The 117,271-nt window shown below is 51.2% G+C and overlaps 1 protein-coding gene across 1 annotated transcript; it reads right to left on the reverse strand.

Annotated features, from left to right (window-relative positions):
- Positions 1-12,373: 12,373 nt before the first annotated feature.
- On the reverse strand, positions 12,374-86,141 carry LOC147111400 (growth arrest-specific protein 6-like). Its single transcript, XM_085998361.1, has 15 exons — positions 85,955-86,141; positions 85,665-85,822; positions 69,845-69,869; positions 60,564-60,626; positions 57,128-57,250; positions 54,683-54,805; positions 53,889-54,014; positions 38,803-38,924; positions 37,765-37,883; positions 28,745-28,940; positions 25,688-25,849; positions 21,061-21,229; positions 19,997-20,145; positions 14,152-14,383; positions 12,374-13,100 (listed from the first exon to the last, which is right to left on the reverse strand). Exons 1-15 carry the CDS (start codon positions 86,004-86,006, stop codon positions 12,949-12,951), a joined length of 1,971 nt encoding a protein of 656 aa, XP_085854487.1. The 5' UTR covers positions 86,007-86,141; the 3' UTR covers positions 12,374-12,948.
- Between the last annotated feature and the right edge of the window lie 31,130 nt (positions 86,142-117,271).

The raw sequence follows: 117,271 nt of genomic DNA on the forward strand, positions 1-117,271 counted from the left end.
ATCAGTGTATCTGTCCCCCTAGATCAGTGTATCTGTCCCTAGATCTGTGTATCTTTCCCCTAGATCAGTGTATCTGTCCCCCTAGATCAGTGTATCTGTCCCCCTAGATAAGTGTATCTGTCCCTAGATCAGTGTGTCCGTCCTCCTAGATCAGTGTATCTGTCCCTAGATCAGTGTATCTGTCCCCTAGATCAGCGTATCTGTCCCCCTAGATCATTGTATCTGTCCCCTAGATCAGTGTATCTGTCCCCCTAGATAAGTGTATCTGTCCCCTAGATCAGTGTATCTGTCCCCCTAGATCAGTGTATCTGTCCCCCTAGATCACTGTTTCTGTCCCCCTAGATCAGTGTATCTGTCCCCTAGATCAGAGTATCTGTCCCCTAGATCAGTGTATCTGTCCCCCAAGATCAGTGTATCTGTCCCCCTAGATCAGTGTATCTGTCCCACTAGGTCAGTGTATCTGTCCCCCTAGATCAGTGTATCTGTCCCCCTAGATCAGTGTATCTGTCCCACTAGATCAGTGTATCTGTCTCCCTAGATCAGTGTATCTGTCCCCGAGATCAGAGTATCTGTCCCCCGAGATCAGTGTATCTGTCACCCAAATCAGAGTATCTGCCCCTAGATCAGAGTATCTGTCCCCCTAGATCAGTGTATCTGTCCCCCTAGATAAGTGTATCTGTCCGTAGATCAGTGTATCTGTCCTCCTAGATCAGTGTATCTGTCCCTAGATCAGTGTATCTTTCCCCTGGATCAGTGTATCTGTCCCCCTAGATCAGTGTATCTGTCCCCCTAGATAAGTGTATCTGTCCCTAGATCAGTGTATCTGTCCTCCTAGATCAGTGTATCTGTCCCTAGATCAGTGTATCTGTCCCCTAGATCAGTGTATCTGTCCCCCTAGATCAGTGTATCTGTCCCCTAGGTCAGTGTAACTGTCCCCCTAGATAAGTGTATCTGTCCCCTAGATCAGTGTATCTCTCCCCCTAGATCAGTGTATCTGCCCCCAAGATTAGTGTATCTGTACCCCTAGACCAGTGTATCTGTCCCCTAGATCAGTGTATCTGACCCTCTAGATCAGTGTATCTGTCCCCTATATCAGTGTCTCTGACCCCCTAGATCAGTGTATCTGTCCACTAGATCAGTGTATCTGTCCCCGAGATCAGTGTATCTGTCTCCCTAGATCAGTGTATCTGTCTCCCTAGATCAGTGGATCTGTCCCCCTAGACCAGTGTATCTGTCCCCTAGATCAGTGTATCTGGCCCCTAGATCAGTGTATCTGTCCCCCTAGATCAGTGTATCTGTCCCCTGGATCAGTGTATCTGTCTCCCTAGATCAGTGTATCTGTCCCCCTAGATCAGTGTTTCTGTCCCCCTAGATCAGTGTATCTGTCCCCTAGATCAGAGTATCTGTCCCCTAGATCAGTGTATCTGTCCACCTAGATCAGTGTATCTGTCCCCCTAGATCAGTGTATCTGTCCCCCTAGATCAGTGTATCTGTCCCACTAGGTCAGTGTATCTGTCCCCTTGGATCAGTGTATCTGTCCACCTAGATCAGTGTATCTGTCCCACTACATCAGTGTATCTGTCTCCCTAGATCAGTGTATCTGTCCCCTATATCAGAGTATCTGTCCTCCGAGATCAGTGTATCAGCCCCCCAAATCAGAGTATCTGCCCCTAGATCAGAGTATCTGTCCCCCTAGATCAGTGTATCTGTCCCCCTAGATCAGTGTATCTGTCCCCCTAGATCAGTATATCTGTCCCCTAGATCAGTGTATCTGTCCCCGAGATCAGTGTATCTGTCCCCTAGATCAGAGTATCTGTCCCCTGGATCAGTGTATCTGTCCCCGAGATCAGTGTATCTGTCCCCCTAGATCAGTGTATCTGTCCCCCTAGATCAGTGTATCTGTCACCCTAGATCAGTGTATCTGTCCCCTTGATCACTGTATCTGTCCCCCTAGATCAGTGTATCTGTCCCCTAGATCAGTGTATCTGTCTCCCTAGATCAGTGGTTCTGTCCCCCTAGATCAGTGTATCTGTCCCACTAGATCAGAGTATCTCTCCCCCTAGATCAGTGCATCTGTCCCCTAGATCAGTGTATCTGTCCCCTAGATCAGTGTATCTGTCCCCTAGATTAGTGTATCTGTCCCCTAGATCAGAGTATCTGTCCCCAGATAAGTGTATCTGTCCCCTAGATCAGTGTATCTGTCCCCCTAGATCAGTGTATCTGTCCCCCTAGATCAGTGCATCTGTCTCCCTAGATCAGTGTATCTGTCCCCTAGATCAGAGTATCTGCCCCCGAGATCAGTGTATCTCTCCCCGAAATCAGACTATCTGCCCCTAGATCAGAGTATCTGTCCCCCTAGATCAGTGTATCTGTCCCCCTAGATCAGTTTATCTGTCCCCCTAGATCAGTGTATCTGTCCCCCTAGATCAGTGTATCTGTCCCCCTAGATCAGTGTATCTGTCCGCTAGATCAGTGTATCTGTCCCCCTAGACCAGTGTATCTGTCCCCTAGATCAGTGTATCTGACCCTCTAGATCAGTGTATCTGTCCCCTATATCAGTGTCTCTGACCCCCTAGATCAGTGTATCTGTCCACTAGATCAGTGTATCTGTCCCCGAGATCAGTGTATCTGTCTCCCTAGATCAGTGTATCTGTCTCCCTAGATCAGTGGATCTGTCCCCCTAGACCAGTGTATCTGTCCCCCTAGACCAGTGTATCTGTCCCCTAGATCAGTGTATCTGTCCCCTAGATCAGTGTATCTGTCCCCCTAGATCAGTGTATCTGTCCCCTGGATCAGTGTATCTGTCTCCCTAGATCAGTGTATCTGTCCCCCTAGATCAGTGTTTCTGTCCCCCTAGATCAGTGTATCTGTCCCCTAGATCAGAGTATCTGTCCCCGAGATCAGTGTATCTGTCCACCTAGATCAGTGTATCTGTCCCCCTAGATCAGTGTATCTGTCCCCCTAGATCAGTGTATCTGTCCCACTAGGTCAGTGTATCTGTCCCCTTGGATCAGTGTATCTGTCCACCAAGATCAGTGTATCTGTCCCACTAGATCAGTGTATCTGTCTCCCTAGATCAGTGTATCTGTCCCCTAGATCAGAGTATCTGTCCCCCGAGACCAGTGTATCAGCCCCCCAAATCAGAGTATCTGCCCCTAGACCAGAGTATCTGTCCGTCTAGATCAGTGTATCTGTCCCCCTAGATCAGTGTATCTGTCCCCCTAGATCAGTGTATCTGTCCCCTAGATCAGAGTATCTGTCCCCTAGATCAGTGTATCTGTCCCCGAGATCAGTGTATCTGTCCCCTAGATCAGAGTATCTGTCCCCTGGATCAGTGTATCTGTCCCCTAGATCAGTGTATCTGTCCCCCTAGATCAGTGTATCTGTCCCCTAGATCAGAGTATCTGTCCCCCGAGATCAGTGTATCTCTCCCCCAAATCAGAATATCTGCCCCTAGATCAGAGTATCTGTCCCCCTAGATCAGTGTATCTGTCCCCCGAGATCAGTGTATCTCTCCCCCAAATCAGACTATCTGCCCCTAGATCAGAGTATCTGTCCCCCTAGATCAGTGCATCTGTCCCCCGAGATCAGTTTATCTGTCCCCCCAGGTCAGTGTATCTGTCCCCCTAGATCAGTGTATCTGTCCCCCTAGATCAGTGTACCTGTCTGCTAGATCAGTGTATCTGTCCCCCTAGATCAGTGTATCTGTCCCCTAGATCAGTGTATCTGTACCCTAGATCAGTGTATCTGTCCCCCTAGATCAGTGTATCTGTCCCCCTAGATCAGTGTATCTGTCCCTAGATCTGTGTATCTTTCCCCTAGATCAGTGTATCTGTCCCCCTAGATCAGTGTATCTGTCCCCCTAGATAAGTGTATCTGTCCCTAGATCAGTGTGTCCGTCCTCCTAGATCAGTGTATCTGTCCCTAGATCAGTGTATCTGTCCCCTAGATCAGTGTATCTGTCCCCCTAGATCATTGTATCTGTCCCCTAGATCAGTGTATCTGTCCCCCTAGATAAGTGTATCTGTCCCCTAGATCAGTGTATCTGTCCCCCGAGATCAGTGTATCTGTCCCCCTAGATCACTGTTTCTGTCCCCCTAGATCAGTGTATCTGTCCCCTAGATCAGAGTATCTGTCCCCTAGATCAGTGTATCTGTCCCCCAAGATCAGTGTATCTGTCCCCCTAGAGCAGTGTATCTGTCCCACTAGGTCAGTGTATCTGTCCCCCTAGATCAGTGTATCTGTCCCCCTAGATCAGTGTATCTGTCCCACTAGATCAGTGTATCTGTCTCCCTAGATCAGTGTACCTGTCCCCGAGATCAGAGTATCTGTCCCCCGAGATCAGTGTATCTGTCACCCAAATCAGAGTATCTGCCCCTAGATCAGAGTATCTGTCCCCCTAGATCAGTGTATCTGTCCCCCTAGATAAGTGTATCTGTCCGTAGATCAGTGTATCTGTCCTCCTAGATCAGTGTATCTGTCCCTAGATCAGTGTATCTTTCCCCTGGATCAGTGTATCTGTCCCCCTAGATCAGTGTATCTGTCCCCCTAGATAAGTGTATCTGTCCCTAGATCAGTGTATCTGTCCTCCTAGATCAGTGTATCTGTCCCTAGATCAGTGTATCTGTCCCCTAGATCAGTGTATCTGTCCCCCTAGATCAGTGTATCTGTCCCCTAGGTCAGTGTAACTGTCCCCCTAGATAAGTGTATCTGTCCCCTAGATCAGTGTATCTCTCCCCCTAGATCAGTGTATCTGTCCCCCTAGATCAGTGTATCTGTCCCACTAGGTCAGTGTATCTGTCCCCTTGGATCAGTGTAACTGTCCCCCTAGATAAGTGTATCTGTCCCCTAGATCAGTGTATCTGTACCCCTAGACCAGTGTATCTGTCCCCTAGATCAGTGTATCTGACCCTCTAGATCAGTGTATCTGTCCCCTATATCAGTGTCTCTGACCCCCTAGATCAGTGTATCTGTCCACTAGATCAGTGTATCTGTCCCCGAGATCAGTGTATCTGTCTCCCTAGATCAGTGTATCTGTCTCCCTAGATCAGTGGATCTGTCCCCCTAGACCAGTGTATCTGTCCCCTAGATCAGTGTATCTGTCCCCTAGATCAGTGTATCTGTCCCCCTAGATCAGTGTATCTGTCCCCTGGATCAGTGTATCTGTCTCCCTAGATCAGTGTATCTGTCCCCCTAGATCAGTGTTTCTGTCCCCCTAGATCAGTGTATCTGTCCCCTAGATCAGAGTATCTGTCCCCTAGATCAGTGTATCTGTCCACCTAGATCAGTGTATCTGTCCCCCTAGATCAGTGTATCTGTCCCCCTAGATCAGTGTATCTGTCCCACTAGGTCAGTGTATCTGTCCCCTTGGATCAGTGTATCTGTCCACCTCGATCAGTGTATCTGTCCCACTAGATCAGTGTATCTGTCTCCCTAGATCAGTGTATCTGTCCCCTAGATCAGAGTATCTGTCCCCCGAGATCAGTGTATCAGCCCCCCAAATCAGAGTATCTGCCCCTAGATCAGAGTATCTGTCCCCCTAGATCAGTGTATCTGTCCCCCTAGATCAGTGTATCTGTCCCCCTAGATCAGTGTATCTGTCCCCTAGATCAGAGTATCTGTCCCCTAGATCAGTGTATCTGTCCCCGAGATCAGTGTATCTGTCCCCTAGATCAGAGTATCTGTCCCCTGGATCAGTGTATCTGTCCCCGAGATCAGTGTATCTGTCCCCCTAGATCAGTGTATCTGTCCCCCTAGATCAGTGTATCTGTCACCCTAGATCCGTGTATCTGTCCCCTTGATCACTGTATCTGTCCCCCTAGATCAGTGTATCTGTCCCCTAGATCAGTGTATCTGTCTCCCTAGATCAGTGGTTCTGTCCCCCTAGATCAGTGTATCTGTCCCACTAGATCAGAGTATCTCTCCCCCTAGATCAGTGCATCTGTCCCCTAGATCAGTGTATCTGTCCCCTAGATCAGTGTATCTGTCCCCTAGATTAGTGTATCTGTCCCCTAGATCAGAGTATCTGTCCCCAGATAAGTGTATCTGTCCCCTAGATCAGTGTATCTGTCCCCCTAGATCAGTGTATCTGTCCCCCTAGATCAGTGCATCTGTCTCCCTAGATCAGTGTATCTGTCCCCTAGATCAGAGTATCTGTCCCCCGAGATCAGTGTATCTCTCCCCGAAATCAGACTATCTGCCCCTAGATCAGAGTATCTGTCCCCCTAGATCAGTGTATCTGTCCCCCTAGATCAGTTTATCTGTCCCCCTAGATCAGTGTATCTGTCCCCCTAGATCAGTGTATCTGTCCCCCTAGATCAGTGTATCTGTCCGCTAGATCAGTGTATCTGTCCCCCTAGATCAGTGTATCTGTCCCCTAGATCAGTGTATCTGTACCCTAGATCAGTGTATCTGTCCCCCTAGATCAGTGTATCTGTCCTCCTAGATCAGTGTATCTGTCCCTAGATCAGTGTATCTTTCCCCTAGTTCAGTGTATCTGTCCCCCTAGATCAGTGTATCTGTCCCCCTAGATAAGTGTATCTGTCCCTAGATCAGTGTATCTGTCCCCTAGATCAGTGTATCTGACCCTCTAGATCTGTGTATCTGTCCCCTATGTCAGTGTATCTGACCCCCTAGATCAGTGTATCTGTCCCCTAGATCAGTGTATCTGTCCCCTAGATCAGTGTATCTGTCCCCCAGATCAGTGTATCTGCCCCCTAGATCAGTGTATCTGTCCCCCAAGATCAGTGTATCTGTCCCCCTAGATCAGTGTATCTGTCCCACTAGGTCAGTGTATCTGTCCCCCTAGATCAGTGTATCTGTCCCCCTAGATCAGTGTATCTGTCCCACTAGATCAGTGTATCTGTCTCCCTAGATCAGTGTATCTGTCCCCGAGATCAGAGTATCTGTCCCCCGAGATCAGTGTATCTGTCACCCAAATCAGAGTATCTGCCCCTAGATCAGAGTATCTGTCCCCCTAGATCAGTGTATCTGTCCCCCTAGATAAGTGTATCTGTCCGTAGATCAGTGTATCTGTCCTCCTAGATCAGTGTATCTGTCCCTAGATCAGTGTATCTTTCCCCTGGATCAGTGTATCTGTCCCCCTAGATCAGTGTATCTGTCCCCCTAGATAAGTGTATCTGTCCCTAGATCAGTGTATCTGTCCTCCTAGATCAGTGTATCTGTCCCTAGATCAGTGTATCTGTCCCCTAGATCAGTGTATCTGTCCCCCTAGATCAGTGTATCTGTCCCCTAGATCAGTGTATCTGTCCCCCTAGATAAGTGTATCTGTCCCCTAGATCAGTGTATCTCTCCCCCTCGATCAGTGTATCTGCCCCCAAGATCAGTGTATCTGTACCCCTAGACCAGTGTATCTGTCCCCTAGATCAGTGTATCTGACCCTCTAGATCAGTGTATCTGTCCCCTATATCAGTGTCTCTGACCCCCTAGATCAGTGTATCTGTCCACTAGATCAGTGTATCTGTCCCCGAGATCAGTGTATCTGTCCCCTAGATCAGTGTATCTGTCCCCCTAGATCAGTGTATCTGTCCCCTGGATCAGTGTATCTGTCTCCCTAGATCAGTGTATCTGTCCCCCTAGATCAGTGTTTCTGTCCCCCTAGATCAGTGTATCTGTCCCCTAGATCAGAGTATCTGTCCCCTAGATCAGTGTATCTGTCCACCTAGATCAGTGTATCTGTCCCCCTAGATCAGTGTATCTGTCCCCCTAGATCAGTGTATCTGTCCCACTAGGTCAGTGTATCTGTCCCCTTGGATCAGTGTATCTGTCCACCTAGATCAGTGTATCTGTCCCACTAGATCAGTGTATCTGTCTCCCTAGATCAGTGTATCTGTCCCCTAGATCAGAGTATCTGTCCCCCGAGATCAGTGTATCAGCCCCCCAAATCAGAGTATCTGCCCCTAGATCAGGGTATCTGTCCCCCTAGATCAGTGTATCTGTCCCCCTAGATCAGTGTATCTGTCCCCCTAGATCAGTGTATCTGTCCCCTAGATCAGAGTATCTGTCCCCTAGATCAGTGCATCTGTCCCCGAGATCAGTGTATCTGTCCCCTAGATCAGAGTATCTGTCCCCTGGATCAGTGTATCTGTCCCCTAGATCAGTGTATCTGTCCCCCTAGATCAGTGTATCTGTCCCCCTAGATCAGTGTATCTGTCACCCTAGATCAGTGTATCTGTCCCCTTGATCACTGTATCTGTCCCCCTAGATCAGTGTATCTGTCCCCTAGATCAGTGTATCTGTCTCCCTAGATCAGTGGTTCTGTCCCCCTAGATCAGTGTATCTGTCCCACTAGATCAGAGTATCTCTCCCCCTAGATCAGTGTATCTGTCCCCTAGATCAGTGTATCTGTCCCCTAGATCAGTGTATCTGTCCCCTAGATTAGTGTATCTGTCCCCTAGATCAGAGTATCTGTCCCCAGATCAGTGTATCTGTCCCCTAGATCAGTGTATCTGTCCCCCTAGATCAGTGTATCTGTCCCCCTAGATCAGTGCATCTGTCTCCCTAGATCAGTGTATCTGTCCCCTAGATCAGAGTATCTGTCCCCCGAGATCAGTGTATCTCTCCCCGAAATCAGACTATCTGCCCCTAGATCAGAGTATCTGTCCCCCTAGATCAGTGTATCTGTCCCCCTAGATCAGTTTATCTGTCCCCCTAGATCAGTGTATCTGTCCCCCTAGATCAGTGTATCTGTCCCCCTAGATCAGTGTATCTGTCCGCTAGATCAGTGTATCTGTCCCCCTAGATCAGTGTATCTGTCCCCTTGATCAGTGTATCTGTACCCTAGATCAGTGTATCTGTCCCTAGATCAGTGTATCTTTCCCCTAGTTCAGTGTATCTGTCCCCCTAGATCAGTGTATCTGTCCCCCTAGATAAGTGTATCTGTCCCTAGATCAGTGTATCTGTCCCCTAGATCAGTGTATCTGACCCTCTAGATCAGTGTATCTGTCCCCTATATCAGTGTATCTGTCCCCTAGATCAGTGTATCTGTCCCCCAGATCAGTGTATCTGCCCCCTAGATCGGTGTATCTGTCCCCTAGATCAGTGTATCTGTCCCCAAGATCAGTGTATCTGTTCCCCTAGATCAGTGTATCTGTCTCCCTAGATCAGTGTATCTGTCCCCCTCGATGAGTGTATCTGTCCCCCTTGATCAGTGTATCTGTCCACCTAGATCAGTGTATCTGTCCCCCTAGATCAGTGTATCTGTCTCCCTAGATCAGTGTATCTGTCCACCTAGATCAGTGTATCTGTCTCCCTAGATCAGTGTATCTGTCCCCCTCGATCAGTATATCTGTCTCCCTAGATCAGTGTATCTGTCCCCTAGATCAGTGTATCTGTCCCCCTAGATCAGTGTATCTGTCCCCCTATTTCAGTGTATCTGTCCCCCTAGATCTGTGTATGTATCCCCCTCGATCAGTGTATCTATCCCCCTAGATCAGTGTATCTATCCCCCTGGATCAGTGTATCTATCCCCCTCGATCAGTGTATCTATCCCCCTAGATCAGTGTATCTGTCCCCCTAGATCAGTGTATCTATCCCCCTCGATCAGTGTATCTATCCCCCTAGATCAGTGTATCTGTCCACCTAGATCAGTGTATCTGTCCCCCTGGATCAGAGTATCTGTCCCCCCAGATCAGTGTATCTGTCCCATAGACCCAACGCAACCCATGGATCTAGAGCGACTGCAGCTCGTGCCGGTATAGATCACAACTAAACAGGATGCCTTACGACCCCGCCAAAGGAAGCCCTGATCTAGAACTGATGCACAGGACTTGGCCGATCAACTTAACACAGGAGGCTGCAGCACCCTGCTTCAGAGACTCTGGCTTGATCACGACTGCGGATACGAACAAAGGGAAGCTCCTGGATCCTGGCTGGATCCTGCAGAACAACCGCAAATTGGCCTGGCAACTGCTCCCATATTGATGCCAGTTGAATGGTTTGGCAGTCATGGGTCAGAAACCCTTCCTCAGTATAATCCAAGGTGTGGAGATGCCGGAGTTGGACTGGGGTGGACAAATGTAAAAAGTCACACAACACCAGGTTATAGTCCAACAGCTTTATTTGAAATCACAAGCTTTCGGAGCGCTGCTCCTTCTTCAGGTGAAGTGGAGAAATGCATAAAGACACAGCTTATATAGTCAGAGAATCATGTCAGATGTTTACAGGTAACCTTTCCAACTGCCATTAATCACACCTCGGCAGAGAGATAATCACAGCAGTCAAAGGTGTGAATGGTGTCCAAACAGGTCAGTCAGGGAAACATTACATCAAAGAACAATGAGGTGGGGTCACAAGGGGTCAAATATTGCAGATGCTGGGGTCTGTATGAAAAACAAAAAAACAGACAAAAAACATTTTTTTTTTGGCTGGAAACCACAGCAGGTCCGGCCGCATCCGTGTAGAGAGAACAAGCCAATGTCGACTCGAGTCTGGATGACCCTGCATCAGGTGGGGTTACATGTAGCGTGACATGAACCCAAGATCTCTGTTGAGGCCGTCCTCATGGGTGCGGAACTTGGCTATCAGTTTCTGCTCGACGATTTTGCGTTGTCGTGTGTCTCGAAGGCCACCTTGGAGAATGCTTACCTGAAGATCGGAGGCTGAATGTCCTTGACTGCTGAAGTGTTCCCCGACTGGGAGGGAACACTCCTGCCTGGTGATTGTTGCGCGGTGTCCGTTCATCCGTTGTCGCAGTGTCTGCATGGTCTCGCCGATGTACCATGCTCCGGGGCATCCTTTCCTGCAACGTATGAGGTAGACAACGTTGGCCGAGTCACATGAGTATGTACCATGTACCTGGTGGGTGGTGTCCTCACGTGTGATGATGGTATCTGTGTTGATGATCTGGCATGTCTTGCAGAGGTTGCTGTGGCAGGGTTGTGTGGTGTCGTGGTCGCTGTTCTCCTGAAAGCTGGGTAATTTGCTGCGAGCGATGGTCTGTTTGAGGTTAGGCGGCTGTTTGAAAGCGAGTAGTGGAGGCATGGGGATGGCCTTAGCGAGGTGTTCGTCGTCATCGATGACATGTTGAAGGCTGCGAAGAACATGGCGTAGTTTCTCTGCTCCGGGGAAGTACTGGACGACGAAGGGTACTCTGTTGGTTGTGTCCCGTGTTTGTCTTCTGAGGAGGTCTATGCGATTTTTCGCTGTGGCCCGTCGGAACAGTCGATCGACGAGTCGAGCGTCATATCCCGTTCTTACAAGGGCGTCTTTCAGTGTCTGTAGGTGTCCATCGCGTTCCTCCTCGTCTGAGCAGATCCTGTGTATTCGCAGGGCTTGTCCACAGGGGATGACTTCTTTAACGTGGTTAGGGTGGAAGCTGGAGAAGTGAAGCATCGTGAGGTTGTCCGTGGGCTTGCGGTAGAGTGAAGTGCTGAGGTGTCCGTCTTTGATGGAGATTCGTGTGTCCAGGAATGAGATTGATTCTGAGGAGTAGTCTGTTTTTTTGTTTTTCATACAGACCCCAGCATCTGCAATATTTGACCCCTTGTGACCCCACCTCATTGTTCTTTGATGTAATGTTTCCCTGACTGACCTGTTTGGACACCATTCACACCTTTGACTGCTGTGATTATCTCTCTGCCGAGGTGTGATTAATGGCAGTTGGAAAGGTTACCTGTAAACATCTGACATGATTCTCTGACTATATAAGCTGTGTCTTTATGCATTTCTCCACTTCACCTGAAGAAGGAGCAGCGCTCCGAAAGCTTGTGATTTCAAATAAAGCTGTTGGACTATAACCTGGTGTGTGACTTTTTACAGTATAATCCAAGACAACGGGCAGTGGAACCACAGGTAATGGATCAGGACTTCCAGCCAATAGTCACTACTGGATGGTGTGCTGTGATCTGTTGCATGGCAATCTACTGGATCGCGATCTACTGCACTGTGATCTACTGGGTAATTATCTACTGTGGTGATCCACTGCATGGTGATCTACGGAGGGGGGGGGGGGGAGTCTGTTGTTTAGCGATCTATTGGATCAGGATCCACTGCGTGATCTACTGGATTATGATCCATTGGATCTTGATCTACGATAGAGTCATACAGTTATACAGCACAGAAAGAGGCCCTTCGGCCCATCGTGTTCGCGCTGGCCATCAAGCCCTGTCTATTCTAATTCCATTTTCCAGCACTTGGTCCGTAGCCTTGTATGCTATGGCGTTTCAAGTGCTCATCTAAATGCTCCTTGAATGTTGTGAGGGTTCCTGCCTCTACCACCCTTTCAGGCAGTGAGTTCCAGATTCCAACCACCCTCTGGGTGAAAAAGTTTTTCCTCATTTTCCTCAATGTGGTGATCAGTAGGTTAATCAACATGACAAACCAACCATATTATGAATAGCACGGTTTAAGCATCTTAGTTTTAGAAACATTGTATTGTGACTTTTTGCTAGATGCTCTCGTTATGTGAAGTACACTTCCATACATTTGGACGTACCATACCGTGTTTACAGATGCACGATGATATAACAAAGTACATGTACCGTATTTTATATAAGCTGCATTTGAAAAGCGTTAAGTACATGATCAGTCACTGTGATTGGTGTACGGATTATAGTAGGTTAAGCATCCTCGCGACCCATAGCGACAAAACTTTGATATTCCCGGCCAGGGTTGATCTGCCCCCCGTTTAATCCCGATTCCCAGTTAATTGAACTTTTTTTTTCTCTGGTTAAAATTGATTGTAATTAAAAAGATCTGTAGCCAGTGTCCCCATTACAAACGCCTTGTCACACATCGTTGTATTTCAATATCTCACAAGCCTTCACTACTGAACCACCTTGCTTTCGTATCAACCTCCCGCCCAAAGCGAGATAAAAGCTCACTGGTTAAAGCTACAGCAAACAGACGCCTCAGTTCTTGGAATAAAGAGAGAGAGAGAATGTCTTTGGTGCAGCAAACACTCAAGAGAGAAGGGTAAGTGTCACTTTGCTAATTTTCCCCATTCTGCACAGGGCAGGAGTGAGATCTTATGTCGTTGTGTTTGTAAAGCGCTTCGTCCAGATCAATGAAGTTGTTGTTGATGCGAACCTCCATACAGCCCTGATAGAACGCAGTGACGGGCGTGGAAATGATTGGAACATCTGTGAATAAAGTAATGCACCCAATCATTAGATATTGCAATGTGACATCATTAGGCTAGACATTCGAGAGACAGTGAGTATTAATTACAGATATTTCAGGATTATTCTAAGAGGTAGAATACACCCAATGAGCAGTGTTGGGTCTGATGGACTTTACTCACCTCTCTCTTCATGTGTTCATCATTAGATGTTTACACAGCAATTTATTTACATCTATCCCTTACCCAATCTGGGTTATTGCTCTTTAGGAAAATGGCCTACTGCCTGCAGCAATGCACCCGTGAGTCTGGGAGGGAGACTATCTCCCCTCGAGTGTGCATCAGGAAATCACAGGCACGTTCCCGACCATTAATCGCAACGAGCTGAGCGTCAGACTGGCTGCGTCACGGACGGACGACCCCTGACCCCATGCCGTGCGACGTCCTGCACTCGTGGCATCTAAACCCCTGAAACAGAAAGACTCGAGTCTCTCCGGACCGAGCGCCCCGCGCAGACTTCGCAACTGTTAATTCCGTTAAATGTTGGAAAGGCAGGAGCGCCGTGACTTGGGTGCCAACTGGCAGAGGGAGAACCCAGCCGCAAAGAGACTGGAGCCATCTGGTGGCACGGGCCCGGTTTAAATAGAACCAGGAAGCAAACAGGCATCACCCTGCAGCTCGCCGGATTCGTGCTGGAGCGGTAACGGGGGGCGTTGGGCGTAGCTGACGTTACCCGGGGGGTATTTGTTTTCTAACAGAGTGTCAAAGGAGGAAAGTGCGATACTTGCAGGAGGCCCGGGCAATGTGCAAGATTTTGAATACATTACTTGCCAATCTCCGGTGGCATTGCTCATGAAGCTGGCCGAGAAACGCAACAGCATCACATAGTGGTGGGAGGTTTCCAATTACAGCGTGACAGGCAAAATGTTGACATAGGATTTTCACCATTGTAAATGTTGACATAAAAGTGTCAGTCACAAGATCATGACACAGGAGTTAAAGGTGATGTGGACAGGCAGCGAGCTCCATGCACAGGGCTCTGAATCTATTACAGGTGTACAAAATCATTTTACCTGGAAGTCCGCCTAAATAGGTCCGTACCGAGCTGCACATATATCGGTCTAGTGTGGTGAGACGCTCAGCTAGTTGTGACCTTCCCAAAGGGCTGCTGCCAATCACTCCAGAGGACGCTAAGACAATGCGACTTTTAGTTGCAATGAGCTGTATGGATAACCTGTCTCCGGCACACAGGGGTAGTCCTTCCAGTCTGTAAACGATCACATTCTCGATAGCTAGGACGATGCCCTAATGAAACACAACAACAACTTGCATTCATACAGCGCCTTTTAACGTAGTAAAACATCCCAAGGTGCTTCACAGGAGCGATTATCAGACATAATTTGACACCGAGCCACATAAGGAGATATTAGGATAGGTAGTCACAGAGTTCGGTTTTAAGGAACCTCTTAGGAGGAGAGAGAGGTGGAGAGGTTTAGGGAGGGAATTCCAGAGCTGGGGGCCCAGGCAGCTGAAGGCACAGCCGCCAATGGTGGAGCGATGAAAATCAGGGATGGTCAAGAGGCCAGAATTGGAGGAGCGCAGAGATCTCGGAGGGTTGTACGGCTGGAGGAGATTACAGAGATAGGGAGGGGCAAGGCCACGGAGGGATTTGAACACAAGGATAAGAATTTCAAAAATCAATGCATTGCCGGACTGGGAGCCAATATAGGTCACCAAGCACAGGGGGTGATGGGTGAACGGGACTTGGTGTGAGTTAGGACAGGGGGTGATGGGTGAACGGGACTTGGTGCGAGTTAGGACAGGGGGTGATGGGTGAACGGGACTTGGTGTGAGTTAGGACAGGGGGTGATGGGTGAACGGGACTCGGTGCGAGTTAGGACAGGGAGTGATGGGTGAACGGGACTTGGTGTGAGTTAGGACAGGGGGGTGATGGGTGAACGGGACTTGGTGTGAGTTAGGACAGGGGGTGATGGGTGAACGGGACTTGGTGTGAGTTAGGACAGGGGGTGATGGGTGAACGGGACTTGGTGCGAGTTAGGACAGGGGGTGATGGGTGAACGGGACTTGGTGTGAGTTAGGACAGGGGGTGATGGGTGAACGGGACTCGGTGCGAGTTAGGACAGGGGGTGATGGGTGAACGGGACTTGGTGTGAGTTAGGACAGGGGGTGATGGGTGAACGGGACTTGGTGCGAGTTAGGACAGGGGGTGATGGGTGAACGGGACTCGGTGCGAGTTAGGACAGGGGGTGATGGGTGAACGGGACTCGGTGTGAGTTAGGACACGGGGGTGATGGGTGAACGGGACTCGGTGCGAGTTAGGACAGGGGCTGATGGGTGAACGGGACTCGGTGTGAGTTAGGACACGGGGTGATGGGTGAATGGGACTCGGTGCGAGTTAGGACAGGGGGTGATGGGTGAACGGGACTCGGTGTGAGTTAGGACAGGGGGTGATGGGTGAACGGGACTCGGTGTGAGTTAGGACAGGGGGTGATGGGTGAACGGGACTCGGTGTGAGTTAGGACGGGGTGATGGGTGAACGGGACTCGGTGTGAGTTAGGACAGGGGGTGATGGGTGAACGGGACTCGGTGTGAGTTAGGACAGGGGGTGATGGGTGAACGGGACTCGGTGTGAGTTAGGACAGGGGGTGATGGGTGAACGGGACTCGGTGCGAGTTAGGACAGGGGGTGATGGGTGAACGGGACTCGGTGTGAGTTAGGACAGGGGGTGATGGGTGAACGGGACTCGGTGTGAGTTAGGACAGGGGGTGATGGGTGAACGGGACTTGGTGCGAGTTAGGATGGGGTGATGGGTGAACGGGACTCGGTGTGAGTTAGGACAGGGGGTGATGGGTGAACGGGACTCGGTGTGAGTTAGGACAGGGGGTGATGGGTGAAGGGGACTCGGTGCGAGTTAGGACAGGGGGTGATGGGTGAACGGGACTTGGTGCGAGTTAGGACAGGGGGTGATGGGTGAACGGGACTCGGTGTGAGTTAGGACAGGGGGTGATGGGTGAACGGGACTCGGTGTGAGTTAGGACAGGGGGTGATGGGTGAACGGGACTCGGTGTGAGTTAGGACAGGGGGTGATGGGTGAACGGGACTCGGTGCGAGTTAGGACAGGGGGTGATGGGTGAACGGGACTCGGTGCGAGTTAGGACAGGGGGTGATGGGTGAACGGGACTCGGTGCGAGTTAGGACAGGGGGTGATGGGTGAACGGGACTCGGTGTGAGTTAGGACAGGGGGTGATGGGTGAACGGGACTCGGTGTGAGTTAGGACAGGGGGTGATGGGTGAACGGGACTCGGTGTGAGTTAGGACGGGGTGATGGGTGAACGGGACTCGGTGTGAGTTAGGACAGGGGGTGATGGGTGAACGGGACTCGGTGTGAGTTAGGACAGGGGGTGATGGGTGAACGGGACTCGGTGCGAGTTAGGACAGGGGGTGATGGGTGAACGGGACTCGGTGTGAGTTAGGACAGGGGGTGATGGGTGAACGGGACTCGGTGCGAGTTAGGACAGGGGGTGATGGGTGAACGGGACTCGGTGCGAGTTAGGACAGGGGGTGATGGGTGAACGGGACTCGGTGTGAGTTAGGACAGGGGGTGATGGGTGAACGGGACTCGGTGTGAGTTAGGACAGGGGGTGATGGGTGAACGGGACCTGGTGTGAGTTAGGACAGGGGGTGATGGGGTGAACGGGACTCGGTGCGAGTTAGGACAGGGGGTGATGGGTGAACGGGACTCGGTGTGAGTTAGGACAGGGGGTGATGGGTGAACGGGACTCGGTGTGAGTTAGGACGGGGTGATGGGTGAACGGGACTCGGTGTGAGTTAGGACAGGGGGTGATGGGTGAACGGGACTCGGTGTGAGTTAGGACAGGTGGTGATGAGTGAACAGGAATGGGTGCGAGTTAGGACAGGGGGCAGCAGAGTTTTGGATGAGCTGGTGTTTACAAACTTCGGGCAATAATTACACAGAAACACCACATTTTTCAGGCTCCTCAAAGATTGCTGGATCCCGTTCAGTGCAACGGCAGTGAGCGGATATATGCTGCACTTGTGTGCGACACTGTCCACGGACTGATGTACGAATGGTGGCCTGACCTCACCAGCAGTCGCCCCCCCAACCTGTGCTGTGTTTGTGAACAGTTCAGTTCAGGGGGCGTTACACTACAGGTACAACTCCGGTAATCCGGCACCCTCGGGACCAGACGGTGCCGGACCACTGAAGGTGTCGAAAGTCACTACAAACACCGCCACCACCTGCTCCTCCTCTTCCTGCTGCTGCCCTCCCTGTGCCGCCGCCGACCCCGCCGCCCATGGGCGGCTCGGGCTCGGGCTCCATCGCTCCGCCGAGCTGTCGGTGATGCTGCGCGGTCCAGGCGCTGATCCTGACCCGGCGGCGGTCTCGGGACCCGAGCCGGACCCATCCCAGGGAGGGAATGTGACAGCAGGACCTTCCTCGTGCCGGACCACTGAAGGTGCCGGACCATCGGGTGCCGGATTACCGGTGCACTACCTGTACTGGCAAAAGCTAACGGGTGAAATTAACCAACCGATAATGAATTAACCTCCATAAGGTGAGGCAAAACAGAATGCAGGAACGGGAGGGAGAGGAGGAAGAGCTTGCATTGATATAGCGCCTTAACATTGCCTCGGGACGCCCTACTTTTGAATATCTGTTCACAGCACAGGAGGAGGCCATTCATCCCATCGTGACTATGCAGGCTCTTTGCTAAAGTAATCCTTTTTTTATTCATTCACGGGGTGTGGGCGTCGCTGGCAAGGCCAGCATTTATTGCCCATCCCTAATTGCCCTCGAGAAGGTGGTGGGGAGCGCCTTCTTGAACTGCTGCAGTCCGTGTGCTTAGGTACAACTAGGCCATTTCAGAGGGCAACCACTTTGCTGTGGGTCTGGAGTCACATGTAGGCCAGACCGGGTAAGGACGGCAGATTTCCTTCCCTAAAGGACATTAGTGAACCAGATGGGTTTTTACGACAATCCGATAGTTTCATGGTCACCATCACTAGCTTTTTATTCCAGATTTATTTAATTAACTGAATTTAAATTCCCAGCTGCCGTGGTGGGATTTGAACTTTTTTGGATCATTGGTCCAGGCCTCGGGATTACTCGTCCAGTAACATAACTACGATGCTACCATTCCTGAGTAAATCTAAAACTAATCCCACTGCCCCGCTCTCAGCCAATAGCAATGAAGTGCAGTCTATTTGTAGGAAAACCCAACAACCAACAATTCGACGAATGATCTGTTTTTAGTGGGGTTGGTTGAGGGAAAACATTGGCCATGAAAACTCCCCTGCTCTTCCACAAATAATGCCATGAGATCGTTTAGATCCACGTGATCAGGCAAACGGGGCCTCAGTTTAACATCCCACCTGAAAGACGGCACTTCCAACAGTGCAGAACTTATAAAATTCTGACAGGACTGGACAGGCTAGATGCAGGAAGGATGTTCCCGATGGTCGGGGAGTCCAGAACCAGGGGTCACAGTCTATGGATAAGGGGTAAGCCATTTAGGACTGAGGTGAGGAGGAATTTCTTCACCCAGAGAGTGGTGAACCTGTGGAATTCTCTACCACAGAAGGCAGTTGAGGCCAATTCATTAAATATATTCAAGAAGGAGTTAGATATATTTCTTGAGGCTAAAGGGATCAAGGGGTATGGGGAGAAGGCAGGGACAGGGTACTGAGTTTGGATGATCAGCCATGATCTCATTGAATGGCGGAGCAGGCTCGAGGGGCCGAATGGCCTACTCCTGCTCCTATCTTCTATGTTTCTATGTTTCAGTACTGCACTGAATTGTCAGCGCGGATTATGTGCTCGGGTCGTGGAGTGGGACTCGAACCCACAACCACCTGAAATTGACACCAACTGAGCCAAGCTGACTCCCAGGCCTATACTGAAGTGATGCTTTGGGCATTTAACAGGTGCATCAGACGGTGGTTTGTGGTGAGGTAGATGATGCCAACATCCAATTTTTGACCGAATTCCTGCTTTTCAGCGCCTATTTATTCCTGTGCTTGTCAAGCTGTGAATCCCATTTTGAAGCACTCGTTCCCACTTTGGATGAGTAATACAGGCATCAGGTATTGTCAGGTCAGGACTAGCATGGGTTAGATACAGAGTAAAGTGTCTTCTACACTGCCCCAGTGATGTCCTTTAACACAAACTCAGTAAAGCCCCTCCACGCACCAGTGTGAACAGCTCCATTTGCAAACCAGCCGTCCTTCTGGTTTCTTGGGACTGAGAACGCCAATTTAGTGCCAAACATCAACAAGGATCGTACACTGCCCACATCCCAAATGCTTTGCACACAGGCCCTTACAGACAGAAGGGAGAGCAGGCATCCGTCCCGTCAGTCTGCACTGGATTAAAACTCAGATCCAAGAGAGAGGCAGCGACAGTGAGCTGACTCGCCGCGCTATCAAGCTGCCTCTCCCAAGTTCTTCTTTTGTGCCAGTTTTCTGGTCCTTCCTCCCCTGAACCCCTTTGGCCCTTCCCAGGGTACAGTTCCACAGGTTCCCCATTGCCTGCGACTATTCATGCGTCAGCCTCACTAGCAAAGGAAACGTTTTATGAATCCGTTCTCCCGACATGGACCCTGGCCCACCAGGAATCTGTCACCGAGTCGGGAATTGCTTTGCCCCCACCGATTTTATAAACAATGACCAGAAGCCCATAAATTAGAAGGGTCACCCATCTGGTGAGCTGACCTCCGCTCTCTGACCTCCGCTCTCTGACCTCCGCTCGCTGACCTCCGCTCGCTGACCTCCGCTCGCTGACCTCCGCTCGCTGACCTCCGCTCGCTGACCTCCGCTCGCTGACCTCCGCTCGCTGACCTCCATTCCCCGATTCTATTAATTCATCCCGTTAGTTACCTGTGCAGCAGCGTTCAAATCCATGACAGCCAGGGACAGCGAGACATTGTTGTCACTTATCAAAGCGAATAACACCCCAGTGTCTTTTGAGGGGCGGATTGAGAAGTCCACATTCACCGCCCAGCTCCCGTCATCCCTCGATCTTGTATCTGTGGTTTTAAAAATAGCAGTAACTTTTATTTTTTGGTAATATGCTTCCAACACATATTTTCCAGCAATACTTTTGCAAAGGCGCATTGGGTACAGCAATAAGTCAATTGTTTTATAAAGTGAATCACACACAACCTCTCCAAAAGCAATTTATGAATTCCACTTCGCCGGGTTCCGCTGTGCCTGCTCGGTAATTGCAGACAGTGGTGATATAACCAGGGTGGGTCTGCGAGTCCAGCGTAATCGTTCACCTGGGTTTCCAAAAAACCTTAGAGAAACGTTGCGCTGAAATGTAGTCCCATGGGTCAAGAGTGATATTGCGCGATGGATTGTAAATATGTCTGAAGGTTTGAATGGGGCTGTTTCCTAATAGGGTCCAGTCACTAGTGGGGAGCCGTGGGAGTCAGTACTGCCCCCCTCCTGTTCATCAACCATCTGGAGCAGGGTACGGGCAGTACGGTTATTAAATTTTGCGGTAATGTCAGGACCTTAGAAGAGGTCGATTACAACTGGAATCGGGTAGACTGGGGAAATGGGCCCAAGACTAGCAGATGTCAAGAAAATGAGTGCGAATAGTGACAGAGATAGAAACATTCCCATTGAGCTCAAATTAAATTACAAATGAATTTGTGAATATTAAGGGTTATGCTCATTATTCTGATACTTTTGCTGGTTAGCTTGCAATTACAATCGAGTCTCACTGGTAACCTTTCTCTAAGGGACTGATATCGAGGTCCCAACATCAACCTTCATGCTCCAAGCCCGTCAGCAGCCCACAGACCTGACCTCAAGACTTAACAGCATTCGGCCAAAGTGAAGCGTTTTCTGATGCAGCTGAAGATATGAGAGCGAGTGCCCGCCCTGCCTGAAGAGCAAAGTCTTCAGTCACGTGTAGAGAGGGTATCTGCACCTACCATAAGTGACAGCAAGTGATGCAAAGCCCTCTCCGGGGTAGTAAGACCCACTCTCCAACTCAGAGAAGCACTGTATTCTTTCGTCGTGTTTGATTGTCTCACTTATTATCGTGTCTTCGCCATTCATCCAGTCCCAGCCACGCATGCACGCATCCAATCGGGGGTTAATCTGAAGGAGGCGAATCAGATCTCGGGAATCACAGGCAGGTTCGTTACATGTACAGTTCTCATTCCTGACACGGAATCTCCCGTCACAAACCAACGGGGAATTACACAGGGAGAGAAATCCTGCCAGAGGAGGCCCGACTAAATGGGAATAAGTAAACAAACCCCCATAGGACATGTGACTCCCCCATAGGACATGTGACACCCCCATAGGGCATGTGACACCCCCATAGGACATGTGACTCCCTCATAGGACATGTGACTCCCCCATAGGACATGTGACTCCCCCATAGGACATGTGACTCCCCCATAGGACATGTGACTCCCCCATAGGACATGTGACACCCCCATAGGACATGTGACTCCCTCATAGGACATGTGACACCCCCATAGGACATGTGACTCCCCCATAGGACATGTGACTCCCCCATAGGACATGTGACACCCCCATAGGGCATGTGACTCCCCCATAGGACATGTGACACCCCCATAGGACATGTGACTCCCCCACAGGACATGTGACTCCCCCATAGGACATGTGACTCCCCCATAGGACATGTGACTCCCCCATAGGACATGTGACACCCCCATAGGACATGTGACTCCCCCATAGGACATGTGACACCCCCATAGGGCATGTGACTCCCCCATAGGACATGTGACACCCCCATAGGACATGTGACTCCCCCATAGGACATGTGACACCCCCATAGGACATGTGACTCCCCCATAGGACATGTGACACCCCCATAGGACATGTGACTCCCCCATAGGACATGTGACACCCCCATAGGGCATGTGACTCCCCCATAGGACATGTGACTCCCCCATAGGACATGTGACTCCCCCATAGGACATGTGACTCCCCCATAGGACATGTGACACCCCCATAGGGCATGTGACTCCCCCATAGGACATGTGACTCCCCCATAGGACATGTGACTCCCCCATAGGACATGTGACTCCCCCATAGGACATGTGACACCCCCATAGGACATGTGACTCCCCCATAGGACATGTGACACCCCCATAGGACATGTGAATCCCCATAGGACATGTGACTCCCCCATAGGACATGTGACTCCCCCATAGGACATGTGACTCCCCCATAGGACATGTGACTCCCCCATAGGACATGTGACTCCCCCATAGGACGTGTGACTCCCCCATAGGACATGTGACACCCCCATAGGACATGTGACACCCCACAGGACATGTGACACCCCCATAGGACATGTGAATCCCCATAGGACATGTGACTCCCCCATAGGACATGTGACTCCCCCATAGGACATGTGACTCCCCATAGGACATGTGACTCCCCCATAGGACATGTGACTCCCCATAGGACATGTGACTCCCCCATAGGACATGTGACTCCCCCATAGGACATGTGACACCCCCACAGGACATGTGACTCCCCCATAGGACATGTGACACCCCCATAGGACATGTGAATCCCCATAGGACATGTGACTCCCCCATAGGACATGTGACACCCCCATAGGGCATGTGACTCCCCCATAGGACATGTGACTCCCCCATAGGACATGTGACTCCCCCATAGGACATGTGACTCCCCCATAGGACATGTGACTCCCCCATAGGACATGTGACTCCCCCATAGGACATGTGACACCCCCATAGGGCATGTGACTCCCCCATAGGACATGTGACTCCCCCATAGGACATGTGACTCCCCCATAGGACATGTGACTCCCCCATAGGACATGTGACACCCCCATAGGACATGTGACTCCCCCATAGGACATGTGACACCCCCATAGGACATGTGAATCCCCATAGGACATGTGACTCCCCCATAGGACATGTGACTCCCCCATAGGACATGTGACTCCCCCATAGGACGTGTGACTCCCCCATAGGACATGTGACACCCCCATAGGACATGTGACTCCCCCACAGGACATGTGACACCCCCATAGGACATGTGAATCCCCATAGGACATGTGACTCCCCCATAGGACATGTGACTCCCCCATAGGACATGTGACTCCCCATAGGACATGTGACTCCCCATAGGACATGTGACTCCCCATAGGACATGTGACTCCCCCATAGGACATGTGACTCCCCCATAGGACATGTGACACCCCCACAGGACATGTGACTCCCCCATAGGACATGTGACTCCCCCATAGGACATGTGACTCCCCATAGGACATGTGACTCCCCCATAGGACATGTGAATCCCCATAGGACATGTGACTCCCCCATAGGACATGTGACACCCCCACAGGACATGTGACTCCCCCATAGGACATGTGACTCCCCCATAGGACATGTGACACCCCCACAGGACATGTGACTCCCCATAGGACATGTGACTCCCCCATAGGACATGTGACACCTCCATAGGACATGTGACTCCCCCATAGGACATGTGACTCCCCCATAGGACATGTGACTCCCCATAGGACATGTGACTCCCCCATAGGACATGTGACTCCCCCATAGGACATGTGACACCCCCATAGGACATGTGACTCCCCCATAGGACATGTGACTCCCCCATAGGACATGTGACTCCCCCATAGGACATGTGACTCCCCCATAGGACATGTGACTCCCCCATAGGACATGTGACACCCCCATAGGACATGTGACTCCCCCATAGGACATGTGACTCCCCCATAGGACATGTGACACCCCCATAGGACATGTGACTCCCCCATAGGACATGTGACACCCCCATAGGACATGTGACTCCCCCATAGGACATGTGACTCCCCCATAGGACATGTGACTCCCCCACAGGACATGTGACTCCCCCATAGGACATGTGACACCCCCATAGGACATGTGACTCCCCCATAGGACATGTGACTCCCCCATAGGACATGTGACACCCCCATAGGACATGTGACACCCCCATAGGACATGTGACTCCCCCATAGGACATGTGACTCCCCATAGGACATGTGACACCCCATAGGACATGTGACTCCCCCATAGGACATGTGACACCCCCATAGGACATGTGACTCCCCCATAGGACATGTGACACCCCCATAGGACATGTGACATCCCCATAGGACATGTGACTCCCCCATAGGACATGTGACACCCCCATAGGACATGTGACACCCCCATAGGACATGTGACTCCCCCACAGGACATGTGACTCCCCCATAGGACATGTGACACCCCCATAGGACATGTGACACCCCATAGGACATGTGACTCCCCCATAGGACATGTGACTCCCCCATAGGACATGTGACTCCCCCATAGGACATGTGACTCCCCCATAGGACATGTGACTCCCCCATAGGACATGTGACACCCCCATAGGACATGTGACTCCCCCATAGGACATGTGACACCCCCATAGGACATGTGACACCCCCATAGGACATGTGACACCCCCATAGGACATGTGACTCCCCCATAGGACATGTGACTCCCCCACAGGACATGTGACTCCCCCATAGGACATGTGACACCCCCATAGGACATGTGACTCCCCCATAGGACATGTGACTCCCCCATAGGACATGTGACACCCCATAGGACATGTGACACCCCATAGGACATGTGACTCCCCCATAGGACATGTGACACCCCCCATAGGACATGTGACACCCCCATAGGACATGTGACATCCCCATAGGACATGTGACTCCCCCATAGGACATGTGACACCCCCATAGGACATGTGACACCCCCATAGGACATGTGACACCCCCATAGGACATGTGACATCCCCATAGGACATGTGACACCCCCATAGGACATGTGACACCCCATAGGACATGTGACTCCCCCATAGGACATGTGACTCCCCCATAGGACATGTGACTCCCCCATAGGACATGTGACTCCCCCATAGGACATGTGACTCCCCCATAGGACATGTGACACCCCCATAGGACATGTGACTCCCCCATAGGACATGTGACACCCCCATAGGACATGTGACACCCCCATAGGACATGTGACTCCCCCATAGGACATGTGACTCCCCCATAGGACATGTGACACCCCCATAGGACATGTGACACCCCCATAGGACATGTGACTCCCCCATAGGACATGTGACTCCCCCATAGGACATGTAACTCCCCCATAGGACATGTGACTCCCCCATAGGACATGTGACTCCCCCATAGGACATGTGACACACTCAAATAGGTCACATGACTCATAACACTCTGCACAACATAGGTCACGTGACTCCCCAAGGGTCATGTGACTCTCCTCACAAAAGTCATGTGACTCCCCCCCCCATAGGTCACATGACTCCCCCATAGGACATGTGACACCCTCAGATAGGTCACATGACTCCCCCAGGTTGCATGAAACTTCCCCATGACATAGGTCACATGACTTCCCAAGGGTAAGGAGATTCCCCTCACAAAGGTCATATGACTCTCCCACTCTAAAATGACCCCGAAACACAGCCTGATGATGGGAAAGTTTAATAAAAAAAGCAAGTTACCAGTTTAACAAGCTGCCTGTCATTAAAGAGGCCTCCAACAGTGATGTCTATCTGAAACAATCCCATGGTCTCCAGGAATAGACCCTTGGGGATGTTAATATTCATCACCGCCTCTCGTGCAACTTTCACGATTAAGCTGTTCTTTGATTCTTCAACAGAAATCTGAAACAGAAAACATTTTGCAACTTCAGAAACAGCAAATTGAAACCTGGTACGCTATTGGACACAGCCCGCTCAACACGGACACAGCCCGCGCAACACGGACACAGCCCGCGCAACACGGGCACAGCCCGCTCAACACGGACACAGCCCGCGCAACACGGACACAGCCCGCGCAACACGGGCACAGCCCGCTCAACACGGACACAGCCCGCTCAACACGGGCACAGCCCGCACAACACGGACACAGCCCGCTCAACACGGACACAGCCCGCGCAACACGGACACAGCCCGCGCAACACGGACACAGCCCGCTCAACACGGACACAGCCCGCTCAACACGGACACAGCCCGCGCAACACGGACACAGCCCGCGCAACACGGACACAGCCCGCTCAACACGGACACAGCCCGCTCAACACGGACACAGCCCGCGCAACACGGACACAGCCCGCGCAACACGGACACAGCCCGCGCAACACGGACACAGCCCGCTCAACACGGACACAGCCCGCGCAACACGGACACAGCCCGCGCAACACGGACACAGCCCGCGCAACACGGACACAGCCCGCTCAACACGGACACAGCCCGCGCAACACGGACACAGCCCGCGCAACACGGACACAGCCCGCTCAACACGGACACAGCCCGCTCAACACGGACACAGCCCGCTCAACACGGACACAGCCCGCTCAACACAGCCTGCGCAACACGCACAGCCCGCGCAACACGGACACAGCCCGCGCAACACGGACACAGCCCGCTCAACACGGACACAGCCCGCGCAACACGGACACAGCCCGCGCAACACGGACACCGCCCACGCAACACGGACACAGCCCGCGCAACACGGACACAGCCCGCTCAACACGGACACAACCCGCGCAACACGGACACAGCCCGCTCAACACGGACACAGCCCGCGCAACACGGACACAGCCCGCGCAACACGGACACAGCCCGCGCAACACGGACACAGCCCGCTCAACACGGACACAGCCCGCGCAACACGGACACAGCCCGCTCAACACGGACACAGCCCGCTCAACACGGACACAGCCCGCTCAACACAGCCTGCGCAACACGCACAGCCCGCGCAACACGGACACAGCCCGCGCAACACGGACACAGCCCGCGCAACACGGACACAGCCCGCACAACACGGACACAGCCCGCTCAACACGGACACAGCCCGCGCAACACGGACACAGCCCGCGCAACACGGACACCGCCCACGCAACACGGACACAGCCCGCGCAACACGGACACAGCCCGCTCAACATGGACACAACCCGCGCAACACGGACACAGCCCGCTCAACACGGACACAGCCCGCGCAACACGGACACAGCCCGCGCAACACGGACACAGCCCGCGCAACACGGACACAGCCCGCGCAACACGGACACAGCCCGCGCAACACGGACACAGCCCGCGCAACACGGACACAGCCCACACAACACAGACACAGCCCACACAACACGGACACAGCCTACACAACATGGACACATCCCGTGCAACACAGCCCACGCAACACGGACACAGCCCGCGCAACACGGACACAGCCCGCGCAACAATTTGCACAAAGCAAGATCCCATGAACAGCAATGTGATAATGACCAGATAATCTGTTTTAGTGATGCTGGTTGAGGGATAAATATTGTCCAGGACACCGGAGAGAACTCCCCTGGTCTTCTTCGAAATAGCGCCATGGGATCTTTTATTTCCACCTGAGAGAGCAGACGTGGCCTCAGTTTAAAATCTCATCCAAAAGACGGCACCTCCGACGGTGCAGCACTCCCTCAGTACTGCCCCTCCGACAGTGCGGCGCTCCCTCAGTACTGCCCCTCCGACAGTGCAGCGCTCCCTCAGTACTGCCCCTCCGAATGTGTGGCGCTCCCTCAGTACTGCCCCTCCGACATTGCGGCGCTCCCTCAGTACTGACCCTCCGACAGTGCGGCGCTCCCTCAGTACTGCCCCTCCGACATTGCGGCGCTCCCTCAGTACTGACCCTCCGACAGTGCGGCGCTCCCTCAGTACTGCCCCTCCGAAAGTGCGGCACTCCCTCAATACTGCCCCTCCGACAGTGCAGCGCTCCCTCAGTACTGCCCCTCCGACAGTGCAGCGCTCCCTCAGTACTGCCCCTCCGACAGTGCAGCGCTCCCTCAGTACTGCCCCTCCGACAGTGCAGCGCTCCCTCAGTACTGCCCCTCCGACAGTGCAGCGCTCCCTCAGTACTGCCCCTCCGACAGTGCAGCGCTCCCTCAGTACTGACCCTCCGACAGTGCGGCGCTCCCTCAGTACTGCCCCTCCGACAGTGCAGCGCTCCCTCAGTACTGCCCCTCCGACAGTGCAGCGCTCCCTCAGTACTGCCCCTCCGACAGTGCAGCGCTCCCTCAGTACTGCCCCTCCGACAGTGCGGCGCTCCCTCAGTACTGCCCCTCCGAAAGTGCGGCACTCCCTCAATACTGCCCCTCCGACAGTGCGGCGCTCCCTCAGTACTGCCCCTCCGACAGTGCAGCGCTCCCTCAGTACTGCCCCTCCGACAGTGCGGCGCTCCCTCAGTACTGCCCCTCCGACAGTGCAGCGCTCCCTCAGTACTGCCCCTCCGACAGTGCAGCGCTCCCTCAGTACTGCCCCTCCGACAGTGCAGCGCTCCCTCAGTACTGCCCCTCCGACAGTGCAGCGCTCCCTCAGTACTGCACTGGAGTGTCAGCCTGGATTCTGTGCTCAAGTCTCTGGAGTGAGACAGTGAACCCTCAACCTTCTGACTCAGAGGCGAGAGTGCTGCCCACTGAGCCACAGCTGACACCCAATAATTGAACACAAAAATATTATTGCGGCCTGGCACTGCTTAAAAGGAGGAAAGCAAATGGTAACGGGTTAGGAACTTACTGTGTGCCACTGGCCGTCGTTTAGGAATGGACCTCCAGTGGTAACTCCTGATGTGACTTCATTGGCATTGCTGTACTGGACCTGAAGCTTCCCATTGTGCAGAGCGAGCATGATCCAGGTGTTGTTTTGCTGGTGTCCGGCTTGGAATATTGTGCCCTCAGTGTCAAACGTTCGAAAGTCAAATTCCACTGAAAACCTGCCCATTAAAAACCCAAGCGATCATTCCACGAGTCTTCTGATTGCACAGACTGCTACGGAACACTGTCCCATTACACTAGAGTCAGCAACGCCAACTCTGGTTGGACGGACTCCTGGCGGTTTCGTCACATGATCTCCCGCCCCCACACTCCCGCCATTGGTCGCCCGACATGTCCGTCCTCACCCTGCCCCACCTTCCCATCGCCCATCAGAAAGTGAACAGCCGCTTCCTTACGCAATCGCATGAGTCGTGACTGTCGGTCACACGGCCTTTTTCCCATCTCCAATATTGTTATAACTAATAAACAGCAATTTGTATTTATGTAGCGCCTTTAACTTAGTAAAATGGCCCAAGATGCTTCACAGGAGCGATTATCAGTCAGAAATTTACCGAGCCATTTGCGGCAATATTAGGGCAGAAAGAAAATACTGCAGATGCTGGAAATCTGAAATAAAAACAGAAAATGCTGGAAATACTCAGCAGGTCAGGCAGCATCTGTGGAGAGAGAAACAGAGTTAACGTTTCAGGTCGATGAGCTTTCGTCAGAACTGGAAAAATCTCTCTTCACAGATGCTGCCTGACCTGCTGAGTATCTCCAGCATTTTCTGTTTTTATTTTCGAAACATTAGGACGGGTGACCAAAAGTATGGCCAAAGAGGGAGGTTTTCAGGATCATCTTAAAGGAGGAGAGAGAGGCGGAGAGGTTTAGGGAGGGAATTCCAGAGCTTAGGGCCCAGCCGGCTGAAGGCACGGCCACCAATGGTGGAGCGATATGCACAAGAGGCCAGAATTGGAGGAGCGCAGAGATCTCGGAGGGTTGTAGGGCTGGAGAAAGTTACAGAGATAGGGAGGGGGCGAGGCCATGGAGGGATTTGAAAACAAGGATGAACATTTTATAAATCGAGGCGTTTTCGGAGCGGGAACCAATGTAGGTCAGCGAGCACGGGGGGTGAGAGGTGAACGGGACTTGGCGTGAGTTAGGACAGGGGGTGATGGGTGAACGGGACTCGGTGTGAGTTAGGACAGGGGGTGATGGGTGAACGGGACTCGGTGCGAGTTAAGACACGGGGTGATGGGTGAACGGGACTCGGTGCGAGTTAGGACAGGGGGTGATGGGTGAATGGGACTGGGTGCGAGTTAGGACAGGGGGTGATGGGTGAACGGGACTTGGCGTGAGTTAGGACAGGGGGTGATGGGTGAACGGGACTCGGGGTGAGTTAGGACAGGGGGTGATGGGTGAAAGGGACTCGGTACGAGTTAGGACAGGGGGTGATGGGTGAACGGGACTCGGTGCGAGTTAGGACAGGGGGTGATGGGTGAACGGGACTCGGTGCGAGTTAGGACAGGGGGAGCTGGGTGAACGGGACTCGGTGTGAGTTAGGACAGGGGGTGATGGGTGAACGGGACTTGGTGTGAGTTAGGACAGGGGGTGATGGGTGAACGGGACTCGGTGTGAGTTAGGACAGGGGGTGATGGGTGAACGGGACTCGGTGCGAGTTAAGACACGGGGTGATGGGTGAACGGGACTCGGTGCGAGTTAGGACAGGGGGTGATGGGTGAACGGGACTTGGTGCGAGTTAGGACAGGGGGTGATGGGTGAACGGGACTTGGCGTGAGTTAGGACAGGGGGTGATGGGTGAACGGGACTCGGTGCGAGTTAGGACAGGGGGTGATGGGTGAAAGGGACTCGGTACGAGTTAGGACAGGGGGTGATGGGTGAACGGACCTCGGTGCGAGTTAGGACAGGGGGTGATGGGTGAACGGGACTCGGTGTGAGTTAGGACAGGGGGTGATGGGTGAACGGGACTCGGTGTGAGTTAGGACAGGGGGTGATGGGTGAACGGGACTCAGTGCGAGTTAGGACAGGGGGAGCTGGGTGAACGGGACTCGGTGCGAGTTAGGACAGGGGGTGATGGGTGAACGGGACTCGGGGTGAGTTAGGACAGGGGGTGATGGGTGAACGGGACTCGGTGCGAGTTAGGACAGGGGGTGATGGGTGAACGGGACTCGGTGTGAGTTAGGACAGGGGGTGATGGGTGAACGGGACTCGGGTGCGAGTTAGGACAGGGGGTGATGGGTGAACGGGACTCGGTGCGAGTTAGGACAGGGGGTGATGGGTGAACGGGACTCGGTGCGAGTTAGGATAGGGGGTGATGGGTGAACGGGACTCGGTGCGAGTTAGGACAGGGGGTGATGGGTGAAGGGGACTCGGTGCGAGTTAGGACAGGGGGTGATGGGTGAACGGGACTCAGTGCGAGTTAGGACAGGGGGTGATGGGTGAACGGGACTCGGTGCGAGTTAGGACAGGGGGTGATGGGTGAACGGGACTCAGTGCGAGTTAGGACAGGGGGTGATGGGTGAACGGGACTCGGTGCGAGTTAGGACAGGGGGTGATGGGTGAACGGGACTCGGTGTGAGTTAGGACAGGGGGTGATGGGTGAACGGGACTCGGTGTGAGTTAGGACAGGGGGTGATGGGTGAACGGGACTCGGTGTGAGTTAGGACACGGGGTGATGGGTGAACGGGACTCGGTGTGAGTTAGGACAGGGGGTGATGGGTGAACGGGACTCGGTGTGAGTTAGGACAGGGGGTGATGGGTGAACGGGACTCAGTGCGAGTTAGGACAGGGGGTGATGGGTGAACGGGACTCGGTGCGAGTTAGGACAGGGGGTGATGGGTGAACGGGACTCGGTGTGAGTTAGGACAGGGGGTGATGGGTGAACGGGACTCGGTGCGAGTTAGGACAGGGGGTGATGGGTGAACGGGACTCGGTGCGAGTTAGGACAGGGGGTGATGGGTGAACGGGACTCGGTGCGAGTTAGGACAGGGGGTGATGGGTGAACGGGACTCGGTGTGAGTTAGGACAGGGGGTGATGGGTGAATGGGACTCGGTGCGAGTTAGGACACGGGGTGATGGGCGATCGGGACTCGGTGCGAGTTAGGACAGGGGGTGATGGGTGAACGGGACTCGGTGTGAGTTAGGACAGGGGGTGATGGGTGAACGGGACTCGGTGCGAGTTAGGACAGGGGGTGATGGGTGAACGGGACTCGGTGCGAGTTAGGACAGGGGGTGATGGGTGAACGGGACTGGGTGCGAGTTAGGACAGGGGGTGATGGGCGATCGGGACTCGGTGTGAGTTAGGACACGGGGTGATGGGTGAATGGGACTCGGTGCGAGTTAGGACAGGGGGTGATGGGTGAACGGGACTCGGTGTGAGTTAGGACAGGGGGTGATGGGTGAACGGGACTTGGTGTGAGTTAGGACAGGGGGTGATGGGTGAACGGGACTCGGTGTGAGTTAGGACAGGGGGTGATGGGTGAACGGGACTGGGTGCGAGTTAGGACAGGGGGTGATGGGTGAACGGGACTCGGTGTGAGTTAGGACACGGGGTGATGGGTGAACGGGACTCGGTGCGAGTTAGGACAGGGGGTGATGGGTGAACGGGACTCGGTGCGAGTTAGGACAGGGGGTGATGGGCGATCGGGACTCGGTGTGAGTTAGGACACGGGGTGATGGGTGAACGGGACTCGGTGCGAGTTAGGACAGGGGGTGATGGGTGAACGGGACTCGGTGTGAGTTAGGACACGGGGTGATGGGTGAACGGGACTTGGTGCGAGTTAGGACACGGGGTGATGGGTGAACGGGACTCGGTGTGAGTTAGGACAGGGGGTGATGGGTGAACGGGACTCGGTGCGAGTTAGGACAGGGGGTGATGGGTGAACGGGACTCGGTGCGAGTTAGGACAGGGGGTGATGGGTGAATGGGACTCGGTGCGAGTTAGGACAGGGGGTGATGGGTGAACGGGACTCGGTGTGAGTTAGGACACAGGGTGATGGGTGAACGGGACTCGGTGCGAGTTAGGACAGGGGGTGATGGGTGAACGGGACTCGGTGCGAGTTAGGACAGGGGGTGATGGGCGATCGGGACTCGGTGTGAGTTAGGACAGGGGGTGATGGGTGAACGGGACTCGGTGCGAGTTAGGACAGGGGGTGATGGGTGAACGGGACTCGGTGTGAGTTAGGACAGGGGGTGATGGGTGAACGGGACTCGGTGCGAGTTAGGACAGGGGGTGATGGGCGATCGGGACTCGGTGTGAGTTAGGACACGGGGTGATGGGTGAACGGGACTCGGTGCGAGTTAGGACAGGGGGTGATGGGTGAACGGGACTCGGTGCGAGTTAGGACAGGGGGTGATGGGTGAACGGGACTCGGTGTGAGTTAGGACAGGGGGAGCTGGGTGAACGGGACTCGGTGTGAGTTAGGACAGGGGGTGATGGGTGAACGGGACTCGGTGCGAGTTAGGACAGGGGGTGATGGGTGAACGGGACTGGGTGCGAGTTAGGACAGGGGGTGATGGGTGAACGGGACTCAGTGCGAGTTAGGACAGGGGGTGATGGGTGAACGGGACTGGGTGCGAGTTAGGACAGGGGGTGATGGGTGAACGGGACTTGGTGTGAGTTAGGACAGGGGGTGATGGGTGAACGGGACTCGGTGTGAGTTAGGACAGGGGGAGCTGGGTGAACGGGACTCGGTGTGAGTTAGGACAGGGGGTGATGGGTGAACGGGACTCGGTGCGAGTTAGGACAGGGGGTGATGGGTGAACGGGACTCGGTGTGAGTTAGGACAGGGGGTGATGGGTGAACGGGACTCGGTGTGAGTTAGGACAGGGGGTGATGGGTGAACGGGACTAGGTGTGAGTTAGGACAGGGGGGTGATGGGTGAACGGGACTCGGTGCGAGTTAGGACAGGGGGTGATGGGTGAACGGGACTCGGTGTGAGTTAGGACAGGGGGTGATGGGTGAACGGGACTCGGTGTGAGTTAGGACAGGGGGTGATGGGTGAAGGGGACTCGGTGCGAGTTAGGACAGGGGGTGATGGGTGAACGGGACTCGGTGCGAGTTAGGACAGGGGGTGATGGGTGAACGGGACTCGGTGTGAGTTAGGACAGGGGGTGATGGGTGAACGGGACTCGGTGTGAGTTAGGACAGGGGGTGATGGGTGAACGGGACTCGGTGCGAGTTAGGACAGGGGGCGATGGGTGAACGGGACTCGGTGCGAGTTAGGACAGGGGGGTGATGGGTGAACGGGACTCGGTGCGAGTTAGGACAGGGGGTGATGGGTGAACGGGACTCGGTGTGAGTTAGGACAGGGGGTGATGGGTGAACGGGACTCGGTGTGAGTTAGGACAGGGGGTGATGGGTGAACGGGACTCGGTGCGAGTTAGGACAGGGGGTGATGGGTGAATGGGACTCGGTGCGAGTTAGGACAGGGGGCGATGGGTGAACGGGACTCGGTGCAAGTTAGGACAGGGGGTGATGGGTGAACGGGACTCGGTGCGAGTTAGGACAGGGGGTGATGGGTGAACGGGACTCGGTGCGAGTTAGGACAGGGGGTGATGGGTGAACGGGACTCGGTGCGAGTTAGGACAGGGGGCGATGGGTGAACGGGACTCGGTGCGAGTTAGGACAGGGGGTGATGGGTGAACGGGACTCGGTGCGAGTTAGGACAGGGGGCGATGGGTGTACGGGACTTGGTGCGAGTTAGGACAGGGGGTGATGGGTGAACGGGACTCGGTGCGAGTTAGGACAGGGGGTGATGGGTGAACGGGACTCAGTGCGAGTTAGGACAGGGGGTGATGGGTGAACGGGACTCGGTGCGAGTTACTGAGATGGATGGATTTAGTTGGGTAAGAGTATCGAGGGGTATGGAGCAAAGGCGGCTGGATGGGATTGAGGTGCAGATCAGCCACGATCTATTTGAATGGCAGAACAGGCTCGAGAGGCTGAATGGCCTCCTCCTGTTCCTCTGTTTAAATCTTGCGTTGAGTTATTCCTCGAGCAGACTAATGAATTGCAAAGAACAAAATAATAAACTGCTGCCAACTCCTCTGGAGTCCTGCCCATTGGGAGCTGGCCCAGAACTGCCAATCGCAGGCAGCTGAGGCTCTGCAAGAACTGTCAGATACTTTGACCGCATCTCATTAGTGAGCCCTGGACTCAGTCCCATCTCCGCCCAGTGAAAGGGCAGCATTCTCACTCCCTGTGAGGTCCCGCATGGGGATTCAAAACAAACTGAGGAAAAACATAGTTTCATAACTATTTCAAAAGACTCAGTCAACGACTTTCCATTTCGAATAAGAAAACAATTTACATACATTTGTGTGTTTTGTAATAAATGTTTAAGTTCTGTTCAAATCTCACACTACCAGGCTTACAAAATTGCAACAAGATTCACTCGACCTTAATGCAGGTAAATTTAGGGGTGATGGGGTGTGCACCCTAATGTAGAGAAAGAAAGAGCCTGGGATTTCACGGCCTCAGGATGTCCCAAAGCGCTTTACAACCGATGTTGTTTTTCCCTGTCACAAACTCTTGGTGCAAAAGAAAGATCGATTGGATCTTTTACGTCCACCTGAGAGAGCAGGCGGGGCCTCGGTTTAACGCCTCATCTGAAAGACGGCACCTCCGACAGTGCAGCGCTCCCTCAGTACTGCCCCTCCGACAGTGCGGCGCTCCCTCAGTACTGCCCCTCCGACAGTGCGGCGCTCCCTCAGTACTGCCCCTCCGACAGTGCGGCGCTCCCTCAGTACTGCCCCTCCGACAGTGCAGCGCTCCCTCAGTACTGCCCCTCCGACAGTGCGGCGCTCCCTCAGTACTGCCCCTCTGACAGTGCGGCGCTCCCTCAGTACTGCCCCTCCGACAGTGCGGCGCTCCCTCAGTACTGCCCCTCCGACAGTGCGGCGCTCCCTCAGTACTGACCCTCCGACAGTGCGGCGCTCCCTCAGTACTGCACCTCCGACAGTGCAGCGCTCCCTCAGTACTGCACTGGGAGTATCAGCCTGGTGCTCGAGTCTCTGGAGTGAGACTTGAACCCACAACCTTCTGACTCAGAGGTGAGTGTCCTGCCCACTGAGCCGGAGCTGACAGCTTCCGGCAACACCGCCTGCAGAGGGCTTTAAAATTCTCCCATCCAAAGAAATGTTAGGAGCAGGAGGAGGCCATTCAGCCCCTCGAGCCTTTCAGCCATTCAGTTAAATCACCTCAACTCCATCTGCCTGCCTTTGCTCCACATCCCTCAATACCTTACATGTCAGCCGTGGTTCAGTGGGTCGCTCTCTCCCCTCTGAGTCAGAAGGTTGTGGGTTCAAATCCCACTCCCGAGACTTGAGCACCAAAATCCATGTTGACACTCCAGTGCAGTGCTGAGGGAGCGCTGCACTGTCGGAGGGGCAGTACTGAGGGAGCGCCGCACTGTCGGAGGGGCAGTACTGAGGGAGCGCCGCACTGTCGGAGGGGCAGTACTGAGGGAGCGCCGCACTGTCGGAGGGGCAGTACTGAGGGAGCGCCGCACTGTCGGAGGGGCAGTACTGAGGGAGCGCCGCACTGTCGGAGGGGCAGTACTGAGGGAGCGCCGCACTGTCGGAGGGGCAGTACTGAGGGAGCGCCGCACTGCCGGAGGGGCAGTACTGAGGGAGCGCCGCACTGTCGGAGGGGCAGTACTGAGGGAGCGCCGCACTGTCGGAGGGGCAGTACTGAGGGAGCGCCGCACTGTCGGAGGGGCAGTACTGAGGGAGCGCCGCACTGTCGGAGGGTCAGTACTGAGGGAGCGCCGCACTGTCGGAGGGGCAGTACTGAGGGAGCGCAGCACTGTCGGAGGGTCAGTACTGAGGGAGCGCCTCACTGTCGGAGGGGCAGTACTGAGGGAGCGCCGCACTGTCGGAGGGGCAGTACTGAGGGAGCGCCGCACTGTCGGAGGGGCAGTACTGAGGGAGCGCCACACTGTCGGAGGGGCAGTACTGAGGGAGCGCCGCACTGTCGGAGGGGCAGTACTGAGGGAGCGCCGCACTGTCGGAGGGGCAGTACTGAGGGAGACAACACTGTCGGAGGGGCAGTACTGAGGGAGCGCCGCACTGTCGGAGGGGCAGTACTGAGGGAGCGCCGCACTGTCGGAGGGGCAGTACTGAGGGAGCGCCGCACTGTCGGAGGGTCAGTACCGAGGGAGCGCCGCACTGTCGGAGAGGCAGTACTGAGGGAGTGCTGCACTGTCGGAGGGGCAGTACTGAGGGAGTGCTGCACTGTCGGAGGAGCAGTACTGAGGGAGAGCTGCACTGTCGGAGGGGCAGTACTGAGGGAGTGCTGCACTGTCGGAGGGGCAGTACTGAGGGAGCGCTGCACTGTCGGAGGGGCAGTACTGAGGGAGCGCCGCACTGTCGGAGGGGCAGTACTGAGGGAGTGCCGCACTGTCGGAGGTGCCGTCTTTTGCATGAGATGTTAAACCGAGGCCCCGTCTGCCCTCTCAGGTGGATGTAAACGATCCCTTGGCACTATTTTGAAGAAGAGCAGGGGAGTTCTCCCTGGTGTCCTGACCAATATTTATCCCTCAACCAACATCACTAAAACAGATTATCTGGCCAATATCACATTGCTGTTTGTGGGAGCTTGCTGTGCGCAAATTGGCTGCCGCGTTTCCCACAGTACAACAGTGTCTACACTTCAAAAAGTACTTCATTGGCTGTAAAGCGCTTTGAGACGTCCGGTGGTCGTGAAAGGTGCTGTAAAAATGCAAGCCTTTCTTTTTTACCCTTACCTAACAAAAATCTATCGATCTCAGTCTTGAAAGCTCCAATTGACTCCCAGCATCAACAGTTTTATTTTGAAGGGGGGGGGCGGGGGCGGGGGGGAGTTCCAGATTTCCACCAGCCTTTGTGTGAAGAAGTGTTTCCTGATTTCTCTCCTGAACAGCCTGACTCTAACTTTAAGACTGTGCCCCCTTGTTCTGGGCTCCCCCCACCAGCAGAATCTCCAGTTTAACAAGGTCTCACCTGGTTTGTTGTTTCCTTTTGAAGTTAAAACGCATCACAGGAATCCCTTTGAAGAATCTTCCCAGATATAGCGAGCCTTGGTTTTTCATCATGTCCAGTGACACGCAAGGCAAAATAGGCTGAAACACGGAGACAGCAGGTTGATGCTTTACATTAAAGAAAAAGTCTCACAGCAACATTTATAAAATAGCAGATATTTTAAATCATCTATATTTTGGCAAAATATCACAGAATCTGCGTGTTCCGATAGACAGTTCCCTGCAGTTGTTCCTGTAACCTCAATCCTATGACACAAACCACCTCCTCTTTGCACCATTACAGGCTGCTTACTGTTGAGTAAATATTAAGAATCTTTCTCCCTCCACAGAGCGTCACCTCTCAAAGGCGCATGGATATCAATGGTCCCACGCTCCCGTGACCCCTGAACTGCGCCCCCGTGACCCCTCCCCCCCAACCCACGCACCCGTCTGGCTGTCCAAACTATGCTGCCGTGCTGTCGAGCTTCTTGAGTGTTGTTGGAGCTGCACTCATCCAGGCAAGTGGAGAGTATTCCATCACACTCCTGACTTGTGCCTTGTAGATGGTGGAAAGGCTTTGGGGAGTCAGGAGGTGAGACACTCGCCGCAGAATACCCAGACTCTGACCTGCTCTTGTAACCACAGTATTTAGGTGGATGATCCAGTTCCGTTTCTGATCAATGGTGACCCCCAGGATGTTGATGGCGGGGGAATCTGTGACGGTAATGCTGTTGAATATCAAGGGGAGGTGGTTTGACTCTCTCTTGTTGGAGATAGTCATTGCCTGGCACTTGTGCGGCGCGAATGTTACCGACCACTTATCAGCCCAAGCCTGAACGCTGTCCATGTCTTGCTGTATGCGGGCGCAACATGATTCATTCTCTGAGGAATCGCAAATGGAGCTGAAGATTGCTAAAATACACTGATTAAATATCGACCACAAATCATGGCATCAGATGGTCCCATTCACCTTTACTGCCCTCAAGGAGACAGAAAGCAAACACAGGTGCAAGGACCTTACCGTACAATTCAGTAAGTCTGCCGCCAGCTTTAACTCTCTCTTTCCATCACAGTAGCAGGTGTAGTGGCCAGGAGTGTTCACACATCCTTCCGCACAGATACTCTCTTCACATTCATCTACATCTGAGCGACAGATTTAATGTTATTTAAGAAAGGTCACAAAATTTAAAAATACCCACAATCAGCCTAGCGTCTTTTAAATTTAAAAGAAAGACTTGCATTTCTATAGCGCCTTTCACGACCACCGGACGTCCCAAAGTGCTTCACAGCCAATGAAGTACTTTTAGAGTGTAGTCACTGTTGTAATGTGGGAAACACGGCCGCCGATTGTAACACAGCAAGATCCCACAATGAGCAATGTGATAATGACCAGATAATCCATTTTAGTGATGTTGATTGAGGGATAAACATTGGCCCCAGGACATCAGGGAGAACTCACCTGCTCTTCTTCAAAATAGTGCCGTTGGATCTTTTACATCCACCTGAGAGCGCAGACGGGGCCTCAGCTTAACGTCTTATCCGAAAGACGGCACCTCCGACAGTGCAGCGCTCCCTCAGTACTGTCCCTCCGACAGTGCAGCGCTCCCTCAGTACTGCCCCTCTGACAGTGTGGCGATCCTTCAGTACTGCTCATCCAACAGTGCAGCGCTCCCTCAGTACTGGTCCTCTGACAGTGCAGCACTCCCTCAGTACTGACCCTCTGACAGTGCAGCACTCCCTCAGTACTGCCCCTCCGACAGTGCAGCGATCCCTCAGCACTGCACCTCCGACAGTGCAGCGCTCCCCTCAGTACTGCCCCTCCGACAGTGCAGCGCTCCCTCAGTACTGCCCCTCTGACAGTGCAGCGCTCCCTCTGTACTGCCCCTCCGACAGTGCAGCGATCCTTCAGTACTGCTCCTCCGACAGTGCAGCGCTCCCTCAGTACTGATCCTCTGACAGTGCAGCACTCCCTCAGTATAGCCCCTCCAACATTGCAGCGCTCCCTCAGTACCGCCCCCTCCGACAGTGCAGCGATCCTTCAGTACTGCTCCTCCGACAGTGCAGCACTCCCTCAGTACTGATCCTCTGACAGTGCAGCACTCCCTCAGTACTGATCCTCTGACAGTGCAGCACTCCCTCAGTACAGCCCCGCCAACATTGCAGCGCTCCCTCAGTACTGCCCCTCCGACAGTGCAGCACTCCCTCAGTACTGCCCCTCCGACAGTGCAGCACTCTCTCAGTACTGCCCCTCCGACAGTGCAGCGCTCCCTCAGTACTGCCCCTCCGACAGTGCAGCACTCCCTCAGTACTGCCCCTCCGACAGTGCAGCACTCTCTCAGTACTGCCCCTCCGACAGTGCAGCGCTCCCTCAGTACTGCCCCTCCGACAGTGCAACACTCCCTCAGTACGGCCCCTCTGACAGTGCAGCACTCCCTCAGTACTGCCCCTCCGACAGTGCAACACTCCCTCAGTACTGCCCCTCCGACAGTGCGGTGCTCCCTCAGTACTGCCCCTCCGACAGTGCGGCACTCCCTCAGTACTGCCCCTCCGACAGTGCAGCGCTCCCTCTGTACTGCCCCTCCGACAGTGCAGCGATCCTTCAGTACTGCTCCTCCGACAGTGCAGCGCTCCCTCAGTACTGATCCTCTGACAGTGCAGCACTCCCTCAGTATAGCCCCTCCAACATTGCAGCGCTCCCTCAGTACTGCCCCTCCGACAGTGCAGCGATCCTTCAGTACTGCTCCTCCGACAGTGCAGCACTCCCTCAGTACTGATCCTCTGACAGTGCAGCACTCCCTCAGTACTGATCCTCTGACAGTGCAGCACTCCCTCAGTACAGCCCCGCCAACATTGCAGCGCTCCCTCAGTACTGCCCCTCCGACAGTGCAGCACTCCCTCAGTACTGCCCCTCCGACAGTGCAGCGCTCCCTCAGTACTGCCCCTCCGACAGTGCAACACTCCCTCAGTACGGCCCCTCTGACAGTGCAGCACTCCCTCAGTACTGCCCCTCCGACAGTGCAACACTCCCTCAGTACTGCCCCTCCGACAGTGCGGTGCTCCCTCAGTACTGCCCCTCCGACAGTGCGGCACTCCCTCAGTACTGCCCCTCCGACAGTGCGGCGCTCCCTCAGTACTGCCCCTCCGACAGTGCGGTACTCCCTCAGTCCTGCCCCTCCGACAGTGCGGCACTCCCTCAGTACTGCCCCTCCGACAGTGCGGCGCTCCGTCAGTACCGCCCCTCCGACAGTGCGGCGCTCCCTCAGTACTGCCCCTCCGACAGTGCAGCGCTCCCTCAGTACTGCCCCTCCGACAGTGCAACACTCCCTCAGTACGGCCCCTCTGACAGTGCGGCACTCCCTCAGTACTGCCCCTCCGACAGTGCAACACTCCCTCAGTACTGCCCCTCCGACAGTGCGGCGCTCCCTCAGTACTGCCCCTCCGACAGTGCGGCACTCCCTCAGTACTGCCCCTCCGACAGTGCGGCGCTCCCTCAGTACTGCCCCTCCGACAGTGTGGTACTCCCTCAGTACTGCCCCTCCGACAGTGCGGCACTCCCTCAGTACTGCCCCTCCGACAGTGCGGCGCTCCCTCAGTACTGCCCCTCCGACAGTGCGGCGCTCCGTCAGTACCGCCCCTCCGACAGTGCGGCGCTCCCTCAGTACTGCCCCTCCGACAGTGCGGCGCTCCCTCAGTACTGCCCCTCCGACAGTGCGGCGCTCCCTCAGTACTGCCCCTCCGACAGTGCGACGCTCCCTCAGTACTGCCCCTCCGACAGTGCAGCACTCCCTCAGTACTGCCCCTCCGACAGTGCGGCGCTCCCTCAGTACTGCCCCGCCGACAGTGCGGCGCTCCCTCAGTACTGCCCCTCCGACAGTGCGGCGCTCCCTCAGTACTGCCTCTCCGACAGTGCGGCGCTCCCTCAGTACTGCCCCTCCGACAGTGCGGCGCTCCCTCAGTACTGCCCCTCCGACAGTGCGGCGCTCCCTCAGTACTGCCCCTCCGACAGTGCGGCGCTCCCTCAGTACTGCCTCTCCGACAGTGCGGCGCTCCCTCAGTACTGCCCCTCCGACAGTGTGGCGCTCCCTCAGTACTGCCCTGGCAGGGTCAGTATTGTTTCTGTGCTCCAGTCTCTGGGGTGGGGCCGGAACTCACAACCCTTTACTCAAAGACAAGAGTGCTTATGATGGAGGGAAGGTCGTTGATGAAGCAGTTGAAGATGGTTGGGCCTAGGACACTGCCCCGAGGAACTCCTGCAGAGATGTCCTGGGTATGAGATGATTGGTCTCCAACAACCACAAAAATCTTCCTTTATGCTAGGTATGACTCCAGCCAGTGGAGCATTTTCCCCCAATCCCTTTGTTGTGCGATCACTTAGCACCGTCTGTAACCCCTCAACCTCTCAACCCCTCTCTCTCACTCCTGTATCTGGGGAGGTCCCGCTAACCCCTCTCTCACACTCCTGTATCTGGGGATCCCTCTAACCCCTCTCTCTCTCTCACTCCTATATCTGGGGAGGTCCCTCTAACCCCTCTCTCTCACTCCTATATCTGAGGATCCCTCTAACCCCTCTCTCTCACTCCTATATCTGAGGATCCCTCTAACCCCTCTCTCTCACTCCTGTATCTGGGGAAGTCCCTCTAACCCCTCTCTCTCTCTCCTGTATCTGGGGAGGTCCCTCTAACCCCTCTCTCTCACTCCTATATCTGAGGATCCCTCTAACCCCTCTCTCTCACTCCTATATCTGGGGATCCCTCTAACCCCTCTCTCTCACTCCTGTATCTGAGGATCCCTCTAACCCCTCTCTCTCTCTCACTCCTGTATCTGGGGGTCCCTCTAACCCCTCTCTCTCACTCCTGTATCTGGGGATCCCTCTAACCCCTCTCTCACACTCCTGTATCTGGGGAGGTCCCTCTAACCCCTCTCTCTCACTCCTGTATCTGGGGATCCCTCTAAACCCTCTCTCACACTCCTATATCTGGGGAGGTCCCTCTAACCCCTCTCTCTCACTCCTGTATCTGGGGATCCCTCTAACCCCTCTCTCTCACTCCTGTATCTGGGGAGGTCCCTCTAACCCCTCTCTCTCACTCCTATATCTGGGGATCCCTCTAACCCCTCTCTCACTCCTATATCTGGGGATCCCTCTAACCCCTCTCTCTCACTCCTGTATCTGGGGATCCCTCTAACCCCTCTCTCACTCCTGTATCTGGGGATCCCTCCAACCCCTCTCTCACTCCTATATCTGGGGATCCTTCTAACCCCTCTCTCTCTCTCCTATATCTGGGGATCCCTCTAACCCCTCTCTCTCACTCCTATATCTGGGGATCCCTCTAACCCCTCTCTCTCACTCCTGTATCTGGGGATCCCTCTAACCCCTCTCTCTCACTCCTGTATCTGGGGAGGTCCCTCTAACCCCTCTCTCTCACTCCTGTATCTGGGGATCCCTCCAACCCCTCTCTCTCACTCCTGTATCTGGGGAGGTCCCTCTAACCCCTCTCTCTCAATACAATACAATACAATACAATACAAATCGCTTTATTGGCATGATAAGGTACATCTTATGTTGCCAAAGCATCAAAATACATTTATGGTTGAACACATAAACGCGGTTCCATTCATACAGTGTATAAATAGGTATATCCCTGAGTTTATAAATATATTTTCGCCTTGTTTATATATACTCTTGTCTTAGTTTACTGGTTGTCCCTCTGTTCATGGCAAGCTGTAACATAGTGTGCCGCCAGTGTTACACAGCTTCTCTCCTCCCCCAGTAGGAATGGGAGTTTTTGGTTGTCAGTCAGATTTCTGAATTCAGGGCATATTTGTGAGAATTTTTGATAGAAATTCTCTCTGATGCCCTGATATTTTCCACAGGCTGTGAGGAAGTGCATCTCTGTCTCAATTACTCCCTGACTGCAGTGAGAGCATATCCTATCTTCTCTTGGCAGCCTGGTCTGCCTGTGTCTGCCTTTTTCGATCGCTAGGCTATGTTCGCTAAGTCTGTACCTTGTCAAGGTTCTTCTCAGTTTGTTATCCTTTACCATGGTCAGGTAATCAGCTATGTTGTATTGTCTGTTTAGGGCCAAGTAGCAATTGAGTTTGCTTTGGGTTTTTGTTGTTTCTGCCCAATATGACAGATATTTTTCCTTTTGCTTAGCGACGATTGTGTTGGGTCGAATTCTTTGTGTTACCCTGTCACTGTCCTGGGGGTGGTTATTGTTAGTATTGTTATTAGTTACTTTATTGAGTCCCAGGACTAGTTGACTGAGGGTATTCTTCTTTATGGTCAGCTCTTGGCATTTCAGGGCGTCGTAGTGATAGCATTGGGGGTTGCTCATTTGTAGGTGATTCCAAAATTTGGTGGCTCTTTTTTGGATAGTGATTATTAATGGGTATTGGCCTAGTTCCGCCCTGCATGCGTTGTTTACTGTTTTCCTTTGAGTCCGGAGGATACTTTTACAGAATTCCGCATGTAGGATCTCAATTGGGTGTTTGTCCCATTTTGCAAAATCTTGTTGTGTTAGTGGTCCCCAGACCTCACTGCCATAGAGTGCAATTGGTTCAATTACTGATTTGAAAATTTTGAGCCAAATGCTAATTGGGATTTCTATTTGGATTGATTTTTTGATGGCATAGAAAGCCCTTCTTGCTTTCTCTTTCAGTTCATTCACAGCCAGTTTGAAGTTTCCCGTAGAACTGATTTTTAAGCCCAAGTATGTGTAGTGAGTGGTTTGTTCAATTTTGGTTGTTCCTACTGTGAAATTTATTGTGGGTCCATGTTGTTTGGATCTTTGCTGGAACACAAGGACTTTGGTTTTTTGGGGATTTATTGTCAGGGCCCAAGTCTGGCAGTACGACTCCAGCAGGTCCAGGTTCTGCTGTAGACCCTCCTTAGTTGGTGACAGCAGAACCAGGTCGTCGGCATAGAGGAGGAATTTAACCTTGGATTCATATAGGGTGAGGCCGGGTGCTGTAGATTGTTCAAGTAGTTTTGCCAATCCATTTATGTAAATATTAAAGAGTGTCGGTGAGATTGGCGAGCCCTGCGTCACCCCCCGCCCCTGTGGGAAGTATTTTGTTTGTTTGTCTCCAATTTTAACTGCACATTTATTGTTTGTATACATTGATTTAATTACATCATATGTTTTACCTCCTACCCCGCTTTCGATAAGTTTCAGGAATAAACCGTCATGCCAGATGGAGTCGAAAGCCTTCTGGAAATCTACAAAGCATGCGTAGATTTTGCTTTTGTTATGGTGAACGTGTTTGTCAATTAGGGTCTGTAGGGTGAAGATATGATCGGATGTTCTATAGTTTGGCAGGAATCCAATTTGGCTTTTACTCAAGACATTGTGCTCTTCAAGGAAGTTTATAAGTCTTTTGTTTATGATGCTACAGAATACCTTCCCCAGGTTACTGTTTACACAGATGCCTCGATAGTTGTTTGGGTCGATTTTGTCCCCACTTTTGTATATGGGTGTTATGAGTCCTTTGTTCCAGATGTCAGGGAAATAACCGACACTCAGAACCAAGTTGAAGAGTTTTAGGATAGCCAGTTTCAGTTTGTCGTCTGCGTGTTTAATCATCTCGTTTAGTATGCCGTCTGTCCCGCAAGCTTTTCCTGGTCGCAGGTCCTTGAGTTTTTCAAGAAGTTCTTTTTCTGTTATTATGGCGTCTAGCGGGTTTTGGTTATCTTTTATGGCCATTTCAAGCTTTTCAAGTTTTTTGCGTATTTGGTGTTGCTCTGGTCTTAGTGTGTTTTTCTGGTATAATTTTTCAAAGTGGTTTACCCATGTGTCCCCATTTTGAATGGACAAATCGTCGTGTTGTTTTTTGTGTAGTGTTTTCAAGTTGTCCCAGAAACAATTCGACTCAATGGATTCCTCCATGGAGCTGAGTGTATTCTTAATAAATTGCTCTTTTTTGGTCCTGAGTGTGTTTCTGTATTGTGTTAGCGTCTGACAATAAGTAAGGCGTAATTCCTCGTTTTCTGGATGTCTGTGTTTTTGGTTTGATAGTTTTCTAAGTTTTTTCCTCATGTTATGGCAATCATGGTCAAACCATTTTTCATAGTTTTTTGTTTTGGGTTTGTTCTTGCGAGCTTTCAAGTTTGCATTTGTTGCCAAATTATCAAAAATATTGTTTAGTTTACTAACTGCCCGGTTTACGCCTTCTTTATTGTGAGTGTATATGTTATCCAGAAAGGTGTCTAAGAGAGCTTGAGTTGATGCATTGCTAATTGTTTTCTGGTATTTTTCCGTGTCGTTTTTGGCCCATCTGTACGATTTTTTGGTGTTGTACAGTTTACTGGGTTGTGTTTCTATGTTGTTTGTTTCTGTCTTTTTGAGAAACATAGTAATTTGACTGTGATCTGACAGTGTTGTTTGTGGTTTGACTGTGAATGCTCTGAAAGAGGATGGGTCCAAGTCTGTAATCATATAGTCTACTGTGCTGCAGCCAAGAGGTGAGCAGTAGGTCGATCTTCCTAGGAGGTCTCCTATGAACCTACCATTGACAATGTACAGACCCAGGTTTCGACAGAGCTGTAGTAGCTGTTTACCGTTGGTATTTGACTGCTTGTCGCAGTTATGCCTGTATGGAAGGGAAGGGATGTCAAAGTGGTTATTCCCGAATACGTAATTGTTTCCCTGATTATTGGTGAAGTCTGGTTCTTCGCCCGTTCTTGAATTGAGGTCCCCACAGATCAACACGTTCCCCTGGGCCTGGTATTGGATAATTTCCCCCTCCATGTTGGAGAAGGTGTCCTCTTTGTAGTACGGGGAATCGATTGGAGGGATATAAAGTGCGCAAATGTAAACATCTTGGGTGTTTGAGATAATCTCCCTCTCAAGTTTGAGCCACATATGGTTTTCGCCCTTTTTTATAAATTTGATGTAATTCTTAAGTTCTGTTTTAAACCAGATCAGTATGCCTCCGGAGTCTCTGCCTTGGGTTACACTTGGTAATTTATTGGAGGGGACCACTAGCTCAGTGTACCCTTGGGGACAGCCGGTGTGTCCTTTTCCTTTATACCAAGTTTCCTGTAAAATGATAATATCTAGATCTTTAGTTTCCTCTATGAACTCTGGGGTCCTACTCTTCACTTCTCGCACTGAAGAGCGTAGACCTTGGATATTCCAAGTCGAAATATATAAGGATTTCATGTTAAGTTTTATCTTTTTCTATGATAGGTTAAAGAGTGGTACGTGTTTGTCGTGTCTAAGTGTGGGGAAAAAAAAAGATCACCCCAGTTGTCTACAAAAGTTAATACAATTTGGTTACAGTTCTTTCTATTAATTAGTCCTTGATCCATAAGGCGGAAGTAGATGCTGCTGCACATCTGCTTATTGTCTCTTAATGGATTGTTTCTGTCTGAGGTATTGCGTACGTCCTGTGCATCTCTCCCTCTGTCTGGCTGGTAGCGGTCCTATTCCCCTGTGGGACAGGAGTGGTGCAGGTCTGATAATGTTGTTTTGCATGGGGATCCTCTCCGGTCTCGGTTGGTGTGGTGGTGGTCTTTGTAGTGTTCCTGATATGTACCCCGCTGATCTCTGGTGGTCGGGGGGGGGTCCTCTTGGAGTCTGGGTATGGACCCGGGTAAAAGCGACGTCCTTCAGGGCTTTAGCAAAGATCGATATTTTTTGCCTTTGGATGTGGACGTGGTCGTAAAGACATTCTTCATCGAGGGTGGGGTGTTGGGCCAGGTGTACGTTGTGGTTTGATTCGCATTCTGTTGCTATGCTGGCATTTATCTCATGAATTGTGTTGTTGTTGAAGTCTGTTCTCGGCAATATTGTGGAAACAGTGATTCTAGTGTTTGGAAATGTACTGCTTGCCTTCCTAATCATTGCTCTGAGCGATGTTGCTACCTCTTTCTGTTTGGCCTTTAGGTCATTTGTGCCCGTGTGTATTATTATGTGTTGGGGGGAGCCTAATCTGGCTTTGGTCAGCCATCCCATGGCTCTGTCTGTTGTTGGGCACCAAATCTTTTCTACTTTACTTCTAGGGAAGAGCTTTTCCTCCCATAGAAATTTCCCATTTGAGTCTATGAGTATTACGACGTCAGCCTTGTTTGTGTTTACTGTCTGGTGGCTTTCGCCTGGACTCATAGTGTGTGTGCTGGGCTGGGGTGTCTGGTGTGTGCGTACCTCTTGTGAGCGGCTCGCTTGTGGTTCCATGGTGGTGGGGGAAGATTGCGAGTCAGCATGCTGGTCGGTCTGTGTGGCACCACTTGTATTGTGTGTCTGTTGCTTTTGTTCCGTGTGGGAGTGCAGCCGTTCCGTCCGGCTCTGTCTTGTCTTATCTCTAGTCTCTGGTTGCTGGTCTAATGGTGTTTTCTCTCCTCTATGGCTCTCTTCTTTTTCCTGCAGCTCTTTCACCTGATTCTTAAGTAGATTCACCTGGTTATCAAGTCTATTCAGCTCTCTCTTGTGTCTCTCCCTCTCCTGCTTTTGTTTGTCATTCAATTTGAGGACCTCCTCTCTAAGTTTAACCATCTCTATCTCTAATTGATAAAATTTATCTTTTGGTTGTATCTGGCTGTGTGATCCCGGGGTATGTGTCTGGTCGGCCCTGGAAGGCTCACTCACTTCCTGGCTAAGCTGGTCGGCCCTGGAAGGCTCACTCACTTCCTGGCTATGCTGCTCTTCTCTTGGTGGGCTGGGAATGGTAGGGGAACTATGTGTGGCTTCCTCCGTGGTAGTTATGCTGGGGTTTGTCAGTTGTATCGTGTGGCTGTGGTTCTCCGGGGTTAGTGTCTGGTTTGAACTGTGTGGCTCGTTCATCCCTTGACCATGCAGATTTTCTCCTGGTAAGTTGTCAATGTTGGGGGGAGTGCGGGCCACTCTGGGGCTGTTCATTCCCCTCGTAGTTGATCTTTTCAGTGTCCTGAAGGCCGTTGCAAATTTGTCGAGGTTGCCTTGCACTAATATTGTTCCGGTATTGTACGCGTTGACAGTCATGATTGAACTGTCTCCTGGTGTGTTAATTTTCATTATGGACCCATTTGCGGTATTTTTTAGCTTAACACTGGTATAGTGTGATTTTATTGCTCTGATCCAAGCCGCTGGCTGATCTGAGTAGAATATGAGGTTACTTTTTGTCCCATTGTTGTAACAGTCAGTAAAGAGAGTTTCTGGTTTTTCTCTCATCTGAGCATGCTTGATCGTTTTTATAGCTTTTTTTGTGGTGTTGGGGGGAATCTGGAAGCGGGGCTGTTGTGGATCTTCTGATTCGCTCATTTTTGGTAAAGTATTGTTGATCTTAGAATAAGCTTTTCTGGGGCCCCGGGTTTGGTGTTACCCTCTCCCTGTTCGCGAACTTTCCCGGTCCCCCTCTCCGACCCCGTGGTCCCTGGGCCTCGGCTCCTGGGTTCACCCTTCTCAGGTCTGAGTCTGTGAGCCACTGTTTCCCGGTGCCTTCGGGCTGTTCCCCTCCCCCTCAGAGGTCTCTGGGCCTCTGTTTCGGCCTGGCTCCTCGGGCCTTTCCCTGGGCCTCCCTCCCTGGGCCCTGTACTCACGGTCTTGGTTGCGAGCCTTCTGGTTGCTCTCCTTCTCCTCAGAGGTCTCTGTGCCTGCTGGCCTGGCTCCTCGGGCCTTTCCCGTGCTGGATTGTTGGGCTGTGGCCTGAGTCCCCTCGGCTGTGCTGATTGCTGGATTTCCGGGCTGCGTTCCGAATCTCCTCGGCTGTGCCGATTTCTGCGATGCGGCCCGAGTCCTCTCCGCTGTGCCGATTGCCGGGCTGCGTTCCGGATCTCCTCGGCTGTGCCGATTTCTGGGATGCGGCCCGAGTCCCCTCGGCTGTGCCGGTTGCTGGACCGCTGGGCTGCGGCCCGAGTCACCTCGCCTCCTCGAACTCGGTCCCGATGCCGCCGACTCAACCACCGCTGCTGAAGCCCCGTGTGGCTGCCGTTCACTGGTTTGTGTAGTTCTTCTCTTGTTTCTTTTTTTTTTTTTGCTTTGGCTTTTTTTTTTTCCTCTATTTTCCTCTGGGTTTTTTTTTCTTTGGTAGTCTTTCTGGCGGTCTTTTCCTTCTCTACTTTGTCGAGACTAATCTAAACTTAAACTAACCTAAACTAAACTAACTTAACTAGAACTAAATTTAATTTTAAAACCTTTTTAAAAATTGAAATGAAATGAAACTTTTTTTTCCCCCCACTTTAGACACTAAAAACACTAAAATCTCAGCAGCCCATCTTCAGCATGTCTCTCACTCCTATATCTGGGGATCCCTCTAACCCCTCTCTCTCACTCCTGTATCTGGGGAGGTCCCTCTAACCCCTCTCTCTCACTCCTGTATCTGGGGATCCCTCTAACCCCTCTCTCTCACTCCTGTATCTGGGGATCCCTCTAACCCCTCTCTCTCACTCCTGTATCTGGGGATCCCTCTAACCCCTCTCTCTCACTCCTATATCTGGGGATCCCTCTAACCCCTCTCTCACACTCCTGTATCTGGGGATCCCTCTAACCCTTCTCTCTCACTCCTGTATCTGGGGATCCCTCTAACCCCTCTCTCACACTCCTGTATCTGGGGATCCCTCTAAACCCTCTCTCTCACTCCTGTATCTGGGGATCCCTCTAACCCCTCTCTCTCACTCCTATATCTGGGGATCCCTCTAACCCCTCTCTCTCACTCCTGTATCTGGGGATCCCTCTAACCCCTCTCTCTCACTCCTGTATCTGGGGATCCCTCTAACCCCTCTCTCTCACTCCTGTATCTGGGGATCCCTCTAACCCTTCTCTCTCACTCCTGTATCTGGGGATCCCTCTAAACCCTCTCTCTCACTCCTGTATCTGGGGATCCCTCTAACCCCTCTCTCACACTCCTGTATCTGGGGATCCCTCTAACCCTTCTCTCTCACTCCTGTATCTGGGGATCCCTCTAAACCCTCTCTCTCACTCCTGTATTTGGGGATCCCTCTAACCCCTCTCTCTCACTCCTGTATCTGGGGATCCCTCTAACCCCTCTCTCTCACTCAGGTATCTGGGGATCCCTCTAACCTCTCTCTCTCACTCCTGTATCTGGGGAGGTCCCTCTAACCCCTCTCTCACACTCCAGTATCTGGGGATCCCTCTAACCCCTCTCTCTCACTCCTGTATCTGGGGAGGTCCCTCTAACCCCTCTCTCTCACTCCTGTATCTGGGGATCCCTCTAACCCCTCTCTCTCACTCCTGTATCTGGGGATCCCTCTAACCCCTCTCTCACACTCCTATATCTGGGGATCCCTCTAACCCCTCTCTCTCACTCCTGTATCTGGGGATCCCTCTAACCCCTCTCTCACACTCCTATATCTGGGGATCCCTCTAACCCCTCTCTCTCACTCCTATATCTGGGGATCCCTCTAACCCCTCTCTCACACTCCTGTATCTGGGGAGGTCCCTCTAACCCCTCTCTCTCACTCCTGTATCTGGGGATCCCTCTAACCCCTCTCTCTCACTCCTGTATCTGGGGATCCCTCTAACCCCTCTCACACTCCTATATCTGGGGATCCCTCTAACCCCTCTCTCTCACTCCTGTATCTGGGGATCCCTCTAACCCCTCTCTCACACTCCTGTATCTGGGGAGGTCCCTCTAACCCCTCTCTCTCACTCCTATATCTGGGGATCCCTCTAACCCCTCTCTCTCACTCCTATGTCTGGGGATCCCTCTAACCCCTCTCTCACACTCCTGTATCTGGGGAGGTCCCTCTAACCCCTCTCTCTCACTCCTATATCTGGGGATCCCTCTAACCCCTCTCTCACACTCCTGTATCTGGGGATCCCTCTAACCCCTCTCTCACACTCCTGTATCTGGGGATCCCTCTAACCCCTCTCTCTCACTCCTATGTCTGGGGATCCCTCTAACCCCTCTCTCTCACTCCAGTATCTGGGGATCCCTCTAACCCCTCTCTCACACTCCTATATCTGGGGATCCCTCTAACCCCTCTCTCTCACTCCTGTATCTGGGGAGGTCCCTCTAACCCCTCTCTCTCACTCCTATATCTGGGGATCCCTCTAACCCCTCTCTCTCACTCCTATATCTGGGGAGGTCCCTCTAACCCCTCTCTCTCACTCCTGTATCTGGGGATCCCTCTAACCCCTCTCTCACACTCCTATATCTGGGGATCCCTCTAACCCCTCTCTCTCACTCCTATATCTGGGGAGGTCCCTCTAACCCCTCTCTCACACTCCAGTATCTGGGGAGGTCCCTCTAACCCCTCTCTCTCACTCCTATATCTGGGGAGGTCCCTCTAACCTCTCTCTCTCACTCCTGTATCTGGGGAGGTCCCTCTAACCCCTCTCTCTCACTCCTATATCTGGGGAGGTCCCTCTAACCCCTCTCTCACTCCTGTATCTGGGGAGGTCCCTCTAACCCCTCTCTCTCACTCCTGTATCTGGGGAGGTCCCTCTAACCCCTCTCTCTCACTCCTATATCTGGGGAGGTTCCTCTAACCTCTCTCTCTCACTCCTGTATCTGGGGATCCCTCTAACCCCTCTCTCACACTCCTATATCTGGGGATCCCTCTAACCCCGCTCTCACACTCTTGTATCTGGGGATCCCTCTAACCCCTCTCTCTCACTCCTATATTTGGGGATCCCTCTAACCCCTCTCTCACACTCCTATATCTGGGGATCCCTCTAACCCCTCTCTCTCACTCCTATATCTGGGGATCCCTCTAACCACTCTCTCACACTCTTGTATCTGGGGATTCCTCTAACCCCTCTCTCTCACTCCTGTATCTGGGGATCCCTCTAACCCCTCTCTCTCACTCCTGTATCTGGGGATCCCTCTAACCCCTCTCTCTCACTCCTGTATCTGGGGATCCCTCCAACCCCTCTCTCTCACTCCTGTATCTGGGGATCCCTCTAACCCCTCTCTCACACTCCTGTATCTGGGGATCCCTCTAACCCCTCTCTCACACTTGTCTTTGAACTAGGGTTGGTTACCTGGCTTGATGGTGATGCAGGAGTGAGGGAGATGCCAGGCGATGAGGTTACAGGTTGGGGTGGAATACAATTCTGCTTATGGCCCACAGCGCCTCATGGATGAGCTGCTAGATATATACTTAAACTATCACACTCAGCACGGAGATAGTGCCACATGACACGATGGAGGGTGTCCTCAGTGTGACACTTGTTCCACACAAAGAGTAGTGGAAATTTGGGACACACTCTGTCAAAGGGCTGTGGATGGGACTGAGATCGATAGATTTCTGTTGGTTGAGGGCATCGAGGGATATGGATCAAAGGCTGGGAAATGGAGTTGAAGTTCAGATCAGCCATGATCTAATTGAACAGCAGAGCAGGCTCAAGGGACTGAATGGCCTCCTGCTGTTCCTGTGTTTTGCAGCTTGTGTTCAATAATGGGATCTTAAACAGGTCATGAACCGCCGCAGACTTCAAGAGGCTCCAACCCCTCCCCCGTAGCATGTCAGTAAAGCAGAGGTGCAGTTTGTGAGACAAGAAATAGCGCGAATACAATTGATTAAACCCGCTGACTGCCAGAATAAAGTCTGACAAAATAATTACATTTTATGCACTTGGACTTCTGCCAAGCAGTTCATTGAAGGTCATTTCCTCAACTTGGCAAACCCAAGCTGGAGAGAAGCTCGCAGAGCTGTTTAATGGATGGAAATTCACAGACTGATGTACCCGTGTTCACTGAGGTTCACTACCTGCGAATGTCACGTGCAGAAATCACCCCAAATCCACTCCCCTAGCGTCGAATTCTGCCCTCTTGCGCATCTCCGATTCCCATCGCTCCACCATTGGCGGCCGTGCCTTCAGCTGCCGGGGCCCCCAGCTCTGGAATTCCCTCCCTAAACCTCTCCGCCTCGCTACCTCTCTCTCCTCCTTTAAGTCGCTCCTTAAAACCTCCCTCTTTGACCAAGCTTTTGGTCACCTGTCCTAACTTCTCATTAGGTGGCTCGGTGTCAAATTTTTCTTGGTAATCGCTCCTGTGAAGCACCCTGGGACGTTTCACTACGTTAGAGGCGCTATATAAATACAAGTCGTGTTTGAATTCTGTCACGTTCTCCATTCCCTGCAGTGGAGACCATTAAGTATCTCCCAGGTGAAAGCCTAGTTAGGTGTCGGTTCCCTCGCTCCAGTGTAGAGTTTGGAAGGTGCTTACCTTGACAAGACTTTGTTGAAAAGTCATATTTGTATCCAAGATCGCATCTGCACTCATAAGAACCCAATGTGTTTTTACAGTGCGCTGATCCACAGAGCTCCAGATCCAACGCACATTCATTGATGTCTGCAAATTTAAATGATTTTCATTAGCTTTACAACTTATAAAGTTATCAATTGAATTGATCTCATTAATTAAAATATGTGAGCCTGCTAAATTAAATGATAAGAATTAACTTAAGTTGGAGTACAATAGAATACAATACAGTGCAGTGATTCTAGTCACCTGCCAGCTATATCGTACCCCTCCCAAACCCGCCACCTCTTCCACCTAGAAAGACAAGGGCAGCAGGCGCATGGGAACACCACCACCTCCAAGTTCCCCTCCAAGTCACACACCATCCCGACTTGGAAATATATCACCATTCCTTCATCGTCGCTGGGTCAAAATCCTGGAACTCCCTCCCTAACAGCACTGTGGGAGCACCTTCACCACACGGACTGCAGCGGTTCAAGAAGGCGGCTCACCACCACCTTCTCGAGGGGTAACTAGGGAATGGGCAATAAATGCTGGCCTTGCCAGCGACATCTACATCCCGGGATTGAATGCAAGAAACTCGGAAACTCAGGCCCATCCCACCTGTGACTTTTCCTCCCCTTCACTTGGGCCCACTGTCCACTTTCCCCATCCGTTAATATTAATGGACAGGAAACCGGGGGCTGCGGAAGGCTGCCCCTCCCCCGGAGCAGGTATTCCGAGGACTCTGTCTCTTTAGCCCTTGGTCCCCATCTCACCTCGGCATCTTCGATTGTCCAGCAGCTTGTTGAACCCTTTCCTGCACAGGCACTGGTAACTCCCCTCCACGTTGGAACAGATGTGCTCACAGCCACCATTGCTGGTCTCACACTCGTTAATATCTGGAGAGAGGAGAAAGGCCACAGTGCTAATTACTAGACTCGCTCTCGTGCCCGGCTTTTTGCACACTTCCCATAAAATGTCAAAGATGAAAAAATATAGCCCAGTGGGAGGGTGGGTGCGGTGGGGGGGGGGGGAAAGGAAGGGGGTGGGGGAGAGTAAGGGGGGATCCGACAGCTGGAAAACCACAGTTAAAGGGAGGGCAGTGGGCTCAAGTGTCAGCTGTGGTTCAGTGGGCAGCTCTCTCGCCTCTGAGTCAGAAGGTCGTGGGTTCACAGTCCCACTCCAGAGACTTGAGCACAAAAATCCAGGCTGACACTCCAGTGCAGTGCTGAGGGAGCGCCGCACTGTTGGAGGGGCAGTACTGAGGGAGTGCTGCACTGTCGGAGGGGCAGTACTGAGGGAGTGCTGCACTGTCGGAGGGGCAGTACTGAGTGAGGCCTGCACTGTCGGAGGGGCAGTACTGAGGGCGTCCTGCACTGTCGGAGGGGCAGTACTGAGTGAGGCCTGCACTGTCGGAGGGTCAGTACTGAGGGAGTCTTGCACTGTCGGAGGGGCAGTACTGAGGGAGTGCTGCACTGTCGGAGGGGCAGTACTGAGTGAGGCCTGCACTGTCGGAGGGGCAGTACTGAGGGCGTCCTGCACTGTCGGAGGGGCAGTACTGAGTGAGGCCTGCACTGTCGGAGGGTCAGTACTGAGGGAGTCTTGCACTGTCGGAGGGGCAGTACTGAGGGAGTGCTGCACTGTCGGAGGGGCAGTACTGAGTGAGGCCTGCACTGTCGGAGGGGCAGTACTGAGGGAGTCCTGCACTGTCAGAGGGGCAGTACTGAGGGAGTGCTGCACTGTCGGAGGTGCAGTATTGAGGGAGTGCTGCACTGTCGGAGGGGCAGTACTGAGGGAGTCCTGCACTGTCGGAGGGGCAGTACTGAGTGAGGCCTGCACTGTCGGAGGGGCAGTACTGAGGGAGTCCTGCACTGTCGGAGGGGCAGTACTGAGGGAGCGCTGCACTGTCGGAGGGGCAGTACTGAGGGAGCGCTGCACTGTCGGGGGGGCAGTACTGAGGGAGCACCGCACTGTCAGAGGTGCCGTCTTTTGGATCAGATGTTAAACCGAGGCCCCGTCTGCTCTCTCGGGTGGACGTAAAAGATCCCACGGGCACTATTCCAAAGAGGAGCAGGGGAGTCCCCCCGGTGTCCTGGGGCCAATATTTATCCCTCAACCAACACCTAAAACAGATTATCTGGTCATTGTCACATTGCTGTTTGTGGGAGCTTGCTGTGCGCAAATTGGCTGCCGCGTTTCTCACATTACAGCAGTGACTACACTTCACAAAGTACTTCATTGGCTGTAAAGCGCTTTGAGATGTCCTGAGGTGGTGAAAGGCGCTATAGAAATGCAAGTCTGTCTTTTTATTAAGGATCACTGGTTAGATCGCTTACTACTGATAGGTGGTGAGCGATCAATCCAATCCTAACAGGCCAGGGCCCCGCTCCGCAGCCTCCCGCCTGGGCAGGGGGACTGCGCGCCCGTCACTGCCTCAGGCGCGAACCTTGGGCACGGCCCGGTTTTCCGCAGCCAGCGCCTGGCTCTGAGGCCGGAAACATCTGCAGCTGGAGATGGAAACGTTTGAGAACAGGATCCAATCCGGATACGAGGCCCTCTGCAGTCGAATATCATGATGTCAATCACCGGATAGGCTTTTTCGTGAGGAGTGAGCACTGGAGTGAGACAACCCACGGAAATCAATATATTCGTAGGAACAGGAGGAGGCCATTCAGGCCCCTGAGCCTGTTCGGCCATTCGATTAGATCATGGTGATCTGTATCTGAACACCATCCTGGTTCCATAACTCCTAATATCTTTACCAAAGAGCAGAGGGAGCAACACATCCACTGATGCTGCATCAACTGCGATTTCCAGGACTTGAGATTTTTGTTGGGTAAGAGCCAAGGAGCAGCAGATCAGCCATGATCTAATAGAATGGTGGAACAGGCTCGAGGGGCTGAATGGCCGCCTCCTGTTTCTCTGGATAATGTCCCCGCCGGTCTTCCTTTTTTAAAACCAAACCAGAGGACAATATGCATAAAAATTACTCCAGTCGGAGTGCCATCTTTCTCTGTCGAGGCGGTGTTCCTAGTGAATCTAAGAATCATACAGCACAGAAGGAGGCCATTCGGCCCATCGTGCCTGTGCCGGCTCTTTGAACGAGCTCTCCAATCAGTCCCACTCCCCCCCTGCTCTTTCCCCAGAGCCCTGCAGCTTTGGGCTGCAGTACAGCTCAGTGATGATAGATTCGCAGTTCTCCGTCAGAATCGGACACACACCTTGTCCACACGATTGGCCTTCCCAGCCCGGTTTACAGATGCACTTAAAAGCACCCTTCTGATCCTCACATCGTTTATACCCGACTGGATGGCAAGGCAGTGGGGAACACTGATCCGGGATATCTGGAAATAAAGGAGAGAAGAGGTGAGCTGGGAAGGCACAATGATTGCAGCTGGGGACTTACACTGTCACTGCGAGTGTACAGGTCAAAGTAGCTGATCTGAATTTAAACTTTCAATTTCGATTGTTTTCACCAGGTTTACCCATTGAACTGCCGTCACATGTCCCAAGCTAAACCAGGAATAGAAAGCTGAGCGCGAGAAAAAGCCAGTTATGGTTTTCAATAATGAAAATACTCAAAAAGGTGAGAAGAGACCACTTGTCGGAGGGGCAGTACTGAGGGAGCGCCGCACTGTCGGAGGGGCAGTACTGAGGGAGTGCTGCACTGTCGGAAGGGCAGTACTGAGGGAGCGCCGCACTGTCAGAGGGGCAGTACTGAGGGAGCGCTGCACTGTCGGAGGGGCAGTACTGAGGGAGCGCTGCACTGTCGGAAGGGCAGTACTGAGGGAGCGCCGCACTGTCGGAGGGACAGTACTGAGGGAGTGCCGCACTGTCGGAAGGGCAGTACTGAGGGAGCGCCGCAATGTCGGAGGGGCAGTACTGAGGGAGTGCTGCACTGTCGGAAGGGCAGTACTGAGGGAGCGCCGCACTGTCGGAGGGACAGTACTGAGGGAGTGCCGCACTGTCGGAAGGGCAGTACTGAGGGAGCGCCGCACTGTCGGAGGGGCAGTACTGAGGGAGCGCCGCACTGTCGGAGAGGCAGTACTGAGGGAGTGCTGCACTGTCGGAAGGGCAGTACTGAGGGAGCGCCGCACTGTCGGAGGGGCAGTACTGAGGGAGCGCCGCACTGTCGGAGGGGCAGTACTGAGGGAGCGCTGCACTGTCGGAGGGGCAGTACTGAGGGAGTGCCACACTGTCGGAGGGGCAGTACTGAGGGAGCGCTGCACTGTCGGAGGGGCAGTACTGAGGGAGCGCCGCACTGTTGGAAGGGCCACCTTTCATCAAACATCACTAAAACAGATTATCTGGTCATTATCACATTGCTGTTTGTGGGAGCTTGCTGTGCACAAATTGGCTGTCGCGTTTCCTACATTACAACAGTGACCACACTTCAAAGGTACTTCATTGGCTGTAAAGCGCTTTGGGACATCCTGAGGTCGTGGAAGGCGCTATAGAAATGCAAGTCTTTCTTTTTACTCACTCATGTTTCAGTTTGGCTCACTCAGCAATCCACAGCTGCAGCATCAGGAGCTGAAAGCTGCTCAACGATCTCCCAGTGAGAAGGTCGACTGACCACAATGAGTACCTCTCCTTTCAGTTCATACTCTTCACTGCTGAGATAGAGCACGATTGGCACTGGGGATTTCATAGGACCTCTGATATGCCAAACAGCAACAGGACTGCGTGGACCCTCGCTTACTTCACAGGCAACCCTTACACCCAAAACAAGACTTTCACCCCCGGAGCGTTCAAACTTGGGCACTGAGGTAACAGAAAGTAGCTCTAATGCACAGCGCCACCCAAATCTCCACCGCACATCCGTACTACATTGCGCCTGTAATCCGATATAATTGTGCCTGTAATTCCGATATAATTGTGTCTGTAATTCCGATATAATTGTGTCTGTAATTCCAATATAATTGTCTGTAATTCCGATATAATTGTGCCTGTAATTCCAATATAATTGTCTGTAATTCTGATATAATTGTGCCTGTAATTCCGATATAATTCTGTCTGTAATTCTGATATAATTGTGCCTGTAATTCCGATATAATTGTGCCTGTAATTCCGATATAATTGTGCCTGTAATTCCGATATAATTCTGTCTGTAATTCTGATATAATTGTGCCTGTAATTCTGATATAATTGTCTGTAATTCCGATATAATTGTGCCTGTAATTCCGATATAGTTGTGCCTGTAATTCCGATATAATTGTGCCTGTAATTCCGATATAATTGTGCCTGTAATTCCGATATAATTGTGCCTGTAATTCCGATATAATTGTGCCTGTAATTCCGATATAATTCTGTCTGTAATTCCGATATAATTGTCTGTAATTCCGATATAATTCTGTCTGTAATTCTGATATAATTGTGCCTGTAATTCTGATATAATTGTCTGTAATTCCAATATAATTGTGCCTGTAATTCCAATATAATTCTGTCTGTAATTCCGATATAATTGTGCCTGTATTTCCGATATAATTCTGTCTGTAATTCTGATATAATTCTGTAATTCCGATATAATTGTGCCTGTAATTCCGATATAATTCAGCCTGTAATTCCGATATAATTGTGCCTGTAATTCCGATATAATTGTGCCTGTAATTCCGATATAATTCTGTCTGTAATTCTGATATAATTGTGCCTGTAATTCTGATATAATTGTCTGTAATTCCGATATAATTGTGCCTGTAATTCCAATATAATTGTGCCTGTAATTCCGATATAATTGTGCCTGTAATTCCGATATAATTCTGTCTGTAATTCCGATATAATTGTCTGTAATTCCGATATAATTGTGTCTGTAATTCCAATATAATTGTGCCTGTAATTCCGATATAATTCTGTCTGTAATTCCGATATAATTGTCTGTAATTCCAATATAATTGTGCCTGTAATTCCGATATAATTGTGCCTGTAATTCCGATATAATTCTGTCTGTAATTCCGATATAATTGTCTGTAATTCCGATATAATTGTGCCTGTAATTCCGATATAATTGTGCCTGTAATTCCGATATAATTCTGTCTGTAATTCTGATATAATTGTGCCTGTAATTCTGATATAATTGTCTGTAATTCCGATATAATTGTGTATGTAATTCCGATATAATTGTGTCTGTAATTCTGATATAATTCTGTCTGTAATTCCGATATAATTCTGTCTGTAATTCCGATATAATTGTGTCTGTAATTCCGATATAATTGTGTCTGTAATTCCGATATAATTGTGTCTGTAATTCTGATATAATTCTGTCTGTAATTCCGATATAATTGTGTCTGTAATTCCGATATAATTGTGTCTGTAATTCCGATATAATTGTCTGTAATTCCGATATAATTATGTCTGTAATTCCGATATAATTGTGTCTGTAATTCCGATATAATTGTGTCTGTAATTCCGATATAATTGTGTCTGTAATTCTGATATAATTCTGTCTGTAATTCCGATATAATTGTGTCTGTAATTCCGATATAATTGTGTCTGTAATTCCGATATAATTGTGCCTGTAATTCCGATATAATTGTGTCTGTAATTCCGATATAATTGCCTGTAATTCCAATGAGAGTAAAACATATTCAAAATGCGGAGTTATTTTCGTTGCGTTTTCCTATCAGCCTCGTTACACTGAGCATATTACGAGTAACTTACTGTGAACACACGTCACTAGATCGGAATTTCTGCCTGAAATGGGTCCATACCGAGAGATGCATTCTGTGGGGAAGAACAGCGACCAGAGTTGTTTATTGTTAATGAGAAGTTATTTCACAACCATGATTACAAAAAGCCCCTTTAAAGCAGCTTTTCTCACTGGCACATCATCCAAAGAAGTACATCATATTTAATTTTAATTTATAATTCGGTAAATCAAACCAATACACACTCTACGAGTATCGAATTCGTGATATTTTATGAATATGGAGAAATATTAGGGATTATTTCCTTAATTCAATGTTGGGCAGATTTTGGGAACGCACATCCTCGGCTCAGAGCCTATCAGAAGCTCACATCAGGAGAGTGTGGGTGCTCTCCCCATCAGGAGGGTGTGGGTGCTCCCCATCAGGAGAGTGTGGGTGCTCTCCCCATCAGCAGAGTGTGGGTGCTCTCCCCATCAGGAGAGTGTGGGTGCTCTCCCCATCAGGAGACTGTGGGTGCTCCCTATCAGGAGAGTGTGGGTGCTCCCCATCAGGAGAGTGTGGGTGCTCCCCCCATCAGGAGAGTGTGGGTGCTCACCATCAGGAGAGTGTGGGTGCGCTCCCCATCAGCAGAGTGTGGGTGCTCTCCCCATCAGCAGAGTGTGGGTGCTCTCCCCATCAGGAGAGTGTGGGTGCTCCCCATCAGGAGAGTGTGGGTGCTCCCCCCATCAGGAGAGTGTGGGTGCTCCCCATCAGGAGAGTGTGGGTGCTCCCCATCAGGAGAGTGTGGGTGCTCTCCCCATCAGGAGAGTGTGGGTGCTCTCCGATCAGCAGAGTGTGGGTGCTCTCCCCATCAGGAGAGTATGGGTGCTCTCCCCATCAGCAGAGTGTGGGTGCTCTCCCCATCAGCAGAGTGTGGGTGCTCTCTGATGTAAGAAAAAGGAGACTTACCATCAAGTAACTTTAAAGTAAGCTTTAAGTAACTTATAAACACACTATATACACAAGAGAGGTCTTTACCATGCCTCTGGTAGAAGCCTCTTACAATACTGAACAGACCAGTATTTATACCAGTCCAACAGGAAGTGACATATGACAGAAAGTGAGGTATGTACACAGTTCATAGTTCACAGTTCACAGGAAGTGATGACATAACTTCCCGGAAGTTATTATTTTTTATCACATTCTTCCCTCCTGCAGGATTAGGAGGCTGTGGTCTACCTTTTGGTCCGCAGCCGCCGAACAAGGAAGAGTCGCACCCGTTTGGATTCCCGTCGTAGAGGGTCGCTGGTCCGCTTACATGCGGTTGGCCATTGGTCAGAGTCTGTGTGGCCTGGATTGCCCTGTGAAGGGTCGGGGAGATCATGGCTTCGAGCACGAGCCCCAATAGGTTCAAAGTCGGACTGCCTCTGTTCAGAGGGAGGTGCAGAGCTGGTCTGTGGTGGATCAGTACTTTCATGCGCGGTACTGGGAGGGTCGCAACCTTGAGCACGGGGTTCTACCGGCACCAAGCTAGTTGGTGTCCGATCAGGATCCTGGAGAGGGGTACCCGATAGGTCCCAAGAGTTTCCTGGTGAAATGCCATCACCCGATGTCCCACTAGGTCCTGGTGGGCAGGGAGCCAGATCCCGTAATGATACGGTAGATTCTCGGCCGTCGGAATATCGTATGTTTGCATAGGTGGGGTTGGCATCGGTTAGTTCGACCTCGTCTACAAGAGGGTCATTTTTAGACGTCCGAACGTATCTTCCGAGTAATACAGGTCCAGGAGTAGTTAGCCATGACGGGAGTGATGTCCCATGAGATGAGCGACGCTGGAATCCAAAGAACCGCTCATGAGGTGTAGTATTTGTGGCTGTAGAAAGCAGGGACCGTATAGAGTGCAATGCATCCGGAAGCACTGTTTCCCATTGCTGGTCTGGTAGGCCCCGAGATCTTAAAGCGAGACGTACGGAATTCCAGATGATACCGTTATACCTCTCTACCTGCCCATTTCCGATGGGATGGTATGGTGTTGTTTTGCTTGTAGCAATTCCCCGTTCTGAGAGGTAGTCCTTGAGTTCCCTTGACATAAAGGATGGACCCCGATCTGAGTGAATATAAGCCGGCATGCCACAGAGAGAAAATACCTGCTCAAGGCAGCAGATTACTGTGGATGCCAGCATATTGGAGCAGGGGAAGGCAAACGGAAAACGTGAATATTCGTCGATCATGGTGAGCAAATATGTGTTCCGAGTTGAAGAGGGCACTGGGCCCTTAAAATCGATGCTAAGTCGTTGCATCGGTTGGGTTGCATGTATGAGTATACCATCTGAGGGGCGGAAGAACTGAGGTTTTAATTCCGCACAAAGCCGGCATTCTGAGCATATTTTCTTTACATCTCCAGTGGAAAAAGGGAGATTCCGTGATCGTACGAAATGTAGCATGCGCGTAACGCCAGGATGACACAAACCATTGTGGACATCCATAAGAGTGGAGGATGACATAGTGGAGCAGAATGCCCGTGTGAGGGTGTCCGGGGCCACATTCTCCTTGCCAGGACGATAGAGAATGGTATAACCAAAAGAGGCCAGTTCCATCCTCCAAAGTTGTATTTTATTATTCTTAATTTTGGTTCGTTTTCGATTATCGAGCATGAAGGCGACTGATCGTTGGTCCGTGATCAATGTAAAGTGCTGGCGAGCTAGAAAATGGTTCCACTTCCGTACTGCCTCTATGATGGCTGTGGCTTCTTTCTCAACCGGAGGATAATGTAGCTCGGCACCTTGTAAGGTCCTGGACATAAATGCTACAGGACGACCTTCCTGATTCAGAGTAGCCGAGATCGCCACCTCCGAGGCATCACATTCAACCACGAAAGGGAGATTCTCATCAATGGAGTGAAGAGCCGCTTTCTCCAACTGTTTTTTGAGAAGGTTAAAGGCTGCAACAGCCGCTGTTCCCAGTGGAAATGATCTAGCATGCAGCAAGGGTTGGATTTTGTCCGAAAAATGAGGAATCCATTTAGCGTAGTATGCAAACAGACCGAGAGCCCGACGTAAAGAAGCCGGATTCTTAGGTGACGGGAGCTCTTGGAGCGGGCGAAGTCTTTCTGGGTCTGGCTTAATGATACCATTGCCTACGCAGTAGCCAAGGATGTTGATGGTCGGTTGTGACTCAACAGATTTGGATTCATTCAAGGTCAAATTACGGCGATGGAGGGCATCCCGAAATTTTTGGAGGTTGGAGTCGTGTTCCTGTTGATCGTGACCTGCAATGGTAATGTTATCAAGATAGGGAAAAGTGTCCCTTAGGTTTTCCTGCTTAACCAGGCCATCCATTGCCCGTTGAAAGACAGCCACTCCATTAGTAACCCCGAATGGGAGGCGACGAAATTGGTACAGCCGTCCATTAGCCTCAAAGGCTGTGTACTGCTTATCTGAGACCTTCAAGGGTAACTGATGATAGGCACTTTTTAAATCGTAAGTTGAGAACACTTTGTATTCGGCCAGTTTATTAACCATATCATCAATGCGTGGCAATGGGTAGGCGTCCAAGTCGGTATATTGATTGATGGTTTGCGAATAATCGATGCATAGTCGCTGTTTGTGAGGTTTTAGAGGGTTCTTGACAATGACGACTTGAGCCCGCCAGGGCGACGAACATGGTTCAATGATATCCTCTGCTAGAAGTCGAGAGATTTCAGCCGCAATAAAAGATTGGTCTTCCTGATTAAAGCGCCGCGATTTCGTTATTATCGGTTCGCATTGAGGCGGAATACTGGCAAATAATGAGGGTTCATCAAGTGAAGCTGCTGATAATGCACAAAATGGTAATTTAGACGGTATATTAGAAATAGTAAGTCCGGGTTTGGATCCACCAAACTCAATGGTGAGTTTCTTATGCTGTTTTTGGAAGTCCAGCCCTAAGAGGAGATCACTACATAAGTCCTTGAGCACCGAAAGTCGGGTGGAGGGATACATACGACCATGAAGTGTCATATCAACAACACAAAAGCCGGAGATTCTGGTATTAAGTGATGACTGGGCCATCGCAATTGCCTGGTCCGATGGGAAGACATGTAGTTTCAATTTCGCAACAATCTGTTCCTTAATGAAACTATCAGTACTTCCTGAGTCAATTAAGGCATCTAAGGTATGCCCTTTAATTGAAATTTTTGTGGCTGCATGAGACAGGTTCTGTGGGCAAGCAGCTGTAATTGGTGTCGTTGCACAGAGAGTGGCTAAAACTCTCGGTGTGCTTCTTCGGGAGAGAGCTCGAGAGGAAGCTTGATAGGTCCTAGCTGGAGCATCTTGATAGGCCCTAATTGGGGCAGTTCGGTAGGCCTTAGCTGGATTGGCCCTCGTAGAGGCCCTTGATAGGCAAACTTTAGCAAAGTGTCCTTTTTTCCCGCAATAACTGCAGATTGCATTGCGAGCAGGGCAGGTTTTCCTAGGGTGAAAAGCATCTCCACAAAAGAAGCATTCCTTCCTAGATTGCCAAGAGGCTGCTAAAGTGGGGTCGTCCTCCTCTTCTTCATCAGAATTAGATTCCCCCATGATAGGGTTCACCTGAGACCGCTTGAATTGTCTGGTTGCAGCTACAGCAGCAGATCGAGATCTGGGCAGCTGATAGAGGTCTGCATTTCTCTTTGCCAAATCCAGTGAACAAGCTAGGTCAAAAGCTTTTTGTAGCTCAAGTGTTTTACTTTCTAGTAGACGCTGGCGTATAAATGGAGAGGCAATCCCGCAGATGAAAGCATCACGAATCATTTCTTGGCGGTACAGCTCAGCTGAGGCTGCCTGAAAGTTACAATCTACGCTGAGCCTGCGAAGTTCTTGCAGGAATTCGTCAATTGATTCCCCTGGCCCTTGTCGGGCTGTGGCCAGTAGATGTCTAGCATAGACCTCATTTGGGGTCTTCGCATACAGTTTCTTAAGTGCCCGAATCACCTCTTCGTAATTATCCCATTCATCAACATATTCGAACACTTTTGGGGTCACATAATTGACAAGTATCTTCAATTTAGCAGGAGCATCCGCTTTACATTCATCCAGAAAATTCTCAAAAGTACGATACCAATGCTTCCATACCCTGCCAGCTGCTGGTGTATTCGGGTCCAAGTCCAGACGAATAGGTCTAAGGATTTTCTCCATGATGGGTGGTTCCCTGGATCCTTAACTTCCGAGTTTGTCTGAAGGTCAAGTATTTGTCAGTGTAAATACTAAGTTACTTAAATTTATGTAAGAAAAAGGAGACTTACCATCAAGTAACTTTCAAGTAAGCTTTAAGTAACTTATAAACACACTATATACAAGAGAGGTCTTTACCATGCCTCTGGTAGAAGCCTCTTACAATACTGAACAGACCAGTATTTATACCAGTCCAACAGGAAGTGACATGACAGGAAGTGAGGTATGTACACAGTTCATAGTTCACAGTTCACAGTTCACAGGAAGTGATGACATAACTTCCCGGAAGTTATTATTTTTATCACACTCTCCCCATCAGGAGAGGGTGGGTGCTCCCCCCATCAGGAGAGTGTGGGTGCTCTCCCCATCAGGAGAGTGTGGGTGCTCCCCATCAGGAGAGTGTGGGTGCTCCCCATCAGGAGAGTGTGGGTGCTCTCCCCATCAGGAGAGTGTGGGTGCTCCCCATCAGGAGAGTGTGGGTGCTCTCCCCATCAGGAGAGTCTGGGTGCTCCCCATCAGGAGAGTGTGGGTGCTCCCCATCAGGAGAGTGTGGGTGCTCTCCCCATCAGGAGAGTGTGGGTGCTCTCCCCATCAGGAGGGTGTGGGTGCTCTCCCCATCAGGAGAGTGTGGGTGCTCCCCATCAGGAGAGTGTGGGTGCTCCCCATCAGGAGAGTGTGGGTGCTCTCCCCATCAGGAGAGTGTGGGTGCTCCCCATCAGGAGAGTGTGGGTGCTCCCCATGAGGAGAGTGTGGGTGCTCCCCATCAGGAGAGTGTGGGTGCTCCCCATCAGGAGGGTGTGGGTGCTCTCCCCATCAGGAGAGTGTGGGTGCTCCCCATCAGGAGGGTGTGGGTGCTCGGAGAGTGTGGGTGCTCCCCCATCAGGAGAGTGTGGGTGCTCGCCCCATCAGGAGAGTGTGGGTGCTCGCCCCATCAGGAAAGTGTGGGTGCTCGCCCCATCAGGAGAGTGTGGGTGCTCCCCCATCAGGAGAGTGTGGATGCTCTCCCCATCAGGAGACTGTGGGTGCTCCCCATCAGGAGAGTGTGGGTGCTCGGAGAGTGTGGGTGCTCCCCCATCAGGAGAGTGTGGGTGCTCTCCCCATCAGGAGAGTGTGGGTGCTCTCCCCATCATGAGAGTGTGGGTGCTCCCCCATCAGGAGAGTGTGGGTGCTCCCCATCAGGAGAGTGTGGGTGCTCCCCATCAGGAGAGTGTGGGTGCTCTCCCCATCAGGAGAGTGTGGGTGCTCTCCATCAGCAGAGTGTGGGTGCTCTCCCCATCAGGAGAGTGTGGGTGCTCTCCCCATCAGGAGAGTGTGGGTGCTCTCCCCATCAGGAGAGTGTGGGTGCTCCCCCCATCAGGAGAGTGTCGGTGCTCCCCATCAGGAGAGTGTGGGTGCTCTCCCCATCAGGAGAGTGTGGGTGCTCCCCATCAGGAGAGTGTGGGTGCTCCCCATCAGGAGAGTGTGGGTGCTCGGAGAGTGTGGGTGCTCCCCCATCAGGAGAGTGTGGGTGCTCCCCATCAGGAGAGTGTGGGTGCTCTCCCCATCAGGAGAGTGTGGGTGCTCTCCCCATCAGGAGAGTGTGGGTGCTCCCCCATCAGGAGAGTGTGGGTGCTCCCCATCAGGAGAGTGTGGGTGCTCCCCATCAGGAGAGTGTGGGTGCTCGGAGAGTGTGGGTGCTCCCCCATCAGGAGAGTGTGGGTGCTCGGAGAGTGTGGGTGCTCCCCCATCAGGAGAGTGTGGGTGCTCTCCCCATCAGGAGAGTGTGGGTGCTCCCCATCAGGAGAGTGTGGGTGCTCCCCATCAGGAGAGTGTGGGTGCTCCCCATCAGGAGAGTGTGGGTGCTCTCCCCATCAGCAGAGTGTGGGTGCTCTCCCCATCAGCAGAGTGTGGGTGCTCCCCCTGGGCTGGAGGGGAGGGTGCGGAATTGCCACAGCGATTACTCCTGCGGTCCCTGACTGGTTCGAACTTACATCAACAGGCCACATAAAGTGGGGACATTTGCAGCTAATTCTAAGCTTGGGGGGGAAGGAGGAAGGAGAGCGAGTATGAAGACAGCAAAAGAAATCTCTAAATGGGCAGACCAGCAGAAGATGAAACTGAATCCAGAGTGGAAATGGAGCCGCCCATTAAGAGGAAGAATGGGAGTTACTCGCGCGCTCCATAATACACAACCAGGTCAAAGTGCAGTTGAAAGGGACCCGGGAATACTGGAGGAGGTAGCGCTTAAACTGTCAAATCACCCGACAGTGGGAATAAATAGGAAAGATTGAACAGGCTGGGGCTCTTTACTCTGGAAAAGAGACCGAGGGGTGACCTGATTGAGGTCTTTAAAATTCTGAAAGATTTCGATAGGGTAGACGTAGAGAAGATGTTTCCACTTGTGGGGGAGACCAGAACTAGGGGCCATAAATATAAGATAGTCACTGATAAATCCAATCGGGAATTCAGGAGAAACTTCTTTACCCAGAGAGTGGTGAGAATGTGGAACTCGCTGCCACAGGGAGTGTTTTTTTTCATTCATTGATGGGATGTGGGCGTCGCTGGCTAGGCCTGCATTTAGTGCCCATCCCTAATTGCCCTTGAGAAGATGGTGGTGAGCCGCCTTCTTGAACCGCTGCAGTCCATATGGTGTAGGTACACTCACAATGCTGTTAGGAAGGGAGTTCCAGGATTTTGGCCCAGCGACAGTGAAGGAACGGCGATACAGGTCCAAGTCAGGATGGTGTGTGGCTTGGAGGGGAACTTGTAGGTGGTGATGTTCCCATGCGCCTGCTGCCCTTGTCCTTCTAAGTGGTAGAGGTCGCGGGTTTGGAAAGTGCTGTTGAAGGAGCTTTGGCGAGTTGCTGCAGTGCATCTTGTAGATGGTACACACTGCAGCCACAGTGCGCCGGTGGTGGAGGGAGTGAATGTTGAAGGTGGTGGATGGAGTGCCAATCAAGTGGGCTGCTTTATCCTGAATGGTGTCGAGCTTCTTGGAGTGTTGTTGGAGCTGCACTCATCCAGGCAAGTGGAGAGTATTCCATCACACTCCTGACTTGTGCCTTGTAGATGGTGGAAAGGCTTTGGGGAGTCAGGAGGTGAGACACTCGCCGCAGAATTCCCAGCCTCTGGCCTGCTCTTGTAGTCACAGTATTTATATGGCCGGTCCAGTTCAGTTTCTCACAGAAACCCCACAGTGCAGATAAGAGGCCATTTCGGCCCATCGAGCCTGCACCGACACATATCCCACCCTATCCCCGTAACCCCACGTATTTAATCCCCCTAACACTAAGGGTCAATTTATCATAGCCAATCATCCTAACCCGCACATCTTTGGACTGTGGGAGGAAACCGGAGCACCCGGAGAAAACCCACTGATCAATGGTGACCCCCAGGATGTTGATAGTGGGGGATTCAGCGATGGTAATGCCATTGAATGTCAAGGGGAGATGGTTAGAGTCTCGCTTGTTGGAGATGGTCATTGCCTGGCACTTGTGTGGTGCGAATGTTACTTGCCAGTTGTCAGCCCAAGTCTGAATGTTGTCCAGGTCTTGCTGCCTATGGACACGGACTGCGTCAGTATCTGACGAGTCTCGAATGGTGCTGAATAGGTTGAGGCGAATAGCAGAGATGTATTTAAGGGGAAGCTGGATAAACACACGAGGGAGAAGGGAATAGAAGGATATGCTGATAGGGGAGATGAAGAGGGGTGGGAGGAGGCTCGTGTGGAGCAGAAACACCGGCACGGACCAGTTGGGCCGAATGGCCTCTTTCTGTGCTGTAGACTCTGTGTAACAGCTGGTCTGGTAATTATTCTTTTAGCGGTAACAGCACCACCTTTGGGGGGAGGTGAGAATTGTGGCCGCTGCACTTGGTGTCGCACAATGGCTGAACCATCACACCTCTGATCGACACTGGGGTAGACTTTAAACTTACCGCCCGGCTGTAAAACTGGGCAATGTGGATCAGCCACCCGCTTATAGAAACCGCCCGGTTTTCATGTTGATTGATTTCAATGGAATGGAAAATTGAATGTTTTTTCTGTAACACTTTAGACACGGACAGCAGGTTGAAAATCTGTCGCCGGGTGTACGAAACGACATAGCAACACAACAAAAACATAGCTTAATGCAAAGACTCAACTCACCCCTATATTTTGGATAAAAATAATTCTGCGGAAAAAAAAGACACCAAATCAGAGAGGAATATCTGGCAATAACGAAACTACGGTTAAAAAAAAGACATCTTTCAGATAAAGCCACAACCACCATTACAACAGCGAGGCCCACAGAGGACGAGCACGGTGAGCTCACTAACCACAGCAGCCCAATGGGGTTCTGCAGCTCGCCACATACAAAGAAAGAACATGTATTTATACAGCGACACTCACAGCATCCCAAAGCACGTTATAATTAAGCAATTGAAGTGTGGTCACTGTTGTAATGTGGGAAACACGGCAGCCAATTTGTGCACAGCAAGACCCCACAAACAGCAATGTGATAATGACTCAGATCATCTGTTTTTTAGTGATGTTGGCTGAGGGATAATGATTGGCCCCAGGACACCAGGGAGAACTCCCCGCTGCTCTTCTTTGAAATGGGGGGGGAGGGAGGACGGGGAGAGGAGCGAGGAGGCAGGGGGAAGGAGCTAACCCGGGTCAGCAGCAGCCCAGATTATTATTGCGGGGCCCAGAGGACCCTGCATCCCCTGTTCCTCCTGGACCCACATTAGACAATGGCCTAGAAATTGAACGTGAAAAAAATGGTGGCTGCCTCACTTCCGCCCGCTCCCGAGGCGGCCGCCATTTTTGGGAGGTCACCAGCGCTGCCGTTGCCTGCGCTCGCGGAATGTATTTTAATTAGCAGCAGCGTGACGCCAAACTGGCTCACGCTCGTCCATTTGTAGCTCGCCACTCCTCTTACCGCCCTCTGCAAAGCACGGCGGTGCGTGCAGCCACTGACAGCGCGGAGAGGCGGGAGAAAGCAGCAGCGAGCTAGAACCCGTACTGTACACAGCTGCTGGGGTAACTGGTAACTATGGAGAGCTATTGGAGCGAAAACTGCTTCCACTGAAATGCATCAAATCTCCTCCCTGTTCAGTCAAACGTTACAAGAGGTAAACACTTTTAAAATAAACTGCACTGTACTACAGCTGTAATAATCTCAGGAAAAATCAAAGCTGCATTTCCTTAAATTTTACACATTGGGGTTTTTTAGTTCAGGAACTGATAAAATGATATGCAAAGTTTGGATGTCTGCTTTTGAAAGGCTTGACAGCATATTCTCACCAAGAGATCTTCACAAGTCTGCTGTTGTTAAAAATGTAACTGAACTCTGTTCTGCACCAGTCACACCAGTGAACTCCTGTCCAAGAGCTCATGTTCTTTTTAAAATTTATTTCCATTGATGTCTCATGCAACGGTTTAAGGACATCTGTGCCACAGTCTTACGTGGTGTTTCCAGTCACAGTCCCTCCAGATCTGAGCCTGTGTTTTCACAGCCACTCACCGGGGAGTGAATGCCCTAACCAGAGAAAGAGCGTGTATGGCAGATGTCAGGTTACAAATACATCTGAGAATCAGGCTGAATGTAGAAAGTTCAGAGAAGTGAAAAAGAAAATAAGAGGGGCAAAGAGAGGGTATGAGAATAGAATGGCAGCCAACATAAAAGGTAATCCAAGTCTTCTATAGGCAGATAAATAGTAAAAGGATAGCAAGAGGAGGGGTGGGGCTGATTAGGGACCAAAAAGGAGACCTTAGCATGGAAGCAGAGGGCATGGATGAGAAATGAGTACTTTACATCTGTCTTCACCAAGGAAGAGGATGCTGCCATAGACATTGTGAAGGAGGAGTTGTAGAGACACGTGATAGGATAAAAATTGACAGGAGGTATTCGAAAGACTGGCTGTACTTATTAACGTAGATAAATCACCAGGAGCGGATGGGATGCATCCTAGGATGCTGAGGAAATTGAGGGAGGAAATCGTGGAGGTACTGGCCATAATATTCCAATCCTCCTTAGATACGGGGGTGGTGCCAGAGGACTGGAGAATTGCAAATGTCACCATTGTTCAAAAAAGGGTGTAAAGATAAACCCAGCAACTACAGGCCAGTCAGTTTGACCTCGGTAGTGGGGAAACTTTTAGAAATGATAACCAGGGACAAAATTAACAGTCACTTGGACAAGTGTGGATTAATTAAAGAAAGCCAACACGGATTTGTTAAAGGCAAAGCGTGTTTAACTAACTTGATCATGTTCTTTGATGAGGTAACAGAGAGGGTTGATGAGGGCAATGCAGTTGACGTGGTGTACATGGACTTCCAAAAGGCGTTCGACAAAGTGCCACATAATAGGCTTGCCAGCAAAGTTGAAGCCCATGGAATAAAAGGGACAGTGGCAGCATGGATACGGAATTGGCTAAGTGATAGGAAACAGAGAGTTGTGGTGAACGGTTTTTCAGACTGGAGGAAGGTATACAGTGGTGTTCCCCAGGGGTCGGTTCTAGGATCACTGCTCTTCTTGATATAAATGACTCGGGTGTACAGGGCACAATTTAAATATATGCAGATGACACAAAACTTGGAAGTATAGTGAACAGTGAGGAGGAGAGTGATAGACTTCAGGAAGACATAGACAGGCTGGTGGAATGGGCGGACACGTGGCAGATGAAATTTAATGCAGAAAAGTGTGAAGTGATACATTTTGGTAGAAAGAATGAGGAGAGGACATTTAAACTAAATGGTACAATCCTGACGGGGGTGCATGAACAGGGAGACCTGGGAGTATATGTGCACAAATCATTGAAGGTGGCAGGGCAGGTTGAGAAAGCAGTTAAAAAGGCTTACGGGATCCTGGGCTTCATAAATAGAGGTATAGAGTACAAAAGCAAGGAAGTTATGATGAACCTTTATAAAACACTGGTTCGGCCCCAACTGGAGTATTGTGTCCAATTCTGGGCACCGCACTTTAGGAAGGATGTGAAGGCCTTAGAGAGGGTGCAGAAAAAATTTACGAGAATGATTCCAGGAATGAGGGACTTCAGTTACGTGGATAGACTGGAGAAGTTGGGGTTGTTCTCATTGGAGCAGAGAAGGTTGAGAGGAGATTTGATAGAGGTGTTCAAAATCATGAGGGGTCTGGACACAGTTGATAGAAACTGTTCCCATTGGCAGAAGGGCCGAGAACCAGAGGACACAGATTTAAGGTGATTGGCAGAAGAACCAAAGGCGACATGAGGAAAAATGTTTTTATGCAGCGAGTGGTTTGGATCTGGAATGCACTGCCTGAAAGGGTGGTGGAGGCAGACTCAATCACTGCTTTCAAAAGGGAGTTGGATAAGTATCTGAAGGAAAGAAATTTGCAGGGCTCCGGGGAAAGGGCGGGGGAGTGGGACTAGCTGAAGTGCTCTTGCAGGGAGCCGGCACGGGCTCGACGGGCCGAATAGCCTTCTTCCGTGCTGTAACCATTCTAGGATTCAAGGGAGTGAATGCCCTCTGCGATATGCAGGCTCATGCACTGTCACTGCTAGCTGTGCATTGCCATCCTCCTCCAGCACCATGGGGGAGCACAAACCTCCACACAGCATCTGGGCGACAGATCTGTGGAGCTATGGCAGTCAGCGAAGGTGGGAGTACCAGGTAGTCTGGCACCCATTTGTGGACCCCACACATGACCCACGCAAATGTCCACGAAAGTAAGAGGGGAGCCATAGATCAGCACATGCCTCGCGATGTGCCACAATGCACAACGCTCCAATCCTACAAGGGCCATCAGCGGACTCGATAGCAAAACCCAGGAGCCGTCACCAAATGATCCGACACGGCACATAGAGTCATCGAGTCATAATGGCACAGATGGAGGCCATTCGGCCCATCGACTCCATGCCGGCTCTCTGTAGAGCGATCCAGTCATTGCCCGAGAACGTCGCACCGAGCCTTCAGACGTGACCTTTGGCCTCCTGCTGAGATTAGCGCTAGAAAGATCGCGCTGCACGACAGATTCTCCGCTCATGTAAATGAGCAGGTAGCACTAAACACCGGTGCTACCTGCGCACTTTGTGAGGGCAGCCGTTAATCTCGGCCCGCACTGTTACCGGTAGTTTTCCGGCCTATTCGAATTTCTAGGCCATTGTTTCACCAACCTTTAAGAGTCTTCAGTTCCTGGTGGGAAGGTTCTGCTGAGCAAAGCGCCCTCGGAATCCACGCCGCCCAACGGCCGTAATATTAGCTTTGGAATCTTATCGACGTGATGGGACCCTGACTTAAAATGAGTGAGGCGGGCATCTCAGCCGCCTAGTAAACCAGTAAATCTACAGCTCCGATACTAACTCCCATTCCGCCCCGTGTCTAACGGGAGTTAAAATCCCCGCCCGTGAATCCCTTACTGTCCTGGATTAGGCTTTGAAACGTGGCCCGGTGGCATCGGTCACAGATCCATCCGAGACCATCGAGACCGGCCCAGGACTGGGTTCCTGCTGGCTCGGGTACTGGTGTGAAGCAATGGATCACTGCATGGGTTGCTCCTGGACATACCCTTCACCCAAATCATTTGTTCAGCTCCAGAGTGTAACTTAGGGCAAGGGGTGAGTGTCCACAGGCTGGCAGGTAGTGAATTAAATTTAAAGCCCCAAACACTCCCTCCAGGTGAAACAGCAACTTATTGCACTTCTTTCAGTTTAATATCCTGTGTTCACTCCTCTACATTGGGGAGATCAAACGCAGATTGGGTGACCGCTGTTTCTCTCTCCACAATGCTGCCTGACCTGCTGAGTATTTCCAGCATTTTCTGTTTTTATTTTAAACTTAAAGCGATCTCCACTTCATTTCTGAAGGTATACAGAGTACTGGGACCTGGGAGTGCTCCTTCCTCTCACCATTCTGTCTTATGGTCACCATTGCAAAGAGTTCTACAGTGCCAAGGCTTCCTGCAGTCGCTGAACTCTGTCATTTTCACTGTTTATGTTTGCAGTATTTATATAACCACTTGTTGTGTATGTAACCTGTTCCACCTTAAGAGAGCTTAAGCCTGTTCCACCTTAAGAGATGTACTACTTTCTCAGGCTGCTGTAGACGTAATACCGGGGGTGAACACACCGGTATATAAGCACGGTGCAGTAATCTTGTATTCAGTGTAGTCCCTACCTCCAACCAGTAAAGACCTGTTTTATTGTTACTGATTAAGTCTGAGTATTAATTACTTGAACAACTCACAGACTTAACACTGGCGACGAGTCAGGTTCTTACCCTGCGGCAGTTATTCCACGGCGGCTTCGTCCACAGACAGGACGTTGAAGAGAGGTTTCAAATCTCACCACCCCACTGGAAGCGACAGGCATTAGGACCCTGAAGCCTCCATCAGCGACTGAAAACTGGAGGACAGAAGACATCCTGCAGCTTCTTTTTCAACCTCGGTGGTGGGTAAGCCAAGCAGCGTTGGCTGCAAAGACAGGGCTGGGGGAAGTCGGAGGTATAAGGGCCATCGATCGAAATCCCTGATAAGGGCCGCACTCGGGCTGAAAGGCGCAGCGTCGGCAGACACTGAAGGCGCGAGAGCCGCGGTGAAAAGCGCGGGCCATCGATCGCGGCGGAGATAAGGGCCGCACTCGGGGCTGAAGGGAGACGGCGTCGGGGGACGGGTGAAGACCGCCAAGCGCGGGAAAACCGCCATTTTGTGGGCGGAGGACGACGGCAAGAGCGGGAAGCCGCCATCTTGGATAGCAGTAAAAAAAAAAATCTGAGAAATTGCAAATCTGATAAAGTACTACAATGCCTAAACACGGGAATATTAGCAACTTTGATAGTGACATCGAAGATTGGGCCATATATGTTGAACGAGTTAAAAATTATTGTAAGGCCAATAAAATTCGTGAGGCTGATAAAGCACTAACATTATTAAATTTAATGGGTGCGAAGACATACGAGCAATTGAAACACCTGTTATCACCAGATGAACCGGCGGATAAGACGTTCGATGAGATTGTTACTGTCCTGAAAGATCATCTAAACCCCACGCCGCTGATGCTAGCGGAACGATTTAAATTTTACGACAGAAGGCAGCTACAGCATGAAAGCAATGCTGAATATTTGCTGGAATTGCGTAAATTAGCGAAATATTGCCAGTTTGGAACGGGACTGACAGATGCACTACGAGACAAATTTGTGTGTGGTTTATTTAAACAGGATACACAAAAGCGACTGCTCGAGGAGAATGAGCTGACGCTTGAGAAGGCGGTCACTATGGCAGCAGCACACGAAGCCGCAGCGAGAGGCACGGCAGTAATGCAGCTACGGTCACCGGAGCTCAGTGCACACAAATTGGGTGTGAGTTCTGGCAAATGTTATCGTTGTGGAAAGACAACGCATGATCAGAACCAGTGTTGGTTTAAAAACCAAGAATGTAGAACTTGTGGTAGGCTTGGACATATAGCTAGAGTATGCAGGTCAGGGAAGAAGACCAGCAACAAGAAGTCACCGCAAGGAAAATACGCAAAAGTACACAAGGTGGCCGAACAGGAGTCCGATTCAGACGCTAGCAGTAATGAACTGGCTGGCTTAAGCAGTACTGAACTGGCTAGCTTAAGGGTACTCAACGTTGGTAAGGGTGCAGACCTCCAGACAATTTGGGTTACTCTTCAGATAGAAGGAGTCCAAGTAAAAATGGAATTGGACACTGGATCGGCATTGTCGGTCATGAATAAGAAAGATTACAGAAGGTTATTCCAACATATTCCCCTACAGGATACGGAGATTATATTGACAACCTACACGGGGCAGAGAGTGTACCCCATCGGGACAATAAAGGTTGCAGTGGCCAACAAGGGCGAAGGAAGTCAAATAATGGACTTATATGTGCTACCGGAGGGAGGTCCACCACTACTAGGCCGGGAGTGGTTTAGAAACATAAATATGGACTGGCATTCGCTAAAAGCCATAAAGAGTGAGAACTCGGTGCAGATAATCAGCCCAGACTCTAGAACTGATGATGGTAAGACCAACCCATGTGCAAAAGACAAAGTTTCAGCACAGAATTCCACTGAGCAACAACAACATAGTTTAACAGAGAATTCTGAGTCTGTCAAGTCTACTGATATGCACATTCTTGAGGGACACTGGGCTCGAACTCAACTCCATTTCAAACTACAACAGCAATTAGAACAAATGATTCGCCGTTTTGAGCAAGAGATGAATGAAATAAAAAAGTTCTTTGTTACAGAGTGGGAGAATCTGGAAAGGCAACAGAAGCAACTGATGGAGAAAATGGAGCAGGAGCACACCAACCATCTGCGCGAGGAGGCCGAACGAATCAAAGCTGATTCAGGTTCTGAAGGTGCGTGCCATAATCTGGTGTCGGAAGAGTTAACGGTCAGCCAACTCCTTCATATGCTGAGGGACAAGACTCTGAAATGGGAAAAACTTGAACACGAGCTGCGATCTTCAAAGGAAAAGGGTTCGGAGCTCTCAAAAGTCATTGAGATGGCTGATGTGACGACACAGACTGAAACGACTGCAACAGAGCAGCCATTGGATGCCAAAAGTACGCTGACTCATGTCAATGTAGAACAACAGACCGCTGAAACAGCTGCTCCGGTAGAGGGATTGCATAGTCCGATCAATCAATCTCCAAAGGAAGTTGAAGTATTAAAATCACAAATGAGGTCACTAGTAAACGACTTGCTGAAAGCCCAGAAAAAGCTGGATGCAGAGGTACACATGAAGAAGTCTCTTCAGGAAAGATGTCTGGATTTGGAACAAGAGCTGGCTAACGTCCAGCTGGGTATGGAGGAAATAGAAGACCCTCTCGCTGACCTGTCGGACGACTCCGAATATTACTATGTCCTGTCCTGCCCAACTTGTAACTTCGACTCCCACCATACAGAAATCATGGAGGAGCACCGAAAGTCTACGGAACATCGGGAGAAGGTGGCTCTACTACGAAAAAAGGAGGAAGAGAAGGAGGAACTGCGCATGCAGCTGGCAGCTGTGGCAGCTGACAATGGAGCCCAGAGAGTCTCCAAGAAGCAGAAAAGGAAAAGTAAAAACAGAAGATGACCCATCTGAACCATTATCACCTCTACCAGATCACACACGTGGTCCCTCCGAACGGAGCCAAATCAGTTCGGAAGTTCAAGCTGTTAAATCCATGAAAGGACTATTGAATGAGTAACGTGAACCGACTACACCACAGAGATTGAATCTGTGAACTGTTTTCCGCAGAGACTGAATCTGTGGTATGTTACGTTAAACATGAAGTTATATATGTATATATGTTATTACGTTATGTTAAATGGGGGGGTGACTATAAAGCTAAGAAGGGAGGAGTGTTGTGTATGTAACCTGTTCCACCTTAAGAGAGCTTAAGCCTGTTCCACCTTGAGAGATGTACTACTTTCTCAGGCTGCTGTAGACGTAATACCGGGGGTGAACACACCAGTATATAAGCACTGTGCAGTAATCTTGTATTCAGTGTAGTCCCTACCTCCAACCAGTAAAGACCTGTTTTATTGTTACTGATTAAGTCTGAGTATTAATTACTTGAACAACTCACAGACTTAACACCACTCTTCCGCCGCCCTCCGCCACTTTAACAGTTTCCAGTTTCCTGGCCCCAGCTGCCTCCTTTTCACCATGGACGTACAATCCCTCTACACCTCTATCCCCCACCAGGATGGCCTGAGGATGCTCCGCTTCTTCCTTGAACAGAGGCCCGACCAGTCCCCATCCACCACCACCCTCCTCCGCCTGGCTGAACTTGTTCTCACGTTGAACAACTTCTCCTTTGACTCCACTCACTTTCTCCAAATAAAAGGTGTTGCTATGGGAACTCGCATGGGCCCTAGCTATGCCTGCCTTTTCGTGGGACATGTGGAATTTTTTTTGTTCCAGTCCTACTCGGGTCCCCTCCCTCACCTCTTTTACTGGCACTTTGAAGACTGAATTGGTGCTGTTTCCTGCTCTCGCCTCAAATTGGAAAATTTCATCAACTTTGCTTCCAATTTCCACCCTTCCCTCACCTTCACATGATCCATCTCCGACTCTTCCCTTCCCTTCCTCGACTTCTCTGTCTCCATCTCTGGGGATAGGTTATTGACAAACATTCACTGCACGCCCACTGACTCCCACAGCTACCTGGACTACACTTCCTCCCACCCGGCTTCCTGTAAGGACTCTATTCCATTCTCCCAGTTCCTCCATCTCCGCTGCATCTGCTCCGACGATGTCACCTTCCACACCGGTGCTTCCAACATGTCTTCCTTTTTCGTCAACCGAGGATTCACCATTACTGTGGTTGGCACGGCCCTTGACCGTGTCCGTTCCATTTCCTGCACTTCTGCCCTCACCCCTTCCCCTCCCTCCCAGAACCACGATAGGGTTCCCCTTGTCCTCACCTTTCACCCCACCAGCCTCCACATTCAACAGATCATCCTCCGCCATTTCCGCCACCTCCAGCGTGATCCCACCACCAAACACATCTTCCCCTCACCTCCCCTTTCAGCATTCCGTAGGGACCGCTCCCTCCGCGACACCCTGGTCCACTCCGCTATCACCCCCAACATCCCCTCCCCTCCCCATGGCACCTTCCCGTGCAAGCGCAGGAGAAGCAACACCTGCCCTTTTACCTCCTCCCTTCCCACTGTCCAGGGCCCCAAACACCCCTTCGAGGTGAAACAGTGATTTACTTGTACTTCTTGCAATCTAGTATACTGTATTCGCTGCTCACGATGCGGTCTCCTCTACATTGGGGAGACCAAACACAAATAGGGTGACCGCTTTGCGGAACACCTCCGCTCAGTCCACGAGCGTGACCCCGAGCTTCCGGTCGCCTGTCACTTTAATTCTCCGCTCCACTCCCACTCTGATCTCTCTGTCCTCGGCCTATTGCATTGTTCCAATGAAGCTCAATGTAAGCTCGAGGAACAGCACCTCATCTTTCGATTAGGCACTTTACAGCCTTCTGGACTCAACATCGAGTTCAACAATTTCAGACTATAAATTGGCCCCTGTATTTCTTTATATTTTTTTGTTTTCTCTCTTGTTTCCTCACACGGTAGCTGTTAGTGTTGCTGCCATCATCATTCACACCTCATCTAGAGCCATCTTTTGTTTCTTAACTTGTCCCATTACCTGTCCTTTTGCCTTGCATAAGAACATAAGAAATAGGAGCAGGAATAGGCCACTTGGCCCCTCGAGCCTGCTCTGCCATTCAATGAGATCATGGCTGATCTTGGGCTCAAAGCCACTTCCCCGCCCGCTCCCCATACCCCTTCACTCCCTTATCTTGCAAAAATCTGTCTATCTCCACCTTAAATGTATTTAATGACCCAGCCTCCACGGCTCTCTGGGGCAGAGAATTCCACAGATTTACGACCCTCTGAGAGAAGAAATTCCTCCTCATCTCAGCTCTAAAAGGGCGACCCTTTATTCTGAGACTGTGCCCCCGAGTTCTAGATTTCCCCACGAGGGGAAACATCCTCTCTGCATCTACCCTGTCGAGCCCCCTCAGTATCTTATATGTGTCAATAAGATCACCTCTCATTCTTCTAAATTCCAATGAGTATAGGCCCAGCCTGCTCAACCTTTCTTCATAAGTCAATCCCCTCATCTCTGGAATTAACCTCTTGAATCGTCTCTGAACTGCCTCCAATGCAAGTATATCCCTCCTTAAATAAGGAGACCAAAACTGTACGCAGTACTCCAGGTGTGGTCTCACCAGCGCCCTGTACAGTTGTAGCAAGACTTCCCTACTTTTATACTCCAATCCCCCCTGCAATAAAGGCCAACATTCCATTTGCCTTTTTGATTATTTGCTGTACCTGCATGCTAACTTTTTGTGTTTCATGCACAAGGACCCCGAGGTCCCTCTGAACTGTAGCATTTTGTAATCTCTCTCCATTTAAATAATAGTTTGCTTTTTTATTTTTCCTGCCAAAGTGGATAACCTTGCACTTTCCCACATTATACTCCATCTGCCAAATGTTTGCCCACTCACTTAGCCTGTCTATATCCCTTTGCAGATTCTTTGAGTCCTCTGCACAACTTGCTTTCCCACCCATCTTTGTATCATCCGTAAACTTGGCTACAAGTACACTCTGTCCCTTCATCCAAGTTATTAATGTAGACTGTAAATAGTTGAGGCCCCAGCACTGATCCCTGTGGAACCCCACTAGTTACCGTTTGCCAACCGGAAAATGACCCATTTATCCCAACTCTCTGCTTTCTGTTAGTTAGTCAATTCTCTATCCATGCTAATATATTACCCCCAACTCCATGAGCTCTTATCTTATGCAGTAACCTTTTATGTGGCACCTTATCGAATGCCTTCTGGAAATCCAAATACACCACATCCACTGGCTCACCCTTGCACCATCATCCCTTTTGTCAGTCAGTTTCCCCTGCCTTCCATCCTATCACAGACCTTCCCTTTGTTCTTTCCTCCCCTCCTCCCTGCCCCTGCTTTAAAATCTCTCCTCCCGAACCTTTTCCAGTTCTGACGAAGGGCTCGACCTGAAATGTTGACTGTTTCTCTCTCCTCGATGCTGCCTGAACTGCACTTTCTGTTGTTATTTCAGATTTCCAGCATCCGCAGTATTTTGCTTTTGTATTAGTACGTAGTGTAGTGGTAACGTCACTGGACTAATAAGTCTGCAGCTTTCTTCCTCACTATCAACCAGACGGACAATTTTTGTATCATCTGCAAACTTCTTAATCATGCCCCCTACATTGAAGTCTAAATCATTGATCTATACCACAAAAAGCAAGGGACCCAGTACTGAGCCCTGCGGAATCCCACTGGAAACAGCCTTCTAGTCATAAAAACACTCGTCCATCATTACCCCTTGCTTCCTGCCACTGAGCCAATTTTGGATCCAACTTGCCACTTTCCCTTGGATCCCATGGGCTTTTACTTTTCTGACCAGTCTGCCATGTGGGACCTTGTCAAAAGTTAATTTTTTGAAAAATTTTGAAATAAAAAGCTGGTGCCAGTAAAAGCGACCATGAAGCTGTCGGATTGTCATTAAAGACCCAACTGTTTCACTGTCGTCCTTTAGGGAAGGAAACCCGCCGTCTTGGACAGGTTGGGTGATTGGGCAGAAACATGGCAAATGCACTATAATGTGGATAAATGCGAGGTTATCCACTTTGGTGGCAAAAACAGGAAGGCAGATTATTATTTGAATGGCAATAGATTGGGAGAAGGGGAAGTGCAAAGAGACCTGGGTGTTCTTGTGCACCAGTCGCTGAAGGTAAGCATGCAGGTGCAGCAGGCGGTTAAGAAGGCAAATGGTATGTTGGCCTTCGTAGCGAGAGGGTTCGAGTACAGGAACAAGGATGTCTTGCTGCAGTTGTACAGGGCCTTGGTGAGACCGCACCTTGAGTATGGTGTGCACTTTTGGTCACCTTATCTCAGGAAGGATGTTCTTGCCATGGAGGGAGTTCAGCGAAGATTCACCAGACTGATACCTGGGATGGCAGGAATGACGTACGAGGAGAGATTGTGTCAATTGGGCTTATACTCACTGGAGTTTAGAAGATTGAGAGGGGATCTCATCGAAACCTATAAAATTCTGTCAGGTCTGGACAAACTAGATGCAGAAAGGATGTTTCTGATGGCCGGGGAGTCCAGAACCAGGGGTCATAGTCTAAGGATAAGGGGTAGGCCATTTAGGACTGAAATGAGGAGGAATTTCTTCACCCAGAGAGTGGTGAACCTGTGGAATTCTCTGCCACAGAGGGCGGTGGAGGCCAGTTCATTAAATATATTCAAGAAAGAGTTGGATATATTTCTTGAGGCTAAAGGGATCAAGGGATATGGGGAGAAGGCAGGGACAGGGTACTGAATTTGGATGATCAGCCATGATCTCATTAAATGGCGGAACAGGCTCGAGGGGCCGAATGGCCTACTCCTGCTCCTATCTTCTATGTTTCTATGTTTACCCGGTCTGGGCCTATAGGTGACTCCAGTCCCACACAAATATCGTTGACTCTTAACTGTCCTCTGAAGTGGCCGAGCTCACCATCCAGTTACATTAAAACAGAGATTGTTCAAGAAATGCCGACCTTCCCCGTGACACCCAAATTTGTTGTAAATTTCAGGCTCGAGGTCACCAGAGCCCAAGATGAAATGTCAAGCTGTCTTCCTCCTACCACAAACCTTGAACTCTCTGTTCCACTGCTTCTGGCCTCCTGCGCATTCCCCTCCTCCCGTCTGTCATAACACCATTGGCCGCCATGCATTCATCGGCCTCAAGCTCTGGAATTCCCTCCCTAAACCCTTTCACCTCTCCCTCCTCCTTGAAAGCCACTTCTTCGACCAAGCTTTCGGTCACCACTCCTAATGTCTGCTTCTCTGGCTCAGCGCCCATCGTTTCCCTTAGCAAATAAATCCAGGCCGACACTCCAGTGCAGTACTGAGGGAGCGCTGCACTGTCGGAGGGGCAGTACTGAGGGAGCGCTGCACTGTCGGAGGGGCAGTACTGAGGGAGCGCTGCACTGTCGGAGGGGCAGTACTGAGGGAGCGCTGCACTGTCAGAGGGACAGTACTGAGGGAGCTCCGCACTGTCGGAGGGGCAGTACTGAGGGAGCGCTGCACTGTCAGAGGGACAGTACTGAGGGAGCTCCGCACTGTTGGAGGGGCAGTACTGAGGGAGCGCCGCACTGTCGGAGGGGCAGTACTGAGGGAGCGCTGCACTGTCAGAGGGACAGTACTGAGGGAGCTCCGCACTGTTGGAGGGGCAGTACTGAGGGAGCACCGCACTGTCGGAGGGACAGTACTGAGGAAGCTCCGCACTGTCGGAGGGGCCGTACTGAGGGAGCTCCGCACTGTCGGATGGCAGTACTGAGGGAGCGCCGCACTGTCGGAGGGGCAGTACTGAGGGAGCGCCGCACTGTCAGAGGGGCAGTACTGAGGGAGCGCCACACTGTCGGAGGGGCAGTACTGAGGGAGGGCTGCACTGTCGGAGGGGCAGTACTGAGGGAGTGCAGCACTGTCAGAGGTACCGTCTTTCGGATGAGATGAGAAACTGAGGACCCGTCTGCTCTCTCAGGACGTAAAAGATCCCATGGCCCTATTTTGAAGAAGAGCAGGGGAGTTCTCCCCGGTGTCCTGCCCAATATTTATCCCTCAACCAACATAATAAAAACAGATTATCTGGTCATTATCACATTGCTGTTTGTGGGAGCTTGCTGTGCGTAAATTGGCTGCTGCGTTTCCTACATTACAACAGTGACGACACTTCAAAAGTACTTCATTGACTGTAAAGAGCTTTGAGACGTCCGTGGTCGTGAAAGGTGCTATAGAAATGCAAGTCTTTCTTTCCTTTTTACGCCTCTGTGAAGTGCCTTGGGGCGTTTTCTTTCGACATTAAAGGCGCTACATAGATGCGAGTTGTTGTGACACTTTGAAGCATGACAGACGTGCGACGGTAAAATGGGGCATTGTCTAACTTATCGGCGGCAGCACCACTGGAGGTTATATTAGCAGATTCCGATGGTGGGTCCCTCCACGGTGTTACTCAGGGCAGGGCAGAGGGTACGCTGCCCAATAGGAACAGGCCTATTATACCACATGATGCACAATTCTGCAGAGACTGAATTGCCCCTTTAAGGAAACACTTCACACAAAGGGTGGTGGAAGTGTGGAACTCTCTCCCACAAAGAGCAGCAGATTCCAGCTCAGTTAATCATCTTCAATCCCAGATCCATAGATTTTTGTTAGCCAAGGGTATTAAGGGTTACGGAGCCAAGACGGGTGGATGGAGTTAGGGATACAGAGCAGCCGTGATCTCATTGAATGGCGGAACAGGCTGGAGGGGCTGAATGGCCTCCTCCTGTTCTTATATTCCTCAGGGCACACAGTCTAATTGTTCAGCTAAAGCAGCCTCCGGTTAATTAAAGAGCAGAAACAATTTTAATTAAAAGTAAAAAGTTCCAGCGTTTGCTCTTGTAACTGAGGGCTGATGTTAGCTGCAGCACTGCAACCCTTCGTGGCCTTCTTATTACTGTAATTACTGTTTGTTTTAGCAGCTGGGATTTAGAAATCTAATGGGTGCAGGGAGACGGATATTTAGCTGGGCTCGACTCAAACCCTAGCTTGCTGACAGAAGCACTGCAAAGTAGCAACGTGTTTCAGATAAAATAATGATGTTTGCTAAGAAATCTCACTCTCAACTTTTCCTCAATTAGGGATCTGTTTAAAAGACGCCTTATTCTGTGGCCTTGACTCGCGGAACACATCAGTGACAAACTGAGCTCGACACACTCACGTTATCTGACATGTAACTGCTTGCACCGAACAACAAAAAGCACAGCTTTCTGTAATAACATCCAGAAAGCTTGGAGTGTAAATCAGCAAGTAAAGGAATGCTGAGTCGCAGACACCAGGAGATTGACCGTGTCAGGGACAGATTACTGACACCTCCCCGGCCACTAGTGCAGCATCTCTCACTCATTCAACATCTCAAACAGAACACTGGGCACTTTCCCCCTTTACAGATCCTGTAGATCAGGCTGAGAGCCAGGGCTCTGGTGCCCCAAATACTCTACACCTCTTCCCACAAACCTCACTTTATATCCACACAGACACAGAGACACACACACACAGACACAGAGACACAGACACACACACAGACACACAGACACACACACACAGACATAGACACACACAGACACAGAGACACACACACATAGACACACACACAGACACACACACACACACACACAGACACACACACATAGACACACAGACACACACACACACACAGACACACAGACACACACACAGACACACACACATAGACACACAGACACACACACACACATAGACACACAGACACAGACACACACACACAGACATAGACACACAGACACACACACAGACACACTGCAGGGCTGGAATCAAAAGATGGAGAAAGACTCCCTCCTGATCTGGCCAACTCCTGGCCGCAGGGCACAGAGGGAGCAGCACATTCTCTACCGTCTCTGGGTCGTTCTCGAAGACTTCCCTGGCCTCCTCCTTGTTGCAGAATTCCTCCACACACTCCCGCTCCAAGTGGCCCTGCTTGGTCTCCTCGAAGACGTGGTTGGCCCGTTTGATCCGACCGAGGAAGCTGGAGGCGGCTCTGCGGGACACGACTGTAGAGAGAGAGAGAGAGAGAGGGATGAGAGAGTGAGAGAAAGAAAAAGTGAGAGAGAGAGAGAAAGAGATGAGAGACAGAGAGAGCGAGAGAGTGAGGGGCGACTCCCCCAGTCGAAGAGCTGCCTTACACTGCCAGGACTGCGGGGTGGCGAGGAACAGCAGGACCAGGATGGCCAGCATCTTGTGTCGGATTGTCTCGGCTCTGCCTCCCTCAGCCTGCACCAGCTGCCAAGTGGTGAATGCACTAAACAAGCATTACAACATCCACATTCATTCCCACTTTAACCCTGGCGAGGGAGGGATTGCAACACCCACTGCACCTCCCCAGAGCAAATCTCACTGCACATGTTCAGAGCCTGCCTGAGATTGCCCAGCAGATTGCTCGCTCTTTGTTCTGAGGATCTGGCCTGACCACTTCCTCAGTTACCCTGACAACTGAGGGGGCTTCTTCACAGAGACTCCACTCATTTACCTGGGGTGAGATTCGGCACAATTATCACCCCTCCCCCTCCCCAACCCTCCCCCAAACCATCCAATTCAATTCAATTCAAATCGCTTTATTGGCATGACAAGGTACATCTTATGTTGCCAAAGCATCGAAAAACATTCATGGTTGAACACAAAAAATACAGATCTATACATACAGTGTATAAACAGATATATCCCTGAGTGTATAAATATACATTCATATAATTTGTATACACTCTTTTCTTATATTTAGTGGTTGTCCCTCTGTTTATGGCAAGCTGTAACATAGTGTGCCGCTAGGGTTACACAATTTCTCTCTTCCCCTAGTAGGTATGGGAGTTTTTGGTCGTCATTCAAATTTCTGAATTCCGGGCATATTTTTGTGAATTTTGGGTAGAAATTCTCCCTTATGCCCTGATATTTTCTACAAGCTGTGAGGAAGTGCATCTCTGTCTCCACCACTCCCTGACTGCAGTGAGAGCATATCCTGTCCTCTCTTGGTAGCCGGGTCTGCCTGTGTCTACCTTTTTCGATCGCCAGGCTATGTTCACTAAGTCTGTACATTGTCAAGGTTTTTCTCAGTTTGCTGTCCTTTACCATGGTCAGGTAATCAGCCATGCTGTATTGTCTGTTTAGGGCCAAGTAGCAATTGAGTTTGTTTTGGGTTTTTGTTGTTTCTGCCCAATATGACAGATATTTTTCCTTTTGCTTAGTGACGATTGTGTTGGGTCGAATTCTTTGTGTTACGCTGTCACTGTCCTGGGGCTGGTTATTGTTAGTAGTGTTAGTGGTTACTTCACTGAGTCCCAGGACTAGTTGACTGAGGGTATTCTTCTTTATGGTCCTCTCTTGGCATTTCAGGGCTTCGTAATGATAGCAGTGGGGGTTGCTCATTTTTAGGTGTTTCCAAAATTTGTTGGCTCTTTTTTGGACAGTGATTATTAATGGATATTGGCCTAGTTCTGCCCTGCATGCATTGTTTACGGTTTTCCTTTGAGTCCGGAGGATACTTTTACAGAATTCTGCATGTAGGATCTCAATTGGGTGTTTGTCCCATTTTGCAAATTCTTGTTGTGTTAGCGGTCCCCACACCTCACTGCCATAGAGTGCAATTGGTTCAATTACTGATTTAAAAATTTTGAGCCAAATGCCAATTGGAATTTCTATTTGGATTGATTTTTTAATGGCATAGAAAGCCCTTCTTGCTTTCTCTTTCAGTTCATTCACAGCCAGATGAAAAATTTCCCGTAGAACTGATTTTTAAGCCCAAGTATGTGTAGTTAGTGGTTTGTTCAATTTTGGTTGTTCCTAGTGTGAAATTTATTTTGGGTCCCTGATGTCTGGATCTTTGCTGGAACACAAGGACTTTGGTTTTTGGGGGATTTATTGTCAGGGCCCAGGTCTGGCAGAATGACTCCAGCAGATCCAGGTTAGAGTCATAGAGTCATAGAGTAATACAGCACGGATAGAGGCCCTTCGGCCCATCGTGTCCGCGCCGGCCATCAAGCCCTGTCTAATCTAATCCCATATTCCAGCATTTGGCCCGTAGCCTTGTATGCTATGGCATTTCAAGTGCACATCCAAATGCTTCTTAAATGTTGTGAGGGTTTCTGCCTCCACAACCCTTTCAGGCAGTGAGTTCCAGACTCCAACCACCCTCTGGGTGAAAAAGTTCTTTCTCAAATCCCCTCTAAACCTCCCGCCCTTTACCTTGAATCTATGCCCCCTAGTTATTGACCCCTCTACTAAGGGAAAAAGCTCCTCAGCATCCATCCTATCTATGCCCCTCATAATTTTGTACACCTCAATCATGTCCCCCCTCAGCCTCCTCAGCTCCAAGGAAAACAAACCCAACCTGCCCAGTCTCTCTTCATAGCTGAAGCGCTCCAGCCCTGGTAACATCCTGGTGAACCTCCTCTGCACCCTCTCTAACACGATCACATCCTTCCTGTAGTGTGGCGACCAGAACTGCACACAATATTCCAGCTGTGGCCTAACCAGTGTTTTATACAGCTCCATCATAACCTCCTTGCTCTTATATTCAATGCCTCGGCTAATGAAGGCAAGTATCCCATATGCCTTTTTTACCACCTTATCCACCTGTTCCGCCGCCTTCAGGGATCTGTGTACTTGCACACCCAGATCCCTCTGACCCTCCGTCTTGCCTAGGGTCTTTCCATTCATTGTGTATTCCTTTGCCTTGTTAGTCCCCCCAAAGTGCATCACCTCGCACTTTTCCGGGTTAAATTCCATTTGCCACTGTTCCGCCCATCTGACCAACCCATCTATATCGTCCTGCAGACTGAGGCTACCCTCCTCGCTATTTACCACCCTACCAATTTTTGTATCATCCGCGAACTTACTGATCATACCCTTTACATTCATATCCAAGTCATTAATGTAGACCACAAACAGCAAGGGACCCAGCACCGATCCCTGTGGTACCCCACTGGCCACAGGCTTCCAGTCACAAAAACAACCTTCGACCATCACCCTCTGCCTTCTGCCACTAAGCCAGTTTTGTATCCAATGTGCCAAGGCACCCTGGATTCCATGGGCTCTTACCTTCTTGACCAGTCTCCTGTGCGGGACTTTATCGAAGGCCTTACTGAAATCCATGTATACCACATCCACTGCGTTACCCTCATCCACACACCTAGTCACCCCCTCAAAAAATTCAATCAAATTAGTCAGACATGATCTTCCCTTGACAAAGCCATGTTGACTATCCCTGATTAATCCTTGCCTCTCCAAGTGGAGACAAATTTTGTCCCTCAGGATTTTTTCCAATAATTTTCCTACCACTGATGTTAGGCTCACTGGCCTGTAGTTCCCCGGTTTTTCCCTACTACCCTTCTTGAATAATGGTACTACATTAGCGGTTCTCCAGTCCTCTGGCACATCCCCTGTGGCCAGAGAGGTCCTGAATATATGTGTTAGAGCCCCCGCAATCTCCTCCTTTGCCTCACACAGCAGCCTGGGATACATTTCATCCGGGCCTGGGGATTTATCCATTTTTAGGCCAGCTAAAACCGCCAATACCTCCTCCCTCTCGATGTTAATATGTTCGAGCATATCACAGTCCCCCCGCCCTATTTCTATGTCTACATCGTCCTTCTCCATAGTGAAAACAGATGCAAAAAATTCATTTAGAACCCCTCCTACATCTTCCGGCTCCACACACAGATTGCCACTTTTGTCCCTAATGGGCCCTATTTTTTCCCTAGTTATCCTCTTACCCTTAATATACTTATAAAACATCTTCGGATTTTCCTTTATTTTGCTTGCCAGTGTTATTTCATGGCCCCTCCTTGATCTCCTAATTTCTTTTTTAAGTATCCCCCTGCACTTTTTGTACTCCTCTAGGGCTTCCTCCGTCTTTAGCCTTTTGTATCTACCAAAAGGTTCTGCTGTAGTCCCTCCTTAGTTGGTGACAGCAGAACCAGGTCATCTGCATAGAGGAGGAATTTAACCTTGGATTCATATAGGGTGAGGCCGGGTGCTGTAGATTGTTCAAGTAGTTTTGCCAATTCATTTATGTAAATATTACTCCCCTCCCCTCCCCAAAACCATCCACACCCCCTCCACACCCACTCCCCTCCCCCTCCCCAACACATTCCCATCCCCAACCTGTAGTGTATGTACCTTTAAGAGAGAACTACTTTTACAGCTCCTGTATACTGTAGTACCGGCAGTGACCACACCTGTATATAAGCCTTGAGCATGCCTCTGTACCCCCAGTCTTGAGACTACCCTACTCCAGTAAACACCTGTTGATTGTTAAGTTACAGCATCCGTGTAGTTATTTGAAAACATCATACTCTCAGAATCACGGATCTAACAGTGGCGACGAGTGTCGATTCGAATCTACCTGCAACTCTGCATTTCCCTTCAAGGATTCGCTCCGGGAGGGCGGTGGAAGAAAGTCGAGGCCAGAAGCACGGGCGTCGACCACGAGCAACCGCCCAATCGTCCGGCAGAGAGTGAACATCGCAGGGGGGGCTGTTGAGAGCCGGGCTTGGCTCCCCAGCCACAACGATCCAGCAACAGACTGGCAACAGGTACAGCGCAGACCCTTCCCGGACAGCGGCGGCTGGAGCCGACTGGCGGCAGAGAAAAAGCCGAGCAGCGTCGACGGGGTAAGGGAGAGGGTGAAGCGCACAGGGTGCAGCCGGGGGTTGAAAACCGAGCGGTGTCGAGGAGAAACAAAACGGAGATAAAGAGGGTAAAGCAGCAGCCAGGGCTCAAGGGCTGAACAGTGTCCGCGGGGAGAAGAAGGGAGAGCGCGGGAGATGCCATTGAGCCACGGAGAAGAAGGAAAAGCGCGGGAGACGCCATTTTTAGAAGCCGCAGCGGAGAAGAAGGGCGAGCGCGGGAAGAAAGGGAAGCGCGGGAGATGCCATTTTGTGCCAGCGGAGAAGAAGGGAGAGCGCGGGAGACGCCATTGTTGACAGTTAAATCACACCCAGGGTTGCCGAAGAGTGGCAGTATCTCTACGTTCGACAATGAAGTCGATGATTGGGCGACATATGTGGAATGTATTGAGGTGTACTGCAGGGCGAATGAAGTGCCAGATGCTAGGAAAGCACTGGTTTTGTTAAATTCCATGGGTGCAAAAACTTATGGCTTACTGCGAAACCTAATAACCCCAGAGAAGCCCGTGAATAAGAATTTCGAAAGCACAGTAGAAATCCTACAGGACCACTTAAACCCCACACCGCTGCGGATAGCAGAAAGATTTAAGTTCCACAAAAGGAACCAGCATAAAGATGAAAGTAATGTTGAGTACTTAACGGAACTGCGCAAGCTATCGAAACACTGCCAGTTTGGAACGGGACTAGCAGATACGTTAAGGGACAAGTTTGTGTGTGGGCTTCAAAGTGAAGGAACCCAGAAACGACTTCTATCAGAAAAGGATCTTACGCTGGACAAGGCTTTCAGCATGGCAGTATCACACGAAACAGCCGCAAGGGGCGCTGCAGAGATACAACGGAGACCACAAGAATATGGCACTAATGAAATGTCATATGGAACAGGGAAGTGTTATCGCTGCGGCAGAACAACACACGACCAGAAGGATTGTTGGTTCAAGGACCAAGTGTGCAGACAGTGTGGAAAAGCAGGACACATAGCAAGAGTCTGCAGGTCAGGGAAGAAAACCAACAGCAAGAAATCTCCACAGGAGAAGTACAAAAAGGTACACCAGGTGATGGACAGTAGTTCAGATGAACAGAAAAGTGATACAGACTCCGGAAGCAAGGAGCTGGGTTGTCTGAAACTACATAAGGTAACCAAAATGGAGGATCACCAGACTATCTGGGTCACACTCAAGATAGATGGAGTCCAAGTGAAAATGGAATTGGACACAGGATCAGCCCTAACAGTCATAAACCAAAGGGACTACAAGCGGCTATTTTCACACATACCCTTGAAAGCTACAGAGATTGTCTTGAAGACGTACACGGGGCAAAAAGTCTACCCCAAAGGAAAAATAAGGGTGAAAGTGATATACAAAGGCCAGGAAATACCTAAAATGGACCTATATGTATTACCAGATGGAGGACCACTGTGCTGCCTCTCCCTCTAACTTAACCTCACTGTATGTATTTAACTTACTTATATACGTATAACCTACCTGTTGGGGCCGTTGCCCCTTTAACTTACCTTTTAGGGCGATTGCCCCTTTAAGACGCGCCTTAGCGTGCTGACGTCACGTCATGTACGACGTAGCGTGCTGACGTCACGTCACGTACGACGTGACGTGCGTGAGGCGGCTGCCGGCCCGACTCGGCCTTCCAGAAAGGCCGCCAGCTCAGCCCAGCCTAGCGTCTTCGGCCGCATCGACCAGCCGCCGGGCGTGACGCGATCTTCTGCTCCCGCGGCAAGCACCGGCTCAGCCTGGCCTCCAGTTCCCGCTCCCGACTTCGGCCTCAACGGCCAGAAACACGGCCAGCGACGCAACTACGCAGTCACGGGACGCCCCAAGCGCGGGCAAACGCGACCGAGCGTGATGAGGTCATCACGCTCCCCACGGGACTGCTAGCCCAGTCCTCGTGGAGTCGCCGCTGGAACAGGACCTACACCACGGTGCTCCTACAGCAGCACAGGCTCCTCAGTTGTATTGTCCCCATGCTTGAGTCTTGGAAATTATTTGTCTGTAAGTATTTTAGAATGCTATAGATGATTAGTGTGCACTGCATGTTGTAGAAAATGTTTAGTTGTAACTTTTCTCTGTCTAGCTGGTTAACTAGTAGCTGTATTTTGATACACCATGTACAGGGCTAATTTAAAGAGAATGCCTCCCAGTTTACTAAATGTATATTTACAGTAAGCTGTGTTTCCACGTGTTTGGTAATTTACATGCTAAATGTACTGTGTTGCTCAGGCGTACCTAAATTTGTGTATGCATATCAGTTATGCGCTTGTATACTAATGTGTGCTTCCATTTCTGTGTTGTATTTCAGTTTTACAATAATAAGAATCTTTCAATAAAGCATTACAAGAAAAGTCAAGCCTTGTGATTTTACGGGAAGATATCAAGTTGTTCGCTATCTGTCTAGCTCTGCATAGGATCGCGTTGCGAGGGCAGAATAGTAAAAAGACAACAGCACAGCGGGCTCAGGCACAGGAAGATACCACTCAGCTACCATGAGTCTACGCTCAGGAAGACAATATACCATAGAGGACGTCGACCAGCCAATCGAGAAGCATGAGCCTTTCCGAGCAAACGCTGCCAAGTCACAGTCCTCTAAAGTATCCTCTAGGTCATCTCGGCGGTCCAGCAGACCGTCGTCATCGACAGCTTCTGCAGCCGCCAAAGCACGTGCCAAGGCAAAAGCTGCCCAGGCTCAATTGTCCTTTGCTGAAAAAGAAGCTGACCTTATGAAGCAGAGAGCCGACCTCGACGCTAGTGTGATGAAGCAGAGAGCTGACCTCGAAGCTAGTATGATGAAGCAGAAAGCTGACCTTATGAAGCAGAGAGCCGACCTCGACGCTAGTGTGATGAAGCAGAGAGCTGACCTCGAAGCTAGTATGATGAAACAGAAAGCTGACCTTATGAAGCAGAGAGCCGACCTCGACGCTAGTGTGATGAAGCAGAGAGCTGACCTCGACGCCAGTGTGATGAAGCAGACAGCACAGTCCTCTAAAGTATCCACTAGATCATCTCGGCAGTCCAGCAGACTGTCGTCATCGACAGCTTCTGCAGCCGCCAAAGCACGTGCCAAGGCAGAAGCTGCCCAGGCTCAATTGGCCCTTGCTGAAAAAGAAGCTAGTGTGATGAAGCAGAAAGCTGACCTCGACGCTAGTGTTACAAAGCAGAGAGCTGACCTCGCTGCCAGTCTCCACATTCTCCAAAGCCAGAGAGCTGCCGCTGCCGCTAAAGCTAAAGCCGCAGCTTATGAAAAAGGTGAGGAGAACGAAGGCGGGGAGCCCAGCCAGGAAACATATGTTCTGGGACAGCCCCTCAGTCCAGTGCAACGTACAAGTGAGTATGTCCAACAACACTCCAAATTGTTCTCCAAGGAAACATCCAACTATCTCGACGCAGAACCAGCTACTCACCACAGTAGTAAACAGCCTGTTTTTGGAGACACTGAGCTTAAAGGAGAAGAAACAAGCAAGACTTACCTACAGAGACCTCCACAGCACTCGGCCAATCCAGCCAAGCAGTCCTCACCCGAGCCACAGGGCACACAGGACCTCGCTGGGTGCCTTATCCGCCGAGAGTTGTTGAGTTCGGGCCTTCTAGAGTTAGATGGCCGTCCTGAAAGTTGTTGGCCATGGAAAGAGTCCAACCTGAGACTACACAAGGTAACATCGAACAGTGGACAGGTGATGGAAGCCTTCCCTGCAGAGGACCGTGCCAAGGATCTGAAGGATTTGCACCTTGGAGTGGATCCTCCCCCCCTTCAACGGAGCCTGGGACTCTCCTGGAACCTGGAAACAGACAGCGTCACATTCCTGGTGTCCCGTGAAGAAAGGCCATTCACACGGAGAGGCGTCCTGTCCACAGTCAACAGTTTGTACGACCCTTTGGGGTTCGTAGCTCCCATAACAATGCAAGGAAAAGCATTAGTACGGGAACTCTCATCAGATCAGAGTGAGTGGGATGCTCCACTCCTCCCAGAAAAAGAAGCAAAAGGGAACCTACGGTTGATCAGAGACGAGATTGACATCGACGTGGGCGCCGTCAAGTTCTTCACGGACAGCAAGATTGTACTTGGTTACATCCACAACTCCACAAGAAGGTTTTATGTGTATGTTTCCAACCGGGTGACTCGTATCAGACGATCCACTCACCCTGACCAGTGGTGCTATGTCTCCACAGACCTGAACCCTGCAGACCATGCTACCAGGTCTATACCAGCAGCACACCTACAGCAAAGCAGTTGGTTCTCGGGCCCCTCTTTCCTGTCTAATGTCAACACAGAGGAGACTCCTGAGTCCAATCCCTTCACCCTTGTGGAGCCTGAAGCTGATACTGAGATTCGGCCTGAAGTTACGACCCTGGTCACCAAAACCTCAGAATCTCAGTTGGGCTCACAACGCTTCGAGCGATTCTCAAGCTGGAGAACACTCTGCCGAACCACAGCCCGACTCATTCATGTAGCAGCATCCTTCAAGAGGAATTCGGACAACATAGAACGCAAAGGATGGAAATGTTCTAAAGAAGTATCCAGCACAATTGAGCCTTCACAAGCCAAAGGTGTGATCATTCGCTCTGTCCAGCATGATGTCTTCAAGGAGGAATTCAAATGTCTTGAAGAGGGACAGACATTCCCCAAGCAAAGAGGAGAGTATTCGTCCACCCTACAGAGCCGTAGGAAATGGACAGAAGACAAGCCGAATGTCAAAGTGAGAGATGTTGTCTTGCTGAAAGACAGCCAAGCACGCAGAAATGAATGGCCAGTGGGACTGGTTGTCAAAACTCTGCCGACCAGGGACAAGAGGGTCCGCAAGGTGGAGGTGAAGATCGTCAAGGAGGGGCCTGTCAAAGTGTTTCTGAGGCCAGTCTCAGAGATCGCAGTCCTCCTTTCTGAAGAAACCTAGAGAACGGACTCTGAGTATGTTGCAGCCAAAGGACGTTTTCTTTAGGTTTATTTTGTATCTGTAGTGGTACAATGGAATTGTACCAAGCGGGGAGTGTGCTGCCTCTCCCTCTAACTTAACCTCACTGTATGTATTTAACTTACTTATATACGTATAACCTACCTGTTGGGGCCGTTGCCCCTTTAACTTACCTTTTAGGGCGATTGCCCCTTTAAGACGCGCCTTAGCGTGCTGACGTCACGTCATGTACGACGTAGCGTGCTGACGTCACGTCACGTACGACGTGACGTGCGTGAGGCGGCTGCCGGCCCGACTCGGCCTTCCAGAAAGGCCGCCGGCTCAGCCCAGCCTAGCGTCTTCGGCCGCATCGACCAGCCGCCGGGCGCGACGCGATCTTCTGCTCCCGCGGCAAGCACCGGCTCAGCCTGGCCTCCAGTTCCCGCTCCCGACTTCGGCCTCAACGGCCAGAAACACGGCCAGCGACGCAACTACGCAGTCACGGGACGCCCCAAGCGCGGGCAAACGCGACCGAGCGTGATGAGGTCATCACGCTCCCCACGGGACTGCTAGCCCAGTCCTCGTGGAGTCGCCGCTGGAACAGGACCTACACCACGGTGCTCCTACAGCAGCACAGGCTCCTCAGTTGTATTGTCCCCATGCTTGAGTCTTGGAAATTATTTGTCTGTAAGTATTTTAGAATGCTATAGATGATTAGTGTGCACTGCATGTTGTAGAAAATGTTTAGTTGTAACTTTTCTCTGTCTAGCTGGTTAACTAGTAGCTGTATTTTGATACACCATGTACAGGGCTAATTTAAAGAGAATGCCTCCCAGTTTGCTAAATGTATATTCACAGTAAGCTGTGTTTCCACGTGTTTGGTAATTTACATGCCAAATGTACTGTGTTGCTCAGGCGTACCTAAATTTGTGTATACGTATCAGTTATGCGCTTGTATACTAATGTGTGCTTCCATTTCTGTGTTGTATTTCAGTTTTACAATAATAAGAATCTTTCAATAAAGCGTTACAAGAAAAGTCAAGCCTTGTGATTTTACGGGAAGATATCAAGTTGTTCGCTATCTGTCTAGCTCTGCATAGGATCGCGTTGCGAGGGCAGAATAACCACCACTACTAGGACGTGAATGGATCCGGAAGATACAATTAGATTGGCATTCCATACAGGCACTGAAGGTTGAGGCCAAAAGGGATGACGACGTCACACCTGGACGACTGTCAAAAATGCTAACTGACGCAAAAGAAGTGTTCCAGGAGGGACTCGGAACACTAAAAGGCATACAGCAATGATTAAAATAGAGGAAAATGCAAGTCCAAAGTTTCTTAAGGCCAGACCGGTACCTTATGCGATCAGACCAGCCGTCGAAGCAGAGCTGGAAGGGTTGGAACGTTCAGGAGTATTGTCCAAAGTAGACTGGAGCGAGTGGGCTACACCCATCATTCCTGTAATGAAGAGGTCGTTGAGTAATACGCCTGGGGAACCAAAGAAGGTCCGCATCTGTGGGGATTTTAAGGTGACAGTGAACCCAGTCCTTCACACAGTACAATATCCGCTTCCACGAATTGAGGATATTTTCGCCTCGCTATCTGGAGGTAAACGCTTCACCAAAATTGATCTAGCCCAGGCATACTTGCAAATGGAGGTAGGAGAAGCCTCGAAACAATACCTCACAATCAACACTCATAAAGGTCTCTACAATACAACCGGCTGGTGTTCGGGGTAGCATCGGCTCCGGCTATTTGGCAAAGGGCGATGGATCAAGTCCTGCAAGGGATTCCAGGGACCCAGTGTTATTTGGACGACATCCTGGTCACGGGCGAAAATGACAGTGATCACCTCGCCAACCTGGAGAAGGTGCTCACTAGATTAAAGGAATATGGGCTACGAGCTAATCGCCACAAGTGCGAGTTTTTCCAGAAGCAGATCTCGTATTGTGGCCACGTTATTGATGAAGAGGGGTTACATAAGTCCCCTGAAAAGATTGAGGCAGTAGTCAAGGCTCCAGCACCGGAAAATGTGTCACAATTGAGATCGTTCCTCGGGCTGGTAAACTACTACCATAAGTTCTTGCCAAATTTGTCTACGGTATTACACCCACTGAACACCCTACTGCAAACAGGGGTACCATGGAAGTGGAATGACGAACGTAAACGAGCTTTCCAGAAGTGCAAAGAATTGATCACATCAAAAGAGGTGTTGGCCCATTTCAACCCAGCACTACCAATTCGTTTGGCATGTGATGCATCACCCTACGGTATTGGAGCGGTGCTGTCGCACAAATTCCCAGACGGGTTGGAGAGGCCAGTAGCCTTTGCGTCTCGGTCACTAACCTCAGCTGAGCGCAACTACGCCCAGATTGACAGGGAGGCCCTCAGCCTAGTATGGGGAGTAAAAAAATTCAACCACTATCTGCATGGGCAGAAGTTCACCTTGCTGACTGACCACCAACCACTTGTCTCCATCTTTAATCCAAAGAAGGGCGTTCCGGTGATGACTGCACAACGGTTACAAAGATGGTCCCTTTTTCTAGGGGCGAACCAATATGAAATAGAATATAAAGGCACAAAACAGCATGGAAACGCTGATGGGCTATCACGCTTGCCACTGCCTACTGTGGAGGAAGCACCAGCAGTGGACCCTATCGAGATATTTTATTCGTCAATAATTGAACGATTGCCAGTAACTAACACGGATATAGAGAAGGAGACCCGCAATGATCCGACACTGTCTCGGGTATATGATTTGACGGTGAGGGGATGGCCAACACATGGCGACTCACTGTTGCCAGCATTCTCATCCAGAAGAGAACAGCTGTCAGTATGCCAGGGGACAGTGATGTGTGGATCCCGAGTGGTGATTCCACCCAAGTTAAGGGAGAGAGTGCTAAATGAGCTTCATGAAGGTCATCTGGGAGGGGTGAAAATGAAAAGCCTTGCTAGGGCTTATGTGTGGTAGCCGGGGATCGATCAACAAATCGAGGACCTAACCAAGAGCTGCTCAGGATGCCAGAAGGTCCAAAATGCAGCACCACATGCCCCTCTACACCCATGGGAGTGGCCCTCCTCTCCATGGCAATGGGTGCATATTGATTTTGCTGGTCCATTCATGGACTCAATGTTCTTAATAGCAGTGGATGCTCACTCGAAATGGCCTGAGGTGATAAAAATGTCCTCAACCACTACAGAGAAAACGATTGCAGTCCTGCGGACCATATTTGCCAGGAACGGCTTGCCAGAGCAGATTTGCTCTGATAATGGACCACAGTTTGTGTCCGAAGAGTTTCGGAAATTTATGAGAAGGAATGGGTAAGGCATTACACATCCGCCCCGTATCATCCAGCCACAAATGGATTGGCTGAGAGGTTCGTACAAACCTTTAAAAAGGCGATAAAGGCCATGTGCGACGATGAAATTCCACTACAGCATAAGGTGGACAATTTCCTATTAGCCTGCAGAAATGCGACACATGCAGTTACCAACCAGACCCCGGCCATGATGTTCTTTAACTGAAGGTTGAGATCTCGTCTGGATTTGCTCAGACCAAATGTGCGAAGAAATGTTGAGGATAAACAATTCCAGCACATCAATGAGAAGCCGACAAGGAGCTTCAATGGCCCGTGACTACCGAACAGAGAAATGGCAACCCGGAACGATATGCACAAGGCAGGGGCCATTAATGTACACAGTGGATGTCGGGGAGAACATTGTGAGACGCCACGTCGATGAGATCTTAGCGTCACAGGAACGAGTCAACCCCATGTCTCGAGTACCTGGGGATGAACCCGACATACCGGTAGCATCTACCTCAGAACCAGGAGCAGTGGAAACTGATGAACTAACCGACGAAAAGGGGCCAGAATTGCCTCCGCACCAAGAACAAGAACCTCAGGAAAGGCGCTATCCAGAAAGGATCAGGAAGCCGCCCCAAAGACTGAATCTATAAATGGACTATTGTTGTTTAATGTACATGTTAAAGTGTTAATTGTTATTTGAATATTATGGGTACTGCTAATCTAAAAGGGGAGGAATTGTAGTGTATGTACCTTTAAGAGAGAACTACTTTTACAGCTCCTGTATACTGTAGTACCAGCAGTGACCACCCCTGTATATAAGCCTTGAGCATGCCTCTGTACCCCCAGTCTTGAGACTACCCTACTCCAGTAAACACCTGTTGGTTGTTAAGTTACAGCATCCGTGTGGTTATTGAAAAACATCATACTCTCAGAATCACGGATCTAACACAACCCCTCCACACTCCCTCCCCTCCCCCAAACCATCCACACCCACTCCCCTCCCCTCCCCTCCACACCCCCTCCCCTCCACTCCACAGCCCCTCCCCTCCCCCTTCACACCCCCTCCCCTCCCCCTCCACACCCCCTCCCCTCCCCCAAACCATCCACACCCCCTCCCCTCCCCCAATCCATCCACACCCACTCCCCTCCCCTCCCCCTCCCCCCTCCCCTCCCCCAAACCATCCACACCCCCTCCCCTCACTCATCCACACCCCCTCCCTCTCCCCTCCCCTACCCCTCCACACCCTCTCCCCTCCCCTCCCCCTCCACACCCTCCCCTCCCTCATCCACACCCCCTCCCTCTCCCCTCCCCTCCCCACTCCCTCTCCCCTCCCCTCCCCACCCACTCCCTCTCCCCTCCCCTCCCCCTCCACACCCTCTCCCCTCCCCACCCCCTCCCCTCCCCCTCCCCTCCCCCAAACCCTCCACACCCCCTCCACACCCCCTCCCCTCCCCAAACCCTCCACACCCCCTCCACACCCCCTCCCCTCCCCCTCCACACCCCCTCCCCCTCCCCTCCCCCTCCACACCCCCTCCCTCTCCCCTCCACACCCCCTCCCTCTCCCCTCCCCCTCCACACCCCCTCCCTCTCCCCTCCCCTCCCCCTCCACACCCCCTCCCCTCCCCCTCCACACCCCCTCCCTCTCCCCTCCCCCTCCTCCCCCGACATGCTTTGTCCTCTGTTGGTGGTGGACAGGTTGTAGCAATGAAATAATTCCTGTAGGTGTTAACACGGTGAACCACTGACTGAAGAGCTGACTTTACTCGAAATTCATAGACTTTTTAAAATCGCGAAGTATTGAACTGTACAAAATAACTGGTGATTAATATGTGTTCGCTGGCCTACATTGGCTCCCGGTTAAGCAACACCATGAATTGTAAAATTCAAATCCCTCCATGGCCCTCGCTCCCTCCCTATCTCTGTAACCTCCTCCAGTCCCACAACTCTCCCGAGATCTCTGCGCTCCTCCAATTCTGGCCTCCTGAGCATCCCCGATTTCCATCGCTCCACCATTGGCGGCCGTGCCTTCAGCTGCCTGGGCCCCGAGCTCTCTCCTCCTTTAAGACGCTCCTTAAAAACCTACTTCCTTGACCAAGCTTGCCCTAATATCTCCTTCTGGGGCTCGATGTTAAATGTTGTCTGATTACACTCCCGTGAAGCGCCTGGGGACGTTTTGCTACGTTAAAGACGCTGTATAAATGCGGGTTGTTTATGTTATAAGTGCTGCCCTTGTAATGGATTCTTATGGTAATGGTTAATGGTGGGTGGGGGGGGGGGGGGGCCGGGATTAGCACGGATGACTGTTTAAAATTAATATTGTTTAAAAGTAATATTGTATGTACCCAACAAATGTCAAATCGATTGACACCTACAGAATGTTGGAAAACTGTACCTTTTTGCTATGTAAGCTTTGGCAATATGGTTCTCTGTAAACTTTCATGCCAATAAAGCATTTTAATTGGAATTGGAAATTGGTAAGTGGTGGGAACTGTATCAGGAAACCTAGGTACAGACTTTAAGACAGGGTCAGCCAGCAACCTTCAGCAGACTGGGGGGAAGACCAGCCAGGTAAGAGAGCGACAGGGCTCGTCTCTCACTTCACTTTCCAGTAACTTCACCGCGTGTCTTAGCGATATTTTTATTACACTTGTACTGAGTTACGAACAGGCAGACGGCAGGAAGTGGCCCCTAGATGGAGAGGAATGCACCGCTTCACTCATTCTGATCTCTTAAGCTGGCCCCGAGGGCCCTGAAGGAAGGACGAACAGGTTCCTGGGTGGGGGTCATCACCAAGTCCACCAGAAGCATCGCTTGTGCTGGCTGGAGACCAGTGCCACCAGGAGAGCCGCACCCTCCGCAGGGCAGATATGATGTGATTTGCTGTGCAGTACTTTGAAGGTTGCAAACACACCCTCTTTACCTGCTGTACCAGTCCCTGTGAAGTGCCTTGCGACATTTTACTATGTTAAAGGCACTAAACACAAGGCACAAGGACAGGTTGGAGAAGCTGGATTTGTTTTCATTAAAGCAAAGGAGGTTGAGGGGTGATTTGATAGAGGTGTACAAGATTATGACGGGTTTGGACAGGCTAGACGGGGAAAGGCTGTTCCCACTAGTTGATGGTACAAGGACTAGGGGACACAGATTTAAGGTTTTGGGCAAGAGATACAGGGGGGACGTGAGGAAAAATTTTTTCACGCAGTGAGTGGTGAGGACCCGGAACTCGCTGCCGACGGAAGTGGTGGAAGCGGAGACACTCAGGCCTAGAAATTGGGTTTTGGCTTAGCCAGGGCTTTAGCGCCGGAAATTAGTGCCGGCGCTAAGTCCCCTGCGCGCGCCAAAAATTCAGTGGCGCCGCGCCCAAACGGCTGCCGGCGCTACTGAAGGGTCTTAGCGCCTGGAAAAGGGCGCTAACTGCCGTTTCGCGCCGCAATTCCGGCGCTGCGGCACCCGATGCGGTGCGGCAGGCTGGGGAAGTGCAGGCCTCCTCCTTCCGTTAAGGAGGAGCTGCCTGCACCCGGCCGCGGCCCGCGCAAATCTCCTCAAAAATGAGCCCGGCACCTCGGACAAGTGCCGGGCTTGCATCTGTTCCGGGGGGGGGGGGGGGAGAAGTCCGGGGAGGTAGCTGCGGGCAGGCGGCCGGCGGGAAAGCGGCCGGCCGCCGCGCCTCCTTAAAGCGCCGGCGCAGACTCCGGCAGCACTCGTTTGCCGGAGTCTTAGTTGCGGCTGCCACTGGCGAGGCGGCCGCAACTGAATTTCGGCTTGGGGCCGGGTTACCACGGCAACCGGGACGCTGCGCACACCGATGACCAGGGGGGATGTGAGGAAAAAAATTTTCACGCAGCAAGTGGTGAGGACCCGGAACTCGCTGCCGACGGAAGTGGTGGAAGCGGAGACACTCAATGTTTTCAAGGGGAGACTGGATAGGCACTTGAGGGAAATAAACTTGCAGGGCTACGGGGATAGAGCGGGGGAGTGGGACTGACTGGATTGCTCTACAGAGAGCCGGCATGGACTTGATGGGCCGAATGGCCTCCTTCTGGGCTGTTATGACTCTGTGGCCTAGAAATTCGGTTGGTTGCGCCAGCGATTAGCGCCTAAAGAGCCCGAGAATTGGGGCGTTACCCAATGTTCGGGCGGGCGCAATGAAGATAGTGCCACCTCCCATATTGAGTATCCTTTTAGCACCTGCGCTAACTCTTTGCGCCCGCGTGCGCAGGCAGATCATGACGTCATTTCAGTGTGCAACGCCTTTTTGGCGCCCCGGACCGGATATTCGGTGGCGCCCGCAACCTTTCCGCCTGGCGCTATTAGTGACAGTTGGATGGAACGTTCCCAGGCCATTCTCGGAGTCGGGGGGCGCTATTTAAAGGGGACAGCTCTAGTATAAAAGCTGCAGCCACTTGGCCTGTTCATTCTGATCGTTGCTGGAGAGAGTTGCTGACCTTCTGTTGCACAGTAATTTTCTGATTTAGCCTTCAGAGACTTGGGACCTGCAGCCCTGTCCGGAGCAGTTGGAGCGCTAGACTTAACTGTGTCTTGCCCGTCTGGCATAGCAATGGGAGCTACTTTGGAGGGGAACGTCCTCATGGCCGGACATTTGGCAGGGCACAGAGATGGCGGGAGAGAGGGCCGGGATTGGCCAGAAGGAGGAGGGGCAATGGAGGTCGCCCAATCCGACAATACGCTGAGAGGGTTTTCAGGCAGCAGGTGTCATACCTCACCATGTCGGAGGAGCAGTGTCTGCGAAGGCTCAGATTCGGTAAGGAGGTTGTGACTGAGCTGTGCCACCTGCTTGCTGAAGATCTGCAGCCGCGTCTACGGTGCAGGACCTCTCTGTCGGTGGCCGTCAAAGTGACTGTTGTCCTCAACTTTTACGCCAGCGGATCCTTTCAGTCAGCCACTGGGGACATCGCGAATATATCACAATTTGCAGTGCATTGTTGCATCCGTCAAGTAACAGCTGCCCTCTATAGAAGGAGGCGTGAATTCATCACCTTCCCCGTGACCCTGGAGAAGCAGGGGGAGCGCACGCAGGGCTTCGCTGCTATTGCGGACTTCCCCATGGTGCAGGGGGCCATTGATTGCACACACGTGGCTTTGCGGGCGCCATTACAGAATCCTGAGGAGTTCCGCAACCGCAAGGGGTTCCACTCCCTCAATGTCCAGCTGGTCTGTGACCACCGGCAGATGATCATGGCAGTCAACGCACAATTTCCTGGGAGCAGCCACGATGCGTTCATCCTGCGGCAGACCTCAGTTTCTGACCTTTTTGAGGGCCCGGCTCACCCACGAGGCTGGCTTCTTGGCGACAAGGGCTATCCTCTCTGCCCATGGCTCATGACCCCACTCCGTTTGCCCGCCACCCCGGCAGAAGAGCTTTACAACAGCAGCCATCAGGCAACCAGGAACATTGTGGAGCACACTATTTGTAGTGTATGTACCCGTTTACCTTTAAGGGAACTATAGAATGTAACCGTTCGCCTTTAAGAGCACTACTTTAGGTGTGGCACTATTTGTTGGCTCATGTATACTGTAATACCGATAGTGACCACACCAGTATATAAGGGTTGTGATACGTTAACTAGGGCAGAATCGCCTGAACCCCTGAATAGTAAAGACCTGTTTTGTTTGTTAATCTTGGAGTCTGTGTATTATTTACAATACAAACCACAGACTTTACAATGGCGACGAGGCCGATCGTACCCTGCGGCAACAGTAGTTCCTAAGCAACTAAGGAGCGTCGAAGTGAGGCACCCGCCCTCGTCGTTCTGCTGGGTGAAAACTCGAGGCTGCAGCGATAGCAAAGAGGAAGATTTTGGCATTGAAAACTTCCATCTGCAACAGGCACTGACGGTCCCTTCTGCCACAGTGAGGAGCGAGCCGATCGACAAGAGAGGCAAGGCTGCCACGGACTGTGAGTAAGGGAACAGTAAAAGAAAATAAGGAAGGAGTAAAACCAGAGGATAAGGGCGGTACACTCGACCACGGTCGAGGGGGAAAGGAGCCAGACAAAGTCGGGTCCAGAGGCGCTGAGACCGGGAGCAGGCCGGGTGAGACAGAGCCGAGAAATCGGGAATTGGCCGAGAGCCAGTTCAGAGGCTGTAACTGTCCGCCGTCATCGGGGGTGCCCGGAGCCGGTTGCCTGCAGCGGGAAGGAGCGCGCTGAAGCCGACGCGCGGGCTGGGGATCTGAAAGCCAGCGGAGAGCGCTGAAGCCGACACGCGGGCTGGGGATCTGAAAACCAGCGGAGAGCGCTGAAGCCGACGCGCGGGCTGGGGGTCTGAAAGCCAGCGGACAGCGCTGAAGCCGACGCACAGGCTGGGGACCGGTAGCCAGCGGCCGTCGCCCGCGGGGGAAAGTGTACCCCTCCCACCAGGGGAAGAAGCGGGAAACCGCCATTGCCGTGGGCGGGGAGAACAGAAGAGCGCGGGGAAAACCGCCATTAAAGTGGGCGGGGAGAGCCGAGAAGCGCGGGAAAGCCGCCATTTTTCACGGGAAAACCGCCGGGGAAGAAGACAGAAGCGGGAAACCGCCATCTTAGAAAAACAATAATAAGTAAAGAAATACTTGTGTTGTTCTCGAGAAGAGAAGAAGATGCCTAAGCGAGGAAATATTAATGATTTTGATGTTGAGAGAGAGGACTGGGCCACGTATGTGGAACGCATAGAAATATATTGCAAAGCCAACGAAATTGAGGATGACGACAAGGCAATAACTTTGTTAAATTCGATGGGAGCAAAAACATACGGGCTCTTGAAACATCTAATAGCACCAGTTAAACCAGTGGACCAGACCTTCGAAGAGATCGTAGCAGTGCTGAAGGATCACTTGAACCCCACACCGTTGATGCTGGCTGAACGATTTAAATTTTACGCAAGAACCCAGAGGAAAGATGAAAGCAATGCGGAATACTTAGTCGAACTGCGTAAGCTAGCGAAATACTGCCAGTTTGGAGGGAATTTGACAGAGGCGCTGCGGGACAAGTTCGTATGCGGCTTGGCCAAAGAAGGAACGCAGAAGCGACTTCTGGAAGAAAACGACCTCACACTGGACAGGGCTGTCCTCATAGCTTCATCGCACGAAGCTGCAGCGAAAGGAACGGCGGAAATGCAGCTAAAGGCGGCGGCACTCGGGGTGGACCAAATTACTGCAAGCACTTCCAAATGCTACCGTTGTGGAAAGACAACGCACGACCAGAATCAGTGCTGGTTTAAGAACCAAGAGTGCAGGAAATGTGGCAAACTGGGTCACATCGCGAGGGTATGCAGGTCCGGAAAGAAGACCAACAAGCAAAGGAAGCCACCACCACAAGAAAAGTACAACAAGGTGCATCAGGTGGCTGAAAAGAGTTCAGACGAACAAAATTCAGACTCAGACCCAAACAGCCAGGAGCTGGATAGTCTGAGAATCCACAATGTGGGTAAAGTAACTGATCTACAGACGATCTGGGTCACACTAAAAATAGCTGGAGTCCAAGTACGAATGGAGCTGGACACGGGATCAGCTGTATCAGTCATCAACCAAAAGGACTACCACCGGCTATTCTCTCACATACCCTTAAGAAATACTAAATTCGTATTACAGACATACACGGGGCATAATGTATACCCCATGGGAAAAATACGAGTCAAAGTGAGAGATAGGGGCAAAGAACACCCACGAATGAATCTGTACGTATTACCTGAGGGAGGACCAGCACTCCTAGGGAGGGAGTGGATGCAGAAAATAAACATAGAATGGCACTACCTAAAAGCCATAGGGAAGGAGGACTCGGTGCAAGCTATCAGCTCAGATTCTGAAATGGATGACGTGACGACCAATGTAAACATGGAAGACAAGGCAAAAAGGGAATTGCTGATGAGGGGAAAGGAAACGAAGACAGGCAGGCAGGCCCATGTTACCAAGCAAAATCAAGCTGTAGAGCAGAACCCCAGGTTGACAGAGAATTCTGAGCCTGCCCAAGCTAAGGATTCATCCACGACGGAAGAACACCGAGCTCGGTCCCAAACTTATGTCAAAGTACAACGACAATTAGAACAGTTGAGTGCCCGTCTCGTACAAGAGATGGAAAAGATGAAAAAGTTCTGGGACACCGAATGGGAGACCCTGGAAAGACAACAGAGACAGCTAGCTCAAGCAGAGAGCGACCATAGAGCCATCGTGGCCAAGTACCAATCACATCTCCCTGAGGCTGTTCAGGAACTAGAATATGCACAGAACGATCCAAAGGAAGAGGAATCTTCAGGAAGTCAGGATGGTATTCCAGTTCATCTCTACGACTTGTTGCAAGCAGAGTGTAACGAGTTGAAAGAACAGTATGAACAGGCTCAGACTACAATCCTGGAAGGGGTTAACTTGGCAACCTCCGAAAAGCTAGTTTTACTGGAAGCATATGAACAACAAAAGTCTGAACAGGAGCAAGAATTACAAAGACTGCAGGAGATGTTTGATGAGCTCCAGGCCAAGGCTGACTCATCGTTAGGGATTCAATCCATAGAGGAAAAATTAGTGGTGGAAGACATAACAGAACAGGGAATACAGGATGTCCAAGAACTCGTTAAATTATTAAAGGAAACACAAAATAAATATGAAGCGGCAATGGCCGAGGTCCAACGACTTGAAGAACAGATTCAACTGGGAATCTTTTCAGTGGAAGAAAAGGGAACTGTAAGAAACACAGAGATCGTAAGAATGGGCCCTGAACATGAGCTTAAATCGTCAAAGGAGAGGGGTTTGGAGCAGAAAAAGCTGGAGGAAGCTGAACACATGAAGAAGTCTCTTCAGGAGAGATGTCTGGATGTGGAAACAGCTGCTGCGATAGAAGGATTAAATCACCTGATAACTCAATCCTCGATGGAAGGGGAGGTATTGAGGTCAGTAGTGAAGGAATGGCAGACAACCCTGGAGGAGTGGAATGAATATGAACGCATGAGGAAGTCTTTTAAAGAAAGAGAGATAGAGAAGGAACAGCAGTCGGCTAGCGTCCAGTTGGGTAAGGAAGAAGTAGAAGGGCCTCTCGATGGACTAACTCAGGATGACCCCGAATGTGACCATGACCTGTTGAGTGACACTGAATATTACGAGGAGGTGGTCTGCCCAAAGTGTGATGAAAACTCCCAAAGTGCTGAAATGCGGATGAAGCACTTAAGGTCTAAGGAACATAGAGAGTTGGTGGCGCTACAGCTGGCCGCCGAGAAAGGAGCTTCGAGAGTTTCAAAAAGGCAGAAAAGAAAAAGAAGAAGCCGGAGATAATAACTGTTTAAAATATTATTACTTCTACTACCTCAGTCCGAACACTACGAAAGGTGCTAAATTTGTAAAAAAAATCCGGGGACATTATCAAGACAGCCAGTGGGTTGTATAAGTCCGCACTGCTGGTTCAACAGGACGAAAGTACAAGCTGTTAAAAAGGCTATGGAGGAGTCACGTTTACCATGTGAACCGGCTACACCAAAAAGATGCTGTCTGGGACGAATTAATACCAGAGACTGAATTTATGAACTGTTCCCACAGAGACTGAACCTGTAAACTGTTTCCACTGAGAGTATGTTTGTAAACTGTTATATGACATTGACTCCATCGAGAGTATATCTGTAAATTGTTATATGACGTTGACTCCATCGAGAGTATATCTGCAAACTGTTTATATAAAGTTGAAGATTGTATGTTTAACGGGATTCTGTAAGTAAAAAGCTAAAAAGGGAGGATTGTAGTGTATGTACCCGTTTACCTTTAAGGGAACTATAGAATGTAACCGTTCGCCTTTAAGAGCACTACTTTAGGTGTGGCACTATTTGTTGGCTCATGTATACTGTAATACCGATAGTGACCACACCAGTATATAAGGGTTGTGATACGTTAACTAGGGCAGAATCGCCTGAACCTCTGAATAGTAAAGACCTGTTTTGTTTGTTAATCTTGGAGTCTGTGTATTATTTACAATACAAACCACAGACTTTACACTATTGGTGTGCTCAAACAGCGTTTCCGCTGTCTAGACCATTCAGGGGGAGCCCTGCAGTACTCGCCGGAGCAAGTGGGTCGCATCATCGTTGTCTGCTGCATGCTCCACAACTTGGCCATTCGACGAACTCAGCCAATGCCAGCCGACCCTCAAGGTCCAGCAGAGCTGGCGGACGAGGAGGAGGAAGAGCAGGCGGATGAGGAGGAGGAGCATGCGGACGAGCAGGAGGAGGAGGAGGAAGATGGGAGGGCTCCTGAAAGTGGAAGGGCCATCCGTCAGAGGCTCATCAGGACTCGGTTCAAGGCCCCTCTGACGGAATGATGGGTGTCATTCGTACCGCGCACTTCGGCTCGCACAAAGCCTATGAAGGCCACCATGATTGTAAATAGTTCGGAGTACCATTGTAAATAAAAACAATTCTTTATTGTCAAAAAAGTGCTTTCTTCCAGCATTACAACATCATGTCAACAGAAACCATAACTAACAAAATAACAGATAACTCTGGCAAAGCCGCAAAACTAAACAAGCCATCACAAACAATCACAACAGGTGAGGGCGTCCTTGAATTTGGAGAAAGATACGTCTCAGCACCTCCCTCTACTGCTGGCCCCTTGATGGAGACCGACTTCTCTTTCGCGGTTGGCCCCTTCCCTCCCTGCAGCTCCTACGTAATTGAACCCCAGTGGCAGCGTCAAGGCTGGGGGATGCCTGCTGAGTGTCTGGAAGCGCAGAAGCCCCTGAGGGACGGCCTGGACGACCTCTGGGCTTGGAGGGCGCGGAAGCTGGCTGCTTCAGCTGGGCATGGCTGGAAGCAGTGTGCCCTGCAGGTGGTGGCAGCTGCACTGCAGACGTTCCAGCGCTGGCATGAGCAATGGTCACCTGCTGAGGGAGGACACCTGCACCATGGTCGGACGACACACTGGCTCTCTGAGGGGACCGGTTCGGATCATCCGCCACAATCGACTGCTCCACTGATTCATGGCCTCCTGTGGTACTGGAAGGGCCCAGGGTGATCCTGGCTGATGCAGATAGGGTGGCAGCAGTGAGAGTTCGCGTTGCCTCAATCTGGGTGTGGACGAGGCCAGCAAGTGACTGCGTGGCAGCAGTGAGGACCTGTGTGGCAGGTGCCAGTGCTTCGGAGAAGCCCTGGACAGTTCTTTCCATTGCTTCGGACAAGGCCGGAGCAGTCCATTCCACTGCCTCGGACAAGCCCTGGACAGACCTTTCCAGGGATTGTCCGAAGCTCTGAACAGTCCTTTCCATAGCGGCCTCGAAGCCCTGGACAGTCCTCTCCATTGCTGCCCCGAAGCCCCGGACAGTCCTCTCCATTGCTGCCCCATAGACCAGCACACTCTTTGCCAGTGTGTCGATCGACTGAGGCATCCTCCCCACTGCAGCCATAAGCTCAGTGTGCCTGAGCCGGGCCTGGGTGCTCATTTCGGCAAGGCTACGCACCTCCTCTGCACTCTGTGCAGCAGTCATCGTTCCCTGCCTTGCCCTCCGGGGAGCCGGTCCCCGAACTTGCCTACCCACCTCGCATTGCTGCAGGCCGCTTGTTCCGGCAACTAGCTCCTCATCAGAGCCCCCCCCTCCCCTCCAGGGAACTACTATCCCCAGTCTGCAGATGTGTAGGCTCCCTTGAGGCTGGAACGGATGGTCCGGCTTCCTCCTGATCCTCGCCTCCGGAGGCACTGGCAGCTTCAGGGCCCAGCTCCTGAGCTGCTGATGCAGCATCTGAAAGTAGGGAGGTGGAAGAGTGGCTTTAGCAAAAGGACAGCTTGGCAGCAAGGGATGCTAGATTGCGGCAAGGCTATGACATGGGTGCACAGTGAGAAAGCATGCTGGCAGGGGGAACAAGTGGAAGGAGACAGTTGTAAAAGGTGAGAACCTTACCATCGCTGTCGACAATGGGGTCGGCAGCTGCAGTGGTAACAGGACCACTCAGACGTCCTCCAAGAATCTGGTGCACTCTCTCCTCGAGATCCGTGAGAGTGACCACTTGTGGAGGTCCTCCACCGGTTCGAAGCTGGTCTTTGCGAATCTTCGCCAGCTAGGACTGCAGGGGAAAGGAGGGGAAGTTATGTTACATGATGCCCTGACTGATCATCTCATGCCCCCCATGGTGCAAGAGCCCTTACATGATGCCCTGAGTCAAATGTGGATGTGTGTGCCCAGAAAGGGCCATCGGTGCTTGCTGGCAGATGGGCAATGGGGCACAGCCCACCCTGTAGCCATAAAGACAGGTGCAAATGAAGGGGTGCAGAAGTTTGCAGAAACAACACTCACCCTGATGACCAGAGTGAGGTCGTTGAATTTCTTTCTGCATTGGACAGGGCTCCTGGTCACCATGTTGCTGGAGTTGACCCTCTGGCATACATCCCTCCAAGCTCGTCGGTAGTCCTTATGATTCGGCCTCGTGCCATTGTCTGGGTAGAGAACATCTCGCCGGCGCTCCACTGCGGCCACCAATTGCCCCAGAGCCTCATTGGTGAAGCGCTCTGCTCTCTGTCTCACCTTCTCCATCTGGTCCAAGTTTTTAGCACCAGAGAAGGGCCTGCGCCGATTCTGAGGCCTGCAAGGCGAAGAGTGTGGATGCTGAGGCTGACTGACCCACCCCTTTAAGAGCCGGCCGGCGCCTGGAAGTCTCGTGGTCATCAGTAATTGAGAGCACCTGCGCTGCACCCGTCCGCGCCGATATTGGGTTGCGCCGGAAGTTTAGCGCCTTAGGAGTCCCGTGCAACGCCTGAATTCGCGCCTCAATCACCTTTGGGGGTGATGCAACCCAATATCGAGCCAGGCGGTGATAAGTTGCATCTGGCTATAAACTTTGCGCAGCGCCAATTCTAACGCCTCAAGCGGGGCTATACCCAATTTCTAGGCCTATGACTTTATATAAAATGGAAGTTGTTGTACAAGAAGCCATAATATATCCATAAGGAAAACAGAAAGTGAAGACGTAATATTCTTTAAACAAGCATCATTAACAATAACAAAAGCTAAAAAAAAACTGAAGGTTTGTGGAAGTTTTCACAAGGCAGTTTTTTTTTTAATACTGTAAAAATGTTCATAAAGTTCTCAATGTCTAATTGTGTAGCCGAGCACCAATGAGAAGGAAAATAACGAGACAAGACTTGCATTTATATACAGCCTTTCACAACCTCGGGACTTCCCAAAATGCTTCACAGCCTGCGAAGCACTTTTGAGGCACTGTTGTAATGTAGGAAGCCAGTTTGCGCACAGCAAGCTCCCACAAACCGCGATGTGATAATGACCAGATCATCTGTTTATTTAAGCGATGTTGGTTGAAGGATAAATATTGGCCCCAGGACACCGGGTCTTGTTCGCCGGGGGATATTTTACGTCCACCTGAGAAGGCAGAGGGGCCTCAGTTCAACGTCTCAGCCGAAAGCCGGCACCTCTGACAGTGCAGCGCTCCCGCAGTACTGCCCCTCCGACAGTGCGGCGCTCCCTCAGTACTGCCCCTCCGACAGTGCGGCGCTCCCTCAGTACTGCCCTTCCGACAGTGTGGCGCTCCCTCAGTACTGCCCTTCCGACAGTGTGGCGCTCCCTCAGTACTGACACTCCGACAGTGCGGCGCTCCCTCAGTACTGCCCTTCCGACAGTGTGGCGCTCCCTCAGTACTGACCCTCCGACAGTGCAGCGCTCCCTCAGTACTGCCCTTCCGACAGTGTGGCGCTCCCTCAGTACTGCCCTTCCGACAGTGCGGCGCTCCCTCAGTACTGCCCTTCCGACAGTGTGGCGCTCCCTCAGTACTGACCCTCCGACAGTGCAGCGCTCCCTCAGTACTGCCCCTCCGACAGTGCGGCGCTCCCTCAGTACTGCCCCTCCGACAGTGCGGCGCTCCCTCAGTACTGCCCTTCCGACAGTGTGGCGCTCCCTCAGTACTGCCCTTCCGACAGTGTGGCGCTCCCTCAGTACTGCCCTTCCGGCAGTGCGGCGCTCCCTCAGTACTGCCCTTCCGACAGTGTGGCGCTCCCTCAGTACTGACCCTCCGACAGTGCAGCGCTCCCTCAGTATTGTCCCTCCGACAGTGCGGCGCTCCCGCAGTACTGCCCCTCCAACAGTGCGGCGCTCCCTCAGTACTGCCCTTCCGACAGTGTGGCGCTCCCTCAGTACTGCCCTTCCGGCAGTGCGGCGCTCCCTCAGTACTGCCCTTCCGACAGTGTGGCGCTCCCTCAGTACTGACACTCCGACAGTGCGGCGCTCCCTCAGTACTGCCCTTCCGACAGTGCGGCGCTCCCTCAGTACTGACCCTCCGACAGTGTGGCGCTCCCTCAGTACTGACCCTCCGACAGTGTGGCGCTCCCTCAGTACTGCCCTTCCGACAGTGTGGCGCTCCCTCAGTACTGACACTCCGACAGTGCGGCGCTCCCTCAGTACTGCCCTTCCGACAGTGTGGCGCTCCCTCAGTACTGACCCTCCGACAGTGCAGCGCTCCCTCAGTACTGCCCTTCCGACAGTGTGGCGCTCCCTCAGTACTGCCCTTCCGACAGTGCGGCGCTCCCTCAGTACTGCCCTTCCGACAGTGTGGCGCTCCCTCAGTACTGACCCTCCGACAGTGCAGCGCTCCCTCAGTACTGCCCCTCCGACAGTGCGGCGCTCCCTCAGTACTGCCCCTCCGACAGTGCGGCGCTCCCTCAGTACTGCCCCTCCAACAGTGCGGCGCTCCCTCAGTACTGCCCCTCCAACAGTGCGGCGCTCCCTCAGTACTGCCCTTCCGACAGTGCGGCGCTCCCTCAGTACTGCCCCTCCGACAGTGCGGCGCTCCCTCAGTACTGCCCCTCCAACAGTGCGGCGCTCCCTCAGTACTGCCCCTCCAACAGTGCGGCGCTCCCTCAGTACTGCCCTTCCGACAGTGCGGCGCTCCCTCAGTACTGCCCTTCCGACAGTGTGGCGCTCCCTCAGTACTGCCCTTCCGGCAGTGTGGCGCTCCCTCAGTACTGACCCTCCGACAGTGCGGCGCTCCCTCAGTACTGCCCTTCCGACAGTGTGGCGCTCCCTCAGTACTGCCCTTCCGACAGTGCAGCGCTCCCTCAGTACTGACCCTGGTGCAAGGGTCAAGGATGTCTCAGAGCGGCTGCAGAACATCTTGGAAGGGGAGGGTGAACAGCTACTTGTCGTGGTGCATATAGGTACCAACGATATAGGTAAAAAGCGGGATGAGGTCCTAAAAGCTGAATATAGGGAGTTAGGAGGTAAATTTAAAAATAGGACCTCAAAAAGGTAGTAATCTCAGGATTGCTACCAGTGCCACGTGCTAGTCAGAGTAGAAATAGAAAGATATTTCAGATGAATACGTGGCTAGAGGAATGGTGCAAGGGGGAGGGATTCAAATTCCTGGGACATTGGAACCGGTTCTGGGGGAGGTGGGACCAGTTCAAACCGGACGGTTTGCACCTGGGCAGGGCCGGGACCAATGTCCTAGGGGGAGTGTTTGCTAGTGCTCTGGGGGAGGGTTTAAACTAAAATGGCAGGGGGTTGGGAACCTGAGCAGGGGGACAGAGGAAAGGGAAACAAGGATAAAAGCAAAAGATAGGAAGGAGAAAAACAAAAGTGGCAGTCAGAGAAATCAACGGTTTAAATTAAACATGGCCACAGTAAATAATAATTCTAATAGGTCTAAGAGTGTTAAAAAAACAAGCCTGAAGGCTTTGTGTCTGAATGCGAGGAGAATTCGTAATAAGGTAGATGAATTAGCTGCGCAAATAGAGGTAAACGAATATGATTTGATTGGGATTACGGAAACATGGCTCTAGGGTGGCCAAGGCTGGGAACTCAACATCCAGGGGTATTCAATATTCAGGAAAGATAGGCAAAAAGGAAAGGGAGGTGGGGTAGCATTGCTGGTTAAAGAAGGGATTAACACAATTGTAAGGAAGGATATTAGCTCTGATGATGTGGAATCTGTATGGGTAGAACTGAGAAATGCCAAGGGGCAGAAAACATTAGTGGGAGTGGTATATAGACCTCCAAACAGTAATGCGGAGGTTGGGGATGGCATTAAAAGGGAAATTAGAGAAGCGTGCAATAAGGGCACAGCAGTCATCATGGGTGACTTTAATCTACATATAGATTGGGCTAACCAAATTAGTAACAATACTGTGGAGGAGGAATTCCTGGAGTGTTTACGGGATGGTTTCCTGGACCAATATGTCAAGGAACCAACCAGAGATCAGGCCATCTTAGACTGGGTATTATGTAACGAGAAAGGATTAATTAGCAATCTTGTTGTACGAGGCCCCTTGGATCGGAACGATCATAATATGGTCGAATTCTTCATTAAGATGGAGAATGAAGTAGTCGACTCAGAGACTAGGGTCCTAAATTTAAATAAAGGAAACTACGATGGTCTGAGGCGCGAGTTGGGTAGGATTGATTGGGGAATGTCACTCAAAGGGTTGACGGTGGATAGGCAATGGCAAACATTCAAAGACCGCATGGATGAACTACAGAATTTGTTCATCCCAGTTTGGCATAAAAATAAAACAAAATAGGTGACTCAACCGTGGCTAACAAGGGAAATTAGGGATAGCATAAGATCCAAGGAGAGGACATATAAATTGGCCAGAAAAAGCAATAATCCTGAGGATTGGGAGCAGTTTAGGCTCAACAAAGGAGGACAAAGGGATTAATTAAGAAGGGGAAAATAGAATATGAGAGTAAGCTTTCAGGGAACATAAAAACTGACTGTAAAAGCTTTTATAGATATGTGAAGAGAAAAAGATTGGTGAAATCAAGCGTAGGTCCCTTGCAGTCAGAATCAGGGGAATTTATAATGGGGAACAAAAAAATGGCAGACCAATTAAATACATACTTTGGTTCTGTCTTCACAAAGGAGGACACAAATAACCTCCCAGAGATGTCGGGGAACATAGGGTCTGATGAAAGGGAGGAACTGAATGAAATCAGTATTTGTAGGGAAATGGGGTTAGGGAAATTGATGGGATTGAAGGCCGATAAATCCCCAAGGCCTGATAATCTACATCCTAGGGTACTTAAGGAAGTGGCCCTAGAAATAGTAGATGCATTGCTGATCATCTTCCAACATTCGATGGAATCTGGAACAGTACCCATGGATTGGAGGGTAGCTAATATTACCCCACTATTCAAAAAGGGTGGTAGAGAGAAAACGGGGAATTACAGACCGGTAAGCCTGACATCGGTAGTGGGGAAAATGCTAGAGTCCATTATAAAAGATGTAATAGCAGAGCACTTGGAAAACAGTGACAGGATCGGACAAAGTCAACATGGATTCACAAAAGGTAAATCGTGCTTGACTAATCTACTGGAATTTTTTGAGGATGTAACTGGTAAAATAGATAAGGGAGAACCAGTGGATGTGGTGTATTTGGACTTTCAGAAGGCCTTCGATAAGGTCTCGCATAAGAGATTAGCGTGTAAAGGCACATGGGATTGGGGGCAAGGTATTGACTTGGATAGAGAACTGGTTGGCAGACAGAAAGCAAAGAGTTGGAATAAATGGGTCTTTTTCCAAGTGGCAGGCAGTGACTAGTGGGGTACCGCAGGGATCGGTCCTTGGACCCCAGCTATTCACAATATATGTTAATGATCTAGACAAGGGAACTAGATGTAATATCTCCAAATTTGCAGACGACACAAAGCTGGGTGGGCGTGTGTGCTGTGAGGAGGATGCCGAGAAACTCCAGGATGATTTGGGGACAGGTTGGGTGATTGGGCAGAAGCATGGCAGATGCAATATAACGTGGATAAATGTGAGGTTATCCACTTTGGTGGCAAAAACAGGAAGGCAGATTATTATCTGAATGGCAATAGATTGGGAGAAGGGGAAATGCAACGAGACCTGGGTGTCCTTGTGCACCAGTCGCTGAAGGTAAGCATGCAGGTGCCGCAGGCGGTTAAGAAGGCAAATGGTATGTTGGCCTTCGTAGCGAGAGGATTTGAGTACAGGAACAAGGATGTCTTGCTGCAGTTATACAGGGCCTTGGTGAGACCACATCTTGAGTATTGTGTGCAGTTTTGGTCGCCTTATCTGAGGAAGGATGTTCTTGCCATGGAAAGAGTTCAGCGAAGATTCACCAGGCTGATACCTGGGATGGCAGGAATGACGTATGAGGAGAGATTGGGTCGATTGGGCTTGTACTCGCTGGAGTTTAGAAGGGAGGGGATCTCATTGAAACTTATAAAATTCTGACAGGACTGGACAGACTAGATGCAGGAAGGATGTTCCCGATGGTCGGGGAGTCCAGAACCAGGGGTCACAGTCTAAGGATAAGGGGTAGGCCATTTAGGACAGAAATGAGGAGGAATTTCTTCACCCAGAGAGTGGCGAACCTGTGGAATTCTCTACCACAGAAGGCAGTAGAGGCCAATACATTAAATATATTCAAGACAGAGTTGGGTATATTTCTTAAGGCTAAAGGGATCTGGGGAGAAAGCAGGGACCGGGTACTGAATTTGGATGATCAGCCATGATCACATTGAATGGCGGAGCAGGCTCGAGGGGCCGAATGGCCTACTCCTGCTCCTATCTTCTATGTTTCTATGATCCTCCGACAGTGCAGCACTCCCTCAGTACTGCCCCTCCGACAGTGCAGTGCTCCCACAGTACTGACCCTCCGACAGTGCGACGCTCCCTCAGTACTGCCCCT

Source organism: Somniosus microcephalus, chromosome 10 (genome assembly GCF_052327205.1).
Source record: "Somniosus microcephalus isolate GS21.2 chromosome 10, FLI_Smic_1.0, whole genome shotgun sequence".
NCBI classification, from domain to species: domain Eukaryota; kingdom Metazoa; phylum Chordata; class Chondrichthyes; order Squaliformes; family Somniosidae; genus Somniosus; species Somniosus microcephalus.

What these genes read in the sequence shown, in the direction of transcription:
- LOC147111400 (XM_085998361.1), bottom strand. Translation starts at nt 86,006, where the DNA reads ATGCTGGCCATCCTGGTCCTGCTGTTCCTCGCCACCCCGCAGTCCTGG. An exon ending in GGACAATCGAAGATGCCGAG is followed by an intron (nt 54,015 to 54,682) that starts GTGAGATGGGGA and finishes TTAAATTTGCAG; the next exon opens with ACATCAATGAATGTGCGTTG. An exon ending in CAGACTTACTGAATTGTACG is followed by an intron (nt 37,884 to 38,802) that starts GTAAGGTCCTTG and finishes TCCGTGTTTCAG; the next exon opens with CCTATTTTGCCTTGCGTGTC.